We start from the raw sequence: 144179 nt of genomic DNA, 5'->3' as shown, positions 1-144179 counted from the left end.
TCTCTGCTGAGAGACTGGGTGTTGTGTTGTCCTAATCATCATTTCATTCCCATCGAAGCGCAAGTCGCCAAAGAGGCTTCAAATGGAAACACTTGCCCCGGCGAACGGTCTATACGACGGGAGGCTCTAGTCACACGACATTTACATTTATTTTTTATAGGATTTCCTACTATGTGAGGAACACTACGACCCAGTATATTTTCAATAGCAAAGATAAGACTCAATTACTAACCAACAGTGGAGCATACAGATTACTTGTCCTGGTTATGACAAGGTTTATGTTGATAAATCAGGTATAGCATCTGAGCTGGATGAACATGATCGCAGCTGGAAGCTGCAGAATTATGACTCCACATCTTCTGAGTACGTACTGATTGAGGATCACAACTATCGCCCATTGTGCCATGTCTTCCACTTAGCAAACAAGGCCAAGCTTGCTGGAAGCTCAGGATCTGGTCCATACTCCTGATGTAATAGTAAATGACCAAACAGAGCTCAATACTCCCTAATTTCACTTAATCCTCTATTTTCCACCACTTCTCACTGTCTGTTCCTTTCTGTTTCTCCATTTTCCTGCATATATTTATATTTGTTTTATGGTGATTACCTATGTACGCCATATATTCTGTTGTTGCCAAGGTCAGTTCTATCTTCTACTGTGTTTCTGTATCACTTTAGATACGTAACACCTCTTCGAGCTACTCTTTAGTAGTCTACAAAAGTAATAAAACTTATTTTATTGGGATTGTTAATTTAATTTAAATTGACATGCAGACATTGTTTTTCGAGTTTAGTGTTAATGTTTCTCCTTGTTTACTCTCCTTATATTTACTGTTCAGTTCAGCTTTTTACCTTTTAATTGTATTACTGCTGCATTTGCAAAGATGACATTTGCTGTGTTTTCGTGCCTCACTCTAGATGAGTAACATATTTTCCATTGTAGTCTGTAAATGTTGTAGCTTCTCTGACGTTGATAGCTGAAGTCTGATGATGGCGTTGTAAGCAGAAAATCCATTAAGCAAATAAATTAGTGCTGTTGAGCATACAATATTGAGATTTTTATTTATTAGTATACGAATTTCCTGTAGATTGTGCCATCACAAAAAAGACTGATGTTTTTTAGAGCTTTATTTTCGAGTCGTCACTGGATGTTGAACTGTCAAAGTTCAGATAGAAAAAAGTAACACGTTTCACTGTATGTTTTTCAGTAACTTATTGCGTGCTTTCTCTTACTCTGAAAGACATTCTTATCATTGGCAACAGAGTTGCCTGAGCGAGACCTCCCCGCTCGCTCTCTGAACATGCCAGTACCCTCTGTGGGTTTCATCAAGGGCTTCCGTTCCAGTAACGTTGGCAGAATTGGGAAGCCCTGTTATGATTCAAGTTGAATAATCACATCTGAAATTCTTGAGAAGGTTTGGCACGGTGGCGGCTTTTCAGGGGGTGCCACAGTACATAGCATTACCCCAGCGTCAAGATAGCAATTCAGTGGAATGAAGGAAAGTGGGGATTGACTGAAGTGTAAGCAGATCTGCATTTCGCCATATCACGAGCGCGTCATGACTGTTTCTGTCGTCATGGTGTTTTGCATGTATTCAGTACCAGAGTCAACAGTCACACTGCCAAAAGCCGAAAGCCGTGCTTGGCCGCGAGACTACACTTTCGGTGTTCTGTCAGTTAGAGTACATAGACGCTAGTAGCGTCAAATTTAAAGTGGAACGTGGCTACGCCATTGGAAGAGATAACTTGTGCTGTGCTTTGTGTATCCATTATTATGAAAACAGATTTACACTCCTGGAAATGGAAAAAAGAACACGTTGACACCGGTGTGTCAGACCCACCATACTTGCTCCGGACACTGCGAGAGGGCTGTACAAGCAATGATCACACGCACGGCACAGCGGACACACCAGGAACCGCGGTGTTGGCCGTCGAATGGCGCTAGCTGCGCAGCATTTGTGCACCGCCGCCGTCAGTGTCAGCCAGTTTGCCGTGGCATACGGAGCTCCATCGTAGTCTTTAACACTGGTAGCATGCCGCGACAGCGTGGACGTGAACCGTATGTGCAGTTGACGGACTTTGAGCGAGGGCGTATAGTGGGCATGCGGGAGGCCGGGTGGACGTACCGCCGAATTGCTCAACACGTGGGGCGTGAGGTCTCCACAGTACATCGATGTTGTCGCCAGTGGTCGGCGGAAGGCGCACGTGCCCGTCGACCTGGGACCGGACCGCAGCGACGCACGGATGCACGCCAAGACCGTAGGATCCTACGCAGTGCCGTAGGGGACCGCACCGCCACTTCCCAGCAAATTAGGGACACTGTTGCTCCTGGGGTATCGGCGAGGACCATTCGCAACCGTCTCCATGAAGCTGGGCTACGGTCCCGCACACCGTTAGGCCGTCTTCCGCTCACGCCCCAACATCGTGCAGCCCGCCTCCAGTGGTGTCGCGACAGGCGTGAATGGATGGACGAATGGAGACGTGTCGTCTTCAGCGATGAGAGTCGCTTCTGCCTTGGTGCCAATGATGGTCGTATGCGTGTTTGGCGCCGTGCAGGTGAGCGCCACAATCAGGACTGCATACGACCGAGGCACACAGGGCCAACACCCGGCATCATGGTGTGGGGAGCGATCTCCTACACTGGCCGTACACCACTGGTGATCGTCGAGGGGACACTGAATAGTGCACGGTACATCCAAACCGTCACCGAACCCATCGTTCTACCATTCCTAGACCGGCAAGGGAACTTGCTGTTCCAACAGGACAATGCACGTCCGCATGTATGCCGTGCCACCCAACGTGCTCTAGAAGGTGTAAGTCAACTACCCTGGCCAGCAAGATCTCCGGATCTGTCCCCCATTGAGCATGTTTGGGACTGGATGAAGCGTCGTCTCACGCGGTCTGCACGTCCAGCACGAACGCTGGTCCAACTGAGGCGCCAGGTGGAAATGGCATGGCAAGCCGTTACACAGGACTACATCCAGCATCTCTACGATCGTCTCCATGGGAGAATAGCAGCCTGCATTGCTGCGAAAGGTGCATATACACTGTACTAGTGCCGACATTGTGCATGCTCTGTTGCCTGTGTCTATGTGCCTGTGGTTCTGTCAGTGTGATCATGTGATGTATCTGACCCCAGGAATGTGTCAATAAAGTTTCCCCTTCCTGGGACAATGAATTCACGGTGTTCTTATTTCAATTTCCAGGAGTGTATAATCACTTATGTCCAACAAAAGAGCTCATGTTAGTGTACAGCGAATACATTTGCTATGTTTGTAACAAGCGGTAGCTGTATTGTTAATTTATCATTGTATTCTTCCAGAAATTCATTTAAGGTGTACAATACTAATATGATTCTTGCCAGATTAAGAGAGTATGCCCGACCTTGAATCGAAACTGCGAACCTTTCGCGGACATGTTCTCTACCGAATGAGCTGTCCAAGCACTAATTCCGCTCCCCCCCCCCCCCCCCCCCTCCTCTTTCGATCCCACTCCCTCATCTTTCTTTCCGCTAGCTCCTCTCATCACCTTCCAAAACTTCACAGTTCTCCTGCATACTATGTGGGACTAGCAATCCTGGAAGAAAAGGTACTGCGGAAAGCTGTGAGAGCGGCTCAGAAGTCGTACATGGATAGCTCTGTCGGTAGAGTTGTTGTCTGTAAAAGGCAAAAGTTTCCGGTTCGAACATTGGTCAGAATATAGTTTTAATCTGTCAGGAAGTTTCAAATCATCGCGCACTCCACTGCAGAGCGAAATTTCATTCTGGAAATTATTATTGTGTTTGCGTATGTGCTGTTGCAGCGACAGAGGTTTTAAGTTTCTAAAGAACATCTTTTGATTCTGAAGGCGCTGGAAAGATGTGATTTACCACATTGAAAAAGAATGCAATTCATAATCAAATTAACGTTTTGTATGTTTTTAATCTTGAAGCTGTTGCTGTAACTTTCCAGTTATTACTTTAAAAAGAAGAAATTTTCAATGACTCGCTCTGTACACTGTCATGCTTAATAGAAATCCCAAGATCCGTAAAAGTATTGTAACACTTCGTGGTCACATGTACATTCCTGAGCAGTTGATTTTGAGACGTCTAGCTATAAAAGCACAACATACCCTTTTCTCTTTTTGAGGATCGGGTCACGTCGTGTAATTGTGACCTAAACGACACAATTGAAGAGTTGGGGCGCTATGCTGATCCATAATAGCACAGCCGCCTTGGTCAGAACTCGTGAAGATTGATCAGAGCTGGATCCAAGACGTGCAAAAACTCTCTCCCTCTGTGATGTTCTAGAGGCACTGAACTGCTTAGATGATGGCGATTGGAAGCACCTTTGTGTTCGCGCTACATTCCTCGAATCACAGTTTAGAGGCGATGGGGTGGTGCATTGTCTTGATGAAGAAACAGAGCGCTTATAGGAGAACAAACAGATGAACATCATTGTACAAGAGGTTCCAGTGTCGTTCCCCAGTTGAAGCCTATGGTAGACGTATCAGGAGATGTAAACCTCCTCTTCAACTCCGCCCTCCCCCCCCCCCCCCCCCACCCCTCATCTCCAGACATTTCTTTCATCGCCTGTAGGAAAGGTGTCATGTCGGCAAGCAAAAAATGGCTCAAATGGCTCTGAGCACTGTGGGACTTAACTGCTGTGGTCATCAGTCCCCTAGAACTTAGAACTACTTAAACCTAACTAACCTAAGGACATCACACACATCCATGCCCGAGGCAGGATTCGAGCCTGCGACCTTAGCAGCAGTGCGGTTCCAGACTGTAGCGCCTTTAACCGCTCGGCCACTCCGGCCGGCTGTCGGCAAGCCTCGTGGTGTTTTCGTTGTTGGTGTAACTGCACTCTGCAGACAGCAATCGGAGTATACTGCTATATTTCCAGCGTCCAGTAACGCTTTTTCTGCGCTTATGCCGCTTTCTTCACTCTGTCACGTTTGGTGAACGGAGGCACGCCTGCGGGGCAGTAGCTTTGTCCCATGCTGAGGAGCTCGTTTTGGCTGTTCACCGGTTGCTTTCAGCATGAAATCGGTGAACGATGTTTAGTTATGTGTCCGATTTATCAGCTATTACGACACCTGTCATTAAAGCGTTGTTACCCGTGGGATTTCACTCTAGCGATGGCAATTTTGCCGTAACCGAAGATACTTACGGTGGATACACTGATGAGCCGAAACACTACGACCATTGCCCGCAACAAAACTGAATACCGCCTACTGGAGTAGCGGGCAGGTGACGCAGTAAGAAAAATATACAAGCGGAGCAAAGATAAATGAGCAATCATTTTGGTGACGGTAGGCGTAAATGTTGGGAACTCCCCTGACAATAGCGACTTTTGATCATTTGCTACTTTAGATAGCTTATATGGAAAGTGGTTGAAGGATGGATGGTGGAACCACGAGTAAGCGACAAGGTGTTGGTCATCAAAGCCTCGTCAAGGATGAAAACCCGAGGATTGTCCACTCTGTAAAAGATAGGCAGGGATCTGTGGCAGACATGACAACAAGTGCTGTTACATGCACAAGCGTTCCGAAACACAACGTTCAGCTCACAATGCTCACAATGGCTCTCTGTACCAGACGACCCCTACATGTTCCCACCTTGAGCCAACAACATCGCCAATAACGATTGCAGTGGGCACAGGATAATCGAAATTGGGCTAAGGATCAATAGAAATGTGTCATCTGGTAGAATGTATCACGTTACTTGTTACACCAAATCGATCTACATCTACATCTACAGCTACATGGTTACTCTGCAATTGACACTTACGTGCGTGGAAGAAGATTCATCGAACCATTTTCAAACTATTTCTCTACCATTCCACTCTCGAGAGCCGCGTGGAAAAAAGGAACACCTAAATCCTTCCGTTCGAGCACTGATTTCTCTTATTTTGTTATGATGGTCATTTCTCCCTACGTAGGTGCGTGTCAATATAATATTTTCGAATTCTGAAGAGAAATTTCGTAAACAGATCTTGCTGCAAAGAAAACCACCTTTGTTTCAGTGACTGCCATCCCAACTCGCGTATCGCATCAGTGACACTCTCACCCCTATTGCGCGAAAACACGAAACGGGCTGCCCTTCTTTGCACTTTTTCGATGTCCTCCGTCAATCCTACCTGGTAAGGACCCCACACCGCGCAGAAGTATTCCAGCAGAGGACGGACAGATGTACTGTAGGCTGTCTCTTTAGTGGGTTTGTCGCATCTTCAAAGTGTTCTGCCAATAAAGCACGGTCTTTGTTTCGCCTTCCCCACAATATTATCTATGTGGTCTTTCCAATTTAAGTTGCTCGTAATTGTAATTTCTACGCATTTAATCGAATTTACAGCCCTTAGATTTGTGCGATTTCTTTTAGTACCCATGTGGCTGACCTCGCACTTCCCTTTGTTTAATGCCAATTGCCACTTTTCGCACCGAGTGAGGTGGCGCAGTGGTTAGCACACTGGACTCGCATTCGGGAGGACGACGGTTCAATACCGTCTCCGGCCATCCTGATTTAGGTTTTCCGTGATTTCCCTAAATCGTTTCAGGCAAATGCCGGGATGGTTCCTTTGAAAGGGCAGGCCGATTTCCTTGCCAATCCTTCCCTAACCCGAGCTTGCGCTCCGTCTCTAATGACCTCGTTGTCGACGGGACGTTTAACACTAATAACCACCACCAACACTTTTCGCACCATGCAGAAATTCTCTCTACATGGTTTTGTAATTGGAATTGATGGTCTGATTTTACTAGACGGTAAATTACGGCGTCATGTGCAAACAATCTAAGGGGGGGTGCTCAGATTATCACCTAGATCATTTATGTAAACCAGGAGCAGTAGAGGGCCTATGACACTACCTTGCGGAACGCCAGATATCACTTCTGTTCTACTCAATGATTTACCGTCTATCATTACGAACTGTGATCTCTCTGAGAGGAAATCACGAATCCAGTCACACAACTGAGACACTACTCCATATGCACGCAATTTGATAGTCGCTTGTGAGGAACGGTATCAGAAGCCTTCTGGAAATCTAGGAATATGGAATCGATCTGAGATCCCTTGTCGACTGCACTCATTACTTCATGGGAATGAAGAGCTAGCTGTGTTGCACAAGAACAATATTTTCTTAATCAGTGTTGGTTATGTATCAATAAGTCATTTTCTTCAAGGTGATTCATAATGTTCGAGTACAGTATATGCTCCAAAATCCTACTGCAAATGGAGGTCAGTGATATGCGTCTGTAATTCAATGGGTTACTCCTATTTCCTTTCTTGAATATTGGAGTGACCTGTGCTACTTTCCAGTGTTTAGGATCAGACCTTTCGTCAAGTGACCGGTTGTATACGATTGCTAAGAAAGGCGCTATTGTGTCTGCATACTCTGAAAGGAACCTGATTGGTATACCATCTGGACCGGAAGACGTGCCTTTCTTAAGTGATTTGAGTTGTTTTGCAACACCTAAGATACCTCCTTTTATGTCACTCATGTTAACAGCTGTTCTGGTTTAGAATTCTGGAACATTTACCTCCTCTTTTTTCGTGAAGGAATTACAGAAAACTGTATTTAGTAACCCCGCTTTAGTGGCACCATCATCGGTAACATTTCCATCGCTAATGTGCAGTGACGGTATTGACTGTTTTTTTGCCATTGGTGTACTTTACATACGACCAGTATCTCTTTGGGTTTTGTACCATATTTTGAGACAATGTTTGATTGAGGAAAGTATTAAAAGCATCTCGCATTGACGTGCGCACTAAATTTCGAGCTTCCGTGAAACTTAGCCAGTCTTAGGGATTTTGCGTTCTTTTGAATTTGGCATGCTTTTTTCGTTGCTTCTACAACAGTGTTCTGACGTGTTATGTGTACCATGGAGGCTCAGTCCCGTCTCTTATTAACTTACGCGCTATGAATCTATCTATTGCTATCGATACCGTATCTTTGAAGTTGAGCCATATCTGGTCTACACTTACATAATTAGCTTGGAAGGAATGGAGACTCTCTCTTAGGAATGTAGTCGATAGTCATGTCGAGACAAGACGCCATCTAGGCGAACCGTTACCAGAAACACGCACTGCGTCACGGATGCAGGCCATTGGGGGCAGCATGCTATGGATAAGATTCACATGGGCGTCTAGGAATATCTGTGGGAGTAATCTAAGGCACCACGACAGCTGTGGACAACTGTTGAGGACCACCTGCATCCCTTCATGCTTGATGTCTTTCCCAACGGCGATAGCGTCTTCCAGCAGGTTAGGATCGTGGTACAGTGGTTTGAGGAGCATGCCAGTGAGTTATGATCTTGGCTGTCGTGTCAACCGCTCTGAACACAATGATACTGAACTAGGACACTCCTGGGCGCTCACAAACTAATGGCTGCTAATTTATAACTATGTGAACTGCGGGTGAACATCTGGTGCGACATAGCTACGGAAACCTAACGATGACTTGTCGAATCCATGGCACTCATAGTGTCTACTGTCCAGTCCCGTTGACGTGACCACTGCCTATGTTCGATGTGCAATAATGTGCAATAATCACGGACGCATGGCAGGTCGCGGCACTAGCAGTGTATGGTATATTAGGTGTATCAGGGAGACGCGGAAAACAGTGCAGTTGTCGTAATGCAGAAACGGAGCGTTTTATCGAACGTCCAAAAGCACAAGATCGTTGGCCTTAGGGCCATGGGTGGAAGCATTTTTAAAGTAGTTAATCTTTTAAACTATTCTTGTCTCGCCGTGGTTAAAGTATATCGTGCGTGGCAAAATGGTGCTATCCAAAACCAGCACTGAGGCAACTGTGGTGCAGCATGACAACGGTGAATAACGGTTGTGGAGATGTTATGGGCGAATAGACGTGTACATGTTGAGCAGCTGACCACCCACATGAACCAAGAGGCTACCAACAGTGTGTCCTCAACTACCGTTCAGCCAACTTTGCTGCATATGGGCACCCACGGGTGGCACCTGGCGCATGCACCCATGCTTCATTGGTAACGAAGGCTGCAATTTACACGCCAATACCGAAACTGGACGTCCACTGAACGACCACAGGAGGCCTTTTGAGATGAATCACATTTTATGCTCCATCGGGCAGATGGCCATTGGCGCATACAGGCCTGTGAGAATCGTCGGGAGAGCCAGGCTGGAGGATGGAGCCTTGGTGAACATTTCTGTGGCATTCTCTGGGCAATCTCATCATTCAGGAAGGAAAACGAATCAACACAAGTATATTTCTGTATCTGGGGACCCTGTGGATGGTTTTTCCTCGACACGATGACATTTACCAGCAGGACGAAACAACGTTTCTCACAGCTCGTAGTGTACATACATGGTTCGAAAAGCACCAAGATGATAATGTACTGCCCTTGCATCAAACCCCCTGGATTTCAAACCAATCGAGAATCTGTGGGATCACCTCCATGGGCTGTTGGTGCGGTCGATTCTCAGGTTAAACCTCACACAGGAGGCTGCTTCACTGCAATAGGCATGACTCCAATCTCTCTCGGAATCTTCCAGAACCTCATTGACCCACATCCAGCACGTCTGCACTGCGAAAGGTGGTTATTCAAACTTGTGACGAGTGGTTACGTTAATGTGAGTGGACTCCAAAGGTGGACCAACATGCTATTAAGCAGACGGCGATTATGGATTCGCGCATCAGTGTATTTGATATGGGAACTGCTGTAAAACACAGTTGTGCAAGGCCTGGGAACTGGAGCGCGCCATGCAACAGGCACTTCACTACCTCATCACCGCCAGATGCGTCGATAAGAGTGTTTCATCAATCCTGCAGTCACCAGCCACGCCGATTTCCTGAACGACTTCCCAGCAACGCGACTTTTTGAGCTACTCCGTTAGACATTGCGACGAGAGCACTCCCTTCGCAATCCAGCAATCTATCTCTGATTCAGTTGCTCGTGAATGTAGCTGCTGCACCGGTTGCGCCGCCAGCCGGTCTAGCGTGGTGTTTTACGCGGTTTGCGCGGCATCCAGTGAAGGGCCTGCCAGCCTGCGAGCTCGGCCGAGCTGAGGTGAGCCGAGGTCGGCGACCCCGCGTCGCGCCGCGGCGCGGCGGAGCGTCTGTGATCTGCATGGCGCCGCGGCAACCAGACCGCGGCTGCCAGCAGATGCCTCCGTCCCCACAATTCCTGCCATTCTGCATGGCTGGCGTACGCCGGGGGATCGCCAAATTGCTCACCGCGATCACAAAAACAGCATGCGCAAGTGCCGCTACTTCCACTGCAAACTACTCCTGGTAACGACTGACATTGGCCTAGGAGGCCTTACAACTACCGTACAATGTTATTATCTCCTTCATAGAGTCGTTGCTCACGTGTCTGTTGAAAACTCCCACCACCCCAACTTCCTAGGGAAATATCGGGACTGTTATCCAACAATAAGCGATGTTATCTTCCTCATATGCTACCAATTAGTTATTAACAGCCACGGAGTTCACAAGATCCAACGTGAATAAAATAACGTAAAAAAAAGAGACTTTGTCAATCACTACATGTTCATAGTTAGATTTTCTCATCTTACAGGATCCATAAACATTGCATGTAATACGTATGTTTTTGGATAGGGTCCGCCTTTAGCAAAACACAATTTTGTTTTTTAATCCAAACATGTTCCACTGCAGGTGCAGCATCCTCAGTGGGCTTTTATTTTTCATCTGTTAAAGATAGAGGATGTTCATTACTGTTTGTATAGATGTAACTATTAGTTTTTAAATCGTAATTATAGATACTTGAAAAAACACATAAATTATGAATTCATACCTTTTTACCACATTGTGTGGTTTCCTGATGTGTTGTTTCTACAGTGATTGTTTTGTTCCACAGTTTGTCATCTGCAACCACTTACACCTTAAAGTAGATAAATTGCTTAAGCCAAAATTACGATTTGAAAATTATCTCCATGCCTGGTATTCATGAATTCTGTGTGTGTGTGTGTGTGTGTGTGTGTGTGTGTGTGTGTGTGTGTGTGTGTGTGTGTGTGTGTGTCTATTTACACAAAAATAATTTAGACACCTCCGAAAGATTCAGAACAACTCCCAGGAACACCTTCAACCTTCAACTGTTACACTCTCAGCCATCTTGTTTTTAAACTTTTAACTATAAAAATGGCTCTGAGCACTATGGGACTTAACATCTATGGTCATCAGTCCCCTAGAACTTAGAACTACTTAAACCTAACTAACCTAAGGACAGCACACAACACCCAGTCATCACGAGGCAGAGAAAATCCCTGACCCCGCCGGTAATCGAACCCGGGAACCCGGGCGTGGGAAGCGAGAACGCATAGAAATAACAATTTTTAAATCGTAATTTTGGCTTAAACAATTTAACTACTTCATGGTGTAAGTGGTTGCAGAGGTCAAACTGTGGAACAAAAGCGTCACTGTAGAAACACAACACATCAGAAAAACTACACCATGTGGAAAAAAGGTATGAATTCATAATTTTGTGTTTTTTTCAAATATCTGTAATTACGATTTAAAAACTAACAGTTACTTATATACAGACAGTGAAGAACATTCTCTATCTTTAACAGATGAAAAATAAAAGCCCACTGAAGATGCTGCAACTGCAGTGGAACATGTTTGGATTAAAAAACAAAATTGTGTTTTGCTAAAGGCGGACCCTATCAAAAACACGCATTGTTAAAGCAAACACGGAAAACAGAGCTTCAACCCCAAGATGATTATTGCTTGTAATAGTCTCATAAATTTCTCTTTTTAAATTAATACAACAAATTTAGTAAGTAAGTCGAAACTAATTTGTTAACGAACTTCTTCAATGTAGTATTTTTTTATATAAAAAGTAAATCAAAATTTTAGTTTGTTTCAAATATCCAGACCTAGTGGCACAGTTTCCACTTTTTTAAAGGAGCCTAAATTGCGCACCGGATTTTTTAGTATAATGGAATCAAATCACAAGGTAACACAAAGAGGTAATCTACATCTACATCGATACTCTGCAAATCACATTTAAGTGCCTGGCAGAGGGTTCATCGAACCACCTTCACAATTCTCTATTATTCCAATCTCGTATAGCGCGGAGAAAACGAACACCTGTATCTTTCCGTACGAGCTCTGATTTCCCTTATTTTATCGTGGTGATCGTTTCTCACTATGTAGGTCGGTGTCAACAAAATATTTTCGCATTCGGAGGAGAAAGTTGGTGATTGGAATTTCGTAAGAAGATTCCGTCGCAACGAAAAACGCCTTTCTTTTAATGATGTCCAGCCCAAATCCTGTATCATTTCTGTGACACTCTCTCCCATATTTCGCGATAAAACAGAACGTGATGCCCTTCTTTGAACTTTTCCGATGTACTCCTTCAGTCCTATCTGGTAAGGATCCCCCACCCCGCAGCAGCATTGTAAAAGAGGACGAACAAGCGTAGTGTATGCAGTCTCCTTAGTAGATCTGTTACATTTTCTAAGTGTCCTACCAATAAAACGCAGTCTTTGGTTAGCCTCCCCCACAACATTCTCGATGTGTTCCTTCCAATTTAAGTTGAAATTTGAAAAATAAGACGCACCCTGCGTTCCACGTTTGTCCTGCCTCTGTCTTTTAGGTTCTCATTACGATCACTCTTCTTATGCCATGTTACATAGCTGCAAGTGATACACCATTCCTTGGGTACAAACTGAGCAACAGGGCAGCTTTGTTCACGGCGCGGTCATAGGCACGTCGGAACGCAATAGCTCGTTTCCAGCATTCCACTCCAAAGAGACCAGTGAGTTGTTTTAAACAGGTCACTGATATTTTGTCCTGTAGTGCAAAGAAGAGTTAACTCATTTTCAAATTAGCATAAATGTATAAAATGACAGCGTTGCAATGGATTGCTGTAACTATAGTTTTTATTTCAGTAAGAGATTATTCATTCGATTATATTATTTAAAACAGGCATCTGTAATGGATCAACAAGGTTCACACCCGCTCAGGTCAGCTGCACTCATTGATATCTGTACCAGCAATTCAAAGAAGTTTCCGCGCCAGTTTTTGGTAGGATCTGGGATCATATCTCCGACCTCAATTTTTACTTACAATTTCTCCAAATCGTTTGAGGAGGATGCCGTAACGCTTCCCTTCCATGACCAATAGAGTTATTACTTCAGTTGTAATGATCTCGATATCGAAGATACGTCAAAAGGCTTTCCTGTGATGTTGGTTATTTGACACATATCTTAATTTGCTACGAAGATGTATTTCGTCATCATCTGTTAGTGTTACATGACAATTTGTGAATGTGTTTCATACATCCCAAATACGCCCCAAAAGATGTTCAGCAAAGAGGGGAGAAATAAATTTATAGTCTTTTTCATGCAGTTTTTGTCAGTATTTAATATGTTGTACAGGCTCAGCGAGTCGTTAAAGAACCGCATCACAGATGTGCTGTACGCTCTTGTGGTGAGCATATATTCACAGCTAACCGGTCTCGGTCAGGCCACCATCTTCTAGTCTCAGATTAACGCTACGGCAAGTTTAAGCAAGATGGAAACTGTATGGCAGATTAAAACTGTGTGTTGTATCAGGACTCAGGCTCGAAATCTTGCCTTTCGGTGGCAATGCTGTTACCGATTGAGCTATCCCAGCACAACTCTTGTACCAACCTCATAGTTTCACTTCCAAGAAGAAGGTTCCATGACGTCAAAACCACAGTGTCTTTACTTGCAGAGTCTGTCACATAAACGAACGTCTGTATTTATACAGTTTGCACCAATATAATAGACAGCCACTGTACCTAAGAACAATTCTGCATTAAACGCCAAGGAACCTTCCTTAAAGTTAATATAGTGTTAACCTGTGACCTGAAGATGGTCATTTGACAGAAAACAGTTATCTGTAAATAAATTATCGTTGCAATAGCTTTTGGTGGTTCCGTGGTGCCGTTGATTAAGTACTCCGAAACTATGAGACACTGTCTACAGAAAATAGCCTTGAAGTGGAGCAGAGGGTTTGTAAATGTTCAGACAGTTTGAGACTTTTTCGCAAACATTTCTGTCAGTACGAGACTGACTAGAATGTATTGCAAAAGAGTTGCCGATATTCGCACAGCGATGTACTCCTAGGGGCTCAGACATTGAAACAAAAATGAACTAGACGTGGTAAGAAGAAAAGACGGGAGGTGGACGAAGACACTCCTCGAGTGGAGCCCAAGAAGAACCGTCAGCAAGGAAGACATTCAGATCCCTGCCATAAGAACAAAGAGAAGACTCGTTTGGCTTCAGTAAATCGACAGCCGATAATGAATGTCGTGACACTATTGAAAATGGAGCACAGAGTGTCACTCCGGTTGGAGTTCTTATTTGTCGTGACTACAATGAACTCCAGACTATTTTCGGAAGTATTCCTATCGTTCCATAAGGACTATAATAGAGTGTAACGGTTCACCGTAGAGGCGTTCCTGTCAGAGCTGAGAGAATGCATGTTGACGTCATCTTTCAACGTTCTACAAATAACGGAACTCTGCGGCAGGGCGGGAGAGCTCTGTATTGTGTGGAACGTGGCGCAACGCCTCGCACTGGAGCTAATGTAGCGAAATCTGGGGCGTCGTACGAGGCTGGTACAGTCGGAGCGAGGAACGACAAATAGTTTTAACCACTGGGTTAACGGAGATCGGAAGGTTAATATTCTTTATTTCTGTGCCTTTATAGATGCTCTAAGATAAAATGGACAGGTATGAAAAAAGAAACTAGAATAAACTCGTCATACTATATAACTGATCGGGAATCTCAGATATGGGTGATCGGATAGTGATTTAAATCTTTCTCATACTAAACATGGAGTCTTTCTGCTCAGTTACTTGTGTGGCTGGGCTTTTTGATGCAGAAACGATTACCAAGTATGGTAGAGTACTCCATACGAAGTTAACATTTACACCGCGTATGGTTTGATATTATCAGACCTGCTGGCTGCTTAACATACAGTACCGCAGGTAATTATAAAAGGTGCACGAAATATGACCATGAAGTGCGCACGTATTCACTCACCGAACACAGTAGGAGAATCATTCAGTCTGATACTAATTTGAAGAGGTGTCAAAAAATTAAGTTTCGCTCATCGAAATCGTATTTCTGTGTGAAGTGCAAGGCCAAAAGGACTACTTTCGGAGGAAGGGAGAAGTATTTAGTATCGGAGAGGAAAATATCATCACGATATAACGTCCCGGGGATATATGGTCATTACAGAATGGGCAAGAGTGGGAAGGAAAGAAGGAAGGAAATGAGAAATATTAGGGTTTAACGCGCCATCGACGGCCAGGTCATAACAGGTGGAACATAAACTCGTACTGAGAAAGGAAATCGGCCTTCCGTTTCGATGGAACCGTACCGGCATTCGAGTTAAATGAGTTAATGAAAACATGAAAATTCTAAATCTGGATGAGCGCAAAGAGATTTCAACTCGAATTCTCCGAATGGAAATCTAGTCGCTTAACCATTGCTCCACTGCCTTTCGTGCAGTGTGACGGAAGGGAGGAACAGAAGGATTAGTTGAGGAACGTGTCCGTCGTCTTCTACAAATACCACAACATTTTCTGCAGGCACTTATTAGTAATATGCGTAATAATTACACTCTGTATCATGGAAATTGTAAGACAAAATTTATCAATAATCAATAAGAAATATTTTTATCTACGTTTTGTGTAGCTCACCTTTCCCGCTGCTTGCTGAGTCAGTGGAAGAAATGAAAACGAGATAACGACAGAAGTAACAATGCATCTTTCTGGTGGTTGACACCAAGTGAAACTCTTCATTCAAAAGAAATGATCAGAGAAGTTTTTGAGCACACTTCGGTATGGGGTTGTCAGCATGCCAAATGTTAAAACAATTTCGTAAGATGGTCTGATAACTGAATAGTTTTTCACGTGGAACGGAACGGATAAGTAGCACTTACTGTCTTGCAGACTGTGTTTAGACATCCATAAAATGGAAAATTTGATTCATCTACCAAACGAAATAACAAAGATCACTGTATTGTTTTGCATACAGTGACCTGTATGACGCAGCTGAATGAAACATTTCATTTAAGCTTATAAATGCATTGTTAAAGATCTGAAATATGTTCATATTTCAATCCATGAATCTACGTATTTAGAAATCTGTGATTTCCTTTTTCAGCTTATACATCAGTAAAAGTGAATCTGTAAAATATTTAGACTTCATCCGTTCTAATACCAAGTTGGCTGAAGGAAGTTTATGGTCTTGTGGGTGCAATAAGCTATGTTCGTCATTGGAGCGCAACTACAATTTCATCCGGCTTCAGTAGAGTTTGCAATGGGTCCAATGCGTAACCAACCTCCCATTTATGAAGAAAGGTGCAGAATATGATTTGATTTCAGTGCAATGAGAAACGAATTACATACTCCTGGCCAAGTACAAGAAAATGATGATGGCCGCAACAGGTTTAACAACTCAATGCAGGCAACGCGTAATGTGTAGCAAAACTGACGAAAAACAGATCGTAAGGAAGACCATAATGGACGGAACACTTGCCGAACGGATAACCTAAAAACTGGGAGAGTCAACGAACAGCCACGCTTAACGAGGCCTAGTTCGGTTCCTGAGGAACTAAGTGGGAATCGTAACGGGCGCACTAAGCATAAATACAAGAAAAGCTGTAAGATGACTGGCAGCCGACCAAAGCACGCACTAACGTGCCAATCCTCATATAACGACAAAACAACGGCATCTGTATAAAATAGATTGAAGGCTCAGTTTCGCTTGGACGACTTCACTGAATAACAGCCACGGTTTTGTGACATCGAAAGTGACTTGCCCTCTCTCGGGAACATCGACCCTAACGAAGTACAGTCCGTGTGGGAGGGGTGGTTCGTGTACTCAGATGAGACTGAGTGATAAGGCAGCGTCAGCCTCGAGAACGTGCCGTGGCTGCGGCAGACAAGATGTGCCATGCAACTTCCTGTTATCCTCTTTCCTTTCCTTATCCACAAGAACCAATCGCTCAACTGCGTAACTCGGAGTCTCTTGCTATTCTTATTTATTCCTTCGATATCTTATGTACTGTAGGGTAAGAAGAGCTCAGAGCCATGGTGAAGCCAGTTTTCTGGGGGAGGAGAACCCTGATGACAACTGCTTGTCCTCCAGGTTGGTGGGTCTCCGATGGACCATCTCCCATCTCCGCATCGATAGAAAAAGACAGCTAGCTTTCCGGATCGTTTTAATGAAACTCGACAACGGGATCGAATACGGAATCGAAAATAGGCTTCGAATTTTGGTATCTTGTTTGTACAGGACATCCAGAATAAACAACGAGAAGTTTTAATGGACATAATATAGTAGAACATTGGTATAGTTGTGCTTTTCAGAACAATAAAAGAAAGATCTCGGTTGTGAATATCTGCTGGAGTTCACCCATTATTTTAGTGTAGTTAACCAAAGCAGTAGTGCGAGAGCAGGAGTGTCCATCATTCTAAATAAACTGTGGACGCATTACGTTACCTCGTGAGAAGCAGTTGACGAATGGTTGATAAAGCTCCGTCAGCTGGTAGAATGTAAAATTTATGTCCCCTATAGTTTTAGGAGTAGCGGCGAATAGAGGAGTACGAAATGGGCTTATCAGCGTGAGAGCGTAACGTATAACTTGGACAGTCCAAGAGAAGATAGCAGTAAGTACTCATACCAACAGATCACTATATTCAGCAAGATATTTTGTCTGTACTTCGCAGATTACCAGATTGTGCTAACAAAAGATGAAAATGAGCTGAGTTGTATGGTAAGAAAGCTTAAAGAGGAATGCAATAGCTCTGGCCCGGAGATAAACATGAAGAAGACTGGGTACTTGGCAGCTGGAACGGGAAAAGTAATTAATTTGGAGGTTGATGGAGAAGTAACTTTAGGTGTCGAAAAGACAAAATACCTTGGAGATGTAATGAAATCACTAGTAGGATCAATAAAGAACTAGGTGTAACAAGGGAAATGGACTCTGTTCTGTGGAACAAAAAGATAAGAAGGTAATGTATAAGAGTGTAGATAAGAGTGTTGTTTTGTACAGGGCAGAATCCTGGGATGTTAGCTAAAAAAAAGGAGAACTGTTGTACTGTAATTTCTTCCGGATGTTAATGATAATTTTGGTAGCTCTTATGTACACACTACCGCATGTGCAATGGCACGTTCTGATGCCAGCTAAATGTCACAGAATCTTCATAATAAATTCTCCTTATTTGTGGTCTGTTTTAGAGAAGACAATTCATCTTCTAGAAAAAAAATATTATTTCTCAAAAGCCAAAAGCGAGCTGTTGCAAGATTATCTTAGAGATAACTCTACATGTAATAGGCGTTATAACTGCCGTTTTATAATACATACACTAAAAGAACTCCGTCCAAACAAGCCTCTGAAGGCCTAACTGTACCGACCGCACGCCGTGTCATCCTCAGCAGCTAGCCGTCATTGGATGAGGGTATGACGGGACTTGTGGTCAGCAAATCGCTCTCCCGGCAGTTGTCAGCTTTTGTCACTGGAGCCGCTGCCTCTCGATCAAGTATTTCCTCGATTAGCCTCACGAGTGTTGAGTGCACCCCGCTTGTCAACAGCGCTCGACAGACCCGGACTGTTACCTAGCAAGTGTTAGCCGAGCCCGACAACGCTTAACTTTGGTGTTGTGACGGGAACCGGTGTTACTACTGCAGAAAGTTGGATTCCGGAGAAATGTAGAAAAATGGGAATTAATACTGATCCTACAATTTTTCTTACAAGGCAGGTTAAGGAAACCTAAACCTATGTTTATAGCTTTTGTAGATTTGGAGAAAGCTTTTGACACTGTCTGATGCATTACAGGCGTAAAATACAGGCCTCTTAAGATTATTTACAACTTGTACCGAAACCAGACGGCAATTGTAAGAGTCGAGGGGCACGAAAGTGAAATAGTGACTGAGAAGGGAGTGAGACAATATCGTAGCCTATCTCTGATTGATGTTGTTCATGTTGTACACAGGTCAAGCGGTAAAGGAAACTAAAGAAAAATTTTGAGAAGCAATTAAAGTTCAGGAACGAAAAACAATAATTTTGAGGTTTTCCGACGACATTTTAATGCTGTCACAGACAGCAAAGTACTTGGAAGAGCAGTTGAACCGAATGAAAACATAATTGCTGTAAAAACGAAACGTTCTTCCATAAGGTTGCAAAACGCTTTGAAAAGTCTGTGGGAGTAAAGTAGATTTTTATTGTTCGCATCCTTGGTGAAAGACAAAAAATTATTATAGGCAAATATATTTTGTCTACCTAGTTGATGGAAGAACAGTTTTGAGTTACAGACAGCAAAGATGGGGGGGAATAATACTTCTTCCTGAGCACACCTTTGCCGCACGGAACTCAGAGTTATCTACTTACTGTTATTACTGAACTGAATTACTAGAATTTTTTATTATCTTAAGAACAGTAACAAAAAAGCAAACGTGCACCGCAGAGATCTTCGTTGTCGGAGTTCATCTGCACCAGAGGCAAACATAAATCTACAGATCACCAGACATTAAGAAATCATCCCTCGACGTGAATTTGCGTTTGAACACGAGACTGCTTTACTGTGCATTGTCCTATTGGAACTGGTACGCCCTTACTTCCGACGACCTTTGAGTGAACTTCCATAGCCAGTTATAGTGGGACTTACAGTTCAACTTGGACTTCGAAACACTGTGTATCATAGCACTTTAAAGGCTCTGGAGAGGGAGAGAGAGAGAGAGCGCGCTCTCCCTCTCTCTCCCTCTCTCTCTCTCTCTCTCTCTCTCTCTCTCTCTCTCTCTCACACACACACACACACACACACACACACACGCGCACAGAATAGTCAATGCCAGTAGTGAAAGAAGCGATACGTGACAGAAGAATCCTGGGATCTACTTAGGATTGTTTCCTGGACATCTGGATTTAGTGTCTGAGGCTTACCTACTATGCTAACGAGACAAAGCAAAGACATAAACAGCAGCTTACGTTTCCCTGTGATCCCATCGACAACTACGACGTTAGAAACGGAGTACAAGATCGACAAAACAAGTTTGGGGAAAGTCTCATACTATCAAGGGGACCAACCCAGTAATCTCCGTAATCGAGGTTCAGAAAGTACGGAAGACGCCATTATGGCTTACTGGATCAGCATTTGAATCCAATTCAAGCGAGATGTGAGTCCAGTGCTTTAAAAACTGAACTACATCGCTCGGTGATGGATGATTATGTTTGGAAAGAGCTGAAACAAATTTTGGTCTTAATATTCAGGCTAGTTTTTCTAAATTTCCTTAGCTGCTCAGAGTGAGTAGCAGGTTTGTTTCTTCTGTCAGGAGAAAGAGCAATCTAGGCACGGATCCAAGAGAGGGTAATGGGAAGAGAGGGAGAGTCATGGGGGTTACAACGACCGCCCACCCCTAAATTAGCAAAACCGTTTATACTTTTACATATACCAATTTCTAAATCATCTGCTAAAGTAGCAGGAAACCTTTTGTGTTTAGAGTCGACTGTCTTCTGACTCGTTTGATGCGCCCTTCCACGAATTTCTCTTCTGCGCTAACCTCTTCATACCAGAAAAGCGTTTCCACTCTACGGTCACAATTATTTGTTGGATCTATTCAAATCTCGACCTTCCCCTGCACTTCTTACCCCTAAAGTTCCCTCAAGTACAATGAAGGTTATTCCCTGACGCCTTAACGTATGTCCTATCATCCTGTCGCTTCTTCTTGTCAGTGTTCTGCATATGTTCCTCCCTTCACCTACTCTGCGGAGAACATCCTCGTTCCTTATCTTATTAGTCCACCTGATTTTCAACATTCTTCTGTAACTTCTCATTTCAAACGCTTCGATTCTCTTCTGTCCCGATTTTCCAACTCCTCATGATCCACTGCCTTTCAATGCTGTGCTGAACACGTATGTTCTCAGAAGTTTCTTCATCAAATTAAGACCAATGTTTGATACCGATATACTTCTCTTGGCCAGGAATGCTCCCTTTGCGGTAGTCTCTTATTATTTCCTCCTTGTTTCGTCCACCATTGTTAATTTTGCTTCCAAGCGAGCAGAATTCTTTAACTTCGTCTACTCTCTGATTCTGAAGTATCTTGCTGTTCTCGTTTCTGCTACATCTCATTACCTTTGTCTTTTTTCGTTTTATTCTCAATCCATAGTCTGTACTCATTAGACTGTTTCTTCCATCGAACAAATCTTGTAAGGCTTCTTTACTTTCATTGATGATAGCAATGTCATCGTCGAACCTTTCTGATATCCTTTCACCATGAATTTTAATCCCACTCTTGAACTTTTATTTCCATCAGTGCTTCTTCGATGTACAGATTGAACAGTAGGGACGACAACCTGCTTCCCTGTCTTATAGCCTTTTAATCCGAGCAGTTCGTTCTTGGTGTTCCAGTTTTATTCACTCTTGTTTCTTGTACATATTGTGTATTATCCGTCTTTCCCTATAGCTTACTCATAATTTCTCAGAATTTCGAACATCTTGCATCATTTACATTGTCGAACACTTTTTCCGGTTCGACAGATCTTATGAACGTATCTTTTTCCTAAGTCTTGCTTCTATTATCAACTGCAAAGAGAGACTGGGTCTTTTGTGCCTTTAACTTCCCTTAAGCCAAACTGATCTCCATCTAACTGATCGTCAGCTTTATTTTCCATTCTTTTGTATATTATTCTTGCCGGTAACTTGGATGCATGATCTGTTATGCTTATTTTACGATAGTTTTCGCATTTACCCGCCCTTGTTATCTTTGGAACTGAGTGGATGATATTTTTCCGGAAGTGTGATGATAAGCCACCAATTTCATAGATTCTACACACCAACTTGAATAGTCGTTTTGTTGCCACTTCCCACAATTATTTCAGAAATTGTGGTGGAATGTTGTCTATCCTTGCTGCCTTACTTGATTTCAAGTCTTCCAGAGCTCTTTTGTACACTGACTATAGTACTGATCCTCTATGTCAACCTATCGACAGCAATTTCTACTAACACGTCACGAGACAAGTCCTGCCAGTCATGTAGGCCATCTGTCTGCTCTCCCTTCTCCGCTTAACAGTGGAAGTCTCATTCCTTTGTTTTCACGAAAGATTGTTTTGACTTTCCTAAATGCCGAATCAGTCCTACCGGCTATCCTTTCTTTTTCAGTTTCTTCACATCTTTCCTGTAATCATTTCGCCTTGGTTGTTAAACTAATAAAATCTAAAATGGAAAAGAATTCCACAAATTTAAACACTATGGTTAACAAAGGATACTTTTCCGTCTCTTGCTCACTTGCGGAGGAGGTAGGGGGGGGGGGGGAGGGTTGGACACTTGCGTCCTCAGTGTCTATGGGAAACGCTTCAGACAGGTAAAGGCGTGCACACGCAGGCTGACCTTTATCTGCTGCCGACAACAAATCTTATAAGGTTCGAGAGTCCACAGATATTCCACACCCTCCTTTCTTTTTCCACCTAAGAAAAAAGTAAAAGAAGGACTGAATCCACGAACGTAGGTAAAACAACCGAAAAAAAAACAAGATTCCTCACATCTAAGCGCTCGCACAGCCACAATGTGCAGTAGCGTGTTTGCAATGGTAGTGTAATACTGAGAATGTTTGCTGAATGAACAATTTTTATCGAATTAATATTGTTGTGAAAGTTGCACGTGTTTACTGTCACTAATCAACTGCGTAGCACATATATTTCTGAAATTATTGGACGAATAGTTTTCAATTACTGTATTCCTCTGACTTGCAAGATCTTAGAAGTTTTATTAAAAGGATGCACTAACCACTACATCTACATCTACATGACTACTCTGCAATTCACATTTAAGTGCTTGGCAGAGGGTTCATCGAACCACAATCATACTATTTCTCTACCATTCCACTCCCGAACAGCGCGCGGGGAAAACGAACACCTAAACCTTTCTCTCCGAGCTCTGATTTCTCTTATTTTATTTTGATGATCATTCCCACCTGTGTAGGTTGGGCTCAACAAAATATTTTCGCATTCAGAAGAGAAAGTTGGTGACTAAAATTTCGTAAATAGATCTCGCCGCGACGAAAAACGTCTTTGCTTTAATGACTTCCATCCCAACTCGCGTATCATATCTGCCACACTCTCTCCCCTATTACGTGATAATACAAAACGAGCTGCCCTTTTTTGCACCCTTTCGATGTCCTCCGTCAATCCCACCTGGTAAGGATCCCACACCGCGCAGCAATATTCTAACAGAGGACGAACGAGTGTAGTGTAAGCTGTCTCTTTAGTGGACTTGTTGCATCTTCTAAGTGTCCTGCCAATGAAACGCAACCTTTCCCCCCACAATATTATCTATGTGGTCTTTCCAACTGAAGTTGTTCGTAATTTTAACACCCAGGTACTTAGTTGAATTGACAGCCTTGAGAATTGTACTATTTATCGAGTAATCGAATTCCAACGGATTTCTTTTGGAACTCATTTGGATCACCTCACACTTTTCGTTATTTAGCGTCAACTGCCACCTGCCACACAATCAGCAATCTTTTCTAAATCGCTTTGCAACTGATACTGGTCTTAGGATGACCTTACTAGACGGTAAATTACAGCATCATCTGCGAACAATCTAAGAGAACTGCTCAGATTGTCACCCAGGTCATTTATATAGATGAGGAACAGCAGAGGCCCCAGGACGCTTCCCTGGGGAACATCTGATATCACTTCAATTTTACTCGATGATTTGCCGTCTATTACTACGAATGCGACCTTCCTGACAGGAAATCACGAATCCAGTCGCACAACTGAGACGATACCCCATAGGCCCGCAGCTTGATTAGAAACCGCTTGTGAGGAACGGTGTCAAAAGCTTTCCGGAAATCCAGAAATACGGAATCAACTTGAGATCCCCTGTCGATAGCGGCCATTACTTCGTGCGTTGCACAAGAACGATGTTTTCTGAAACCATTCTGATTATGTATCAATAGATCGTTCCCTTCGAGGTGATTCATAATGTTTGAATACAGTATATGCTCCAAAACCCTACTGCAAACCGACGTCAATGATGTAGGTCTGTAGTTCGATTGATTACTCCTACTACCCTTCTTAAACACTGGTACGACCTGCGCAATTTTCCAATCTGTAGGTACAGATCTATCGGTGAGCGAGCGGTTGTAAATGATTAGTAAGTAGGGAGCTATTGTATCAGCGTAATCTGAAAGGAACCTAATCGGTATACAATCTGGACCTGAAGACTTGCCCGTATCAAGCGATTTGAGTTGCTTCGCAACCCCTAAAGTATCTACTTCTAAGAAACTCATGCTAGCAGCTGTTCGTGTTTCAAATTCTGGAATATTCCATTCGTCTTCCCTGGTGAAGGAATTTCGGAAAACTGCGTTCAATAACTCAGCTTTAGCGGCACGGTCTTCGGTAACAGTACCATCGGCACTGCGCAGCGAAGGTATTGACTGCGTCTTGCCGCTTGTGTACTTTACATACGACCAGAATTTCTTCGGATTTTCTACCAAATTTCGAGACAGTGTTTCGTTGTGGAACCTATTAAAGGCATCTCACATTGAAGTCCGTGCCAAATTTCGCGCGTCTGTAAATTTTTTTCCGTTGCCTCTGCAACAGCGTTCGGACCTGTTTTGTGTACCATGGGGGATCAGTTCCATCTCTTACCAATTTATGAGGTATGAATCTCTCAATTGCTGTTGCTACTATATCTTTGAATCTGAGCCACATCTCGTCTACATTTGCATAGTCAGTTCGGAATGAATGGAGATTGTCTCTTAGGAAGGCTTCTAGTGACAGTTTATCCGCTTTTTTTAATAAAATTATTTTGCGTTTGTTTCTGGTGGATTTGGAAGAAACGGTATTGAGTCTAGCTACAACGACCTTGTGATTACTAATCCCTGTATCAGTCATGATGCTCTCTATCAGCTCTGCATTGTTTGGGGCTAAGAGGTCAAATGTGTTTTGCAACCATTTACAATTCGCGTGGGTTCGTGGACTAACTGCTCGAAATAATTTTCGGAGAAAGCATTTAGGACAATCTCTATTGCAGATATATTATTATTATTATATTAAACATTTTGTATCTTTTGTTATAATAATTATTATTATTATTACAAGGTAGCAGATCAAAAGTGCAGATTCGAGAACTTAAATTTAGAGGTATGATGAGGAGAGAGGAAGAGACTGTAACAGACTGTGATTCCCTCGAGAACTGAGTCCTAAATTCGTGCCTGGTCCTGCGCGGATCTCAGTTCCTGAGCTACAACGACACCCACAAGTACAACACTGTACAAAGTTGGTGTGTTTTAAGCGGTAGTACATAATGATCAACCATTTTCCTTACTAAGATCAGCACATTCGCTGGAGCAGGCAGTGAACCTTGCAAAGAAAAGACAGTATAAAATGAGAACTACAGACATGAATCAGGACAGTCGGCCATATTGTGCACCAGTGTTCTTATATTCGCCTTCCTGTCGTGATGAGAGTGTGCGCTGAATTAATGCGAGGCTTCGTTCCAGAGTCACGTTTTACATCAACGAACTCCCCATTAACTCAGTGGCTGCGGAGGAGCTACCTGTTTTCGGCAACAAGTGGCGACTGAAATTATGCTCCGACATAAAAAATCCGACAGGTCAGAGTTGCAAATTTTGGCAACATTAAAAACAAAGTGAAAAGGAAAGACAGGGAAGGCGGATATTCTGAAAAAAAAAACTAAGTCGCACAGTAATTTCGGCTTTGGTTCCAGTTGGCAGATCATCTGCGTCTGTGCTGGGCGCACGCTGTCATTACGCGGGTGATGCCGATGCCTCGTAATTTGCCGTAATGACTGCAGGGATTGTGGAGGGGGAGGGTGGGGGCAGGGCCCGTGGCTAGGGGCGCGTCCGGAGTCATTTACGTTACCCTGGAGTCGGCGTCTGCGGGAGTAATGCATACTGTGAAACATCCCCTTAGAAAAATTAGTGAATTACTGTGCTGATAAACCTCTTACGTTATTTGATTTTCAAACAGCTGAGCAGAACTGAATGTACTCAGACATTTCTCTCTTTACTTATTCTGATCAACACTAAACTGACACACAATATTTTTAGCGAACCCAATCTGACTTTCAATAATCCCTACAAAAGAATGGCCCTGACTAACAATAACCTATACCTTTCATGAATCACTTAGCTCACAAGAAACTTCGTTACTCGAACTACTGCAATACAGCGACTGCCAATACTGCCAGCTAAATAAAAGATTCTAACTACTGAAGGCACTAACTACTGATAGGCATAGTTAGTAAATGAAAGATTTTGATAGAGAACAAACAATGTATTTACCTTAATACTGTTCAAAAGTCATCCTATATATATATCAATTCATGATACACAGTATTACAAATTTACTCTTTCTAATGAACACACGTCCAGGTCATCCGCTCTCAAAATTCTGCCATCTCTCTCCCCACATCCACCAGTGCTGGCTGCTCACTTCCAACTGCGCAACGCTACGCTTTGTTCACATCCAACTGCCCGACACTACAATAGCAACTATTCCAACAATGCATACTAGCCACAGACTGCACACAGCACAGTCAGTGATTTTCATACAGAGCGCTACGTGGCGTTACCAACATAAAAACCTAAACAGCCTACTTACAACCGTCTTAGCGCAAGTCTTTCTACGTTCGCTGATACGGACTATTTCTTTGAATATTTACGTCAAGGTCTCTCTGCTGTAACCACTTTATTTAATTCGGGTTTCAGGCACCTGTAGCCTGACAGATATCACATGTTCTGCAATCTTATCTCATCATCTTTTTCTTTTGTGAGCGGTAGGGGAGGGGGTGACACTATAGCATTCGGACGAGTTACTTCACGTTCTTTTCCAACTCCTTCATCTCAGAGTAGCACTTACCCTCAACGTTCACAATTATTTGTTGGATGTATTCCAATCGCTGTGTTCCTGTGCACTTCACAGCCTTCTAGTACTACGGAAGTTGTTCTCAAACTGCTTCACACATGTTCTACATTTTTGTCCTTTCTTCTTTTCATTTCTTTGTCGGCTCTGGAGGGGAACCTCATTTTTTATCACTCAACTTAATATTCTACCTTTCTATAGCATTCCATCTTCAACGCTTCGATCAATGTTTCTAATATTCTCACAGTCCGTTTTCACTTCCATACAATGCTGTGGTCTAAATATCTATTCTCTGAAATTTATTTCTTATACACTCCTGGAAATTGAAATAAGAACACCGTGAATTCATTGTCCCAGGAAGGGGAAACTTTATTGACACATTCCTGGGGTCAGATACATCACATGATCACACTGACAGAACCACAGGCACATAGACACAGGCAACAGAGCATGCACAATGTCGGCACTAGTACAGTGTATATCCACCTTTCGCAGCAATGCAGGCTGCTATTCTCACATGGAGACGATCGTAGAGATGCTGGATGTAGTCCTGTGGAACGGCTTGCCATGCCATTTCCACCTGGCGCCTCACTTGGACCAGCGTTCGTGCTGGACGTGCAGACCGCGTGAGACGACGCTTCATCCAGTCCCAAACATGCTCAATGGGGGACAGATCCGGAGATCTTGCTGGCCATGGTAGTTGACTTACACCTTCTAGAGCACGTTGGGTGGCACGGGATACATGCGGACGTGCATTGTCCTGTTGGAACAGCAAGTTCCCTTGCCGGTCTAGGAATGGTAGAACGATGGGTTCGATGACGGTTTGGATGTACCGTGCACTATTCAGTGTCCCCTCGACGATCACCAGTGGTGTACAGCCAGTGTAGGAGATCGCTCCCCACACCATGATGCCGGGTGTTGGCCCTTTGTGCCTCGGTCGTATGCAGTCCTGATTGTGGCGCTCACCTGCACGGCGCCAAACACGCATACGACCATCATTGGCACCAAGGCAGAAGCGACTCTCATCGCTGAAGACGACACGTCTCCATTCGTCCCTCCATTCACGCCTGTCGCGACACCACTGGAGGCGGGCTGCACGATGTTGGGGCGTGAGCGGAAGACGGCCTAACGGTGTGCGGGACCGTAGCCCAGCTTCATGGAGACGGTTGCGAATGGTCCTCGCCGATACCCCAGGAGCAACAGTGTCCCTAATTTGCTGGGAAGTGGCGGTGCGGTCCCCTACGGCACTGCGTAGAATCCTACGGTCTTGGCGTGCATCCGCGCGTCGCTGCGGTCCGGTCCCAGGTCGACGGGCACGTGCACCTTCCGCCGACCACTGGCGACAACATCGATGTACTGTGTAGAGATCTCACGCCCCACGTGTTGAGCAATTCGGCGGTACGTCCACCCGGCCTCCCGCATGCCCACTATACGCCCTCGCTCAAAGTCCGTCAACTGCACATACGGTTCACGTCCACGCTTTCGCGGCATGCTACCAGTGTTAAAGACTGCGATGGAGCTCCGTATGCCACGGCAAACTGGCTGACACTGACGGCGGCGGTGCACAAATGCTGCGCAGCTAGCGCCATTCGACGGCCAACACCGCGGTTCCTGGTGTGTCCGCTGTGCCGTGCGTGTGATCATTGCTTGTACAGCCCTCTCGCAGTGTCCGGAGCAAGTATGGTGGGTCTGACACACCGGTGTCAATGTGTTCTTTTTTCCATTTCCAGGAGTGTATTATGACCTATGCTTGATACTAGTAGACTTCTTTCAGTAAGGAATGCCCTCTTTTCTGTGCTAATCTGCTTTTTGTATTTTCCTTGCATAGTCCGACGTACATCCAAGGTAGCAAAATTGCTTCACTTCTTCTACTTTCTGGTTCCAGGTTCTGGTGTTAAACTTATGGCTAATTTCATTTACGCTACTTCTCATTACTTTACTTTATGCTTGATAAAAGTGAGTTACAGAATGCTGCGGATCGTGAAGTTCTACGTTGCGTTGTCACAAAAGTCGACTAGTTCCTCGTCCACTAACGCTTTCCATTACCGTGTGAGAATGACGTAAGGTACCACCGAGATTTGTGCTAAGTTACATCACGGGGGATAAGGGGAGGAACGTGTCAGATTTACATACTTGGTGTCTTTCTTTCCTCTGGTGATTTGCATCCCATTTCACTACCCAACGTTGTTAATTGCTTGCAAATGCAGCATTTAAGAGATGAAGGTACAATCATATGGGCTATAAAAAGAGAAACTGTGGCTGTTTTGAGAATTTATTGGGGGGGAGGACGCAGCAGTTATCTTGAATGTGACATCGACTGATGTGGACATAAATTTGGAAGTACTGCAGGGAAGTATTGCCGTTTGTTAATAACCTGGTACACAACAGTAATACACACATCAAATACAGTTTTGCATCACCACGATTCCCAGAACTGCTGAAAAAATGGAAATGAGCGTTTGGTGTCATTGGCCGGGAGACCCCTTGCGGGGCAGGTAGGGCCGCCGTGGTGCAGGTCTTATTACATTCGACGCCACATTGGGCGACCTGCGCGTCAGGTGGGGATAAAATGATGATGAAGACAACACAATACCCAGGCCCTGAGCGGAGAAAATTCTCCGACCCAGCCGGGAATCGAACCCGGGCCCATAGGATGACAATCCGTCACGCTGACCACTTAGCTGTCGGGGGTGGACAAAACTCCGGAACATAGACGTTGACTGTGGATATTGTATCACAGACACAGTCCCTTTGACTGTCCAGAGATGTCACTAAATCCGCCCAAAGATGTAAACTACCATGCATGAGCAGCGCCTATTTGACGGATGGGGGTCCGACACCCGATCAGTTCGTCATTCCACCAGGGAGGTACACGGCCCGTGTTGTTTGTAGTCGGTCAATACCGCGGTTCAATCGCGTCCGCATTGTTACTTTGTGCCAGGAAGGTCTCTCAACAAGCGAAGTGTCCAGGCGTCTCGGAGTGAAGCAAAGCGATGTTGTTCGGACATGGAGGAGATACAGAGAGACAGGAACTGTCGATGACGTACCCAAGAGCTACTACTGCAGTGGATGACCGCTATCTACGGATTATGGCTCGGAGGAACCCTGACATCAACGCCACCATGTTGAAAAATGCTTTTCGTGCAGCCACAGGACGCTGTGTTAAGACTCAAACTGTGCGCAATAGGATGCATAACGAGCGACTTCACTCCCAATGTCCATACGAGATCCATCTTTGCAACCACGATACCATGCAGCGTGGTACAGATGGGCCCAACAACATGCTGAATGGACCGCTTAGGATTAGCATCACGTTCTCTTCACCGATGTGAGTCGCATTGGCCTTCGATAAGACAGTCGTCGGAGACGTGTCTGGAGGCAACCCGATCAGGCTGAACACCTTAGACACAAAGTCCAGCGAGTGCAGCAAGGTGGAGGTTCATGATGTTTTGTGGTGGCGTTATGTGGGATCGATGTACGCCGCTGGTGGTCATGGAAGGCGCTGTAACGGCTATACGATACGTGAATGCCATCTTCCGACCGATAGTGTAACCATATCGGCAGCATATTGGCGAGGCATTCGTCTTCATGGACGACAATTCGCACCTCCATCGTGCACATCTTGTGAATGACTTCCTTCAGGACAACGACATCGCTCGACTAGAGAAGCCAGCATATTCTCCACACATGAACCCTATCGAACATGCCTGGGATAGATTGAAAAGGACTGTTTATGGACGACGTGACCCACCAACCACTCTAAGGGGTCTACGCCGAATCGCCGTAGAGGAGTGGGACAATCTGGACCATCAGTGCCTTGATAACGAATATCGGCATACATCAGCGCAAGAGGACCTGCTACTGGGTGTTAGAAGTACCGGTGTGTACATCAATCTGGACCACCACCTCTGAAGGTCTCGCTGTATGGTGGTACAACATGCATTGTGTGGTTTTCATGATTAATAAAAAGGTTGGAAATGATGTTTGCTTATCTCTATTCCAGTTTTCTGTACAAGTTCCGAAACTCTCGGAACCGAGGTGGTGCAAAACTTTTTTTGATGTGTATAGTAAGCCTAGACGATGCAGCTATACAGTGTTCAAATGTTCAAATGTGTATGAAATCTTATTGGACTTAACTGCTAAGGTCATCAGTCCGTAAGCTTACACACTACGTAACCTAAATTATCCTAAGGACAAACACACACACCTGTGCCAGAGGAAGGACTCGTACCTCCGCCGGGACCAGCGGCACAGTCCATGACTGCAGCGCCTGAGACCGCTCGGCTAATCCAGCGCGGTCAGCCATACAGTGTGTTAGGTATACAAGTGGAGGTATTTTTAATGGTGACTGAGGACAGCGTACTGAACAATATTACATCAGTATTTACTTCATTTGCAGACCAATAATTAAACCTGTCAGGAGTAGTATGTTTTTAGGTTGGTTAATACCTTCAAGTATAAGAGTATGTGGCAATAGCAAGCCATTAATGCTTTTTTTCTCCTGGGCAGCAGGTCCGACGTTGAAGTTTGGACGTATGGACACAAAACGGTTAGTATATACTGACAGGCGTAGTCCCAATGGTGCAGTTACGACCGTGCAGAAAACAACAGAGAGTAAATTACGTGACATATTTGTGGGAAAACTGTTAAGGTACCAATGGCCACAATGTCTGCACTTCAAACCCCTAACCCTCACAACGATGAACTATCTGAAATAAGTTGTATAAAGATTCACACAGATGTTGTTAGGATTTCAAAGTGTTGAAGGGACTGGCAATTTCCACTAAATGTTTACGTGTTTACAACACGTAAAAAGATGTATTATACTATGGCAACAAAATCAGTTCAAATCGTTCAAATGGCTCTGAGCAATATGGGACTTAACTGCTAAGGTCATCAGTCCTCTAGAACTTAGAACTACATAAACCTAACTAACCTAAGGACATCACACAGATCCATGCCAGAGGCGCCTAGAACCGCGCGGCCACCAGGGCCGGCCAAAATCAGTTGCTCACAACTGAAACTAGTCAACTCTTACAAATACCAGAGTGTAGCACAAGGGTGCTGAAATCGAATGATTACATTGACTCAGACGAAGGTAAGACAGATGGAAGACTTGGTTGATACTGCGAAACCTCTGTCACCCTACAAAGGAAACTGCTTGCAACACACTCACGCGGCACATCCTGCAGTTCTGCTGAACTGTGTCCATACTAAATTCAACAGGGACTAATAGAATTATATAAGGAAGGGCAGCACGAATGATCACAGATTTGTCTGTCAAACGTTATGACTTCACGGAGATACTGAAAAACGTGGGCTGTCGGGCACTTGAAGATAAACGCTAACTATACCGCGAAAGCCTACTTACAATTTTCAAGAGCCGTTATTAAATGAGGTATACAGAAATATACTGCAGCTCACTAGATACGGTTTCGGAGAGTGAAGACAAGGTAAGACTGATTACAAGGAGTGCAGAGACATTAAAGTAATCATTCTTCCCCGCGCCCATACGCAAATAGAGAGAGAAGAAACCTTAATACATGTTACAGTTGAAATTTCCCTCTGCGGTGCACTTCACAGTGGTTTTCGTAGTTGTACGTGAGTTATAAGCCTGCTTTTGCATATTTAGAGAAGGCTTGTGACAATGTTGAGTGGACTGCACTCTTTGAGTCCGCCTGCTCATCCTCGTCACCGGCGCGCAAGTCGCCCAGTGTGACGTCGACTGAAATAAAGCACCCCGTCTTCAGGCCACGAGTGGCTTACCGGGACCACCCGACCGCCGTGTCATCCTCAGTGGAGGATGCGGATAGGAGGGGCGTGGGGCAGCACACCGCTCTCCCGGTCGTTATGATGCTATTTTTTGACCGAAGCCGCTACTATTCGGTCGAGTATCTCCTCAATTGGCATCACGAGGCTGAGTGCACCCCGAAAAATGGCAACAGCGCATGGTGGCCTGGATGGTCGCCCATCCAAGTGCCGACCACGCCCGATAGCGCTAACTTCGGTGATCACAAGGGAAGCGGTGTATCCACTGCCGCAAGGCCGTTGCCCCTCGCCCCTCGACTGAAATAAGAGGCCGAACGTCCCCGGATGAGGCCTCCCGGCCGACGATACCATACGCTCATTTCCATTTTGCACTCTTCGAAATTCTGATGGTAGGAGGGAAAAAACACAGGGAGTGAAAGGTTATCTACAACTTGTAGACTGCATTAATAAGAGTCGAACAACATGAAATGGAAGCAGTAGTTCAGGGAGTGATACAGGGTTTTAGCATACACCCCATGTCATTTAGTCTGTACATTAATAATCAGTAAAAAAGAAAACCAAAAACTTTGAGGTTTGCAGATGACATTGTAATTCTGTCAGCGACAGTGAAGACTAGGAAGAGCAATTGATGGGAATGGGCAGTGTCTTAAATAAGGGCAATGGGATGTAGTTGAACTGGATCAGGCGATGCATAGGAAATCAGATTAGGAAATGAGACACTAAAAGTAGTGGATGCGTTTTGGTATTTGGGCAGTAAAATAAATGATGATGGTCAGAGTAGAGAGGACATAAAATGTAGACTGGCAGTAAAAAAAAGGAACTTTGAAAAAGAGAAATTTATTAATATCTAATATAAATTCAAGGGTCAGAAAGCCTTTTCTAAAGGTATTTATCTGGAATACAGCCTTTTAAGGATGTGGAACATAAATGACTAGTATTTCAGACATGGTGAGAATAGGTTTTGAAATGTGGTGCTACAGAAGAATGCTGAAGATTGTGTGGGTAGATCAAATACTAATGTACAGACACTGAATCGAAATACAGAAAAAAGAGGTTTGTGGTACAAATTGAATAGAAGGCCAGGATTCGAAGTTGTGTCTCCTGCTCAAAAGGCAGATGCGCTAAGCACTGCGCCATCCTGGCACAATGGCTGTACACAACTGCTTGCACCACCCTTGCACGCCTCCGTCCTCAATAGAATTCCCATTCATGCCTCAGCCCACTTGGCTTCCCCCCTAAACTCGAACAGCATTGCAGAGGCTCTTCAGCTGTACTGGAATAGCATCCCAACATCGAACGAAGCGGGAGGATCCTGCCTGAAACCCAGGCATACGTGCTTTAGTTAGGGTAAGTCAGGGTGATATGGTGAATCGAGTGAAATGGTGAATAGCTTTAATTCTTTACTGGTTAAACAGATGTCTCTGTATGTCTGCATGTCAACAGTCTCTGATCATCTGTGCAGTGTGCACGTGTTGAAAACCAGCTCCGATTTAAAAACCGTAAGTACTTTGTACAAAACTGTTTTAGATGCAAAATAATTTTTATGTGCTGCATGCATTTGTAGATGTTACTTCAGGTAGCGTAGTCCGCGGGGTATTTTTTGATATATTCTGCCTTCTTATACTGCTTATGTAGTACATAACATAGAAATCGTTGCGTCTAGTGTTTTGAACTTCTTGCCGTGCTATTTACCGTTCCATCCACAGCAAATGGGAGAAATGGTGAACTCGGGCGGGGGTGATAGGGTGAAGGACTTTTCTTATGTGTAAAGTGTAAAGCTTTTATTTAGGCACATCCCAACCAGGGTTTTTGACAAGTCATGAAATGTTAGCGTTTCCTATCCAATGCGAGAGTTATATTCTGTTTTATCGAACTTCTCAGTACAATCGTTATACATGGGTGAAATGGTGAAACTGATAAAAATAATTATTGTTTTTTTAACTTTTGTAGTGCCTTAAAGAGAATGTGGTACTGTTAATGTATTTTGTGAAAGGAGAGTGTTTCTATTTTGTTCAAATAAACAATTTCTTTGTCTTCTACGAGGCTCAAATTTTTTGTTCACCGTATCACCCTGATTTACCCTAAATGAGGCGTGCTAGGGCAGTCCATGCGGCTGTGCAAAGCCACTGCGCCACGGTGTTCTAGTGGTTGGCGCATCTGCCTAGTTAGTGACAGACCCGGGTCCGAATTCCAGAGACCTTTTCAAGTCTCAAACATCTATTGTGTGCACATGCAGACTGAAGTTACGAACGAACATTTGTACCAAAACCTGGATTCTAATCCGGGCTGGGTTTCAAGTGGGATACTCCGTTTCGTTCGATACGGATGTGCTAGTTGGAGAGCCACTGCAATGCTGTTCGAGTTTAGGGCTAACACGAAATGGGCTGATGTGTGAATGGGAATAGGGACTGAGGAGCGAGGGGCGCTAGGGCAGTTCATGCGGCTGTGCAAAGCCACTGTGCCACGGTGTTCTAGTGGTTAGCGCATCTGCCTAGTCAGGGGAAGACCCGGATCCGAATCCCAGCCTTGGTACAAATTTTCATTCCTCGCTTCATCTGCAGATACAAGTCTGAGACTTGAAAAGGTCTCTGGAACCATTTATTTTCGTTTGAACGGTAGCTTGGTTCCTGCTGTAACAATTAATTGCCTAGTTTTGTCCTATATGTGTGTGTGTGTGTGTAACGGGGACAGGCTGTTGTGGTGGCGGCGGTTGCAGCTCCGAGTCCTGACCTGGCGGAGTGCCCTTGGGTTCAGAGCTGTTGCGACTACCGTGTGCAGACTGCTGAGTGCCCGCGGCCGCTAGGGAACTGAGGCAGCCGGCGTTTATGTGCGGCTGCTGCACGCCACGTGCGCTAATTTACGCCACTGTCAGCGCTGGGTCAAGAGCGAGAGGCTGAACTTGGCGGCGGGCGGGGGCTTGCACAACTCCGCTCACCAGCTCTCTCTCTCTCTCCCTCTCCTACCCCCCCCCCCCCCACATCATTCTCTCTCTCTCTCTTCCCGCCGCTTGCAACACGCTGTGCGGAAAGAGACGGCTGTACTCAGCGGACTGCAGACGAGGGACGACCAATCATCGTGGGTCAAGGTCAGCCTCCTAGTCAACCGGGAATTCCACACATCATTATCTAGTGCCCACAGATGTCTTTCATTGGAAACGAGAGTAATGTTGGGTGTGGCAAGAGGAATCCTTATAGACTGCTGTGATGATTAAAACTGCAACATCAGAAAGGATAGCAATTAAAGAATGTTTATTAATTGTCGTATACAGCATAGTAGGCTGACTACATGATTAAATCCGTAGGTACAGGGTGGCACAAGAATAATTGGCACATTTTAACATTGCATAAACATTGTACCTCTAGTCAAACTTTTGAGATGACAGAAGGAGCGATCTGTTTTACTTGCCAAAAATTTTCTAAGGCCGAAATCGCATACAGATTTCTTTATTTAAAACAACCCGACAGACTTTGCTGTCATCTCGAAGTCTCAAAAATCGTATTGTTATGAAACGTGTTCATTTTGAGTTGGACCTCATTCCAAGTTGTCTCGCGGATGAAAAGGCAGCACATTGTATTACAGTTATGACAAACCTTTTATAATGTGCTGTTTCTTTATCCACATGATAGCTTGGCGTGAGGTTCGGCTTAAAATGAACACGTTTCATAACAAAAAGATTTTTGAGACCAGAAGATGACAGCAAAGCCTGTCGAAACCGGTTGTTTTAAATAAAGAGATCTTGGCCTTAGAAAGTTTTGCCAAGTATCTCTAGTTGTACTTCAATCAAATTTTGCTCCAACGTGTTTTGTTTCATGGAAATGTCAATGGAGGTCGTGTTGCTACAGTATCGCTACCCTTTGTTTCGCATTTAGAGTTTCGCCATGGCCGAGATTGTGCGTTCATGTGTTCAGCAGCGTGTTAAGACAGTTCTTCTTTATGCTGAAATGAAAAGTGTCACAAAAAGGCAGAGGATTTAGGGCAATATTCCACAAGCGTTGGGCTCCATCAAGGGACACAACTCTCCGATTAACGAGAATATTTGAAGTAGAAGGCAGTTGTTGGAAGTGAAACAACCTCGGGCACCGAGACCATGTTCCGTAAAATATCGCTGCGCTACAGGTCGCTATTCAACGAAGTCCATGCGAGTCGACCTAGCGGGTAGCAAGGGTCATGGGGATATCTCGTCGTTCTGCACGAAGAATTTTTTTACAGAGTGATCTTTAGCTCTTCACTTACAAAATGGCTGTGTCACTAATGCTGACGGAGCACTGCAAACAGAGAACATTATAGTATTCATTATGGACTGAAGGAAAAGATCAATTATGTTCAACACGTGGTTCCCAGACGAGATTTATTTCTACCTCAATGGAATAGTAAAAAAACTTTTTTTTTATTTTTGCGCAGAGAAAAACCGCAGAATGTTCAGGTAACTGTATGTCCATTTTCTCAGAGATGGTTGCGGGACACGGGTGTTCGGTACAGGGTGTCAAATCAACCACGTTTCAGCTGTCTAATTTCCAAATTCATTTGCTGCCAATTCCGGCGATTTACTACGTCATCTTCAGGCCCACTGACCGACGTGTAGGAAGATTCCAACCTCGGTTCCGGTCAAAATAAGGGCCAACATTCAAATACTGATGTCTGTAAATATCTGCTTGATACAGCGATCGCTTCATTCATCTGCCGAGAGACCAGTATTTGAATACTGTCCCCTATTCTGACCGGAACGAGGTTGGAATCTTTCTACACGTCTGTCAGGGGGCCAGAAGATGGCGTAGTAAATCGCCGAAACTGGTAGCCAAATAAAATAACTTTGGAAATTAGGCGGCTGAGAGATGTTTGATTTGACATCCTGCATAACGTTAATGTTCATGAAAAAACGACGCATGGGGAAAAAGTGTCAGGATGGGTAGCTCTATCCAGCCATGACCAGCATGTTCAATGAACCTCTCTATGTCGACCGATACAAGACAATGTTGGAAAATGACTTAAGTGCCACATCTTCTTGCCACCACTCTTTCAATGAACCTAGAGTGGTTCATGCAAGATGGCGCAACAGCTCATACGGCTGTACTGGATTTTCTGCAGGAAATATTCGGCAGTCGTGTGATGTTCCATCGTTACCTACAGCTCCATCATGGGGGACTCATTTGGCCTCCTTCAATTCCAGATTTAGCCAATGTGGTTTCTTGTGGGGATATTTTTAAAGAGAAACTTTTCCCTTTGAGTGCACAGAATGTTACTGAAACATGTGCCCATATAGTCAGTTGTGGGCCTAGACAAACGAAGACGTTTGCCGCAAAGTTGTAAGGAATATGTGTGCTCGCCTTCACGAAGTTTTCCGCTGCAGCGGAGCGCATATTGAACACGTGATGAAGTTAAATGCATTTCCATGGCCCAGATTACCTGTTTCTAAAATTTCAAAATTTTCACTTCAGAGAAAAAAGTGTTGTGGTATATTAAATGCGTCAACTATTCGTGCGCTATCCTGTATTGGGTGGTGTACAGTGTAAGTTTAACATACTAAGCAGCCAGCTTTGGCAGCAGCTGAGAATCGATGTCACATAGACATTTCGTTTACCACATCACTTCGCAGTCACTGTTTGGGCGAGACAGAGCGCTACAGGTTTCCAGCTAACTTAGTTGTTCATGAGCGCAATTTGACCTAATTACTGCACATTATTTTACTTCACATTGTTAAGCGTTAACAATGCGAATTTAGTATCGTGCAGGGGTGCGATCAGCCCTTGTGAGGCAAACTGAGGTGCTAGCTGATTGAGAAGTAGCGGTTCCGGTATAGTAAACTGACATATGGCCGGAGGGCAGTGTGCTGACCACACGCCGCTCCACAACTGCATCCAGTGACGTCTGTGGGCTGAGGATGACACGGTGGCCGGTTTACATGACCTGTTGGGCAGAGTTTAGTTTTTATTTGGTATCAGTGTTCAAGTCGAGGAAACAAAGGTGACTTCAACGCAGGGATATAGCAGGTACTCTTAATTAGTTCTGAGCTGCTGTTGGACCGACGGTTACCTATTTGAATGACCTTAATGGAAGTCTTGGGAGTACACTTATCTCTTTTATGACCGTTTCTGCACTTCCACATGTTGTTGTAGAATAAGTGGACAAGGTAACAAGTTTTAGCTAAGACAGTGGAGACTCTGACGGGAAGAAAATTTAATTTTGTTGTTGTTGCTAGACACATGTTTCCTATTGACCTGTTGAAATAGTTCAACTCGCGGCGTGCTAGCTTGCGAGACAAAGAGGTGATCTAGGACCCCAACGAATCCGTAATATGCATAAGAGCTCTCTGCATTGTACATTGGACAGCCTAATTATGGTTTTACGTAGGTTTTCGTGCTCGTTTAGGAAAGCGCTGGTGTGGTCCCCCCCTACCTCCACCCAAGAAAATACGATACACGATGAGTCCAAATATGGTAACACCTAGGGAAAAGTTTATACGGTTGACAGATAGGGGGCACATACGCTTCCCTTCCTTTTGGTTAACTAACGACTGTGGCAAAAGCTTACCACAAATTTAAAATAATAATTAACTAGCCGAGCCATTAAAAGAGAGGACCGCATTCGACAGATTATACGCCAGTAAAGAGAGATAGAGAGAAATTCACAAGTTCACTCTCGCAGATGAGCGCTCACCCTACCCTCCTTCAAGATAGAATTTTTGAACAACAGATGGAATTACTAGACATAGTCTAATTGGAGACTCCACGCCCTTGCATTGCTCCGAACTTTGAACTGACCTACCAATCCGGTTATAGGGTAACTCCAAAACGCGGTACAAGTTGACAGTATTCGTTTAAGCAAATTAGAGGCGAGATACGTGATAAGTGAAGAAAAAATCATAGGACTGTATCACGAACTTTTGGATTTGTGGTTTGACAATTATTCACTTACAGACGAAGCAATGAAATAAAAACTGGCTTTTCTCCTCCGATTGAGAAAACATTCTGTTGGCACCCAGCTAAGTATGGAGAAGAGATCATCACGATAAAATAAGAGAAATCAGGCCTCGCACAGAAAAATTTAAGTGCTAGTTTTTCAGAGCGCAGTTCGAGAGTGGAACGGTAGAGAGACAGTTGAAGGTGGTTCATTGAACCCTCTGCCAGGCACATTATTGTGAATAGCAGAATAGTCACGTAGATGTAGATGTGTTGTCACGTACCGATGCGATTTTTGAGTTAAGCTAATATTTTTCTTTTTTGCATGAACGCACATTCGCTTGCAGTCTCTGTTTGTTAACAAGTTAACATGGATTTGTTATGTAGTTTCGTAATATCGAAGAATGCGGGAACAATGAATTACCTTTTTACTGGTCTTGGTTTGTGATCAAATACTGACCGTGTCTTGTTAGAATGAATAACACGTAACACACTGAAACGGAATCGTTGTTAACTTAACTGTTGCTGCTGCGTGACAGGAATGCCTGAAGCTGCTGTAAGAAATGATAGAGATTTTCTTACTCCTTTGCTATTTATTCGCCTCTTGGTATTTAGCTCGCCATACAGCGATCGTTGTTACTAATCTTTAAATCAGTGCTTCATTAAATCGATATCTGATACGTGATTGCCATTCTTGAAGCCAACAGACAACCGCAGCAGATACAATAACCATCATACCTGATATTAATTATGCACCTCATAACTTGACATATTAAAGTCATGGAAGTTATAAGAGATGCTGGAAGTGATCCCCTTGAACTTGAACACACAGTTGCACACGTTTCTGCACGTTCTCGAAGACTTTGTGCAGAACATCGGAAGTGATGTTCCGAATGTGACGTGTCAGTGCGGCTTGGAGTTCTCGTATGGTGTGCGGATTGCCTTCATAGGCCTTTCTCTTCAACGTACCCCATAGAAGGTAATCCGTGGAGTCAAATCGGGCGAACGCGGAGGCCAGAGTCCTCGAGGGGTGATGCAGTCACCGAAGATATTCTTTAAAAAGTTCATCACCTTGTGGGCGATATGTGCCATCGCCCCATCCTGTTGGAACCAAGCATTCTCAATTTCGTCCTCATTCAGTTCACCTGGGAAGGAGTCTAGAATGCAGATGCAGTACCGTTCTGCATTCATGGTGTACTGAAAGAAGATCGGCCCAATGATGCGTTTACAAGTCACGGCGCACCAAACGCCAACCTTTTGATCATGCAGTGGGGACACCTTAAATTCATGTGGATTCTCCGTGGTCCACACACGACAGTGGTGGCTATTCATGTAGCCAGAGAGGTGAAACCATGCCTCATCCGCGAAAAACGTTGTGTCAAGAATCCCCTCACCATTGCCCTGCAGGAAGGACATAAATCAGTTGCAGAAGTTCACACGCGTCGGGCGATCGGTGTCTCTCAGTTCATGCACGACCGACATTTTGTACGGTCACATGAGCAGTGACGTCCGGGGAATCTTGAGAACGGAACCCACGGACACGTGGGCCTTCTGAGCTAGTCGTCTAACCGATTTCTTTGGCCTTTGCAGCATCATGTCGTGCAACTCCACCAGCTTCTCTTCGGATGTGGATATGGAAGGACTGCCTGATTCTGGAGCATTATGAACGCTTCCGGTCTTTCGAAACTTGGCGATGAGGTTACGTACTCCTGGGAACATTGCTGCATATGCACCTTCTACTATTGAGGTAAATTTGTCTCCATTGCGGAACACATGTTCCACAAGAAACATTCCTTCTTCAATCGTCAGCATGATGATCTGGATCACAACATGTCACACAAGATGTTGGTCTTCAAACAAACCGGACCTACGAACAAATACAAATACCTAGTCAAATAGGGTTCAAATATGTTAATTAATGGAAAATGTTATATTAATAATTGACAATCATATCAGTCATTTCTTAGCATACCACAACATGGCACTTCATACTTTCTGAAAACCCGATTACGTCAGCGACACAGCTGATTAGGAAACATCATGATAGTTGTACCAACCCCTAAGTTGCAGCAGCTATCGACGTTGTGCTTCAGATGCGAAGGAACTGTCGCAAGATCATGCTGGTGTGGATGAAAGACCCTTCTGGGACACCTGGAAATGAAGAAGTAGATGCTCTAGGAGAGTAAGCACCTCTGCATGCTTTGATAGTGATGAAGCGGTGGAAGCAGAGGTGAGGCTGTCGTTCCGTCAATGAAGTCAGACATACTACGGTGACTGTGTCAACAAACTGGTCTCTATTAGGGAGAAATTTGTTCGTTGCCACGGTGAATATGTTTAGAAACAAGTATGTACACATGGAGAATAAAGATGTAAAAACTCAATAAATGGTTCAAATGGCTCTGAGCACTATGGGACTCAACTTCTGAGGTCATTAGTCCCCTAGAAGTTAGAACTAGTTAAACCTAACTAACCTAAGGACACCACACACATCCATGCCCGAGGCAGGATTCGAACCTGCGACCGTAGCGGTCTCGCGGTTCCAGACTGGAGCGCCTAGAACAGCACGGCCACTTCGGCCGGCTAAAATGTCAATACAATTTGTTTTATTTAAAAAACTGTAAGAGTTTTCACACAAAAAAATTGGAGACATTACTTTTCGGCTCGTCCTCGTAGTTATGAAAAGGCTTCCTATAGAGTGACCTCAAGTAAGTTTCCATGGGAAAACGAGGGTATTTGACACATTTAGACATGAGTTGGTATCGTCACTCAGAAATTATAATAAATGCAGCTAAAGAGAAGATAAGACTAATAAATATTAACAAATGAGTGCGAGAAGAGTGTAACCTTCGACCTACTACATTCAATATATACTTTGATGATATTGTTAGACAGTGGAAACTGGAAGTTAAACAGGGCTTGAAATTAGTACTAGACATAGACACAAGCTCTGTGCTCTTCGCCGGTCACCATATAACTATTCAGAAGATAGAAAGTGACCTCCAGTTTGAAATACACTGCCGAAATCGAAATGTAAGTCCTATAAACTAGAAATTTCAGTAAAAAAATTGAAGTAATGGCCTTCAAAAGAAATTTTTGAATAATTCCCGGAGTATTTCTAGTACGTAAGTGTTACATTTCAGCTGTTAGGCTGCGGTGTTATGTATAAATAAGAAACGACATCACTAATAAATTAAATATGTTTCAAATAATATGTGGCCCGATACACGAGGTAACAAGACAAGAAAGAATACGGAGCTGGTATTTTACAAAGTAGCGTCGATTCCAATACGTAGAAGTGAATCCTGTATATTTACTAAGAAACGCAAAAGAAGAATGTAGTCGCCTGAAATACAGTTTTTAAGGAAAGATAAATGGCGTACCCTAGAGATAAAAACAAAAAACAAAAAATTATAAGAGAAAATTTTAATATACACTGTGCAGGCTACATGAAAAAATAGTGCAAAGGCGCATAAAATGGAAACAATATATCAACAGAATGCTGGACGATAGATTAGTTAACAAGTAATCAGTTATCGACAAATGGAAAGAGGAAACGAGGACGGCCGAGGACGAAATAGCTACAGTGAAGGCAGAGTGGGCTGTAAGACGATGATGATTAACGTGACGTTACTGTTGTGAGATGATCCATACTGACGACCTACCCTCGTGATGAGACATCACCATTTTTGTATACTTGCCATATTGCCTCTGTGAAACGCAATACGAACATTGCTACGGAATCCTTAAATATAAGAAATATCTGACGCTCCTATACTATTACCAAATGTGCAACTATCACTTTAGACGTAAGAAGATTTATTCACCATGTTTACTGGAGCGATGGGTCAGAGAGGCGTATATAACTGGAAGCAGCTGCTTTAAGCATAAAGGCTGGGCTTGCCGCTGTCTCCAAAAACACAGTACACGAGCCTCTACCTAAGGAAGGACCTGAATTAAGTTGGAGTGGTGGCCATAATTAAACTTTCGCTACAGTGTGGACCGAAAACTATTTACCATTGGGTACTCAATTTTACAGGAATGACGTTTGTGCCGTGCGGGCACGTTTTGATATCGATAGTTCCCACTCTTATTAGCCTCTCTGGCAGCAATAGATTCTGGAGGCGCTGTCGAAGTGAGGGGTGGTTGAGTTGTGTGTTTGACAGCGGCTGTAGTAAACGCCGTCACGTCGTGAGTGACACTATCCTTGGTCCGCTGCTAAAAGTAGCGTTTTTGGTCACTGCGCGCTGGTGGGATTGTGTGTCGGCTGGTGCCGTGAAGATTACTACTATCTCTGTGTGATGCACAGATCCCGACTTGCTCTCGGCATCTGAATGTGCAAGAAGCCTGTGTCCACTGTGGTGCCGGGTTGGGTTCCTGTCCTGCCAGTTTCAAGAACCGGACGCATGGGCATCTGTTGAATTGCATCAGTTGGTTCCTGATTCCTAGGAAACTCCTACTTGGCCGTAGTCGTACGGTTCTCAAGTTAACGCTTCGATCTGCAAGAAATTATGGTGAGCGTCCGATTACCGTATACATGATTATTTTGTGTCACGCAGTGGCTGTTCCAACTTGCCACCCTGTTTATCCTTCGTGATATGTAAACATCTTCGTTTACAAATACTTTAAATAATCTCACTCAAGTTACGTTTCTGTAAATGTGTGTGACTAAACTAGTGGTGCTCGAGCTGTATTTACAGCGTCTATTTCTGTTTTAAATGCAAACTCTTAATTAATGATTAGTATGTTACAGGATAGCTTGACGCTGCTGTTGTTTATATTGTAGGTCCAGCTAAAGGGGCCTGGGTACTATAAATGTCTTTACTGAGAGTGTCTGTCTCTTTAGTGGCGATCGTCATCCTCACTTAAGTGGAGAAAGAGAAACTGCTTGACTCTGCAGCTCCCACTTGCATCATACTTTGAACTTAATGCTGTCAGGTTATTCCGCTTGTTTGGAACCAGTGGTCTTCCTTCCAATTATCTGCAAACAGTCTCGTGATAGTGGATAGCTGATGTTGATGACCAGTTAGCTCTTTTCAGTATGGTTTTGAAACTTGTAATGTGGAGTATGCAGGTTAATTCTATAGACTGATGATCTGATTAGAGCTCTGTGCTAAGCATCTATTAATTTTTTTAGTTTAATTTTGCTCTCAAAAACATGTTTTTTTTTACTTTCATTCAGTCATTTCTGTAAGTTGTGTAATATCTACCAACTGTTTTCTTGTTGGAAGTTAATTTAATTAATTGCAGAGTTTGCTGTTTCAACTGTCTTGCCTCATTTTTTTGGGTTTTAATAAACTGTTTTGTGTTTTAATAAATATGTTGATAAATTTGTGATCCAGTATACTTCCATTCAACACCATTCTCAACCACACTAGAATGTTCATTCTGTGAACTGCAGAATTTGTTAGCTTTGCTAGTGTCATGACACGCCGTCAATTGCCGGGGGATGAAACACAAGCATCAGTGTACATTACTGTTGCAGACTCTCAATGTGGATCTGGACAAAGTGAGCAGGTCTTTACTTCAAAGCTGTTTTATTAAAGCAGCAGAGACAATGCAGCTGCCTTTGCGAGTATCGACGCATTAAACGAATATGGAGAGGTTCTCTTTCCACACTGGAACCGAAGAACATGATTCGGAAGTTCAAATTAACTGGCCAGTGGGGAATACGGTGCACAGTAGCAAATCTGTTTGCATATGCTGGACACATACTAAACAGTGGGAATCCACTTGAAGAAGTAATTTTTTCCATGGGTGAGACTGCTGGACGCAATGCGCGATCTTCAAGCAGAGCCCGAGCTGTGGTGTCACGACAGCTGAACGTTACGTGGACACCGTTCGAAAATTTCTGCGAACAATTGTGAAATGACATATCTGGTACGGTTCCAAGCTGTCGTGAATTCAAATGGTGATAATATTGAACAACCTTTGTAACCTGGAACGTAAGCAGGGTACGCAATTAACAGATGTTACCCTCTCATGTGGAACTTAAAGTGTGTTTCTTTCAAGGGTTTAATTGTCATTCCTCTTCCGCATGTTCCTGCAAATGTTTCCACAACGTTTCATTGTACGACGATCACTAGTTTTCATGAGAGCCCTTCCAAGCACCGAAAGTTTAACTATAACCACCACATATTTCACGCCGGACGAAGTCTCGAATGGGCAGTACGTGTGAAGCATAATTTCATTGGCTGTACTAAGTTGCACAGTAAAGAAGCCTCATGTCACAAAGAAGCCGGTTGGAGTAATCGCCATACAGCTCGACATTTGAATAGGAGCGATTTCACTATTTTGCCATGTTTGCAGGAATGGGTCAACCATGGCCGAACACAATGTCAAGAAGGAAGTGCAGCAGTGTTGCTTCAGTGATGAGTCCCACTTCGAAATGGGCCCCGATGACCAGCGGACAGGTGACTGGAGACGCCCTGTACGGTAGTGGCATAGCAACCTGAGTGTCGCACCCCATAGGGCCCGACAACCAGGATTGATACTCTGGTTTGCCATTTAATTTCATTGCATGACCAGTTTGGTTGTCATCCGCGTCACCGCAACAGCACAGCGATAGGCCACGATATTCTACGCCCCGTTTTGTTGTCCTTCATGGCAATCCATCCTTAGATTACATTTCAGCAAGTGAATGCCCGTCATAATACGGTGAGAGTTTCTACTGCTTGTCTTCGTGCTGGCTAAACTCATCCTTGGCGAGCAAGGTCGCCGGATCTCTCCCCAAATGAGAACGTTTGGAGCATTATGAGCAGGGCCTCCAACGATCTGGGGATTTTGACGATTTAACGCGTCAACTAGACAGAATTTGGTAAGATGTCCCTCAGGAGGCATCCATCAATTCTTTCAGTCAACGCCAATCGGAATAAGTGCTTTCATAAAGGCCAGAGGTGAGCCAACGCGTTATTGAGATATTCAATCGGTGAAGCTCTTTCTCTTGAATGAATCATGATTTTAATATATATACACACATCAAAAAAAGTTTTGCAGCATCCCTGTTTGCAGAACTCCTGGAGACAGTTGTTGGCTGTGGATATTGCATCACACACACATTCCCTTTGACTGTTCAGAGATGTCACTAAACCCCCCCCCCCCCAAAAGACGTAAACAACCATGCATGAACAGTGCCTATTAGATGGAGGGTGCCCGACAGCCGATCAGTCCCAGTCATTCCACCAGGAAGGGAGTACACGGCTCTTGTTATCTGTAGTTCAACCATGCCTAGACGGTCAATACCGTGGTTCGATCGCGTCCGCATTGTTACTTTGTGCCAGGAACGGCTCTCAACGAGGGAAGTGTCCAGGCGTCTCGGAGTGAACCAAAGCGATGTTGTTCGGACGTGGAGAAGATGCAGAGAGACAGGAACTGTCGATGACATGCCTCGCTCAGGCCGCCCAAGGGTTACTACTGCAATGGATCACCGCTACCAACGGATTATGCCTCGGAGGAACTATTAAAGCAACGCCAACATGTTGAATAATACTTTTCGTGCAGCCAGAGGACATCGTGTTAAGACTCAAACTGTGCGCAATAGGCTGCATGATGTGCAACTTTACTGCCAACGTCCATGGCGAGGTCCATCTTTGCAACCACGACACTATGCAGCGCGGTACAGATGGGCCTAACAACATGCCGAATGGACTGCTCGGGATTGGCCTCACATTCTCTTCACCGATGAGTGTCGCACATGCCTTCAACCATGGTCGGAAAAGTGTTTGGAGGTGTCCAGCGAGTGCAGCAATGTGGAGGTTCCCTGATGTTTTGGGGTGGCATTATGTGGGGCCCTTGTACGCTTTTGGTGGTCATGAAAGGCGCCGTAACGGCTGTACGATACGTGAATGCCATCAGCCGACCCTTAGTGCAACCATATCGGCAGGATATTGGCAGGAATTCGTGTTTATGGATGACAATTCGCGCCCCTATCGTGCACTCCTATGAATAACTTCTTCAGGATAACGACATCGCTCGACTAGAGTGACCAGCATGTTCTCCAGACATGGACGTTACCGAACATGCGTGGGATAGGTTGAAAAGGGCTGTTTATGGACGACGTGACTCTTCAACCACTCTGAGGGATCTCCCACGATTCGCCATTGAGGAGTGGGACAATCTGGACCAACAGTGCCTTCATGAACTTGTGGATAATATGCCACGACGAATACAGGCATGCATGAATACAAGAGGACGTGCTACTGGGTATTAGAGGTACCGGTGTGTGCAGCAATCTGGACCACCATGTCTCAAGGCCTCGCCGTATGGTGGTACAACATACAATGTGTGGTTTTCATGAGCAATAAAAAAAAAGGCGGCAATGATTTTCATGTTGATCTTTATTCCAATTTTCTGAACAGCTTCCGGAACTCTCGGAACCGAGGTGATGCAAAACTGTTTTTGATGTGTGTAGATATATTTTAATTGTAACTATCTGTTTGTACATGTACCTTGCATATACCGATTTCTGTCGCATTCGGATAATTCCTTCTTGGTGCGTCGTGTTTTTGGTCTGATACGTACTGAACTCCCTGCGCCGTGGTGCCGAAGCACGTCGCTAGAGATGTTGAAACAAAACCGTAATAAAGTGGAGTATCGTGTTTGCGAAGGGAACAACCCTGCATCAATCCATGCTGAGTTTGTGGAAGTGTACATTAACTATGTGCTATATGACTCTGTCGTTACGTGCTACAGACACGTATGTGTTAATCGTCTGAATAACGACGAACGAAATGGCAACCGTCCCCCTGTGAAGAACCGTGAATCGCAAGAGACGTGTACACTCTGGTGCTCGATGGCTGGCCTATCACAATCGAGGCGCTAGTGGAAAAAGTGAAAATCAAATGTGTATTAGGTTTCAACGTCTTGCATGACGTTCAAAACATGACGGCAGTTGCCACCCCTTGAATTTCGTGATTGCTGACATCCGTTTAGAGAGCCCGCCTAACCGAGGTGGCAGTGGAAATGTTGCAGCTGCTTCACACGCTCCCCTTAGGCGTCTAATAACCATGTACAAGTGTTGGGTGTGTCATTACAAGCCCAAGAAAAAGGAAGAAGGGAATTCTTGGAAACGTGTAGGTTCACCGCTAATGGAAAAAGGCCAAAATCCAGCTATCATCAGGTGAGGTGCTACTTATTGATCTTCACTATTGTCATAGTGTGGTGATAAATGATTATGCGCGCAGGGGTTAAACCGTCACAGGAACATGCTGCCGAAACCTTTTCAGGCGGTTACCGGAGGCTGAACATAGGGAAAAAAAAGGCAACTGCCCTGCCAAAGACGTGTTCTTGCTTCAAGGCAATGGTCCATCTCACTCTTCACAAGACACACCCACACGTGCTACTTCTTTGGACTATCAAATGTTGCCTCTCTCGTATTCTCCTGACACGGCACACAGCGACCTCTTCCTTCTTTCCCCGGAAGAAGAAACCACTGCGTACGAACCATTTCAGGAATGACAACGAGGTGACTTGCGAGATGGAACATTTTGTGAACGATTAGACTTCGACAACTGAGGTCTCCAGCATGTCAGCCGTCTTTGAGAAAAACTGTGTCGCTTTGAAGAATGAATATTTAGCGAAAGAATCACCAAATTTTACGGCCAAAGCTTCAAGGCCGTGATATTTACGACTTTATGACTTCTCCTTTGAGGTGTTTAACTTATTGATTGGTTTTCACTAGTTACAGTATATTATTCGTCAAGAGATAACGGCGTTGCTAAAATGTGAGCGTGCGTCCGTATTATGATGACTATTTTTCGTTTGTGGGGCGCTCAACGCGCGGTCATCAGCGCCCGTACAAAGTCCCAATTTTTACACAGTCCCATTTTTTTCCACAGTCCAATCTAGACACTGTCACGAATGATGATGATGATGATGATGATGATGATGATGATGATGAAATGATAGGGACAACACACTCAGTCCCCGGGCAGAGTAAATGCCGAACCCGACCGGGAATCGAACCCGGGACCAGAGGCAGCAACTCCAGCCATTAGACCACGAGCTGCGGACGTTTGCGTCCGTATTATTCCTTTGACGCCACTGTAAGTAGGCATGTTTTCCTATTAGCAACGTTATGTAGCGCTCTGTATGAAAATCACTGGTTGTGCTGTGTGCAGTCTGTGGCTAGTTTGCATTGTTATCTGCCATTGTAGTGTTGGGCAGCTGGATGTGAACAGCGCGTAGCGTTGCGCAGTTGGAGGCAGTATTGCCAATTTAGCGACTTTGTCGCTAGAAATGGCGACTTTTGCCTTCGTCTTAGCGACAAAAAAAACTTTTTAGCGACGAAAATTATTTAGCGATTTATCTGGCGACTTTTGAAGTACTGACGACTTTTGAAGTACAAATCAAAACAATTTTGGGCCAGTATTTTCATTAACAAAACTAAGATTTTTAACTACAGAATGGGTACTATACTGACTTTGTTCCAGTTTTACTAAGGTAAATTAAGATCTTAGCAGATCATGTAGCATTGTTTAGCATTTAGTAAACCTGAATGTGGGAATTGCCTACAGAGAAAGAAAACCTTGACTATAGAACAATTCGTTATTCATTACCCACTAGCCTGTTATTGTCGGCAGCGTATCGATCTACAATTCTTCAACTTTTCAACTCGCTTTATTTTTCGAATTGACAAAAAACATACGTAATATTAAGTATAATAAAATACATTCCTGTCCCGCAACCTCAAATTTTTCGAAATGTTAACTCGCAGTCAAATTATTGCCACATGCACAGTGGTAAAGCAACAACAATTCGGTGGGGGTATCTCAGACATTATTAAGTTTTAAGCAATGAACAATAGGACTGATATCGAGTTACCGAATGAGTAGATTGTTTCATGACCTCTAGGTCGCCTGAGTTTTAATGTATTTTCAGTGATTATAAATTGGTGAAACTTATGTTGTGGTGGCTTACATAGTGGATTTACCGCAGAAGAAGAAGCAGTACGCTCAAAAGTATCGGGATGCTTGGGAAGCGGAACCTGAATTCAATGCGTGGCTGAAACCAGTCATTGGAGACTTATCCAAGGCAAGATGTCAAGCATGTGCAACAGAGTTTTATGCTAAATTGTGTGGTATTAGAAAGCATTCGAAAACTATTAAGCATAAACAAAAAATTTATTTTAAAAATCACAAACCACCTCACCTGTGAAAATTGTTCCGAAAACTACAGTTAGAATAGCAAGCAGAGCAGAAGGCGCCCTTTCTGTATTTATTGCTGAACATTGCTCTATTTTAGCTTTAGACCATTTAGGAATACTGTGCAAGAAGGTGTTAATTGTTAAACTGACGATCTTTTGTACAAGATGTATTGAGACGACTCAAATCATCTTTACACGTTTTACCTTAAACATGCTTTAAAAGACGTACAAATAGCAATAGAAGCTTTTGAAGGAGAAGACAATGACCCCACTAAATTACTAGATACGCTTGTATTTCTCATGCAGTCACTCGGACAAAACATGGTTCTTTCAACTGTTGATTTGTTAACAATACCAGTTCCAAGCGAATGTATGTACTCAAATCCGAACCTTGGCTTTATGTTTGAACAGAAATTGTCTGAGTCAAGTTTGTCTGAAGAAAATAAGTTTACTTGAAGAAGAGATGCATGCAGTTTAGTATGAAACTCATAAAAGAAATTCAACAAAGACTGCCAGGTAACGTTACGATCCTGAAAAAAAAGTCAATGCTGAATGTTGTAGAAGTACTAAAAGTGAATAAAAATTATGCTGTAGCGGATGTAGCCAAAGAATTGGGTTTTAGTGGGGATTTCATAGACGGTATGCTGCAAGAATGGCATAATATCAACTTCATTAGGTGGAATAACACTACTAACACTGTTCGATTTTGGAGTGAGGTTTTGCAGTACAAAAATGCCGCAGGGGAGAATCTTTTTCTTTGATTTCACAGCTAGCACTGACTGTTCTCTGCCTACCGCATTCAAATGCAGAAGTGGAAAGAATATTCAGTTCTATGAACATTATAAAAACTAAACAACGTAACAGATTATCGTTAAAGACAATTAATGCTTTGATCATATTGGGAGACCAGCTGAAGAAACAATATAAAGATTGTGCATCTTTTGACATACCGTCAGACGTATTGGAGCTTAATGGAAGGAACAAAAGTTCCTCTCTTGCGACAAAACCAGTCGAACTGGAGCATCATCTTTTGAGTGACGTACAACGCTCTACATCAACTACAGTTCTGTCAGAGCATGAAACAGAAGAGTTATTCGATCTTCTGAGTGACGACGATGAATAGCTCACATACCGGTATGTAGATGTTTTGTAACCTAATTTGAGTTCTTGCTTTCTTTTGTTACAAATATAGTTGTATATTTCTAGTATATTTGACTACTGCGATTGAAACAACAATTTATATGTTGCGTCAATTATGATAACATGTGTAATTAAACGTTAGCGTGTTTTATATGTATGTTGTTGCAAGCGATGCGTCATTTAATGAAGACAATATAGCAATTACGTATCAGACAATTTTTATTAATATTTTATTACCCCCCCCCCTCACTGGCTTATTACACCATACACAGCGCGAAATTTTTAGTACACCCCTAGTAACATCAGTTTTAGCGACTTTCTAGCGACTTTTGATATTGAATCTAGCGACTCAGGTTTTTTAGAGTTGGCAACACTGGTTGGAGGTGAGCCGCCAGCAGTGGTGGATGTGGGGAGAGAGATAGCGGAGTTTTGAAATTTGTAAGACTGGATGTCATGAACTGCTATATATATTATGACTTTTGAACACTATTGAGGTAAATACATCGTTTTTTCTCTATCAAAATCTTTCATTTGCTAACTATGCCTATTAGTAGTTAGTGCCTTCAGTAGTATGAATCTTTTATTTAGCTGGCAGTAGTGGCGCTCGCTGTATTGCAGTAGTTCGAGTAACGATGATTTTTGCTGAGGTAAGTAATTTGTGAAAGGTATAGGTTAATGTTAGTCAGGGCCATTCTTTTGTAGGGATTATTGAAAGTCAGACTGCGTTGCGCTAAAAAAATATTGTGTGTCACTTTAGTGAATGTTTGAGTACGTTCAGTTTTACTCAGCTGTTTGAAAAGCAAATAATGTAAGAGGTTTATCAGCACAGTAATTCAGAAATTTTTCTAAGGGGACGTTTCACCACCTAATACCGTTCTATGGAATTCCTTACTGAAAAAGGTCAACATTTTTCGGAATTTAATGACAAACCGGTAACTACAGTTAATATATCTCTCTTTGATGGGGTTTACGTAGTGATGATGTTTCCCGCCAGATTGAAACTGTTGTCCGAAGCCGGGCTCGAATCTGCTTGTACACTGACAAGCCTGCATGAAGTTTTTAGGCGGTCTGGACAAAAGCTGGGCTGGTCCTCAAATTCTGCTTCGGGGAACACGATAAACAAACGGTTAAAATACGGCAACACACAGAACAAAGTTTACATGATTAAAAGACAGACAGCACACATGACTTTCCTACTGTAGATTACCTTGACAACTGTGGTCTCAGAAGGGGCACTCAGCCGCAAAGTTAAGTAATAACATAAAATTTCCCACATCCTCTATATCTACATCAATACTGCAAAAGCCGCCAGACAGTGGGAGACAGAGGGTACCTGTGATACCACTAACTGATTCCCCCTTCCTTGATCCATTCGTGAACAGCATATTGGCAAGAGGATTGTCAGTAAGCCTCTGTATTACTTCTAATTTCTAGAATTTTCTTGTTGTCAGTTGGTGAGATGTATATGGTAGGAAGTAATACGTTGTGTTATATGACCGTTTTTCTGAAAACAGTCATGTAACAAATTTAAATTTACAATGAAAGACCCATTTGATTGGGGTATTTAATTGACACCGAGGAATATGTTAGGCACCGGCCTTGCCGCAGTGGATACACCGGTTCCCGTGAGATTACCGAAGTTAAGCGCTGTTGGGCGTGGCCGGCACTTCGATGGGTGCGTAAGTGGCCGAGCGGTTCCAGGCGCTACAGTCTGGAACCGCGCTGTCGCTACGGTCGCAGGTTCGAATCCTGCCTCGGGCATGGCTGTGTGTGATGTCCTTAGATTAGTCAGATTTAAATAGTTGTAAGTTCTAGGGGACTGATGACCTCAGCAATTAAGTCCCATACTGCTCAGAGCCATTTTTGAACTTGGATGGGTGACCATCCGGTCGCCATGCGCTGTTGCCATTTTTCGGGGTGCACTCAGTCTCGTGATGCCAATTGAGCTACTCGACCGAATAGTAGCGGCTTCTCTCAAGAATACCATCATTACGACCGGGAGAGCGGTGTGCTGACCCCACGCTCCTCTTATTTGCATCCTCTTCTGAGGATGACACGGCGGTCGGATGGTCCCAGTAGGCCACTCGTGGCCTGCAGACGGAGTGAGGAATATGTTAACCCAGTACTAGTGATTGTCAGCAACTGACTAATGTAACCTTACTCTTCATTTACTTCATTTGGATTTTCATTCCTTATATAAATGAGAATGTTGTAAGCATTCTGGGCAGTGGAGAAGCACACAGGCTTCCAGGGGACCAAAAGCAGGCCACGTCACTCATAGCCATTTCGCAGAAGGGTGCCTCAGGGAGGCGTAGGTCAGTAGTCCAAGAGCAGGACAGCTCTTTGTATTGTCACGCTGGGGTGGCCAAAGCATCATGGATGAACACAGGTAGGTCCTGCCACAAAACATTTTACAGCCCAGAGTATACCAGGAGAGTAGAAAAAGGAGGAATGTTTTTAGCAGAAGACACTACTGTGGACCATAGTAAAGAGATGAGTTTTTCTTTGTATGGTACCACACACACACATAAACATCTTGAAAGTTGAACCGAGACCCAAAATGTTTGGGCCTTTGAAGGCATGGAACATCACTGGATATCTTGACTTCACAAAAACCAAATTTTTATGCAATATAAGAATCAAAGGGATTGGCTAGTGTAAGGAAACAAGAGGTTAGACAGAGAAGTTAGAGTATGCCGATGAGTACCACCTCATTGGTCGAAGATAGAAACAGAGCGTGATGACTTTTTTCGGTGTAAAATGGTAGAACACACCTTAATGATTAACCGAACAGAGGATGCCCCAGGGAAGGTTTGTGGCACGCTGTAGGGAGCAACTTTATTGCTTGGTGCTAGGAAGATCTGAAACCCAGAAAACCTGAATACAGTGAGAGCTATGAAACGCTGCAATGTGAGGTTTCCTTGTAGAAAAATTTGATCAGGAGTCGCTACTTCTTTGGAGACTGCACTGCCGTCTCCATGTCAGACTGATCCACTGTGGTGAGGGCCGTTGGTGTCACCAACGACTGATTCTGCAGCTGCTTCAGCCTCCTCCTAAAACATTGTCGTAACATCGAGTCACAACCTCGACATGATGAGCAGAGAAATTAAAGTCATTTCATAACAGGTTGTTTACGTCAAGCTTTACTTTGGAGCTTTACGTTTTAATTCATGAACAGCCAGGTTTAAACTCCAACCACAGGTGCGACATTTCTTTCTTCAGTGTAATTTGCTTTACTGTTAACGTCACGACAATTACGGGCATTTTGTGACTGCAATTAATTCACTTGCACTATTATTAGCATCTTCTCCCAGCTCCTTTTGTCAAATATGCCAGGGTCTTATTATGATAATATTGTTTTTGTTTGTAAATTTTTTATGCATAAAATTACCAGAATCAACCAAAGCAATTGTAATTTTGTCTCATTTTGGAGTCATAGGATTCCTAGTTCTTCAATTTGGAGGGTAATTAATTAACGTATGTCAGATAAAGGGCCCACTTTCACATTCTTATAAACATTAGAAACCTCCAAGCAGTGTCCACTAGCAGTTGTCCGATTCTTCTCAGAAATTACTCTCTAAATTTCGATAGAACCAGAAGAACGACCTGTCAATTGGCAGTAGAACTTACTGTCCTCGGACTACTACGCAACATAAATGAATAAATAAAAGTAAGGCATGCTGCTTATTCACACTTAAGGTACGCTCTATATAGATGCAATGTTTCCATTTAATAATTTTAATTAATAAAATTACAGCTGTCGGTATTTATTTTCTTCAAGTCGATTTTCCGTACAAAACCTCTTCATCTCCGAATAACTACTGAAACTACATCCATTTCAACTTGTTTACTGTATTCAGCCCTTGGACTCCATCTACAGTTTGTACCCCACCACTACCTCATCTTCTATTTTCCAAATTTCACAGGAATTCTCCTGCCTGCTTTGCAAGTGTAGCACTCCGCAGGCTGTAGAACACTTTCTCCAGAAGAGTCCCGACACAGCACACGGTTTATTCTACCAAGCCAATAAGTTGCAAATAACGCACAATCCACTGCAGCATGAAAATTAATTTTTTATTTGTACTGGGCGGTTATAATTCAGGTGCACCTACTCACGGGTGTGCAGTGTGGGTGTAATTATCGTGGGAGCAAAACTTGTAGATATGCTAAGGGATTAATGCCGAACCGATTTACGCTAGAAAAAATTAGTTGCAGTTTTGGCCACCAGGTGCAAACGTGGCTCTGTACACTGTTTGTATGACGGTATGACAGTCACACTGTCATTTGATTAACCATAAAGTGACTGAACAGTATGGCTATCAAGAAGAGAGACGGTCCGCTGTTAATGAACCTGTTTTATGTGAACGGCAAGAATTACAGAGCTGCGTTGAGCGAGTATCACCAACTGAAAGGACTGAGGAGAGACCCGACGATGTTAAATGTTTTAAAGAAGATGACAATGAAATTCGAAAGCACATGTGAGCTTGGTGTGGTACCTGGGAGAGGAAGGTATCCTACTCTGGTGGAAGTTATTAACAAGGTTGCTATTAGAATGAGATTTTCACTCTGCAGCGGAGTGTGCACTGATATGAAACTTCCTGGCAGATTAAAACTGTGTGCCGGACCGAGACTCGAGCTCGGGATCTTTGCCTTTCGTGGCCAAGTGCTCTACCAACTGAGATACCGAAGCACGAGCTTCTGTTGTTCGGAAGGTAGGAGACGAGGTACTGGCAGAAGTAAAGCTGTGAGGACGTTACGTGAGTCGTGCTTGGGTAGCTCAGTTGGTAGAGCATTTGGCCGCGAAAAGCAAAGGTCCCGAGATCGAGTCTCGGTCCGGCACACAGTTTTAATCTGCCAGGAAGTTTCATATCAGCGCACACTCCACTGCAGAGTGAAAATCTCATTCTGGAAACATCCCCCAGGCTGTGGCCAAGCCATGTCTCCGCCATATCCTTTCTTTCAGGGGTGCTAGTTCTGCAAGGTTCGCAGGAAGGTTTATGTTAAGTTTGGAAGGTAGGAAGCGAGGTACTGGCAGAAGTAAAGCTGTGAGGACGAGGCGTGAGTCGTGCTTGGGTAGCTCAGTTGGTAGAGCATTTGCCCGCGAAAGGCAAAGGTCCCGAGATCGAGTCTTGGTCCGGCACACAGTTTTAATCTGCCAGGAAGTTTCATATCAGCGCACACTCCGCTGCAGAGTGAAAATATCATTCTGGAAACATCCCCCAGGCTGTGGCCAAGCCATGTCTCCGCCATATCCTTTCTTTCAGGGGTGCTAGTTCTGCAAGGTTCGCAGGAAGGTTTATGTTAAGTTTGGAAGGTAGGAAGCGAGGTACTGGCAGAAGTAAAGCTGTGAGGACGAGGCGTGAGTCGTGCTTGGGTAGCTCAGTTGGTAGAGCATTTGCCCGCGAAAGGCAAAGGTCCCGAGATCGAGTCTTGGTCCGGTACACAGTTTTAATCTGCCAGGAAGTTTCATATCAGCGCACACTCCGCTGCAGAGTGAAAATATCATTCTGGAAACATCCCCCAGGCTGTGGCCAAGCCATGTCTCCGCCATATCCTTTCTTTCAGGGGTGCTAGTTCTGCAAGGTTCGCAGGAAGGCTTACGTTAAGTTTGGAAGGTAGGAAGCGAGGTACTGGCAGAAGTAAAGCTGTGAGGACGGGGCGTGAGTCGTGCTTGGGTAGTTAAGTTGCCTGCGAAAGGCAGAGGTCCCGAGTTCGAGTCTCGGTCCGACACACAGTTTTAATTTGCAAGGTTGCTATTGCTGTAACTAACCTGTCTCGGGCAGTGCTTAGCGCTCGTACACTGTCACGAAAATTGCCTATTCCATGGTCAACAGCGCGGAATTGTAGTCTATTTACACTTGTACCCGTGCAAGATCCAGACTGTGCAGCAACTGAAACCTCATGATCCACAGCAACGTCCTGGTTTGCTCTTAGGTTTCTGACACGGATCAGAGTTGAAGACATGTGGCCGGGAAATATTCTGTAGAGTTATGAGGCACATTTTACACTTCAGGATGCAGTGAATACACAGAACTGCGGAGGTTGGGGTGCTGTTATACCGCTTATTGCGCACGAAAAGCCACTGCACTCGCTGTGTGTAACTGTGTGGTGTGGATTCACCAGAACCTTTGTACTCTATCTGTTCCTGCTTTGAACTGACTAGACCCAGGTGTACCGAGACGTCAGCACATTCTCGAGACCTCCTTGTACAGCATGTAATTCCCGCTTTGGAAGAGAACAACTGTGTGGAAACCACTATTTTCGTGCAAGATTGGGCAACACATCGTGTTACTCTTCAAGATAAAGATCTGCTTCACGCAACCTTCTACGAACGTGTCATCTATAGAGGTATTTCCAGACGCATGTCACGCAAGATCACCTGAGATGAATCTACGTGACTTTTGGCTCCCGACATATCTGAAAAAACGTGTTTCCTAGGGACACGTTCGGGCTCTACCTGACGTAAAAGCCAGTATGCAGGAACAAATTGCTCATATACCACAGGAACTTCTGCGAGCAACTGTTGATCGCGTCGTTTTACGGATGCAGCATCTCGTCGATGTCTCCGGTGTTCATATTGAGCAAATTGTGTAAGTGGCGGTTAATAACAGAATCAGAATTATGCCTTTGTCAATTGTTTGACCTGTTCACGTCCCATTCCTAATCCATTACACATGAAAAAATTTCTTTAGGTCTCTCCTGCAGTCACAGTGGCCAAAATTGAAACTAATTTTTTTTTTCAGCGCAAAAAGTTTCCTCATTAACAAATTAGCATATGTACCAAGTTTCATTGCCTTGCTATATTTACAGGCCACACTGCTCCTCAGTGAGTAGCCGCACTTTAATTACGAGGTCACTCCAAAAGAAATGCACACTATTTTTGAAAAAAAAAATTTCTTTTCATTCTGCATGTGTGAAAGTTTTACAGTGTGTAGATACATCCTTCCCACTTGTTTTCAAACTTAGTTCAACCTGTTCCCGTGAGAGGCGCCGTCACAGCATGTCTTCAAGATGGCTGCTATACTTGACGTTCGTCAGAAGCAACGTGCTGTCATAGAATTCCTGTGTTGTGAAAACGAGGCAGTGGGAAACATCCACAAGAGGTTCATTGGTTCAAATGCCTCTGAGCACTATGGGACTTAACGTCTGAGGTCATCAGTCCCCTAGAACTTAGAACTAATTAAACCTAACTAACCTAAGGACATCACACACATCCATGCCCGAGGCAGGATTCGAACCTGCGACCGTAGCGATTGCACGGTTCCAGACTGAAGCGCCTAGAACCGCATGGCCACTGCGGCCGGCCACAAGAGGTTGAAAAAGATATGGAGATGCTGCTGTCGACCGCAGTACAGTTAGTCGGTGGGCAAGCAGGTTACGCGATGAAAGTGGGCACAGCAATATTGAGGATTGTCCTCGCAGCGGCAGGCCTCGTACTGCACACACTCCAATGTGCACAGAGTTAATTGGTGACTGCTGACAGACCCATCACAGTGAACGAATTGTCACGCTACGTTGGGATAGGGGAAGGAAGTGTTTGCAGAATACTGAAAGTGTTGGCGTTAAAAAAAGGTTTGTGCCAGGTGGGTTTCCAGGATGTTGACAGTGGCTTACAAAGAAACAAGACAAACGGTATGCAGCGAACTTTTGTAACAGTATGAGAATGGTGGAGATGAATTTCGTGGAAGAATTATGACAGGTGATGAAACATGGCTCCATCATTTTTCACCAGAGACGAAGAGGCAATCAGTGGAATGGCATCATGCAAATTCACCCAAGAAAAAAAAATTCAAAACCACACCTTCTGCCGGAAAAGTTATGGCTACGGTGTTTTTCGATTCCGAAAGACTCTTGTTTGTGGACATCTTGCCAAGTGGAACCACCATAAATTCTGATGCATATGTGACGACACTGAAGATATTTCAAGCCCGACTGAGTCGTGTTCGACCACATCGGTAAAAGCAGGATGTTTTGCTGTTGCACGACAATGCGCGGCCACATGTCAGTCAAAAAACCGTGGAAGCGATCACAAAACTCGGATGAGCAACACTGAAACACCCGCCTTTCAGTCCTGACCTGGCTCGGTGTGACTATCATCTCTTTGGGAAACTGAAAGACTCTCTTCGTGGAACAAGGTTTGGAGATGATGACTCCCTTGTGCAAGCTGCCAAACAGTGGCTCCAACAGGTTGGTCCAGAATTTTACCGTGCGGGTATACAGGCACTCGAGCAGTCTGAGGCGCTGCAGTCATGGACTGTGCGGGTGATCTCGGCGGAGGTTCGAGTCCTCCCTCGGGCATGGATGTGTGTGTTTGTCCTTAGGATAATTTAGGTTAAGTAGTGTGTAAGCTTAGGGACTGATGACCTTAGCAGTTAAGTCCAATAAAATTTCACACACGCATATACAGGCGCTGGTTCCAAGATGGCGTAAGGCAGTTGAAAGAGATGGAAATTATGTGGAGAAATGAAAATATTGTTCCTAAAGGATGTATCTACACACTGTAAAACTTTCAAACATGTAGAATAAAAGATGGATTTAAAAAAATGGTGTGCGTTTCTTTTGAAGTGACCCTCGTATAAACGCCCGGTACCTGAAGACGTGCAAAGTTGGCTCAGACGGCTGCTGAAGCCAAAGGTCTCGGTTCGAGCCCGGATGCACGACATACTTTCAGTCTGTCAGATACCGTGCCAGTGAGCACCTGCCGGTCCCACGCGCTGGAGCGGAATCCTGCGCGGCAGTGACCCCGTGACGTAAGAGTCCTGTTAGGCAGCGAAGGTCGTCTGGCGTGCGGCGCGTCCTGGTTACGGCGCGCGCGGGTGGCGGCTGCAGCTTGCGGTGTTTATACCGGGCAGGCTGCAGCAGGAAGCGAAAGCGCCGCCGCGCCTGCTAATGGCCCACCGGGCGCCGGCGCCGCATACAAACCACCGCAGGCTCTCAGGGGCCGCCGAGCGTGGCGGCTGCCCCTCACCTCACGCTCCGGCACCATTCACTCCCCCGGACTTTCAAATGAAACCGAAAATGTACGGTCTTGTTCTTTCCATTCGTGCCCAAAGTGGTCAGCAGGCGACGTCGCGGTGAGCAACCAAGTTATAGCCGGCCAGAGTGACCGAGCGGATCTAGCGCTACAGTCTGGAACCGCGCGACCGCTACGGTCGCAGGTTCAAATCCTACCTTGGGCATGGATATGTGTGATGTCCTTAGGTTAGTTAGGTTTAAGTAGTTCTAAGTTCTAGGGGACTGATGACCTCAGCAGTTAAGTCCCATAGTGCTCAGAGCCATTTGAATCAAGTAATATTCGTGGTACAGACAAAGGTACACCAAATGAACGATGTATCTGGTACGAACTCAATCATCCTTGTACACGAAAATCTAAAATTACCAATAAATAGTACCACTAAAAACGCATTTTAATTGTTGTTGTTGCAGTGGTCTTCAGCCCAGAGACTGGTATGATGCAGCTCTCCATGCTACTCGATCCTGTCCAACCCTCTTCATCTCCCAGTACCTACTGTAACCAATACATCCTTCTGAATCTGTTTAGTGTATTCATCTCTTGGTCTCCCTCTACAATTTTTACCCTCCGCGCTGCCCTCCAATTCTAAATTGGAGATCCCTTGATGCCTCAGAATATGCCCTACCAACCGATCCCTTCTTCTAGTCAAGTTGTGCCACAAATTTCTCTTCTCTCCGTTTCTATGCAGTACCTCCTCACTAGTTATGTGATCTACCCAACTAATCTTCAGCATTCTGGTGTAGCACCACATTTCGAAAGCTTCTATTCTCTTCTTATCTAAACTATTTATCGTCCAAGTTTCTCCTCCGTAGATGGCTACACTGCATACAAATACTTTCAGAAACAACTTCCCGAAACTTACATCTATATTCGATGTTAACAAATTTCTCTTCTTCAGAAACGCTTTCCTTGCCATTGCCAGTCTACATTATATATCCTCTCTACTTCGACCATCATCAGTTATTTTGCTCCCCAAATAGCAAAACTCATTTACTACTTTGGGCGTATCATTTCCTAATCTAATTCCCGCAGCATCACCCGATGTAATTCGACTACATTCCATTATCCTCGTTTTTCTTTTGTTGATGTTCATCTTATATCCTCCTTTCAAGACACTATCCATTCCGTTCAGCTGCTCTTCCAGGTGCTTTGCTGTCTCTGACAGAATTACAATGTCATCAGGGAACCTCAATTTTTTTTTTGCTTCTCCATGGATTTTGATTCCTACTCCGAATTATTCTTTTGTTTCCTTTACTGCTTGCTCAATACACAGATTGAATAACATCGGGGATAGGCTACAACCCTGTCTCACTCCCTTCCCAACCACTGCTTCCCTTTCACGTCCCTCGACTCTTATAACTGTCATCTGGTTTCTGTACAAATTGTAAATAGCCTTTCGCTCCCTGTATTTTCCCCCTGCCACCTTTAGAATTTGAAAGAGAGTATTCCAGTCAACATTGTCAAAAGCTTTATCTAAGTCTACAAATGCTAGAAACGTAGGTTTGCCTTTCCTTAATCTATTTTCTAAGATACGTCGTAGGGTCATCAAATATTTGGAGAATTAGCGTTGATACAAATTACTGCGTCATAAACACTGTAAGTAGGCTGTTTAGGTTTTTATGTTGGTAACGCCACGTAGCGCTCTATATGAAAATCACTGACTGTGCTGTGTGAAGTCTGTGGCTGGTTTGCATTGTTGGAATATTTGCTATTGTAGTGTTGGGCAGCTGGATGTGAACAGCGCGTACCGTTGCGCAGTTGGAGGTGAGCCGCCAGCAGTGGTGGATGTGGGAGAGAGATGGCAGAATTTTGAGAGCGGACGATCTGGACGTGTGTTCATTGGAAAAAGTAAATTTGTAATATTGGATATCATGAACATTATTAAGGTAAATACATTGTTTGTTCTTTATCAAAATCTTTGATTTGCTAACTATGCCTATCAGTAGTTAGTGCCCTCAGTAGTTAGAATCTTTTATTCAGCTGGCAGTATTGGTGCATGCTGTATTGCAGTAGTTTGAGTAACGAAGATTTTTGTGAGGTAAGTGATTCATGAAAGGTATAGGTTATTGTTAGTCAGGGCCATTCTTTTGTAGGGATTATTGAAAGTCAGATTGCGTTGCGCTAAAAAAATATTGTGTGTCAGTTTAGTGATGATTAGAATAAGTAAAGAGAGAATTGTCTGAGTACGTTCAGTTTTGCTCAGCTGTTTGAAAATCAAATAACGTAAGAGCTTTATCAGCACAGTAATTCATTAATTTTTCAAAGGGGATGTTTCAACACACTACTAGCAGAGTGATGGAACCTTCGTGTTCGGAAAACTTGAATGGCGTTCCTGACCCAGTAAGGACAATTGTGCTCCAAGAAGAAGCATTGGTTCACGTTTGAAACATCGTCTTTAACTGCCCCGAGAGTAGCTGCTCACCACATAACGATTCCACACTGACGCCCACTGACGTCACAACGGTCGGTAACGCGATTTTCCTGAGGAAGATTGTGAAGTTCACTTAATTCAGTATACTCTGTAACAACTCTACAGACGGTGCTCCTTGATATCACCATGTAATATTAACACAGTATAACGTTTTTCGCGATATGAAACTCTGTTGCGTTGGTCGTCATGGCATAACACCGCTAGATTCAATATCTCTCATTTGTGGCTTAGGGGTCAGTTGAAAGTAATTCTGTCACATCAGATCAACTATGAAACAGCTGTTGCGTTTATCACATAAAGGAAATCGTAAATTTCTAAAAATGTTATTTCATTTTAACAAAATCAATTTTTGTACGTCAGAATGAAGTCGGCTTAGAATAATTTAACTTGCAAATCAATTGATTGTTTCAATGCTCGATGTGTCTCTTTCAGTTGTGTAAATATATCTGATAACCACGCCGTCTTTGGAGAGCTGATGTATCTTCTACATTTTACACATCTATAGATAGACTGAGGCGGCTATAACGCTTAGTTCTGCCGCTAAAAGTGACATTTTGTAATTTAAAGCAAATGAACGATGTATCTGATAAGAAATGAGGTATTCTTGTATAAAAACGTCTAAAATTACCGGTGTATAGTTCCATTACAGACGTATCTTCCAACTATATCGTCAAATGTTTGGAGCATTAGGTAGCAACGAATAACTGTGTCATTTACACACTACAAAGAGTGATGGCAAACTTGAATATCGAAGTAAAATTCTGAATGAGATAAGGTCTCTGATTCAAGTCACTTAGAATAGAAAAATTCATGTCGAAAAACTCGTTTGAACGTTACGAGTTTTTACTGCATCAACTGTCTATAATATCAGTTCCTTAGAGCTCTACTTTTTTCAGAGCTCTTTGCTCTACACCTAGGTTTGACAGTTATTTAAGATGGACTTATCTCGAGTAGCGACATAAACAATTTTCTATCCTTTTAATAATAGCCGTCTACCGAGATTGAAAAATTTTGTTATTTTCATACTTAAACTCATTTCGGCTGTTCATAACATCTTGAGCTAATTTCAGTTAACTAACAGCTGGCTTCTTCAGTGGAGTATCCTAAGGAAAGTGACAATTCCATAAATATTATAGCTACTCCATGGACTAGTGAAACTGTTTCAAATTCCGAGCGATAAACACATAGCAATAATGCCATTTTGTTGACAGCTAAGGATAGATAATAATTGTCTTTGGAACAGAAATTTATTTTTACTGAAACATGAACCACCTAGTTATTTTATGCATCTCTTAGTGTTCTAAAGACGAAATTATTATAATTATAATTATTTCTTTGCCCAGCAACATGCTTAAAGAAAATAAATAGCAATATTGCCAATTACTGTTCAATGAAAGCTTTTGCTAATGGAAATCTGAGTCCAGGAAGTACTCATAGTGGATTTATACAGAAATAAATGTCAACATTCATCCTTTTCTTATAATGTCAATTTTAAGTTAACATGAAAATAGTGATATGAAAGACTACATAACTAAATAGAAACATTTCGAAAGAAATTATTTACAGTTAAGCAAGTAATAATTATAATAATCATTTTCTTTTTGTGCCAGTAATTTTAGTTAATAGGAGTAAGTGAAATTATTTGGCTCAAAATAAAAATAAAGTTCATTTACAATATACTAATAATAGTGACTCCTTCTCTTCAAGTGGGTGTAAAAGTAGACTGCCTCCAAGTGGTACATCCCGGGCAATGCCGAAAGGTAGCTAAAAGTCTACTACTACTATGAGTATGAACTCATCTCGCGGCTTAAAAGTGCAAATGGAAGCAAACAATAAAGTGAATGTGTCTTCTCAAAACCCAATGACAAGAGACCTCGGCCCATCAGTCTGAGTACTGCAAATTAACATAGAAGGTATAAGTAAGACTGAATGTGATATCCTCTCAAGACTAGCACGGGATAACAATATACATGTCATACCGGTCCAAGAAACACATGTAAACCACGAAGCAGATCTCATGAAAAGAGGTTTCATAAGTGGATACACCGTTGCTGGAGCTATTCACCATGAAAACTATGGATCTGCTACATACGTGCGTAGTGACATTGATAACTGGGCTCCAATAAAGATAAGTTCTTCGGATAACATATTTTTAATAGAAACACTAGTAAGTAACCTCACAATAGTCAATGTATATAAGCCTCCTAACATCCAATGGCCAAAAGAAGCACTCCCTGAAACAAAATACCCTACCCTCTTAATGGGCGATTTCAATAGTCACCACAGTTTATGGGGCTATAGTGAAAACGATGATAATGGTCAAGCCCTACCTGAGTGGGCGGATATTGAAGACCTGCAACTAATATATGATGCTAAAGAGAGACACACCTTCTGGTCAGCTAGATGGCAACACGGTTTCAACCCAGATCTGTGCTTTGTTAGTAGAGACCACAAGGGTAAAGGTTACCCATCAAGCAGGAAAGTATTAATTAACTTCCCACACAGCCAGCATAGACCTGTCATTGTCCACATTGGTATACAAGTCTCTCTTATAAAATCAGCTCCAAAACCAAGAAGGAATTTTGAAAAGGCTGATTGGGAGTCATATGCAAAACGTGCCGATGCCACTGTGCGGTGAATAAAGCCAATCATTAACAACTACGAACGATTTAGTAAAGCTCTTATTGCATCAGCTAAGAAAATTGTACCACGCGGTTTCAGGAAAGAATATACACCTGCCTGGTATGAAACAACTGAACGCCTCTATAACGAGTTCAAAGAATCGGGAGACAGGGAAATTGCAGAGGAACTTACCGAGTCACTTGACAGCGCCAAATAGAAAAGTGGAAGAAAAAACCGTGGAAGGTATAGACTTTAGAAAGTCCAGTCGAAAAGCGTGGGCCCTAATCAGGAAACTAGGATCTGGTGCATACAATCCCTGTGAAAGAGCAAAAACCACTCCAAATGCAATTGCAGGCCGTATAGCCAATACGTCCAGGGCACCTCTTGACAAAGAAACCGCCAGAAACATTAAGAAACTAATTAAAACACGGTGGAGACAAGCTACTGAAAGATCACATCCTGCAGCACCTTTCACAGTGGAAGAACTGAAAACGGATATCTTGAACATCAAAACTAGGAAGGCAGCTGGGCCAGATGAGTAATACCCAGAATTAATTAAGTATAGTGGGAAAAATGTTATCAGCTGGCTCGTGAACTTCTATAATAACATCCTTGAAGAAGGCCGAGTGCCTAAGATATTCAAAAGATCTAAAGCATTGCCAATATTAAAACCTGGGAAAACACCAGACAAGCCTGAACATTTTAGACCAATCTCTCTCCTGAGCACCTGCTTCAAACTCTTGGAGAGGCTCTTGTATAATCGTATTGGGACGACTTTGAATGATAGAATCCCCATCGAGCAGGCTGGTTTTCGACCACAACGTAACTGTTGCGACCAAGTACTGGCTTTAACAACACATATCGAGAACTGTTATGAACAGAAACTTAAAACAGCTGTTGCATTTGTAGATTTAACCGCTGCATATGATACTGTGTGGAGGCATGGTCTTCTTAGTAAGATACTTGAGATTATCCCTTGCCAGACCTTGTACAAATTACTAAGTGATATGCTAAGCAATACGAGGTGCATTCAAGTTCTAAGGCCTCCGATTTTTTTTCTCCGGACTGAAAAGAGATAGAAACATGCGCATTGTTTTAAAATGAGGCCGCGTTCATTGTCAATACGTCCCAGAGATGGCAGCACTGTACGGCAGATGGAATTTTACCGCCAGTGGCGCGAATGAGAACTGTTTTAAATACTTAAAATGGCGACGTTTTCCTTACTTGAACAGCGTGCAATCATTCGTTTTCTGAATTTGCGTGGTGTGAAACCAATTGAATTCATCGACAGTTGAAGGAGACATGTGGTGATGGAGTTATGGATGTGTCGAAAGTGCGTTCGTGGGTGCGGCAGTTTAATGAAGGCAGAACATCACGTGACAACAAACCGAAACAACCTCGGGCTCACACAAGCCGGTCTGACGACATGATCGAGAAAGTGGAGAGAATTGTTTTGGGGAATCGCCGAATGACTGTTGAACAGATTGCCTCCAGAGTTGGCATTTCTGTGGGTTCTATGCACACAATCCTGCATGACGACCTGAAAATGCGAAAAGTGTCATCCAGGTGGGTGCCACGAATGCTGACAGACGATCACATGGCTGCCCGTGTGGCATGTTGCCAAGCAATGTTGACGCGCAACGACAGCATGAATGGGATTTTCTTTTCGCCGGTTGTGACAATGGATGAGACGTGGATGCTATTTTTCAATCACAGAAACAAAGCGCCGGTCAGCTCAATGGAAGCACACAGATTCACCACCACCAAAAAAATTTCGGGTAACCGCCAGTGCTGAAAAAACGATGGTGTCCATGTTCTGGGACAGCGATGGCGTAATCCTTACCCATTGCATTCCAAAGGGCACTACGGTAACAGGTGCATCCTACGAAAATGTTTTGAAGAACAAATTCCTTCCTGCACTGTAACAAAAACGTCCGGAAAGGGCTGCGCGTGTGCTGTTTCACCAAGACAACGCACCCATACATCGAGCTAACGTTACGCAACAATTTCTTCGTGATAACAACTTTGAAGTGATTCCTCATGCTCCCTACTCACCTGACCTGGCTCCTAGTGACTTTTGGCTTTTTCCAACACTGAAAGACACTCTCTGTGGCCGCACATTCACCAGCCGTGCTGCTATTGCCTCAGCGATTTTCCAGTGGTCAAAACAGACTCCTAAAGAAGCCTTCGCCGCTGCCATGGAATCATGGCGTCAGCGTTGTGAAAAATGTGTACGTCTGCAGGGCGATTACGTCGAGAAGTAATGCCAGTTTCATCGATTTCGGGTGAGTAGTTAATTAGAAAAAAAATCGGTGGCCTTAGAACTTGAATGCACCTCGTAGAACCCTTGAAGTTCATCTAGAAGGAAAGAAGAGTCGAACCATTGTTTCAAACAACGGCTTACCACAAGGTTCTGTATTGGCACCATTACTTTTCAATGTGTACATAAGCGGCATACCAACAACAAATGCACGGAAGTTCTGTTATGCAGATGACATGGCCCTGGCTGTGCAACATGAAAGGTTTGAACATAACCAAGACCTCGGAGTAATGGGTAAATATTTCAGATCTTGGAGATTAATTCCTAACCCAATAAAGTCAGAAGTTACTGTGTTTCATTTAAACAACCAACAGGCAACCCGATCCCTGGACGTTACCTTTGCTGGTAGAAAGTTAAAGCATAACCCAAACCCAAAATATCTTGGTATTAAATTGGATAGATCGCTTACATTCAAACCACACTGTTGCTAAGATACGTACAAGAAATAATATTATTCAAAAGCTCGCCAATACTAGGTGGGGAGCTGATGTACATACTCTGAAGATTTCTTCTGTAGCGCTGGTATACTCTGTTGCGGAATATTGCAGCCCTGTTTGGCTTAACAGCAGCCACACGTCTAAAGTTGATACTCAACTAAACAATACCATGAGAACCATAACTGGGACCATTAAATCCACCCCACTACCTTGGCTTCCTGTTCTCTGCAGTATAGCCCCACCACATCTTAGGCGGCAAACCGCCTTAGTTAATGAATGGCGTAAAATCTCCTCCAATACCAACCTTCCAGTCCATCAGGACATTGCCCCAAATCTTTACCGACTAAGATCTAGAAGACCACCACGGAGAACAGCTCAAAACCTTATAACTACGTCTTACGATGCTATGGATTCATGGAAAAATGAATGGTCTCAGACCGGACTATCCAAGAACTGCAATGAAATAGCACCTGGTGGAAACCTACCTGGTACAGACCTACCAAGAAGAACTTGGGTTATACTCAATAGACTCAGAACTGGTCATGGGAGAAGTGGCGAGATGCTCTGTAGATGGGGCATACGAGATTCACCACAGTGCGATTGTGGACATCCAGAGCAAACGATCCAGCACATCATTCAGGAATGCCCTAAACGTGCGTTTAAAGCATGCATTGGAGAACTTTATGCAGCCTCTCCTGCAGCCGTCGAGTGGATGGAAAACCTAGACATAGAACTTTAAAGAGACTCTATAGATTCCATATATGTGGTTGCTGAATGACCTTATAGCAACAATTTCTATATGATAATTTTATATTATCTATGACAAGATACCTTATTGTAACAACCTGTGTATGCCTACTTTATCCTTAATTGAATGTCCATAAGACGAGACATTATTTATGTGTTATAATGTATGTTGATTTTATCTTTATCTGTCTGTATGTATTTAAACATGAAACCATTTGTACTTGAAAACCACATACGCTAACTAAATAATAAATAAATCTTCAAGATTAACCGCATCAAGCTAACAATTGAGGAAGAAAAGCAGCGAATATTAACAATACAAAAAGAGAATGACTACACAGGCAACTGAAACTGCTGAGCCTTGTATGACACCGAAATTCTTTATTTAGATTCCTTATTAACAGACACAACATAATAAACAAGTGAACGAAAACATTGGACCCCAAAGTTGTATACTTCCAAGGATTTTCATGTAATGGGAGCTACTATAGCCATAGCGTAGCGTCGTAATTGCGCTACATTTAGCGACTTCACTATGAAACAATTGAGTTTGCAGACGGTTCTGTACACAGACATAAAATGAGGCACAACTATTCACTGCAGAATGAAGACGATACATGCAGTTGCAGTTCAGTATGTTGGGGTTTCAGAGACAGGGTGGAATATCAAATAGTTAAATTCTCTGATTAACGCTGTAGAATTACGTTTGCTATATCTCCTACAAGAACAGTGTCATTATTCTCCATCAAGCTCAGCAGAAAAACACACGAGGCCTTGACGGTTTCAGTAAACTGCAAGTTTGTGACGTGCATTGCGCTGTCGCCGACTGTCCATAGTGATAGTTGCTAACAACAGTGTAACAAAACAAATGCATAATTTGTTATTTTAAAATCACTGGAAGAGGCCCCATGTTTCCAATTAATGCAATGTTCAATCAATTTCCCTCCTACACTATTGTATACTAAAAAGTAATGCCTCAGAATCTTTTATGTGAAAACTCTTAGACGAGGGTTGGAACTTCAATATTGGCAACTATTTATTTACAGCTCGTACAAAATAGTGTTTCAAAGTTTCACTGACCTTCAAAGTAGTCACCAGCATTGTGTATAACCCGTTGTCAGCTTTGTGGAAGTCTTAGGATATTCTTAGTAGTGCCAGTTGTGTTGACAGTTCGAGCAGCGCGGTCTATTTCCCGACGAATTTGCAGCAGTTCTGAAGCGAATGCCGTCAAGTGTTTGCTTCAGTTTAGAAATCGAGTTGAACTCACGAGGGCTTAAGTCAGAGAAGTGCAATAGGTAGTATAGCACTTGGCAGCCCCATCAGCCAAACAAATCAGTAACAGCTTGCACCGTACGTGCTTGAGCTTGTCCTGCAAAATGATGGTCAGGTTCCGCAGAAAGTGTCATCACTTCTGTCTCTAAGCTGGTCGTAGGTTGCGTTCCAAAAATTAAAATTCCAACCCTCGTAGCTTTTTAAATAGAACAAATGTTTCACTACTGGCCATTAAAATTGCTATACCACGAAGGATGACGTGCTACAGACGCGAAATTTAACCGACAGGAAGAAGATGCTGTGATATGCAAATGATTAGCTTTTCAGAGCATTCACACAAGGTTGGCGCCGGTAGCGAACCTACAACGTGCTGACATGAGGAAAGTTTCCAACCGATTTCTCATACACAAACAACAGTTGACCGGCGTTGCCTGGTAAAACGTTGTTGTGATGCCTCGTGTAAGGAGGAAAAATGCGTACCATCACGATTCCGACTTTGCTAAAGGTCGGATTGTAGCCTATCGCAATTTCGGTTTATCGTATCACGGCATTGCTGCTCGCGTTGGTCGAGATCCAATGACTGTTAGCAGAATATGAAATCGATGGGTTCAGGAGGGTAATACGGGACCCCGTGCTGGATCCCAACTGCCACGTATCACTAGCAGTCGAGATGACAGGCAACTTATCCGCATGGCTGTAACGGAACGTGCAGCCCCGTCTCGATCCCTGAATCAACAGATGGGGACGTTTGCAAGACAACAACCATCTGCACGAACAGTTCGACGACGATTGCAGCAGCATGGAGACCGTGACTGCGGTTACCCTTGACGCTGCATCACAGACAGGAGCGCCTGCGATGGTGCACTCAACGACGAACCTGGGTGCACGAATGGCAAAACGTCATTTTTTCGGACGAATCCAGGTTCTGTTTACAGCATCTCAATGGTCGCATCCGTGTTTGGCGACATCGCGGTGAACGCACATTGGAAGCGTGTATTCGTCATTGCCGTACTGGCGTATCACCCGGCGTGATGGTATGGGGTGCCACTGGTTACGCGTCTCGGTCACCTCTTGTTCGCATTGACGGCACTTTGAATAGTGGACGTTATATTTCAGATGTGTTACGACCCGTGGCTCTACCCTTCATTCGATCCCTGCGAAACCCTACATTTCAGCAGGATAATGCACGACCGCATGTTGCAAGTCCTGTACGGGCCTATCTGGATACAGAAAATGTTCGACTGCTGCCCTGGCCAGCACATTTTCCAGATCTCTCACCAACTGAAAACGTCTGCTCAATGGTGGCCGAGCAAGTGGCTCGTCACAATACGCCAGTCACTACTCTTGATGAAATGTGGTATCGTGTTGAAGCTGCATGGGCAGCTGTACCTGTACACGCCATCCAAGCTCTGTTTGACTCAATGCCCAGGCGTATCAAGGCCGTTATTACGTCCGGAGGTGGTTGTTCTGGGTACTGATTTCTCAGGATCTATACACCCAAATTGCGTGAAAATGTCATCATATGTAAGTTCTCGTATAATATATTTGTCCAATGAATACCCGTTTATCGTCTGCATTTCTTTTTGGTGTAGCAATTTTAATGCCCAGTAGTGTACATTGTACTGCACAAGCCTCCTAATGATGTGTTGTAGAGGGTCCGTCTGGTACGAGTAACTGATCCTCCCTACTCTCTTCCACAAGCTAATGGCGTGTCGTTAAGCCTCTATATTGGCTCTAATCCCTCGAATTTTCTCACCATGGTCATTACTCGAGAAGTATGTGGGAGGAAGTAATATGCTGCGCGACTCTTTCCAGAAAGTACTCTCTCGAAATCTGAATGGTAAACCTCTCCTGTGTTGCACAACGAAACTCTTGTAACCTATACGAATGGAATTTGTTCAGCATCTCGGTAATGCTTTCGAAGCCACTGAAACATCCTGTGACGAAAAGCACCGCTCTTCGTTGGATATTTTGTATTTTTTTTTGTCAGTGAGTCAGAGAAATGGTATTAGGATGAGCAGGAAACGGCCCATGAATTTTGCTTCTACAGGTATATGAGAGGATTTGTTAGCCCTGTGGGGTGCACGCAATTTTTCTTTTTTAAAGAGCGCTGTGTCATGTTGGCAGCAAACGATCGTAAGTAATCGAGTAAGTTGTTCTATCGGTACGGAAAGCTTTGAAAAGAATTGGTAGAGGATTCTCATGTGTGGCGTGGATTTTGCGTAATCTGTCGGCTTTCTAGGAGAGTGGCTGTTTGGTGGAAATGCACGTGCTCGGTTCATGGAACCATTATGTAGCTTGATGTGGTGTTTAATGAACGAGATGACTAGGTGACATTTAACTGATGGAAATAAGTTCTACTTGTTCCCGTCTAAGCTATGAGTGTGGTATTTCTGTGTGTGTGTGTGTGTTTTTTTTTTTTTTTTTTTTTTGTCCTTCTAATCTGAACTTGGACGACATTATTTGCTATAGTTGCTAGAAATCGACTGGAGACGCTATACTGGCTGTCTGTGGTCTACGTTTTGCAATAAAGTGGTCTGATTTGTGTTGCAGATAGTAGCTAGAAGACATTCATTAGAGGTTGGTGGTGTGTGTGTGTGGGGGGGGGGGGGGGGGGGAGGTGAGGTCGGGGGCTTATATGACGCCACGGAAGGAGCTCCAGAGACGAATGGAAGCCATGGTGGACATGCCTCCACTTCACCTTTGGGTTAAGATGGAGGCAGCAGCTGGGGCATACAGACTTAAAACTGGCCAAAACTGGGTGTCATTTGGATATCCAGAATCACACACTAACATAGTGAGTGAGGTAAATATAGGTATGGCTGGGGAAATGCCCGCTGACTATATAACAACTCCTAACTGCTTCGACAAACCTTACAACATAATAATTGGAAGTAGGGAGCAGTGGGAGAAAACAGTTCGACACCGTACGGGGGACATCGTTTGGTTCACCGATGGGTCGAAAACAGAACAAGGCGTTGGGGCAGGGTTGTACGGGGTTCAGCCAAGACTGGAGAGCAGCATCTCTCTAGGGAAACTGGCCTCTGTATTCCAAGCCGAAATTACTGCAATCAGGGCATATGTGGAGGAGAATATGAGTAGGTGCTACAATGATCGTAGCATCTACATCTGTTCAGACAGCCAGGCAGCCCTGAAATTGGCAGCTCCTGCAACAAGATCTAAGATTGTTGCAGATTGCCACAAGGCTCTGGTGGAGCTAGGGGGAAGCGATAGGGTGTACCTAGTGTGGGTCCCTGGCCACTCAGGGATCTGTGGCAATGAACAATCCGATAGATTGGCTAGGATGGGGGCAACAACTCCATTTATTGGCCCGGAACCTGTCTTGGCAATCAACAAGGCTATGATCAAATTAGAACTACGGAACTGGCTTAGGAAACAGCACGTAGGATATTGGACCAAGGTCCATAAACAAAAACATGGTAAGGCTATGATGCCTAAGCCATGTTTTAAAAGAAGCTCTGTAATCCTGGGATTGAACAGGAAAGAGATCAAACTGATGACCGGCCATGGGAACGTCAAAAAACACCTACAAACAAAGAGTATAATGGAAGAGCACCTTAAACGTAGGTTCTGTGATGAGGGTCAAGAAACTGCATCACACCTAATCTTTGAATGCATGGCATTGGAGAGTAAAAGATACAGGATCTTCGAGACAACTAGACCTGAAGAAATTGTGTCTAACAAAAAACTGGTAGAGGGACTCCTTGCACTATTCAAGAGCACTGGTTGGCTTTACTAGATATACAGGAAGCGACACCGCACAATAAACCTTTTTTCAGTGCGGGCAGTGGCGGGTTAGACCTAAGCTGTTTTAGCTCTCCTGTTAAAATCAAATAAAATCAAATCAAGTGGTCGTATTTGTGTTTCAGAAAGTAGCTAGAAGACATTCATTAGAGGTTGGTGGTGTTGGGTGGGGGGGGGGGGGGTGAGGTCGGGGGCTTATATGACGCCACGGAAGAAGCTTCAGAGACGAGAAGTAAGGAACGTGCAAGGCATCCTAGTTAACACGGTCTTCATATTCCGGTTACTGTCTCACTCTACCTGTTAACTCTTCCTTCTGTTCATTTGTTAACTTCTTCAGTTGTACATTTGAAACGTTTGCAGTTAATGAAAGTCCTATCTCCCACGGTCCATACTAGTTTGCCACAGAATTCTGTGCTAAAGAAATACACTTTTTGGATTTTGTTCCTCAATGCAGTACCAATATTTAGCATCGGTCGCACAATGGACGGACAATCCCAGTGTGCGGTCCGAGCATTGTAGAGGTGTAGAGGCGAGCCTTTGTGAGGCAGAGAGTGCAAGGGAGCGGTGGTCGGTGCGTGCCTGCCGCTGCCCGCCGGCGCTTTGTGCCTGAGAGCGGAGCGAGGACAAAGGACTGCCCGCCCCTCTGCCAAGGTCGTCGCAGCCTCCCACGGCAGCCGCAGAGTAGAGGCGCAGGGGTGCGTGCTCCACTCTGCGAAACGGGCAGCGCCCACACAGACCTTCTTCCGCCTCACTCCAAGCAGTGGGCCGCTTGCCTGTTCCGATCCGACAATGAACCCCTCGAGTGCGAGGTCGAAAGTTCAATCTTTAGTAAGGCTCATTCGAAAGTGATGTGTTAGCAATTATGACAGGAAAGATATTAGCTGCACGTGCGTCAGGAGAGCGACAGAAAATGAGTGTCCGGGATATGCAGAGATCAACCTACTATGGTATCTATGTATTATACTTGTAGGCGCTTCAGTCTGGAACAACGCGACCGCTACAGTCGCCGTTTCGAATCCTGCCTCGGGCATGGATATGTGTGATGTCCTTAGGTTAGTTAGGTTTAAGTAGTTCTAAGTTCTAGGGGACTGATGACCTCAGATGTTAAGTCCCAAAGAGCTCAGAGCCATTTGAACCATTTTTATTATACTTCGCAAAATGGACATAGCCAAAACTCAAGAAATCTTCAAAACAAACCATCAACTTACACCACGAACACTGAATGAAAATCCACAGTGATCACAGATGTCCGTGTCATCAAGATCAAAGGCGAACTCTTTGGGGATTACAAAGCGTGCAGGACGATCAGCTAGGTATCACTACAAAGGGCTGCATATGAAGTCATATTGGTGTAAAGCGGTGATGAGAACTGATGGAATGTAATGGCATGCAACCGAATGCGAAACAGTTTGTCGTAGACCTTATATTGAAACTGGTTGTTCTTTAAGATGTAGCTGCAGACAGTGTGGTAATATGTTTTATAGGTACGGAAAAAAACAAACATCCAGAGACTCTGCTTGTCCAGTGGTTCAAATGGCTCTGAGCACTATGGGACTCAACTGCTGAGGTCATTAGTCCCCTAGAACTTAGAACTAGTTAAACCTAACTAACCTAAGGACAGCACAAACATCCATGCCCGAGGCAGGATTCGAACCTGCGACCGTAGCGGTCTTGCGGTTCCAGACTGCAGCGCCTTTAACCGCACGGCCACTTCGGCCGGCTGTCCAGTGGTTCCAGATGGTATGAATTGAAATCTCACACACTTTTCGTCAGGGAACGGTTGGCTCTAAAGGGGTATGATTTTTATAAGGTGACCAGTCTACCAATACCACCACTTGCAAAGTAGGTTAGAAATCAGATTAATAATGATGCTCACGCAGCATGTGTTCGCTTTATCGGGCAACAATAAAGTTATTGACTGTGGATGGTATTGTCAGAATGGAAATAATGAAACCACTGTAAAAAAGTCATTTATTTTGGCACTTATCTTGAATGGATTCCTACATAGATTTCGTCGAAGTTGTTATGGCTCATCTTATTGATTCTAGGGTGATTCCACTTTGACTGCTAGAAGGTCCAAATCTCTATTTTATCAATATTTGAAGACCTAACAAATGCGTTTTTCAGGAAATTCTTAATGATCAAACAATTCCAGATCAGAACAATGGTATGGTGGAAATAATTTTTGACTTGGTGTTCACGATCCACATTTTTATTAAACTTCTTGTGAATTCACATATACTTCTTCTTAACTGTCACATCATCAAGAAAACAGTTTTATATTAATCTTCATATATTTAATTTCCACTTTAACCAAACACAAAGCGAAATAACAACTTAACTTCTGCAAAGTGAAACACAGAGTGCTCTGTGCGCATTAGCGCCAAAACGGTTACAAGTAAGTCAAAGATTATGACAGTCTCACAGAAATGAATACACACAAGAAACATATCACTATAATATACCGACACATCGGAGTGCCTATACATTAATAAAACCAAATGTGAATATTGTCACAAAAATATGTCTGTTACTTCGCAGAAAAGTAGTACGATATTACTGGTATCGAGAACTGGGTTCGGAGTGCCGTAATGATCACGTAAATAAAGAACCATTACACCAGGAATCAAGCAGAAGCAAGTTAGTTTCACCAGCTATTGGCCAAAATCAGTATTCATACTGCAATAGTACTCCTGCTCCCTGTGACGTAAGGATTCCCTCTGCCTTTGCGAGACCACGCACACGAAAAAGAATCGTAGGGACAGAGCACCTCCAACTTTTCGCAGCACAATAAATAACTTTTTAGTCATTTTACCATCCAGATTAACAGTCAGCATATTTGTATACGAATGCGTTAAGGCGTTGATGATGGTTGGTCTTGATACATTTGGGACATTTAATTTCCAGGGTTCTTTTCAGGTGCATTTTCTCTTCAAATCCCGACTGCGATTGAAACCAAATTCCTTACTGAAAGATGTGATAAGTTTCTGTATCTCATTCACGAATTTTTGGGCCGATTCCGCAATTTGCTGTGCATCGTCAAGTTGACGTTCTGTTTGAAATTTCGTTATCTTACATCTTCCAATACTGTTGCACTCTTTGTAGTTATGCAACCATCCACTGCTTCCTGAAAAACCACTGTAAGCTGTGTCGTGGCCAATGGGTGTGCATTACGTAGTACGTAATTTGATGCACATCCTGTAAATTGTATCGAGCATCCTTGAAACGCGCAAAGCACCAGTTTTTGTTACAAGTGTGCGTCGTCCTCCGTTGAACATCCGTACTTTCTCTAATGCACTACACGATCATATTGCTGCAGACTTATTCGAAATCTGTATATAATTTTTTTGCTATGCTGCGCTTAATCTTCGATGTTCATAATTACGTTTAGTACCCACTTCTTGGACAACGATTGTTCTTTGGTATGTTTCACTGGAGACGGGATTTGTGGCTTCCTGTCCGACAAGGAAGTTGAACTATACCTGTTTCAATATCACGTTCACTCGCTAAGTACGTATAATAATCTTTATAGTCCTCACGTATATTGTCCGCACAGTCGAGTATATACAACACCACATATTCTACTGACTCATCTTGCAAAAACGCTAATATTTCAACTACCACTTCTCGCTTACTTTAAGAAATTCCTTGGTTTCCTTTCTGACGAAATGTCAACTCCGGCAATTGTTGCTGTAGATATAACGCAATTCTTGCTTTGTTTGTCGCTGCCATTGCTCTCCTTCGTATCAACACTACCAGCAATGTAGCACTGTTGTGTTACTTGTCGACTGATCAGTCCAACTACGTTCCGTAACCTCATGCTGTGTGTTCACCAATTGATACCTCCAGGTCCGCCCCTTATCGCCGTTATCAGTGAATATTATGGTTACGTGGTAGACAATATGGGGAGTCCCGAATGTCTTAAACATCACTGATCTTTTGAAACTTAAGAATCAAGGAGTTCCTCGTGCGTCTGGTCATTTCTTCCGTAGTCTACCAAGATGAATGCATGAAAATTGCTCCCAGTGAAATTTGCTCCCAACCAGAAATCTGTGAGATCTGCGCCCGGTACCTGGACCCTTTGTGTCACGGCTTACCTGCACTCCGACCGTCGTAATCACTCTAAACTACCTGCTCCCCAGACACGACCGAACTGCGCCCCAATAGACCTCCTCTGCCACAGTAGCTGACTGTCTACACAAACAGCCTTAGTACCGCTCTAGATGTCGCAGAGATGATATCGTGCAACTTGCGTATTTCTGTCAAAGGTATGGAAGTTTCAACAACCATTTGCGGTAAGCGCTGTGAAAGTGATTCTTACACAGTGAACGAAAGAAGACGGGTCTATGACGTGGCGCCGTTCAAGACAAAAAGCAAATCACAGCCGAGGAATGGTTAAAGCAAGAATTCGACGGTGCTTTTTTCACTCGAGCATCAATGTGGACCTCCGAATGACGCTCGGTTGGAAGTAAAGAATATTCTGAACACGGCAAATTAAAGGGCACGACAAAAAGAGACTTCTATTTCTAAAATATCTTTAGAGGATCAGGGTTGCCTGTACAATCGAGGGTATGATTTTGTCACTAAAATGCAAGCAACGAAGACAACTTTATACTAACAGCGGGAAAAACCACACGGAAATGAGAGACTAAACTGACCTCAAAGCAGAGTTACTAGCAATGAACGATGGCAGCAGTTTTCTGTTAAGTGACAACAATTTAGGAGAAAGGATAATACTTTTTTAACGGAAGAGGAGGGCAAGAAGTTCTAAGAAGAAAACAAAACTTTTTTATGGATAGTAACCTCAAGTGCTGTAGCAAACTGTTTTCACAAATATACACCATTCACGCCGTCTTTGGGAGCATTATAGAGACATCTATCCAGTTGCCTTTGCATTATTTCTAAACAAAAGAAAAGAGACACACATTCGTCTCTTCCGAAATTTGCTGGAAAATATTCCAGAATGGAAATCTGCAAGCGTGACAGTAGATTTCGAATCAGCAGTGATTTCTGCGATGAAAGTTGTACTACCGACAACGAAAAAAAATAGTCTACATGAAACGAGTGAAAAGCTGCAAAAAAGTAGTAAAAAAAAGTACGAAGAAGGTGGTGAAATCAAGTCTTGCTTGAAAACTATCTCCTACCTACAATAATTTGACAAAATTTATCAGAAGCTGTATACAGATGGAAAATGTACAAAATGTAAATAACAACTTACAAATAAAAAAATTGAAAAGAGGTTCACTGAATATGCTTATAAGCTGATTTTAAACACGCTTAAATGACAGTAGTCCGCAGCTCGTGGTTCTGCGGTAGCGTTCTCGCTTCTCGCGCACGGGATCTCGGGTTCGATTCTCTGCGGGGTCAGGGATTGTCCCTGCCTCGTCTTCATCATCATCATTCATCCCCATTACGGTCGGAGGAAGGCAATGGCAAACCACCTCCGCTAGGACCTTGCCTAGTCGGCGGTGCGGGTCTCCCGCATCGTCCCCTACGCTCCTCGGAGTATGGGACTTCATCATCTCAAATGATAGTAATTTACTTTTGCCATTTAGTCTGTCTAAAACGTGGATAAAGTGTGTCTGTCTAAAACGTGGATAAAGTCTGATGGAAATCTGGTTATTTTTAAAAACCTGGGCTCAATTCTGTGGCCGGCCAGACCAAATTTAGTTTTCCATGGTTCCTCAGATCATTCCACGCAAATGCTTGCTTCCTCCCCCTTCAATAAACACTAATCCGAGCGAAAGCTAAATCTCTAACAATAATAACAGTCGACGCGATGCTAGATTGTTATGACGACGAATGAAGATATTCTCAACCAAAATTAAACATATCCGTGGAATGCAAACTTTATTTCTGTGAGTGAACTTGTCATTCACTTTATAAACTTTACCTTAATGATGTAGAGACGAGACTCATGAGCTATTTAAATGTTATCCAAATCCTGGCGATATTTGCTGTGAACAATTTTGAACTTCTACAGAACTGTAAAGAGAATTCTCTACTTGATTACCTACACATCCAATAGTTTACATTCATTCTGACTAACGCAGTGGCGTGGCTAGGTAGTTTGATATCCGGTGCTGACTTTTAATTTGTCAGTCCCCCCTCCCCCAAATTGACAACCTCACAAAAGCATAAAATATAACATCTGTGTATAAGAGTTCTTTCATATACGTGAATAAGAAATCAGATGCGTGATTAAGTAATCAAAGTATGATATTAGCTACTTCACAAACAGTTTTCATGGATTAAATCGAATAAGTAAAACGCGTTTTTTTTAAAAAAAAAACACCTTTTAACTGAATATGAAGAAAGCAAAAGAAGTGACCAAAGATCTCCTTAGTGACAGGTGACTACCACGTAGCTTAGAATTTCTTTCTTATTTTTCAGCTGCAAATATTGAAATTGCCTCATCAATATCGATATCTTTAGCTAGCGCATTTTTATTGACTAATAGCTAAATTAGACAGTCGTGCCTGACTCATTGAACCCAAGATAGTTCTTAATTAATTTGACCTTTTTTAAAAAAAGAATTCTCTTATATAATGCTATCGCAACATGCAAAGTTAAGAAAAATCTTATCGCCAAAATAAAGTTCGGAACAGTCTCGGAAAAAATCATCTTAGTGGCGAAATTTGTGCAAGGATTCCATATTCAGAAATCTCATGATAATTTCCAAATGATTTTTGTATAATCGTGGGAAGTTTCGTTTCTGACGCTTTAATCAAATGACTAGGATCTAAAACAGAATGGTTTTGAATGTTTATCGATTTCTCGTAGAAAGCTGTCGATGCAGTTCGCGGAGTTGTGCATTGTACGGCTTGAAAATGCGAGCTGGGAAACCTCTAGGTAGCGTCCCTCAGGTTTTCTACCTGCAGCACAAGTGGATTAGTGGACCCTTCCTCGACCCTTTCTGGGTGAAAATTTCAGGGGGCGCAAATTTCAGTGAAGGTAGTTTTCAGTAAACCTTCCAAGATCTTGTTTTCCTTGCGTTTTTGTTATCAATTATTAGTTTTGTTAGTCTTTCTTCTGGCACCCTATAGGCACGCTCTAGCCATTTTACTTTCTGTTGTTTTCTTGATTTGGGAACCGAATAAATTCCCAACTCAATTTATTTTTATTCCTTATCTGATCACACAGACCGCAACCTTTCGTGCATCTCGCATCTGTCGTTTCAGTAACCTACACACACGTTTCGTGTTCCTTTCGTATTGTCCACGACTCAGAGCCGTAAGTCGAAAATAATTTTATAAAATTTTGTTTTTGTACCTTTCCACCCTTAGTTGCCTAGTGTTCTGTGTATTGTACTACACGTAACCTGATATTTATTTAATTTATTCTGTATGTCACTCTTAGCTTACGTCGCAATCAAAGAAGTTAAAATGGAAAACTTGTTCTAAAACGTGAGCATATACTTCTATTTCCTAACGTAATGGGAATTTCCTTTAAAAATCGTAATAGCTACACCCCGAGCACACTAACTGATTTGTACATCTCCCTAAACCGTGCAACAAGCGCCGCTCATGAACGCACACTTGTAAGCAACTTCTGCAGTGGACGAACCAAAAGGCCGGCGGAATAAAGAGCTAACGCAAAACCGTATCTTGACTTATTACTTGCTATACGTTTCGCTAAATTCAAAGTCAAGAGCATAAACGGAATTAGATAATCTATACGGTAGACAGCAGGGAAGTACCTGTTAACAGCATATGCGGAATTTGAAAACACAAAAGCTGGCGTCATCAGACCAGTTTTTACTGTACTGAAACTTAACACTGTTTCCCTATACACCTGATGCAGACACTTGTTACACTTTTTTGAAGCGGCGGGAAGGGCTGAATGGAGGCAGTGAAGAACGGCTCCTCAACCTATTATGCGTCAGTCCCTTAATCGATGAGCAGCACTAACATACAGCGTTCTCATTACTTAATCGGAGTGCAGAGACTGGACGCTACTGTTACCTTTCATCCGCATTAGCGAATTAGGTGTGGTTCAAAGACAAATAGGTTTTCGACAATTTGTAGGCCAGTCTGTACAGTCCTATATTTCAGATTAATGAAGTTTTAAGTGAGCAATCACAATTATGTACAAACACTCGTGTGTTTGGCTCAAAATAAAAAATAAAAACTAACTAAAAGACAACACAATATTTTACAGGAATAAAATGAGATTCATTGACGATGGCACACAGATATCGAAATATGTCTCTGTAAAGAACGTAGAAATATGGCCAAGTGCTAGCAGAATTCGCGCACTGAGGGTTCTGAACAACCTTAATTATGTACGAGGGTTATTCCAAAAGTAAGGTCCGGTTACAAAAAAAAAAAAAAAAAAATCAAAACTAAAATGTTTTTTCAAAACAATTGTTTTATTTACATTCCTTACATCTTTATCTATTTTTCTACATAACTTCCATACTTATTTAAACATTTGTCACATCGTTCAACAAGCTTTTGAATGCCCATGTTATAGAAATCGGCCGCCTGTGACGATAACCAGTCCTTAACTGCTTCTTTCACTTCATCATCTGTGTCGAAGCGCTTGCCGCCGAGAAACTCCTTTAAGTAACGGAACAGGTGGAAATCACTTGGCGCCAGGTCCGGACTGTAAGGAGGATGGTCCATCTGTTCCCATCCAAATTTCTTGATCAGAGCTTGCGTTTCATTTGCAGTGTGGGGTCTGGCATTGTCATGCAACAACAAGATTCCAGACGACAAAAGACCACGTCGCTTATTCTGGATTGCACGTCGAAGTTTAGTCAGGGTAGCGCAGTAGGCGGCTTTATTAGTCGTTGTTCCTCTCTCCATAAAGTCGACTAACAATACTCCACGTCTATCCCAGAACACAGTCGCCATAACCTTGCGTGTTGAGATTGTCTGCTTTGCCTTGACCTTGACTGGCGATGACGTGTGACGCCATTGCATTGACTGACGTTTAGACTCTGGAGTGATGTGAGAAACCCATGTCTCATCCCCTGTGACAACATTGTCTAAAAGACTGTCACCTTCCTTATGATATCGCTCCAAAAAATCAAGAGCAAAAGCCATTCTTTTCATTCGTTGGGGCTCAGTAAGCAGCCTGGGAACCCAACGGGCACACAATTTGTGAAACTTCAAATGTTCAGACACAATTCTGTACAAAGTTGTTCTACTCACATTCGGAAAATGCATGTCTACGTCTGTAATAGTGAATCGGCGATCTTCACGAATTTTTTTGTCAACCGCATTGACCAAATCGTCTGAAATCACTGATGGTCGGCCACACCGTGGTTCATCGTGCACATTATCCCGTCCTTCATTAAAAGCTCGCACCCACTTGCGCACTTTACTGTCGCTCATTATGTTAGGACCGTACACTTCAGTAATCTGCCGATGGATTTCCGCCGCTGAATTGTTTCTTGCAGACAAAAACCGTATCACTGCCCTTACTTCACAATCGGCGGGCTGATCAATTGTCTTAAACATTGTAAAGTGACACTGTGAACTACACTCAGCAACAGTAACAAAGCGAATGGCGGCGTTTGACGCGCAAGGCTTGCCGGGAGTCGGCGCGCATGCGTGTTTTGTCATTGGCGCCAAATTTCAATAGTTACGGCGAATCGGACCTTACTTTTGGAATAACCCTCGTATATGGAGAGTTCATCCATTCCGGACATTGAGAATGTTGACGGCTTCTGTCTGCTGTCGATATCGATGCTGGCAGGATATCGATCCCGGAAATTCCAAGTCCATATCAAAATCTCTACAATACTTCCCAAGACTAGCCCGAACATACGAGAAGAAGCGAGCGGGGGACTTCAGTGCAGAGAAAGAAGATTTAATAAAACACTTTTATTTACTTGCTAAAACATGACTACGATTTAAATTTTGTGTTTCTATGCAGGAATATTTTTCAATTGCGTTTTTGATGGACGTGTAAACTGCAATGACAAAATTTATTTATGTGATATAATTACAAATCAATAATTTTTGGGTAATTTTCCTTTACTTGTACCGTGAAACCTTGCTTCTTGTCAAAATACATAACTAGTTCAATGGGAAATACCCTACGGTTTTGATGAGGGGGGCCTGCGAGTATCAAAATATGTGACATCAATGGCCGTATCCTTTGATTTTGTACACCGCCAAGCGACCGTAGACCTTAATAAATGACATAAATTTCAACTTGATACGACCAAAAATTCCTGAGGAAAAGGGGTTTTCAAAGTCGGACAGACAGACAGACAGACGGACGAACGAACAACAGAACGATGCTATAAGCGTTTCGTTCTTTACCGATTGAGGTACGGAAATCTAAAAAGGAAAACATTATTTCTTGCCGAAGATGGAGCTATAGAAATCAAACTTCTCTATAATTTATTGTGTGTCTAGCATTCTCTGTGTTCCCATACAACTTTTGTCCTGTATGGTCTTTCTAGTAGCATGCTGACGTGATACACACAACATATCGCCCTGTCCGGTGTTCTACTTAGTATTACTCACATAATCCGTTCCTTGCCTATTCTGCGAGGAACCCAATCATTTATTATCAGCGCACTTAGTTTTCAGCATCCATCTGGAACTCCACATCTCAAACGCTTCGATTCTCTTGTTTCCCATTTTCTCACAGTCGACGATTCACTTTCGTACAATGCTATGCTCCAGACATACATTCTCAGACTGTTCTCATTCGGGTAATCTTCTTTTGGAGAGGAATTCTCTTTTTGTATGCACCAGTCTCCTTATTATGTCCGTCACGCTTCCAGGGTAGCAGCATTCAGTCGCTTTGTTACAGAGTTCCCAATTTTGATGGTAACTTTGTTACTAATATCGTTACTGCTACTCGGCTTTATTTTCGTCTTCCTTTGGTTTACTTTACATCCATTCCCTATCCCAATAGAATGTTCATTGCATTCAACAGATCCGTAATATTCCCTCTTTTTAACAGAGAATAGCAAAGTGGTTACCGAATCATGTATTTCTAATATATCTCATTGCAAGGTTTTGTCTATTGCTGAGATAGCTTCTGTTGCTATGCTTTATCACACAAAATTTAATAACAATTTCAAAATAATTTAGGCAATAGACATACGACAACTTATATTTATGTGGTTTAGAGCAGTGACAAGTACAAGCATGAGTCTCAGTTTGTGCCTTCTCCACAAGAATGCGATAGAACAAGAGAGGTTAACCATATTCATTTTTTTCTTCCTTTGTCGGCAGCAAGTGAATATGTTTCGGCAGCAGAGGTGTATTTGGCTCAGGAGAACGCCTAATCGACTACAGAAGTTACGAAACTGAAATATAAATCCTGTATAGCGCAATGTAAAACCATGAAAGTAAGCAGATTCTACTACGGGACAACTGGGAGACGTGTGTCATATCATTTGACTCTCAATTTTAGTCCCATGAAGACGCATTCGTTGACACAAAAAAGTCAAAAGACTTTTATGCATTTTGTATATGTGCACCCTACTTTCGTACAGTTTATATCAGCAGGAACAAAATACGATACTCCATTTTCTAACTTAAGCCACATTAATTTGGAGCTGTCTTGTCAATATATGGATTACTTACTAGCGATATAATCAGGGGACAGAGAGAGTGATCTAAATACTTTAAAAAAATCTTTTAACAATCGAGGTCGCAAATAAAAACACATTAAATGATGACTAATTTACACCTTACTCCCCGACTCTCATAACAGCATAAATAATTTTCATCTTAATAGACAACTTACGAGTGGTTAATAAGATGAAGAATTAGAGGAAGAAAGCAGACACGTGCCAGTTTTAGGCTGCAGAGTATGCAGAACGTGAGTTTGTTGAAAGTACCAAGTAAAATCTGCTTCAGCAAAAATAAACTGTAAATACTTACTGTAACAACAGTAATTTTTTATTCTAACAATAGTAATTTCATCTACGTAAGAGCAGAACAGCAGTAAACTGCCACAGTATGCCATGCATCTTTAGTAAACCAAAAGGATTTGATTGCTCTCGCAAAGTTTGGTCAACTCTTAATCGCATCAGAACCAACTGTGGGAGATGCGCCGACTCCTTACACAGATGGGGTAAACTTCCTTCGGCCGCTTGCGACTGTGGCGCTGAGAGACAGACGGTCAAACACATCGTGCAGGAATGCCCACTAATGGCATATGAGGGTGACCAACAGGATTTCCTAACGGCGACCCAAGAGGCCTTCGACTATATTTTATCTAAGCTGGACGTTTGCTTGTGATTGCTCTTCTGTGAGTGTAAATTTACAATTGGTGGTGTCCTTATATACAAACCTTTTTTTTATTGTTCTGTTTATACACATGTGATTTTTTTAAAATCGTGTTGTTTCTGTAATTTTTACTGTGATGTTATGAGCCATACGCTAAATAAATAAATAAATAATCTACGTACATAATGACGAGCACATTTACCTGGTGCTATAAACGAATTCTACATTTATTTATAACCAAAGTCACTTAATATTTTCCATTTTAGAATGCCTTACCATGCTTTGTACTACCCAGCGCGCCTGTAATTCGTGCTCAAATACAAGAACATTGTGCTTCATGGAACTTATAGCACAAGGACTGAAAAGTAATACTTCTGAATCTTATATGTGAGCTTTGTAAATAAAGCAAACGTTATTGATATTCTAGATCTTTATTCTTCACGTCTGTATATTTATTTCTCAACAGTCACCATGACGGCGAACACATTTCTTCCAGGGATATAGCAGTTTGTTGATACTATCACTACAGAACGTTTGACTTTCTTGACGGAGCCATAACATCACCTCTACATGCGCCACTTCTGCACTATCAAAGTGAAGTCCTCAAAGGCCTTCTTTAAGTTTTGCTACAGGTGTCTCAGCGCTCGTATATGATCTGGCATTTTCATGGTGAAGGAGAGGGTGTTCGCTGTGTGAACGAACTCTTAGAATCCGTAACTTGATTACAGCATGCTTTCTCTCAAGCACCGACATAGTTATGTTACACACCACCATATTAAACGCTAAAATTCGGAGCTCTCTAGCGCCAGATGGCTGCAAATATGTACAGATGCAGAATAAAGATGTAGAATGTTAATAACGTCTATTTTATTTAATAAGTATGATGAGTTTTCAGATTAAAGGTCCGCAGGTATTAGTTTTCAGCATGTCCTCGTACTTGATATGCTTACGTACGCTTCCGCGGGCAGAGTCAGTTAACATGAAAGTGGGTATGGTACCGCGCCGTATTGCGACAAACTATTACTGGTGAGACCATCCTTCCGTACACGGGTCTACATCAAGAAGAAGCAGCTGTGGCCGATAAGCTATTTTCTAATTAGTGATAGTTATTTACCATATACGCTTATATGACGATGACCAGAAAACTTCCATGTCAAGTAGTACATTTTATTATACTCAAAACAAATTTCTGAGCAATACATTTGCTATGTCAGCTCCCATGATGGATAAACACCAAAAACCGAGCGAGGTGGCGCAGTGGTTAGCGCACTGGGATCGTGTTCAGGAGCACGACGTTTCACTTAGGTTCCTTCGAAAGAGTACGGCCGTTTTCATACTGTATCCTTATAACATGTCGTAGCTCGATGTCGACGAGACGTTAAACTCTAACGTCTCTTTCTTTCACACATGAAGGTGGCAACTCATTCCAATTATCCAATGACACTGGGTAAATTTTGTGAAGTCTAAACTAAGTACTATAATGTCGAATTGTGAAACAAATCTGCTGACGGTAGTTGAAGATTACAGAAACCTGTTTGAGTGCATTTTTCGTTTTAAATACCCCTCCTTTTTTTCTCGAAACATACGAAACATTTTACGTTAGGCCTAACTGCGACTTTACTAGTATCAATCGAAACACACAGTAACGTTTACTTACATTTCCATCACATATTTCGTAGGTCATCAAGATGAAGCAGCAAATGATTTTCTGGTATTGAGAATGTACCAACAACCATGTTGTGTGCCATATAAATATATCTTTGGTGGTAGCAATATCTGTGTTTACGCAGTGTCTGTATCTTCACAATACATGCCTGTATGTCTGAAGGAACAGACATTATCACTGACTATTGCAGCTGTGGTTAACATTACGGAACAAATTCGTATTTTGCGACTAAGTGTTGGCGTCAGCTGTTTGCAACACACGAAACTTTGTGTCGGACCGTGACTCCAGCCCGATTTCTCAATTCCTCGCGATAAGAGGGAAATATCGGGTAGAGGCCCAATCCAGTACAAATATTCATGTGTCACAAACAGGTGACTCAATGAATAGTCGCAGGATGCGGAACTATTTCGTAATCCACACGATCACGTGTGCGCCATATGTGGCCGCTTCTGCTTCGGACAGCCCTGCAGGAACTCTGCTCAAGAGGGTGGCGGAGGCGGTCAGCTCCCAGACCACCCACACCACACCACAGCACAGCTAGACTGGACCGGGCGGGAGTGTATATTGTCATCCCTCCAACCGCCGGCATGACACATACCGGGAACCGGTACTCTTGTCACAACACACGGAGATCCCAGCTGGTGAAAGCAAATATATGTATTTCGTCTGGGGCCAAACAGACACAGTTTGTATTTGTTACACCACGATACGTTTCGACAGATGAAGAACTCATCTTCAGCCGTGTTAATTGAATATACAAGTAAATGCGAGTCGATAAATCATCATACCATATGTCGTACTTATGATCCATCTCGACTTGACGCCTAATTCATTTTCAGACATCTTGAACAAGTGAGTAGAAAGCTCCCGGGAAAATACTTTTCAGATTCATTTATCATTTGTAAAATTAGAAAAAAAACTGTAACATGCCTAAGGACTGTAACATATTTCTGTTGAATTCTTCTCTCTCTTTCTTCGTTCTAATACCGGTTTGAAACGATACATCAAATGATTCGTAAAACTGCATATATTTTCAATTATATATGCTGGTAGGAATGTGTAATTGAGTAACCTTTTATACGCATAGCCAGAGAAGGCAAACTTCATATATCAACAAAATGTTCTCTGGTTGATTGTAAATTGTTCATTGTTCATCACTTATTTTTACACACTCTGTTCTTTCTTTCTCTTCAGACTGGAAATGGCAAGGAAAGTTTTTCTAAAGAAGAGAAGTTTGTTAACATCGAGTATAGATATGTGTCAGGAAGTCGTTTCTGAAAGTTTTTGTATTAAGTGTAGTCATGTATGAAAGCGAAACATAGACTATAAATATTTTAGACAAGAAGATAATAGAAGCTTTCGAAATGTGGTGCTACAGAAGGATGCTCAAGATAGATGGGTAGATCACATAACTAATGAGGAGGTATTGAATAGAATTGGGGAGAAGGGAAATTTGTGGCACAACTTGACTACAAGAAGGGATCGGTTGGTAGGACATGTTCTGAGGCATCAAGGGATCACCAATTTAGTGTTGGAGGGCAGCGTGGACGGTAGAAACCGTAGGAAGAGACCAAGAGATGAATACAATAAGCAGATTCAGAAAGCTGCAGTAGGTACTTGGAGATGAAGAAGCTAGCACAGGATAGAGCAGCATGGAGAGGTGCATCAAACCAGTCTCTGCACTGAAGACCACAACAAACAAATAACAGCTCTCTCCTACCTTGGCCATTGCTTACGTAAGCATTTGTAATTCTTGGTTAATAGTAATTGCATTAATTTTGAATGGTGTACATATGTTTATTTTAAGACTGATAATCAGCATTTACACAGCTGACGAACCAGAAGTTCCCATTTTCTGTAAATACTTGTAGAGTTTTCTGGAACACGAGCCTTTTCCTACATGTCATGCAGATCACTACTAAATGTAGCAAATTCTTTCAGAGTCTGCAGCTGTTATTTGACTTCGAAGAGTGAATAAAACTGGAGCACCATTAATAATTAATATTTGCATGATCATGAATTAGACATTGTGAGCCTGATATCCTGGCAGCGGAGTATCGGTCTACGTACCTTTATTCTCAAATAATTTCCTTCACGAATGTAACTCTTCTTCTCGGTCGGAGAGGGAGAGTTCCAAGTTCCAAGCTCACGATCTACATTCATCAATCACCTCGGACAGTATGCTTTCTGTTCATCATGAACTACACTTCTGGGTGGTAAAATTTGGTTTGTGCCGTAATATTGCAGTCACTTTTGACTGCAACATAAAACTGTTTTAAATTACCTGTCTCTTTTCATATAAAACTTGTTACTCGTATTTGTTGTTACTTTATCTTCTCTTATTCACAATGACGTACAAGGATTTAGTTTGGATCATCTTGAGCTAAGAAGCTGATTCTGGGTCAGGTTTTGTGGGGGATTACTTCCGCGAAATAGTCCTACAAAGTGTGATAAGACAGCACCTATTTGTAAGTTTCTTTAAAATGCTTTCTGAAGCACTTGAAATCAAAATGTCTCAGTACAGCTAACCGAAAAGACAAAGTTTTGACTAATGGTTCAAATGGCTCTGAACACTATGGGACTTAACTGCTGAGGTCATCAGTCCCCTAGAACTTAGAACTACTTAAACCTAACTAACCTAAGGACATCACACACATCTATGACCAAGGCAGTATTCGAACCTGCGATCGTAGCGGTCGCGCTGTTCCAGACTGTAGCGCCTAGAATCGTTCGGCCACTCCGGCCGGTTTTTGACTAATATTGATTGATAAATTCATTTATGAATCTGCATCAATAACTTTGACATATTCTGCATTGGCAAAATCCTATTCCAGACTTGTATTCCACTAATCAAAAGGAACCTTTTGATATATAGCCTACATATATTGACAATATTTCTTTTGGTTTTTATTTTGGAATTTTTGTAGTGATTTTCGTTTGTAAATGTTATTAGTCCTTATGTCCCCATGTAATCTCGGTTCAGTCAATATATTACAAACACGCTTTGCATACAGACTGAATCACCAGTCTGTGAGGGCCCTGAATTCCATTTTGATCGACTGAATCATGCTGAAAATTGGCCTCAGTCTCTTTTGAAACAGTGCAAACGATAATTTAAGAGAAAGGGGTCACAAGGCACAACAATAATAGTAGCTGGCATAGCTGGAAGTTGGACAGTTTGTCAGTGAGTTCTGGAGTTGCCAGGACTCTGTGGGGAGCGAGAGGTAGTGGTTTGATTGACAGGTTACAGACACTTCGCTCTGTGGAAGAGGGGTCAAAATTAGCGAACGCATGTCTCGGCTTATCCGTAGACAGTCGACTGTTTCTGAAAAAATGACCGTCTAAGTTTCGAAGTATTTTTCAGATGCTTTATGTGCCTCTTAGAGCACGATATCGAGAGATGAAATGGTGGCTAAGTGGTCTATTGTACCGGCTTCTTTATTTTGCGGCATGTGTTCAAAACCCGTTTATTACTTTTATTTTTGTTTTTCATTTACATACTCATGTCTGCAGAATATTACTACACGAATGTTTTCCAGTGTATATTGATAAAACGTCGTCTTTATTCTTCTACTAATTTTATGCCAAATGAATGAATTAATTTAAAAAATGAGAAAACTGTTTGAAATTCTTTTCGTTGAAATTTATGTAGTAATCAACTGCAAGAGATAGTTGTCGGAAAAGCGATCCGTTATGCATGGTTTGCCGCGAAATTATTGCCACCGCGGGAAATATTCGGAAATGTTAATGACATGTCTTTCTCGAGTCAGATTAGTATGAAATAACATCACTGTCGCAAATCTGCCTTCGCGAGATGATGATGTTTGGTCTGTGGGGCTCCCAACCTTTGTTCAGACCAATCTCGCCACTTTGATGATGAAATGATGAGGACAACACAAACACCCAGTCATCTCGAGGCAGTTGAAAATCTCTGAACCAGCCGGGAATCGAACCCGGGACCCCGTGCTCGGGAAGCGAGAACACGACCGCGAGACCACGAGCGTGATGCTCGTGGTGTTTGGAATATCTCTGTTTCGAATGTTACTACGATCGGTATCCTCGAAGGAAATGTACCACATCTTCCTGAAAAATAAGTGTATGAAAGAAATTATAAGAACTTATATAAGTAAGAATGAATATGAGAATGAACATATGTTATATGAAAAATATGACTCTTATTGTAGAATCTAGTTGTAATGTTACAAGTAATGTAACGCCCTAGTATCCACTAACTTGATAAGAAACAAATGTGTAGTAACCTATTACGGACAGGGTAGACAAAAGAAAACAATAAAAATGAAAAAATATGAAATATATAAACACAATAATCGGCTTTCGAACACGGAGCGCGACGCTAACCACTGAGCCAACATATTACCTGCACATATCGCGCAGCAAAATGCACATGCAGTTCCTTGAAAATGCCTCTGAAACTATGACCGTCGTTTTTTCAGAAACGGTCGAGCATCTACGGCTAAGCCAAGACATCTATCCGCTTGTTTTGATCTCTCGTCCACTGAGCGAAGTTCTTGGGAAGTCTGGTTATGGCATTAGCCGCGTGCCCCTTGTATGAGACTACAAAAGTATAACTGCAGTGGGGTCTCGAGTTACATTCCAAAAACTAGACACTGGTAGATCTCAAGATGAGATTAAACGAATCATCATAAACAACAAACAAATATATCACCGTCTCTAGAATTTCATTTGCATTTTAGTTATAGACGCTCAATGACTTACAAAATTTAAACCGTAAAAGTTCCTTTCTTTTATCCTGTTTTCTCTTTTTAAGTAATTCATATTTATTCCTATTATTATCTGCTAGTGTAGCTCACCACATAAGGAATACGCATGCGAGACAGCCCCAACTCCTACACGCGGTTCAAATTTAAGATAACTGGAAAGTATTGAGTTTTTAGGTGGCTTGGGTATCAATTTTGGCCAACACTGAATTGGCTACCAATTTTCTGAGTAGTTACACAACACATAAACACCTTAAACATAAACATACATTCTACAAAGTTTACACTAGTTTTAAAAGTAGATAATGTACTCTTCTATAGCCCTTTAGATTAAAGTGGCGTGACGTTTGGAAGATGAGCTGACAAGAAAATTAGTGAGCGATTTCAACAAACATTCATCATTTCCGAAGCCTCTGGTGAGGGTGTGCCTGTCTCTCATCTGGATTACTTAGTGCGTCGTTAAATCATAGGCATAATGTATTATTCTATACACAAACATTTTTGCTTGCTCTTAAGTTTACACTGAAGCAAGACAGCAAGTATCGCCACACCCATGCGATACATGACACCAGTAACCGTGTTCTTAAGCATCCGCGCCCGAGTACGTGGACTGGACTGCGCGAAATAAGGCTGCAGTAAAACGTCATAGGTTGCCGCTTCTAAATTGTTTTTGACCAATGGGTTCACCGACAGTTTTAATCTATAATTCAAATTACATTCTTCGTTTCTATGGCTGCTGTACAATTTTCACTTCATGATGCAAGTAGAAAGCAGAAGTGAAGCACTTGAACAGGGATCGTTCTGTTAGGGGTGGCATAGCTCGATTGATCGCATGATTTCAGTGTTGGCACTGCGATACGACTGAAATCAACCACCCATTTAGAGCATTCTGCGAATTCAGAAGTTTGGAATTGCTGTATTACGCCGCTCTGCAGCCTACAGATAAAGTTAAAATCATACTCAGGAGATACAAGATACAAACAGGTGATAAAACGGTGCCTGCTTAAAACGAACATGGTGAAAAGTTGCGAAGAAAATATAAAAAAACAAAGGGTGGGCGATGCTGATTAAAACATATAGTAATTAGGCAGGCACAACTAAATAGCACGGTGACAGTCTGGTTTCTGTTCGCAACACTTAAAAATGGGGATGCACAACACTGATCACTCACGGAAAACACTGCACTATAGAGTACAAATGCATATGGGGGGGGGGGGGGGGGAGTGAAGGACGCAGACAGATGAGGGGGAAAAAGGGGGGAGGAGATGAAAAGCAAAAAAGGGGAGAGCCGATGGAAGGAGAGGACACAGAAAAAAAGGGGGGGCTGGTCGGACGTGAGAAGGAGTAGCGAGGCAGTGGAGAGGAAAAGAAAAGAACTCGGGGGAGGAAAAGGAGTCAAGGAGAGGGTAGATGGCAAAAAGAAAACATGATGGAATGGGAGGGAGGGAGAGAGAGCCCGGGAAAAGGGACAGAGGGAGGGGGGAGGAGGTGAGGATCAGAGGTGATAGGAGGGATAAATGGAGGGAGAGAGGGCATTATCCTGGAAGGGTAGTTGACGGAAACCACCTCCGGAAAGGAGATGAAGGGTGTAGTGGTGGACAGTAGGGGGGACGCAACGGTGAAGGCGCGGCAGTGGGCGGGGGTTGGAGAGGAGAGGAGCAACCAGGGGATGGAGGGGATCAAGTCGGCAGGAGGGGTAGAGGATGCAGATATGTTCGAGGAAAAGGAGCAATGAGTGAAAGGAATCAGGTCATAGAGGAGCCGTGTGGGGGATGGAAGGCGTATCCGTAAGGCTGATGGAAGACTGCCTCTAAAGACATATCTAACTTAAAGCCATCGTATTAATATGACAGTAAATGTGCAGAAAACCGTTAATTCAACCTTTATCATTTTCTTCATTTCCATTAAAAAATATAACTAATAGCTATAGAAGTAAAGATCACAGAATTATGAAGTATAGGTGAATCTCAGCTATTTACTCAACTGTACCTTCCTTGTTGTCATGAGCGTGGAGTGAGAGAAATGAGGGAACGTGTAAAAGCATATCAGTTGTAATTTCTTTCCCAATTAGGGGATGCGTGCTGTTCAGAGGGATCAGTAACCTTTCCTGATTAATAATACTTTATTTGCTATCATAGTAACAAGTTAGTTATTAAATAGCCAATCATTTTAGATCTGTAGTCATCACTTCCAGATTGGTTAAGGCAGTCCTACATCTGCAGTCATCAGTGATTGGTCAAGGTAGTCCCGTTTCCCCAGACCACTTTGTGGCGATCACTTATGTAAAAATGCCTTATAAACTTAATATAGGTTATCAACAATCTCCGCCATATACTGTACTGCTGCTTGCAGAATATACGGAATGAACATGAGAAAAGTCTTCATGTGGATATTCCTGAGGCGAATTGAGCAGTTTATGTTCTATCTCCACAAAATGGAAGTACGCAGAGAATCAGGAATTTAACCTAAATTGTTTTTTCTACAGTGACGGAAAAAGATGTTTAACAGTACAACCTGTTTATTTCTTAAGTGGAACAGCGTAACTTTTGACAACGAGTCAGATAGCAGAAGCGATGTGAAGCACAGTGGATTTTCTAAGGGACTTGACGGCAAATATCTCACGAGATATCATCATTATACGAGTACTACATGATCATAAAATTACCACTGTCATGGCACCTGTGTGAACCACAGCCACGCACGTTATTTCTGTGTGCTGCGGAACACATACGACATTTATTGACATTTGAAGGGGTGAAGTAGATGCTCCACACGTACACTTATAAAATTTCTGGGGTTATTTTCCCAATTTAGCTAGGCACCTATGTGATAGTTCACATGTAGACTTGGTTTATATTTTCTGCAGACGCAATGGATGGTGACACATGGATTCTGGACAAACTTGGTAACTTGGTGAATCCCTGGGGAATCTTGGAGTACTTAATGTATACTCAAAGTTCCCGTCAAAAGAGACTAAAAGCTACTCTTAGACATACGGCCAGCGTTTGATATAGGGTGGGACCTCACACTGCGTAACACACCGGATAAAGTCAAACTGTAAGACCATCAGTAGAGATGGAGCCAGCACGTCGTAATTTCTGTCAAAGAAGAAAATACTTAGTTTGGACATGCAGTCGAGTATTCCTTTTAAGACAGTTAATAACTGGGTATTTCTCATTTGTAGAGAAGGCGTTCCAGATATGAAAACGTATGACACGGGGTCACAGCTACAAATACCCGCTAGCTATGAGCTGCCACTATGGTGCGTGTTCTGACCTCCACTGTTCGTGCATAACTGGGTAGTGTACCTCGTTCTACACCAGTAAAAATTCAGAAAACTGCTCCACACAAACTATAGTACAATTGCCGGCCGGAGTGGGCGAGCGGTTCTAGGCGCTACAGTCTGGAACCGCGCGACCACTACGGTCGCAGGTTCCAATCGTGCCTCGGGCATGGATGTGTGTGATGTCCTTAGGTTAGTTAGGTTTAAGTAGTTCTAAGTTCTAGGGGACTGATGACCTCAGAAGTTAAGTCCCATAGTGCTCAGAGCCATTTGAACCATTTTTATAGTACAATTACGTGTGCACAAGCACAACTGAACTCTTTCTTATCTTACCACTGTAAATGCCACTCTGGTAATGGTCTTGATGTAGCACAGTTTAGCACAGGAAAGTTTGAATGGAAAGTTGTAAGGATTTGCCAGATGTTATCATTAAAGATTCATATTTTCGATTTTAATTCACTGAGACGTGTGCTTCTTGCTCGAAAAGAAGTTAACTTTCATGATTTTTTTATGAACAATAATCAGCTAGTATTATATCATCATCCTTTACCATAGGATTTCATTCTCATTTGCTTTCCTTAAAAATATGACGCAGCTAGCTGAAATAACTGCTTTCCATGATTATATTTGTTAAAAATGATAGTCATTAGCACACTTCCACTAATATGCTGGAGAAAGTATGTACTACATAGTATTTGATATTAAATTATCGTACAGGCTTTGTAAGCAGGTGTGATTAGTTCATCTTTAAACAGCCGATTTTACATTTTACAACACAATGGAATCTGAAAGTGTGATGATTCTGTATCCCAATCCAGAACTACTATAATATTTATTCAAGACGATCTATTGAATGTGTTGCTCTGTGAGCTAGACAGACTGCAACAGAGAAAATCCTCTAATGCTTAAGAATATCAATCTCTTTGTTGGCATGAAGTGAGGCCTATGTAAAAAACTGTGCTGTGGGTTGTTTACAGAATTTTACTGCATGGACACTGCCGTTACACCTCGCGAAGCTGGAGGGGGACGTCACCAATAGGCTCAAGTACCATGTTAGCGTTATTTACAGCGAGACGGATAACTACGACATCTGACATGTTGCAGGGAACTGGAACTCTGGAAGATACTCCACTGTAAGTCAAAAAGCTGTGATCTGTATGGAAAACAGTTATGTAAGAGAAAAAATCTGTTTTTAATCTTATAGTTGGTTTGTATTCCACAATGGAGAGGTGTATAACACTTTTGACTTTAATGATGAAAGTAATGGTAACGAAAGAATATAGTCCCGATGTAACAGAATACAGGACCAGCTCTAGAAACTCAGCCGTCGTCGGCGAGTTATGTACTTGACACCTCCATCTCGAACCCTTTGTCAGATGCTCAATTTCCGCCCCTCCCCCCCGCTCCCCCGCCCCCCTCCCATCCAGGTGAAATAATATTATATTGTTCAGTGGACAATACAACAGTTATAATGCTTAGAATTTGTTTAGCAACAATTAACGTAATGTAATCATAAAAAAGGGCAACAGCATAACAATTGTCAATAAACAGTCACAGTTATTTAAAGTTAAGGAAAAATAACAAAAAGCAGCAGTCTCATTCTCGGCAATTTGATTTCTACTTCTAAGATCATACATTTTAGTAACAGTACTGACGCGAAATCCTAGAATTAAAATCTGCAGGGAGTACAATGAACGTTTTTAACATTGTTTTAGCGGGCGTGCGTACGATAGATTTTGAAGGAATTCTGTAGTAAATCACCTGTTTCACGTAGTTAAATGGACTACGCGCTAAGCTGTTAACGTTCTTGGGCCGTTAGACAGCAATATTAATCATCGTATAATTACTAATGAAGCAGCCTCTCCAGACGAGTTTACAAATGCATTGTCAAACCACATTAATTTGACCGCATGTCGGAAACTTGAATAACCACCTTTGCTGTGCGGACCGCTGCGAGACGTGCAAGAAGAGGGTCAATAATATTCTGGAAGATACCTATAGGGATTTGGAGTCACGACGACTCCAGTACGGTGGCCAGCTGCGCCAGGTTTCTCGATTGAGGATCCATGGCGTGAAAAGCCCGTCCAAGGTATTCCCGGAGATTCTCGGCTGGGTTTAAATAAAGCGATTATGGTGGTCAAGGTTTAACACTACCGCCTGCTACTGTTATACCATAACCTCAAAGCTGGAGGTAGTTCGTATAAATGAAATCATTTTTATTAAAACATTTGCAGTATAAAGAAGCAGAGCAGTGTTACCCTCTGAGAGGAATTTAGTTGTGTTGACCGTGATATACCTAACGGAGGTGGCTTATCGGAAGTGAAAGTCGAAATTACGTAAATTTTTAAAAAGTAACAAACAATGTTTCACCATCTACCCTGACCAAAGAATAAAGAAAACGGTCGCCAGCCTAATTAGGCAAGAGAATGAGTAACATTCTTATTCAACAAACTAACTTCAATCGGCAAACACAGCCTATACTTTTGTCACTCGAGAGTACAGTGAACTCTAACACCCGCATATGTCTACGATAAAGTTGGATCTGACAGAGCAGAACAAACTATTTGCATAAATATAACAGATAACCATACACACTATTACTTTCAGGGCTTATTCAAACTGAATGGTCTTTATAACATTACTATTAATATTCACTGTAGAATGATAAATTGGACATATGTTCAGTATTACTTTTCAAACATTTTCCTACCTGACAAAAAATTGTAAATGCAGTTCACTGCAGGATTATGAACTGGTCATAGGTTAACTCTTTCAGCTTAATACTTTTCTATGTAGACTGAAAGTTAAATGTATTTCACTAACAAACAATTTCTCACTGAATTTTGAATAAAAAAATTACTATTTTCATAGATAGTGGTCTTTCTATTAATTGTTATTTATCATGAGCAAGAAGGATAAACTGTGAATCTTATTACACTATTAATACGCACTTTCAATACACAAGAGGAACCCAATATTGTACAGAATTTGACTTGAACAACAAGAGTAATTGAAACTTTCTATAATCAAGTAACTTTGTGCATTTGAACTACTTTCAATGGAGGGGGGGGGGGGCCTTAATCTTGACCACTGTAGCGGACCAACCTAAACACACTTTCGGTACACTAGAGAAACAAGTACTTAGGAAGCATGAACATATAACTCGCAAAAGTTGCAGTTCTGAACTTTTACTGCAGTGAAACACAAATTTGAGATATTTGTTAAGATCCTTTCAACAAACAAAGTTAGTTTCAGCACACTCTAATGGCATATTAATTTTAATATGCCTTCAATAAAGGACACTCGGTAAACACTTTAGCGTGGGAGGGACTAAGTGGATATGTGACTGAGGATAAATCACGGTAGGTACAAGAGTTCAGTCAAATTTTACCTTTTATTTGGGTACACTATAACATCCTATGAGCTGATCCTTCACTGTACATTACTACAGTGTTCCATTACATTGATTGCGCAATATGGTGGCGATTGCATGTTGGTAGGTGGATTTGCAGGTAGAATTGCTGGACTCTGTAATTTCTTGGTGGCGATGATAAATACCAATTCCAGAATAGTTCCAGCTCTTTATCCATCCATCCGAGGCATTGGAAAGCGTCAGGAACCAGCACAATACACCACTTTTACATGAGCAGTTGACAGTTTGGTAGCTCGTCCCCGACTGACTCTTTGTTCCACATTTCTATCCATGCCAGCCACATTTTGCGCGCGCTACTAAGTTCCGTTGCCGAGGGGAACCACACCATCTCTTACATACAAAATAACTAAGAGCCCTAAGTGAAGATCAGCAGTTACATAACAACAGCCAAACATATTAATTAAAACAGCACATTAGCACATATTGGTATTTCTACAAAACATTATTTAAACAAAATTATTTAATTTTTAAGATAACCAAAGTGATTATATGACAAAGACAAAACATATCATTTGCTCATATTGTGTATATTACAGAGATTACACTTCATTACATTATTGAATTAATCATACACTGATTACAGAAGGTCAACGATGGGATGTTGAACAAAACAGAAAGCTAAATGAATCAACAAAAGGTATTTAGTGTCTAAGCTATGGTGTTACAAAGGGAGTAGGTAAGTTCATTCTGGTGCTCTCGGAAACACACACGTACACTGCGGGCTGTTTGCCACTGTGTCGTCCTGGTGATAGGTGCCTAGGAAAAACAAACTGCATGCAGGGGTGGACACGGTTCCCAAGGATAGGTGCGTACTTGTGTTGATCCATTGTGCCTTCCAGGATGACGAGATCATCCAAGGTATACCACGATAACATTCCCCAGACCACAACGCTTCCTCCTAGTTGCACGAAGTTTGCTTTCAAACGTTTTACGCCGTACACCCCAACGGCCATCAGTTGTATGGAGCATAAAACATGATTAATCTAGAAAGACCACTTAGTGGACATCCAGTTACGGTATTGACGTGCAAATTACAATCTTTATCGCCGATGAACACCAGTCAGCATGGGTGCATGAAACAGACTCCTGCTGAGGAGGCCCGTACGCATCAACATTCGCTGAACGGTCGCTGTGAGGACACTGTTGGTAGCCCCTTGGTTCGTCTGGGCGGGCAGTCGCTCAACAGTGGCACGTCTATCGCCGTACAGATCTCCGCAGCCGTCGTTCACACCTGTCGTGAATGCCCCTTACTGCACCGCAGTTTCTGTGGCGCCAGTTTTGGATAGCGCCACTTTGCCGTGCACGGTATACTTTAATGATGGCAGGGCGCGAACAGTTTGCAGACTTACCCGATTCGGAAATGCTTCCACCTTCGGACCGAAAGTCAGTGGCCGTGCCCCTTTGGACATCAGATAAACTGCTCCAGTTCTGAATTACAACAACGACTGCACTGGAATGAGATTTTCACTCTGCAGCGGAGTGTGCGCTGATATGAAACTTCCTGGCAGATTAAAACTGTGTGCCGGACCGAGACTCGAACTCGGGACCTTTACCTTTCACGGGCAAGTGCTCTACCAACTGAGCTACCCAAGCACGACTCACGCCCCGTCCTCACAGCTTTACTTCCGCCAGATGCGTCTTACGTTGATCCATCGTGCCTTCCAGGATGACGAGATCACCCAAGGTATGCGACGATAACATTCCCCAGGCCACAACGCTTCCTCCTAGTTTGCAAAGGTCCCGAGTTCGAGTCTCGGTCCGGCACACAGTTTTAATTCAACGACTGCACTGTTTTCCGCATCCTCCCAACGCGATTTATGTACCTTTCACCGCTGGTGTTGCCACCTGCCCTCTACGAGCGGGTATTTCATGTTGACTTCGACACAGGTGGTGGCCACATTAATGGGACTGGGCGGTGTAGGGACCTACTTGTATGTTTGTGTGTTACATTCTTTTGGTATGATGTGCAACGAAGTTTATTAAATGTCATACGGCTAGCTCGAGTGAAAGTGTGCACGTTGCGGTCGCGTTTGACCTCACATGGTCTATTGAACTTACCGATGCTGGGAGTCAGTTTCACAAGTGACACGATGTGATGTGGAGTGTGATATCATACGTAAGCACAAAGAGATGCTAGTGAAGCATGACATTGTGAGGAAGGAGACGGCGGTCTTAATGTGATTTATTAAATAATTTTTTGAATAAAAATATTTAATTCCTAGAATGTAATTTTCCTAATACAATTAAAGTACGATAACTAGTTTCCATTGTTATCTACAACCATCTTCATATCGTTGAAAATGTAAAAAAGCGGTGGATATGCATCAGAACGCCACATTAGCTGTAATCATGAATGAAAGGCATTCGTACATACTAAGACAATGACAGTACATAACTCAGAAACATTACTGTGAGCAAACCAAGTTGTAGACCATAATCTTGCAGATGACAGTAATAAAAGAAAATGGCCAGTTACACGGGTAGAAACGGCATGACAAGTTTATTATCTGCATTAGTATAACAGGTATTATACAGGGTCAATCACCTAAAACTTGCAGCACAAATATTACGCAATAGAAAGTGCTCCTGATGTGCAGTTTTCACACAATGAATTCGTAGTCAATGGTTCGTTTCGTTAGCCAGTCAACAGATAGTAGGCTAATAATACTTAGAAAGTGTATTTTTAGTTCAAACATACATTTCTTAAAAAGACCAATGTCTGTTGACGCTAACAAACTAAAAGTAGAGTAATCAGAATGTCAGTGGTGTTTGTTGCAGGATTCTAGTGCGAGTCGTTTGCGAGATATCGTATTTTCAAAAGTTCCCACACTGACACTTGTATAACATCTGCGCTAGCACACACTACATAACAAGGGCATACACTAGTTATGTGGATTATGACCAGTAACGAGACAACTGACCATCACAAAAATGGGTCTGAGGACTATGGGACTTAACTTTTGAGGTCATCAATCCCCTAGAACTTTGAACAACTTAAATCTAACTAAGCTAAGGACATCACACACATCCATGCCCACACAGAATTCGAACCTGCAACCGTAGCGGTCGCGCGGTTCCAGACTGAAGCGCCTAGAACCGTCGGCCACACCGGCCGGCTGATCATCACAGGTTGTGTTCAAAATGACCACTGGCAGCAGCAATACACGTATCCAGTCTAGTATGGAAGGACTTCTGCACATGTGCAAGCATTTCAGAAGGTATGTCCGAGTAGGCTGTCGTAAAATGTCATTGCGTATCACCGTATGTAGCTGGTATGTCCTTGCAGACAGCGTCTTTCAGCTTTCCCCACAAAAAAAAGTGTGCAGGTATCGAATATGGGAAATAGGCTGGCGAAAGCACAGGACCTCTGCATCCAATCTAAAGATATGAAAGCAGTTCGTGAAGACATGCTGTAGTATTTCGTGAACTAAGGGCTGAACAGCCCATCATATTGGTAACAGAGGGTCCTCATGGTCTGCAGAAGAACGGCTTCTAGGATTTATGGAAGATGGTCTGTTTGGAAGCTGCGATACTTAAACGCGTTCAGTGTTCTGTCTATGGGAAACGGGCCTCTGAACTGATGGTTCATTATCCCACACCACACGTTTACACTCCATGAACGCTGACATTCAACCTGACGAAGCCAACGGTGATTGTCATCAGACCAGTAATGCATGTTTCGGCAGTTTACCCAGCCACGATTGGTGAATGTGGCTTCATTACTAAACAAGATACGTGATACATCTAGAGTGCCCTGTCTTAATACCCATGTACAGAAGAACTCAATTCTTAACGCAATTCTAATAGCAGTTTCCATGCAGCTCTTGGTGGAGAGGAATGTGATAGGGGTGGAAGCTATTTTGATGGAGAATGTGTAAGACACTTGCCTGACTCATGCCATTCCTTGTACGATTGTACTGGAGCTAACGCTTGGATAAGATGCTACGGCAGCAAGAATATTAATTTCCCCCTCTTCTGTTGTCACTTGTTTCCCCCTGTGACGTTTTCTAGGTGTTACACTGCCACTTTCATGTAACTGGTTGTAGAGGTTGATAATTTACTGGCGTCATGGTTTACGTCTGTTGCGCTATCATGCCGAATACACTGTACAACTACGAGCTACATTCTTCCTACATTCTCCATACACCATGAGAATGTCGGCTTTTTCTGCCCTGTTAAAGCACTATGCCCACTCACAACTGTCACGCACTGGTTGACTAGCAAGTCGCAATGCACTCAAGGAACCCACAAGCACTCTGTAAGCAAACATCACCACATCGTACCTAGGAACTACGCAGGTTGAGTAGCACAAACAAGTGTCGGAATGGAAACTTCTCAAAATACGATGCCCCTTAAATGAGTCTCACTAGCATCCTGCAACAGAAGCCACAGACACTCTATTTAACCCATTTTTAGTATGGTAATGTCAATAGGCAATGTTCCATTTAAAAAAGAGTATGTTTATCCAAAAAGTACGCTTTCTAAGTACTATTACAATATATTTATTTCCCAACAATCGGAGCCCCTGACTACCGATCCACGCGTGAAAGCGGCACATCAGCAGCACGTTCCATTTCCGCAATATGTGTGGTATAATTTTTGGATGATTCGCACTGTAAATACTTCTAAAAAAAGTCATTTAATAAGAAAGAGGTGCTGCAATGGCAGCTTTTATTTCTAAATATTTTTTCTTTTTTTGGAATTTCACTCGACAGGACATATTCCGAGGAATCAAGAAATCTTCACTTTAGTAATGGAAGGAAACGTTGAGCGAAAAAATTGTAGAGGAAGTCAAGGCTTAACTACATTTAGCAGGTTCAAAAGTATGCAGGTAGCAGCAGCTATGCAGATATGGAGATGCTTGCACAGAACAGACTAGCGTCGAGAACAACATAATATGGTCTTCAGATTGATGATCACAAGAACGACAACTACAGTATTATTTTTTTAACTGAAGTTTTTGATGTCAGACTGCTGTTTAACTTAGCCGAATGTCTAGAGTAGGTCCAACGGCGACAGTTCAGTTGTGAATTAGCGAAGCTACCAATTGAGATGTCATGAAGATAATAATAATTATTGTGGTGACGCCTGCTAAATCCATACTGGATTTTTCTGAATGGTTTTCGTCGGTCATTTCGATGGCCCAAAGTACACAGCCGCTATAGATGTGTTCAATGTTTATTAATGCGCATGGCTGGTGAATTTGTGGCGTCAAAGCTAATCCAGCAAGGGAGGAAATGCATGCTTGCATACTGGGTCAGGGATGGGGCGCTTAGCGGCGGGAAAGCAGGATGTGAAAAGGGGAAGTAAACAGGTGCCGCTGGAGAGGGTGGAGGAGAGCTTGGGTGCGGCACGCGCTCTTGCTTTCGTGGCCCGGCGCACTTTCGTCGGCACTTTCTTTCCGCGAGGCGTACCGTTGTGGCAGAGCCCGCGTCTGCTGCTGCTGCTGCTGCAGCGGCTGGCGGGGTGACCTTGACCTCGCGCCACAACGGTACGGCCCCTGCCACCCCCTGCCCCTCCCCGAGCGCCACACACCCCGCTAGCCGCATCCGTAAGCAGCTGCGTGCCACTTGTGACGTCACCACAAGCGCGTTGGGTCAATTATTAGCCCAACCTACTTCTGGAAAAGACTTTTCGTTTCTTTCCCTTTAACGTCGTGCAATGTAGTTCTCCCTCGTCGAGTTTGTAGCGTTAGTTCATCATAAGACTCGTGGTTACAGACGTGTCCATTTCTTCTTCTAGATTGTTTCTTAACGTCTGGGATAGAGCAAAGTGTCGCAGTGGATAAAAGTTTTTGTATGCACATCCTTGTAATTGATGGTTTGTGGGACTTCAGTGCTTCACTTACTTAATTAAATTACAAACCTGCAGCAGCAGATTTTGATGTTGTATCATAATGCAACCAGTTTCGGTCACTCACTTGACCATTTTCAGGCCTTAACTGACGCTGAGGGGGTGAACTCTAATCGTGTACACGGTCCCATCAGTGACCAACATCTATGAACCGGCGTCCCTAGAATACTGTAGAAGCGATGTCGTGTCTGCAACCATCAACTACCAACTCAATTGGTCCCGTAGATACACATCATGCGTCTGTAATAAAGTGGCTTCCGTTGTCTTCTGCATCTTCACGCTGTTGATCATTACTGATTCTTCCGCCTTTAGTGACACTTTCCCACCCCAAGGACAAGAGAGTACCTTGAACCTCTGTCCACTAATCTACCCTCTTTGACAAGACCGTTGGCCAAATGATGGTGACTTCTTATGCTGGAAGTTCCCGGTCTCCACTGCTGATGATTTTTATTCAAAATTTAAATGGTGGCGGGATTTGATCTGGTGCTATTGCGTTTTGATTAGTAATTAAAGACCTTTCCTCGAGTCCTCTCAATTATGCCCCACAAATGTTCGATGGGATTCCTGTCGGGCGTTCTGGGAGGCCAAATCATTCGCTCGAATTGTCCGGAACGTTCCTAAGCCAAATCGCAGCCGCACGGGCCAGCCGTGTGGTCAGAGGCGCCCGGTCACGGTTCGCCCGTCTTAGGTTCGAGTCCTCCCTCGGGTATGGGTGTGTGTGTTGTCCTTAGCGTAAATTAGTTTAAGTTAGATTAAGTAATGCGTAAGCCTAGGCAGCAGTTTGGTCCTATAGTCCTTACCACAAATTTCCAAATTTGTTTCCCAGTCTCAAAAAATTGTGGCCCGGAGCCGTGACGCATTGTCCACCTTAAAAATTCCATCATTGTTGGCTGCAAGTGGTCTCCGAGTAGTCTAACAAGACAATTTCCAGTCAATGATCGGTGTCGCATTTACGGAAATTACAATTCTATGGTGTAAATGGAACAGCATATGAGTGGTTAAAGTCATATCTACAGAACAGGAAGTAAAAAGTTTCTTTATGTTGTTTAAATGATTTAAGGAAGTTGGCTACTTCATCTAACTGGGATGAAATTGCATTAAGTGTGCCACAGGGTTTGATAATGGGCCCCTTCTGTTCATAATATATGACTTTCCTTCTTATCTGAAACAAGAAACTCAACTGACGTCGTTTGCTGATGATACAAGCATCATTATTAATCCAGTAAAAGAAACTCCAATGGAAAATGATACAAATAATGTCTTTGTTATTAATCGGTTTTCTGCAAATGGGTTTGCTCTGAACTTTGGAAAAACATAGTACATCCTATTTTCTGCTGCGAGGAGTACAGTTCCTTCAATAAATATAACACATCAACAGAAGTCAGTAGCCAGAGTACAGCATACTAAGTTTTTGGGTGTAGATATTTATGGGAATCTTAATTGGTAAATTCATATGTTGGATCCCCTAAAGCGACTAGGTTCAACAACTTTTGCAAACAGAATAATTGCCAATTTTGAAGATATAGAAGTTGTTGTTGTTGTGGTCTTCAGTCCTGAGACTGGTTTGATGCAGCTCTCCATGCTACTCTATCCTGTGCAAGCTTTTTCATCTCCCAGTACCTACTGCAACCTACATCCTTCTGAATCTGCTTAGTGTATTCATCTCTTGGTCTCCCTCTACGATTTTTACCCTCCACGCTGCCCTCCAATACTAAATTGGTGATCCCTTGATGCCTCAGAACATGTCCTACCAACCGATCCCTTCTTCTGGTCAAGTTGTGCCACAAACTTCTCTTCTCCCCAATCCTATTCAATACTTCCTCATTAGTTACGTGATCTACCCATCTAATCTTCAGCATTCTTCTGTAGCACCACATTTCGAAAGCTTCTATTCTCTTCTTGTCCAAACTATTTATCGTCCATGTTTCACTTCCATACATGGCTACACTCCATACGAATACTTTCAGAAATGACGTCCTGACACTTAAATCAATACTGGATGATAACAAATTTCTCTTCTTCAGAAACGCTTTCCTTGCCATTGCCAGCCTACATTTTATATCCTCTCTACTTCGACCATCATCAGTTATTTTGCTCCCCAAATAGCAAAACTCCTTTACTACTTTAAGTGCCTCATTTCCTAATCTAATTCCCTCAGCATCACCCGACTTAATTAGACTACATTCTATTATCCTTGTTTTGCTTTTGTTGATGTTCATCTTATATCCTCCTTTCAAGACACTGTCCATTCCATTCAACTGCTCTTCCAAGTCCTTTGCTGTCTCTGACAGAATTACAATGTCATCGGCGAACCTCAAGGTTTTTATTTCTTCTCCATGAATTTTAATACCTACTCCGAATTTTTCTTTCGTTTCCTTTACTGCTTGCTCAATATACAGATTGAACAACATCGGAGAGAGGCTACAACTCTGTCTTACTCCCTTCCCAACCACTGCTTCCCTTTCATGTCCCTCGACTCTTATAACTGCCATCTGGTTTCTGTACAAATTGTAAATAGCCTTTCGCTCCCTGTATTTTACCCCTGCCACCTTCAGAATTTGAAAGAGAGTATTCCAGTCAACATTGTCAAAAGCTTTCTGTAAGTCTACAAATGCTAGAAACGTAGGTTTGCCTTTCCTTAGTCTTTCTTCTAAGATAAGTCGTAAGGTCAGTATTGCCTCACGTGTTCCAGTGTTTCTACGGAATCCAAACTGATCTTCCCCGAGGTTGGCTTCTACTAGTTTTTCCATTCGTCTGTAAAGAATTCGTGTTAGTATTTTGCAGCTGTGACTTATTAAGCTGATAGTTCGGTAATTTTCACATCTGTCAACACCTGCTTTCTTTGGGATTGGAATTATTATATTCTTCTTGAAGTCTGAGGGTATTTCGCCTGTTTCATACATCTTGCTCACCAGATGGTAGAGTTTTGTCAGGACTGGCTCTCCCATGGCCGTCAGTAGTTCCAATGGAATATTGTCTACTCCGGGGGCCTTGTTTCGACTCAGGTCTTTCAGTGCTCTGTCAAACTCTTCACGCAGTATCATATCTCCCATTTCATCTTCATCTACATCCTCTTCCATTTCCATAATATTGTCCTCAAGTACATCGCCCTTGTATAGACCCTCTATATACTCCTTCCACCTTTCTGCTTTCCCTTCTTTGCTCAGAACTGGGTTTCCATCTGAGCTCTTGATATTCATACAAGTCGTTCTCTTATCTCCAAAGGTCTCTTTAATTTTCCTGTAGGCAGTATCTATCTTACCCCTAGTGAGATAGGCCTCTACATCCTTACATTTGTCCTCTAGCCATCCCTGCTTAGCCATTTTGCACTTCCTGTCGATCTCATTTTTGAGACGTTTGTATTCCTTTTTGCCTGTTTCACTTACTGCATTTTTATATTTTCGCCTTTCATCAATTAAATTCAATATTTCTTCTGTTACCCAAGGATTTCTGCTAGCCCTCGTCTTTTTACCTACTTGATCCTCTGCTGCCTTCACTACTTCACCCCTCAAAGCTACCCATTCTTCTTCTACTGTATTTATTTCCCCCATTCCTGTCAATTGCTCCCTTATGCTCTCCCTGAATCTCTGTACAACCTCTGGTTCTTTTAGTTTATCCAGGTCCCATCTCCTTAAATTCCCACCTTTTTGCAGTTTCTTCAGTTTTAATCTACAGGTCATAACCAATAGATTGTGGTCAGAGTCCACATCTGCCCCTGGAAATGTCTTACAATTTAAAACCTGGTTCCTAAATCTCTGTCTTACCATTATATAATCTATCTGATACCTTTTAGTATCTCCAGGGTTCTTCCATGTATACAACCTTCTTTCATGATTCTTAAACCAAGTGTTTATATAGAAGTTAGTGAGCTAAAATACTTACATACTTTCACTCTCTGATGTCATATGGATTAATATGTTGGGGTAGCTCAACATTTAGGCAAGAAGTATTCACTGCTCAAAAGATAGTGGTTGGAATAATGTGTGGGGCTCATAGTCACAAATCTCGTGGGAATCTGTTTAAAAGGTAAGGAATTCTTACAAAAGCCTCACAGTACATTTACTTAGTAACGAAATTTGTTCTCAACAACATGGACCAGTTTAAAGTGGCATTCATGATTGTAATGTCAGAAGAAAGAAGGCCTTACACCATCCTTCACTTAACCTATCTTTGGCACATAAAGGGGTAAAACATGCTGTTGCAAAAACTATTCGATAAATTACCAGATGAAATAAAATGTCTGACAGATAGCAATAATAGCTTCAAAAATAAATTGAACCCATATCTCTTTGACAACGTCTTCAATACCATAGATGAATTCTTGAATAAGAACAAATAAATCTGTAGGTATAATATATGCATTTTGTTCCATTGAAGGGAAAAGGGTAGGTAATAAAAATTTTAAGCAAAGAAGACTTTGATCCATGTGGGCATTTCTTATGCACTTTACACAATCCACGTCATAATGGTTACTGCGAGATTGATCAATGGAACATGTAACAAACTAGCTAACTAAATAACTAATGGTACTTTTGTTTCATCGTTACAACTACAGTAAAATGAGTGTTTTTCTCGCCAGATGGGTTTTGCTTAATTGAATTCAAGCACTATCAGTGGTCTGTAATTAAAGATATTTACCATTTGATTAGTTTCCTAGATTGAAAAGTAATCGTTAACAAACTTCTACTTAAGGTAATTTCTGCTTGGCCTTTGGCCTGCATCAGTAAATGTCGTATATTTGAATGTTTTTGGTTCCTTTCCTCATTAGGCACTGATAATTCTCGTCCAACTTACACTTCCGTCGTTTAGCACAGAAAAATGTACACCGCTGTTCACTTTTTATTGGTATACTTCTAAGTGTGTTTGGGTTTTGTAGTGTATGCTAACATTACGACTAGTTTTTCTTTGATTTTTCCCTTCCATGTAGTTCATTATATGTGTTTTATTCTGGTGAATTATGTTACTGTCTTTTTATGTACTGTGTAAGAAAAGTGAAGAAGTAGTGACGAAGATTAAATTGTGTGTGATGGGTAAGGCGGAGAAGCAGATATGAGTGGATGCTAAACGGATAGTAGTGTGACTTAGCCTGAGCTGAGGAACAAAAAGTGAAATCAAATTCTGGGAGAGGAGGGATGTTGAGTTAGAGTGCTGAAAGATGGAAAACGCCCTTTTCTTAATACGATTTCTTCAATTATTTTATGTTGTGTCTAGTTTCCAATATTTATTTGATCACTGAGCAACTGTTTATTTCGTGTTAATGCTCTTTGTATATGAAAGTGTTCTTGGAAAAGGAGGAGGTTTCTGTCTTTACTGATTCGTATGATATTCATATCTTTTTTCCATAGTGCTTGGCCTCTGGTATTACCATTTTAGATGGTGTGCAAATTCTGAAGGGTTTCTATCATATTTCAATATTCTAATGTGTCCTTTATAGCTTGTGTCAAATGCTCTGCCAGTCATCCCAGTGTTCATGTTTCCACAGTCTCTGCAAGTGGACTGAAAGACTCAGATTGTTTTGGGATGTATTTTTCCATTGAGTTGTTTGTTTTGTAAACAATGTTCATGCCTTATCTTTTGAATATGTTACCTATTTTATATGTGATTTTGTTATAGTAGGTTACTGTATGCCATTTATTTGTAGCTGTGTAGGTTGTATGTGTTGATGTTGTTTGGTTAGTTTTTTCATTCTTTATGTCTATTATTCGGTTTAGTTTGTCTACCAGTGTTTCTTGGTGTCCATTTTTAATGCTATTTATCTTATAATGGAGAGCTGTTTTTGGTAATCAGAAGTGTTTGAGAGGATGCTGTTGAGCCTGTTTAACATGTATTTGAATCGGGCGTGTTTCTGACTGTACTTTTGGTTTGAGGTTGCATTTAAAATAGTGTCACTTGTTGTGGGTTTTCTGTACATCTCAAATATGTGTTTGTGATTGATATTTCTTATGGTTATGTCTAGAAGGTTGAGTGTGTTTTCTTGTTCTTCTTGTTCCTCAGCTCACATTCAGTCACACTACTATGCATTTACTGTCCACTCATCTTTGCTTCGCCACCTTATCTGCTTACGATACACCATTTAATTTTTGTCTTTAGTTCTTCATTTCTCTTAAACAGTATATAAATAGACAGTAACATAACTCAACAGAATAACACAAATATAATGAACGACAGAGAGAGGAAAAAATCGAAGAAAAACTAGTCTAGTTGTAATGTTAGCAACACTACACTTAGAAGTATACCAATAAACAGTGAACAGCGGTGTAAACAATTTTTATGTTTTAAACGAGAGAAATGAAGAGGTCTGCAAAGGAGCGTAAAGTTAGAACAGAATTACCCGTGCCTAAGGAAGAAAGGAACACGGCATTTCCTGATTCAAGCGAAAACCCAAGCAGAAGTTACCCCACGTAAATACCAGCAGCTTGTTAACGAACCATTTTTCGATCTAAAAAGACAAATGAAATTGTAAATATCTTTTATTACAGCCCACTGATGGTGATTTACTTCAACAAACCGAAACGCTTCTGGTGTTATAAACACTCATTTTCTTTTCATTGTAACGACGGAACAAAAACACCTTCAGAAACTGTAAAGCAACTACGGACAATAAGGCCACACATATGAAGAATTTAGTCTACTGCAACCTCAAATAGATCTACAAGTAAATAGATCTTATAGCTTATATTTTAATGGAAGCTGCGATTCATCTTGTCAGAAGACGAAGTATCACCAATACTTCTGTTGTAAAACAACTATTTAGCAGTTATTGGTTTAGTCTCATGCACTGCCAATAAAATGCTCTGTCTTCAAATGAATAACTCAGCTATGAAAGTCGCTTTTGCGATATACGCGTAGTTTCTGCCGGAAAACGCGATATACATATGGGATTGGAGTGGGAGTCAATTACTAACCAATTCAAAGGTGAGTTCAAGAAGTTAGGATTAATTCTATTGAAGTCATAGATTCTTAGAAATTTACATCCATGTGCCTGATGACTGAAAACAAGACACTGATTGGTCGTCGAAATTTATTTGCAAAGTTTCTGAAGGCGTTTATCAGTTAGGAGTCGAGGAACATCCTGAGAATCGCTGCATCAGCTTCATTAGGATCGTGAAAATAAATGTAGACGGAATGCCGATTCCACAGAGTAAATGATCAGTAACTTTCTTATGCGTCACGTACGCATAAAGAAAGATGTATTTGAGAATGATCTCTGACATGCTCATAGTGAGTCGCACTTTGAACGTGAAAGCAACTGTTGTCCACTTGCAAAGTGACATTAGCACTGGTGCACAATGCTGAGGGTCGGACACGTATTCTTCTTGTTGGTTGCATCAGCGTCAACGTCGAGATATGTGCGAGAACCGTTTCGCAATCGCAGCGACAGTGACGAACTTTGTAAACGTGCGAGGAAGTACAAGTACAGGCGGATTCCTGATCGAAATACGCGATAGGTGGCAGTGAGGAATGCGTGGAATGCGCGGTCAGACAGCGGTAGTCTGTGTCTAAGCCATTTGCAGACCAAAGAAACCACTAATGTGTGCTTAACTGTTTAGGAATGAGAGAAATTGGCTTTGGTGGGGGGAATGGTGGAAAGAGAAATGTGCACGCTACTAAATGTACATGATATTTGTGGGGTCCTGAAAGCTGCGTGAATGGTACAATACAACCGAATCATTCAGCATTAAAATGTGTCAGTGCTTCATATTCAAAATGAAACTAGTTTGAATTGTAATTCTTCATCTTCAAAATGAAAACTGCTTCGTTATAAGTTTGTTCAAAGATATGATTTGCTATAAATTCAATACAGTACTGACGATGAAGAGTCTTTCTTCTGACACGTAACACATGCCCCCAAAAATAATGTAACAAATTATATTCAGCTCTGTTTACACTAAGAATATTTGAAGTCACACTTTTTCTTCGATGAAACGTCACATTTGATTGGTCCTTTACTTAAATATTAATTAGTCGTTGAACCTTTAAAGGACTGCTCCTTAAATTTGTCGGTGCATTAAAAATACATAATTCACTGGCTAGCAGCATAAAGAAGGCCTTTTTCAAAGATCTCCCTTAAATGGAAAGCAATGAGAATTCAACATCCGGCAGGTGTAAAGCACGGTCTCCAGTCCATTGTAGAGAAATCTGCTAACTGTAGATATAAGCATGGGAATTTAGATCTCTTCTTAGTCGGCTTTTTATAACTACTTTCCTTGAACTATTCTAATGAAGTAAGCTGTATTTGTAGAAATTCTTGATGACTGGGAACTTTTTAAATCTAAAATTCTGTTGTACATTTTTCTAGAGGCTTTTCTTTAACTCATGAACCGTATACAGTAGTTTTCTCAATTTTACGTGAAAGTTCTCCTCTTGCTAGTGTACAAATCGCCTGTTGCTTTTACTACGTTTTGAAAAGCATTCATCCGTGGATGAGAAGGCAAACTAAACTGGTCGGTTAACATGGGCTGCCACTAGTATTAATGCTGTGGTGATTCAAACCATAGGTTTTCCAGTTTTGGATTAACTTACTGAAAATAAAGCTCACATACGAAAGACAGTCTGGTAATACTCGATCAGCATGTTCATGGTGTAACACATTACATTCCCGTTAGCGTGCTTAGGTAAGTATTGAACGATAAGAAGTGAACCATACTCGTAAATGAAGGCGTTCACTGAACTTCGTCTACATCTGACAATCTGACAACCATCTACAATTGCTTTTCAGTGCATAAAGAACTGCAGAGAAGTTCACAACCTAACTCGTGTCTCGGGAGTGAAATCAAGCCATCACAAATGGAAGAATATTGGCCGCCACCATGCTGTAGCATATTAAACCGCAATCACTGAGGTAGCTGCAGAATTTCAGTCGCTCTATTTAATGCCATATGGAAGAAGTATTCACAGAGTGAGAAGAATATAATTAAACTGAGATGACGTAAAGGACAGACTTTAAAGAACTCGAGAAAAGCGATAAGGAATAAGAACTGAAAGGTAAATACATACGTATTATAAAAATTTGTTCATGTGTGTGTGTATATGTTCCTCATCTCCTCCTAAATCATGGACCAATTTCAACCACATTTTGAACATATGTCCCTTACTGTCAGGCAACAATCGCTGTGGGGATGAGAACAGCCTACCTATCATAATTTAGAAGATATGACGTCATAAACAATGACATTCGTGAAAAATTTCCGCATCATGCATGAAGTTTATATTTACTGCTTCTTTGCTAGTAATTCCATTAGCAACATATTTCGCAGGCTGTATCCACATACACTGCTGAATGTACCTGCACAAATATATCATTGTATGATATGACACACAGTTCGAGAGATTTGGCATCATAGACACTGAGATACGCGAAAAAATGCCGCGTCGTCCATGAAGTTTTACGTTAATTCCTTAGTACGAAGACACTTCTACAGTCCAGTCAACTTAAGGAAATTACTGATATTTGACAGGGCTTTTGACAGGTTTCTACTGCGAAGCCAAAAGCCTGTAGGCGAAAACTATAGCCGTCTATAGGGCTATGAAGAGGCGTTGGCACAGAGACGTTTACAAAATCACGTTGCAGACATAATATTTCTTAATTTGGATATTGTTCTTATACATTTGTACAGTATGTATATTTCTTTGTTAGAAGCTAGAGAAATGAAATGTTTCGATACTGCACTACAAATACAGTTCATTATTTCTCTTCGTATCTAACAGAAAATTGGCAAAATGAATTCCCGAACAATGCCGAGATTACAGCTAGTAAGAAATAATAACCGAACGGGAACGACAGTGAACCGTATACGGAACTTCCTGGCAGATTAAAACTGTCTGCCCGAGCGAGACTCGAACTCGGGACCCTTGCCTTTCACGGGCAAGTGCTCTACCATTTATTTTTTTTTTTGTTGATCTTATTTTGTTCTGTATTGTTCGTTGCATTTGTTCAAGGCGGACGTCCGATGACGCCCGTTCAGGGTTTTCGTCGATCTGTTCACTCAGTTTTTTTATTACAGAGGGTAGCTAACCCTCTGACAGAACACGCTGAGCTACCGTGCCGGCTACCATCTGAGCTACCGAAGCACGACTCACGACCGGTCCTCACAGCTTTACTTCTGCCAGTATCTCGTCTCCTACCTTCCAAACTTTACAGAAGCTCTCCAGCGAACCTTTCAGAACTAGCACTCCTGAAAGAAAGGATACTGCGGAGACATGGCTTAGCCACAGCCTGGGGGATGTTTCCAGAATGAGATTTTCACTCTGCAGCGAAGTGTGCGCTGATATGAAACTTCCTGGCAGATTAAAACTGTGTGCCGACTACCATGGTAGAGCACTTGCCCGCAAAAGGCAAAGGTCCCGAGTTCGAGTCTCGGTCCGGCACACAGCTTTAATCTGCCAGGAAGTTTCATATCAGCGCACACCTCGCTGCAGAGTGAAAATCTCATTCTGGAACCGTGTACGGATCGTCACGGAGCTATCTCTGGCACCAGAAGCTGGCCACGCCCAGCGCAGAGCACGACCCAGTAGGATAGGATAGGATGGCGCGACCTCGCTCACGGGGCTGCCATACTAAGGAAGGACGGCCGGCAGTCTGCACCGCGTCTCAAGGTCTCCAGCGAAGAGGCGCACACTTAGCCGTAGTGTTGCACCCTCATATACTCGCTTATACGATTCCAGTTTTTTCTCTGAGAGGTCACGTAAAATAGCACAGTTTGCAGCGGCGCGGTTCTTTTCGTCCCTTTACGACGGACCTGCACCTACCTGTGAACATTGTCTCAGCAGATCATCAGTAGGGAAGGCGAGTAAAACCTACTGTACTTCGACGTGAACCAGGCTGCAATTAAAGTCACTAATCTACGTTTCGGGAGGAAGTTTTCATATGAAATGAAAGGTTGGAAATTTTGTCCTCAATTAATATATTCTGAAACTTAGGTGAACAAGCCCGTGCTAGTCTTAACACAGTCACTCACAATCCCTTTCACTCACGTTAGCAAGTTTATGGTGTTGTATTTCCCGAAAACGTAATAGCTACGCCGGCCGGTGTGGCCGTGCGGTTCTAAGCGCTTCAGTTTGGAACCGCGTGACCGCTACGGTCGCAGGTTCGAATCCTGCCTCGGGCATGGATGTGTGTGATGTCCTTAGGTTAGTTAAGTTTAAGTAGTTCTAAGTTCTAGGGGACTGATGACCTCATTAGTTAAGTCCCATAGTGCTCAGAGCCATTTGAACCATTTTTCGTAATAGCTACAAAAATACTGATTGTTTTAGATCGATAATGCTCGCCAGATATTAACTCTGTCGGTACCAAATGAAGTCACAGTTTTTAGCCACCGACTTGCTCAATACGCCACGCGGATTACATGTCTTATCTCGTCACAAAATTCACTTAAAAATTCCGAAATTTCTACACACACATCGGAATAATTATGCCGTCACTTTATAACACTTTTGATGTATGAAATACTGCTAAATCCGGCAACTTATCATTTCCATCGGAACTACTACTGCACACGTCCGATCTCTTTCATTGCTAGGCTTCGACTCCTCTCTAAAATTAAGTCTTCTCTACGAGCAGAGAAAGGCGCGCGAAGAATATTGCTTTACCATTGGTCAGTTTACTTAACAGCCAATAGCAAAACAACATTTTCCCGCGTCAGTCCGCGCTTTTCCTCCATAACCAATCGCAAAATAGTAAACCTCAGGACTGCACTTTTTACCGACGTAATTATCTAATATACTGAAGTTTTGTTTATGCATAAAGTTATTTACTATTGTTATTTATACCCGAATTAACTTTCCCTTTACCATAAACTTACTTTACAAAACTATTCTACAAAAATCCCCTTTGTCCATATCCATACTTCTTCGAAATCTTCCCACACTAAATCCTACTACATAACTCGTTAAACAATTATCTTCATATTAACCTTAAACCACACTCACGCATCATTCATACTGCTAAAACACATTAAAACATTTTATATACACAAAAAGAAATAATGACACTTTATGAAAAACTAGAACAGTTTATGAAAAACATTCTATTACTTTAGTGCACTCTAGTGGGCACAATCGAAACTAAAATCACAGTCCCCCTATCCAATATTGTCCTCAATCGGCTGATACATAAACTACGTGCGCGTCCAGTCTCGCATCACCATCTGTCACTATCCAGCTCTGAGACACGTCTCCCACTTAACTGCCTCCAAGGCAGGATCGTTATACGGCGCTACGCCTCAAATTGAGGGACTGAGAGTCCAAAAGGCACAAGTACTTACTGAAGCAAACTGAGAACATGACGGTCAAAGTTAAATGACTCTCTAAAATTATGTCAGCTATTATTGAAACATCAGATATTTTTCTTAATTTCTGAATGGTGAGTCAGTCTGTGTGCAGTTGTAGCTACGGTTAGATATTGTAGTATGATCGCACTTTACATCAGAGTGGAACTACGTACGTAGTCAGTTGAAGTTTCATGTGAATTTTCGACGTAACTGTGCATCGATCGAGATGATACTCGCATAAATGTGTCGACAAAAACAGTGAACACAGATACAAATCAAAACAGCTGATTCTGCAGCCAAGTTCTTCGCCTTTGCTGATTTACAAAGCGCATCATCAGCGTACAAATCTGGGTTAAAACTGAACAACAATGTTTTGCACCGAAACGGATATACAAATACATTTTTTTTGTTGCAGACTGTAGCCTGGCAAGCGCGGGGTTGCGAAGTTCTGTGCGTGGGTTGTTGGACTAGGTGCTGCGCCTCGCATGTTTCTGCGTACAACCAGACAATTTGTTGTGGCCGCTGTAACACAATGGACTCAGTCAGATGCTAGAGTCTGGAAACAAACACATGAAATCTAGGCAGCGCGAAAGGAGTGCCAGAAAACTGTCTCTGGGTGTAATATTAATAATATTAACTGGTATCAGCTAAGAGAGAGCGGTCATCAAAGAAGTAGGTGGTAAATGTTTGATTTTCATTGTGGCGGTATTTCGTCCGTTGAGGGAGGGGGCGGGGGGGGGGGGGGAGGGGAGGGTGCGACTTTCATCACTCCAGAATACGGAACACTCGACAGTAAATGGAGCTTAATGAGACTAAGTTGATGCAGTCTTTATTACTGTGGGTAACCAGTAACACTGTGCAACGACTCTGACCCAAACCTTTCCAAGCACTTACTATCCCACTGGCGGATACTTCCGAAACGCCTGCTATCTCATCATGTCCTACACGCGATTTTATGAGCTTGGGTGTTCTGAGTGTTACCTCGCTGTTGTACAAACTAAAGTTCTTTTGGCCAATGTGCAGCCTAGTTTTCGGGCCGCCGTTCAAATTTCGATAACAGTGGACGGTGACTTGCACGGAATTCACGTATTTGGATCGTTGCAGTGCAGAGAAGGACAGGGGTGCCCTGACGCGGGTACGTACCCTGTCTGCCTCGGCGGTGCACGCAAAGGCTTGCTTTCGGGACCAAAGCCTGTAACGTTTGAAAACTTTGTACTTTTCCTGCAGCACAATCAATGAATGCTTTGGACACTAGAAACGATTTTGGCTCTAGTAGACCGCTGGCACATTTACTGACTTAACCCTGCCACACCACCTGCCACATTTGCTCCCTTCACACTTTAGTTGAGGGGCTGAGAATACAACTGACTAGTGACATTTCACAAGCAAATGGTATAAATGCACGTCTGGGAAACTTAAAGTGTCGATCCCTTCAGAGTAAAAGAAGTACAAGCGATTTACTACACTGTGCCGCACTAGGTGATGATAAAGTTTAAGCTCCATGTCAATTTCTTGATTGCATTTAGAATACTGTTAGCATAAGAGGAATGACCGACAGAATGAGGCAAAATCAGCATATTGACACAATAGATCATAAGGTGCTTGAACCTAGCCGTAGATATCTGGAATGTCATAAAGATTTTCAGACCTCTGAAAAAGGCAAAGATGCGTTTAAACATGCATTTGTTCCTCAAGACATTTTGGACGTACTGAAGTAGATCAGCAGAATGCTTTCAGTTGTGGAAATGAAGACAAAAAGCCTTCTTTCAGTCAGAGCTGTGACAGCCATAGCAAAGCAAGTAGTTGCTAAAGACACTAAAGATACTCATACAATGGAGGAATACCAGGTGGATCTGAACCAGCAGAGAAATTCCTCTAATGATGCACTTCACATATTCACTAAAACGTGATCTTCAGTTCACAGAAGCTAGAAATAAAATTTGAAAAAACAAACGGATCTTCAGGAGATGAAGAACTACGTCACTCTGCTTTCGATAGCAGCGTTACCTGGCAAGGAATGACTGCTAATCAGACACCAAACGATACGTGTAGTATCAGTGAGCTTGCTGACAGCATGTAGAATGGGGAAGGCGTGCGATTTATCTGAATTAGATCGAGTGCACACTGAGATGGTCCAGAGGCTCGCCACGAACATTTCGGAAACTGCACGACTTGTAGGGCGTTCGAGAAGTGCTGTGGTGAGTGTCTTCAACACATGGCGAAACCATCCAGACGTCGTGGGGTTGGCCGCTTACCCCTCAATCCGTCGTCTCCCAAGGCAACAGCTCCTTGATACCTCTACTGCGGGATGGAGGTAAGCTGGAGGCGGCTCCATTATGCTCTGAAGAACATTCATGTGAGCATTCACGGGTCCAGTGGATTGGAGCTCGTCCAAGACACCATGACATCAAAGGAATATGGTACACTGGAGGCAGACTGCGCACACCCTTTCATGACGATCATGTTTCTCTACGGGAGAGGCATTTTTCAATAAGATAATGCGCCATCTCACAAGGATTGGAGTGTGATGGAGTTATTCGAGGGCAGTGGCGAGCTCCGATTGATGTGCTGTGCCCCCCACTCGCCAGGTCTCATTCCAATCGAATACATCTTGGATGCGATTGGCTTCAGGGCTGATCACCCCCCTCGACGTAACTTACGGGAATTAGATGACCTGTGTGTGCAGATGTAGTGCCAGCTCCCTTCAGCGATGACCTACCAAGGCCTGATTGCTTCCGTGCCTCAACGTGTCACCGCTGTTATCCGTACCAAAGATGGATATACCGGCTATTATGTAGGTGGTCATGGTGTTCTGGCTGATCAGTGTACATCCCATTCCCAAAAAGCAATTACCGTGGGTGTAAGGGGAGGAAGTAGACACAGAAGATGATGTGGTCAAAGAAGGTGATGAGAAAGAGGGAAAAATGCACAACACAATGCTACAGCGTCACGAGTGTTGCCTAGGAATGACACTCTTCAAGAGATAACACAGAAGGAAATGGTTACTAGACTATGAACACTGACTTTGGGGGCAACAGAAAGTGTCTATGAATAATCTCTCGTATGTGTTGGAACCACACCGATATATTTTCATTTTGGTATTTTCATTTTATTTGCTCTTTACCTATTGTTTTTCATCTTGTCTTATTAATTCCCCTTTAATTAAAGAGATATCCTTCTTTTGTTCAAAACGGTTCAAATGGCTCTGAGCACTATGGGACTTAACATCTATGGTCATCAGTCCCCTAGAACTTAGAACTACTTAAACCTAACTAACCTAAGGACAGCACACAACACCCAGCCATCACGAGGCAGAGAAAATCCCTGACCCCGCCGGGAATCGAACCCGGGTACCCGGGTGTGGGAAGCGAGAACGCTACCGCACGACCACGAGATGCGGACCCTTCTTTTGTAATGAACATGTATTGTACTAAGTATATATATCATGTGAGCTGTAACAAAAACACTTCTAAATATAGCACAGGTATTAAAATGTTTTGCACTTGTATCTATTTAACTCTAAAAAGTTTTCAAACGCATTTCCATTACAGCACTCGTGGCTGACGCATCGCGGTCGCGAAGTGGGGCCGAGGCTGTTTCAAATAAGTTTTTACAGTCTGACGATAGTTTATGGATTTGCAGTTTTAGCTTGACGAGGTCCACTATGGACAAACGGTAGTTACTGTTATTCTGAAGAAGGTTGAGTTATCCCGACTGAAACCGAGGTATATTCTAGGTAAACGGTGCAACTGAGGCTGTTGATTATTAAAATTAAAATTTTCACCAAAGGAACTATAACACTTCCCTGAGGAACGCCAAATATCACATCTGTTTTACTCGATGATTCTCCGTCAATTAGCATGAACTGTGGTCTTTCTGAGAGAAATCACGAATGCAGCTGCAGAAGTGAGACTATACTCCATAGACATGCAATTACATCAAAAATCGCTTTTGAAGAACGGTATCGATAGCCTTCAGGAAATGTAGAAATGTGGAAGCAATTTGCGATCTTCTGTCGATAGTACTCTTTACTTCATGAGAATAAAGAGCTAGATGCGTTTCGCAAGAACGATTATACTGAATCCGTGCTGACTATGCATCAATGGAACGTAAATTCATAATATTCGAACACAGTATAATTATGCTCCAGAACCCTACTGCAAATCGACGTCCGTGGCATGGATCTATAATTCAGCGGATTAGTCCTATTTTCTTTCTTGAGTACTGGTGCGGCCTGTGAATCTTTCCCTTTTTTTGGTATGGATTTTTATCGAGTGAGCGGCTGCATATCATCGCTAAATACGGAGCTAATACATCAGCATACTCTGAAAGGAACCTAATTCGTGCACAATATGGACCGGAAGACTTGCCTTTATTAAGTGATTTGAGTTGTTTCGCTTCGCCGAAGATATCTACTTCCAAGTCATCCATGTTAGCAGCAGTTCTTAATTCGAATTCTGGAATATTTACTTCGTATTCTGTGGTGAAGGAATTTCGGAAGACCAGATTTAGTAAATCTGCTTTAGTGGCAGTGCCATCGGTACCATTAGCAAGCATACGCTGCCCTAATAAGAAAAATCGTTACGCTTTGTCATCTTAGAATATTTTTGTTCTTTTGTTACGTAAGTGACGGTGTTACGTAAGTTGTGATGAATATTCTGTTCTTTTAATATATCTTACTTACCATACAAGTTTTCATGGCCATGTATCTGCCACTTAGGAGTATTACTGCTACATAATTCTCGCAGCACTGCAAAGAGAAGTGATACAGATATTAGTGTCAGAGATGTTGAGAAACAGCTGAAACTGCTAAACCTTAACAAAGCTTCAGCACCCGATGGAATCTCTATTCGATTCTGTACCAGATTTCCACCTGAGTTAGCCACATTTTAACCATAACTTGTTATAAATGCTTGTTGTAGAATCTTAGAACATATTCTGAGCTCAAACGTAATGGTGTATCTCCGCCATGTCGAACAAGATGGATTCCGAAAACATCTACCACGTGAAATCCAGCTCACAGTTTTTTACATGACATCTTCAAAGCCATGGATCATGGCATTCAGATAGATGCAGTACTTCTCCATTTCCGAAAAGCATTTGACTCCGTACCACATCTGCTCTTACTGTCAGGCGTACGATCGTATGGGGTGTCAGTCAAAAACTGTTGCTGGATTGAAGGTTTTTTGCCAGGGAGAAAGCAGCAACTTAACTTGGATGGAGCGTCGTCGACAGATATAGAAGTAACTCCGGGTGCGCCTCTCTTAACAGTGTTGGAACCTGTGTTGTTAATGTCGTACAGTAATGACTTTGTAGACAATATTTTAGTAAACTAAGACTTCTCATCGACGATGTAGTTGTCTATAATGAGGCACTATCTGAAAAAAAACTGCATAAATACACTACTGGCCATTAAAATTGCTACACAACGAAGATGACGTGCAACAGAAGCGAAATTTACCGACATGAAGAAGATACTGTGATATGCAAATGATTTGCTTTTCAGAGGATTCACACAAGGTTGGTGCCGGTGGCGACACCTACAACGCGCTCACATGAAGAAAGTTTGCAACCATTTCTCATACACAAACAGCAGTTGACCGGCGTTGCCTGCTGAAACGTTGTTGGGATGCCTCGTGTAAGGAGGAGAAATGCTTACCATCACGTTTCCGACTTTGAGAAAGGTCGGATTGCAGCCTATCGCGATTGCGGTTTATCGCATCGCTACATTGTGTCTCGCGTTGGTTGAGATCCAATATCTATTAGCAGAATATGGAATCGGTGGGTTCAGGAGGGTAATAGGGAACGCCGTGTTGGATCCCAACGGCCTCGTATCACTAGCAGTCGAGATGACAGGCATCTTAACCGCATGGCTGTAACGGATCGTACAGCCACGTCTCGATCCCTAAGTCAACAGATGGGGACGTTTGCAAGACAACAACCATCTGCACCAACAGTTCGACGACGTTTGCAGCAGCACGGACTATCAGCTCGGAGATCTTAGCTGCGGTTACCCTTGACGCCGCATCACAGACAGGAGCGCCTGTGATGGTTGTTCTCAACGACGAACCTGGGTGCACGAATGGCTAAACGTCATTTTTTCGGATGAATCCAGGTTCTGTTTACAGCATCATGATGGTCGCATCCGTGTTTGGCGACATCGCGGTGAACGTACATTGGAAGCGTGTATTCGTCATCGCCATACTGGCGTATCACCCGGCGTGATGGTATGGGGTGCCATTGGCTTCACGTCTCGGTCATCTCTTGTTCGCACTGACGACACTTTGAACAGTGGACGTTACATTTCAAATGTGTTACGAACCGTGGCTCTACCCTTCATTCGATCCCTGCGAAATCCTACATTTCAGCAGCATAATGCACGACCGCATGTTACAGGTCCTGCACGGGCCTTTGTGGATACAGTAAATGTTCAACTGCTGCCCTGGCCAGCACATTCTCCAGATCTCTCATAAATTGAAAACGTCTGGTCAATGGCGGCCGAGTAACTGGCTCGTCACAATACGCCAGTCACTACTCTTGATGAACTGTGGTATCGTGTTGAAGCTGCATGGACAGCTGTACCTGTACACACCATCCAAGCTCTGTTTGACTCAAGCCCAGGCGTATTAAGTCCGTTATTACGGGTACTGATTTCTCAGGATCGATGCACCCAAATTGCGTGAAAATGTAATCACATGTCAGTTCTTGTATAATATATTTGTCCAATGAATACCCGTTTATCATCTGCATTTCTTCTTGGTGTAACAATTTTAATGGCCAGTAGTGTATTCAGTCAGACCTTGATGAGATTTCAAAGGGGTGAAAATATTGACGACTTGCTTTAAATGTTGAGCAATGGAAAATAGTACAAAAACGTGTTCTCCTCTGACTACAATATCAACGAGTCTCAACTGGAATTGGTAAAATCATACGAATACCTGTGTGCAACATTTTGCAGGGATATGAACTGCAACGATGACACAAGCCCAGCTACAGGTATTGCAGGGTAAGACTTCGGTTCATTGGTAGGAAACTAGGGAAATGCAATCAGTAGACAAAGGAGACTGAGTACTAAACGCTCATTCGACCCATCCTAGAATATTGCTCGAGTGTGTGGAACTGTGCCAGATAGGACTAACAGGGGTATTTGACGAAAAAGGGAAAGGCAGCACTGACGGTGACAGGTTTGTTGTATCAGTGGGAAAGTGTCACGGAGATGCTGATGAAACTGTACTTGCATACTATGCCGGGAAAGTCTAGTTAGTAAGTTTCAATAAGCTGCTTTAAATAATAAATCTAAGAATGTACTACAACTCCTTATGTATAGGTGCTGTAGGAATCGAGAGCATTGTTTAGACTGATTACAGCGTCCACCGAGGCATTTAAGGAATCATTCTTCCCGCGCTCCATACGTGAATGGAAAGATAAGAAACCTTAGTCACTGGTAAAGTGGGAAATACCCTCTGCCACACACTTTACAGTGATTTGCACGCTATGGATGTGGATGTAGAATTATTATTATAAAAAAATTTTCTTGTTCTACGTCACATAAGAGGACGCTCACGCGTAGACGTAAATATGGGAGAAGGTGCTACGTACAACTCATTTCACATATACGGGATGAACCAGAACACCAGCGACAAAATTTGAGAGTTTGTTCAGGGATATTGTCTAAGTACTTTGGTATAAGGACCCGTGTTGTGAGATGGCTCGTTACATAGTGATAATGTAATCATGAGTTGATAGGCTTTGTCACGAGAACTGTCTTTGTTTCTGTGATAATTTCGCAAAGCCGGCCGGGGTGGCCGAGCGGTTCTACGCGCTACAGTCTGGAACCGCGCGACCGCTATGGTCGGAGGTTCGAATCTCGTCTCGTTCATGGATGTGTGTGATGTCCTTAGGTTAGTTAGGTTTAAGTAGTTCTAAGTTCTCGGAAGTTAAGTCCCATAGTGCTCAGAGTCATTTGATTTTTTTAAATTTCGCAATAGTGAAAATGGCTGTAACATAAACATAATAACCCGAAAGGATGAAGTTATCCGTGGGTACCTATGTACAGAAGCAAAATGAGGTTGATGTCACTGGGGGTGCAGCTGAACATTTATTATCGTCGTTCCGTTTTTCCGTTGCATTCAGTGACCCCGTAGACGAGATGCATATCGGCCGATTCCTTATCAGTAAACATGTGACTTCTGTTGTGTATCAAAGTTAATGGAGAACTAACACGGCTGGAAAATCCAACCCGAGACTGGACCGAGTAGCAGTAAATGCAAGTTTGAGGACCAAGAGTGAAGTAGGCCTTATGGTTGTCGACAGTATGTACCGTGAGTGAATGGAACGAGTTTGTTTCCAGGCTTATCGTCGGCATTGTCACCGCAGTGCAGTTATTTTCAATGCAATATTCCTACAAGAGGTAAGAAATCAAACGAAATGTAATTACTCCGTATTGAACCACTGGAGACCACGGTTCCTTATAATAAAATACTTGGAAAATATCCCTGAACAACCTCTGAAATTTTGTACGTGAAGTTCTGGTTCACCCTGTGTACTTGCAAAATTGTCTTTTCGTTAGAATGTCAAAGCATTTTATGCTTATTACAAGACCATATGCTGGTCTGCAGGTAGAGATCATATTTTATTTTAAAGTATGCTTTATCGAGTAGAAGAGATACGATTCTTAAAATCTGTGTTTGTAATTCGGTTTTAACGTTTTCCATTGTAGTTTCTAAAGATCTAGTCATAAGTAAGAATAATTATTACTGGGTCCGATAGAAAATTTTAAAAAATTATTTAATCACTTCCGATTGTAAGAATGTAGGCGTTACATTTTATGTTCGAGCTTCTCCAATCCCCACCTCACCACGTAAGGGCGGGACGGATCGGCTCCTTGGTCCTTCTAGTGCCGAGCAAGTCGCGGATTGGGGGCGAGGGATTAGTGGACCCTTCCTCAACCTTTAACGGCTACAGATTTCTCTGGGTGCAAATTGAAGAGGGTGCAACATACAAGAAACCTTGAACACCTCAAGCTCTATCAAACTTAGTCTTGTTAAAAAAAAATAACAAGCTACTTTGTTCAACTGTAAAGTTTGGAAGGTAGGAGACGAGGTACTGGTAGAAGTAGAGCTGTGAGTACCGGGGGTGAGTCGTGCTTCGGTAGCTCAGATGGTAGAGCACTTCCCCGCGAAAGGCAAAGGTCCCGAGTTCGAGTCTCGGTCGGGCACACAGTTTTAATTTGCCAGGAAGTTTCATACTTTGTTCAACATTCGGCACAGTAGGTCTACACAGAGGCTTAAGTCAAAATCGTGCATTTTACGGGTAGCACCGTCACATTTTACGGATAGCACTGTCCCAAACTTTCGCTCGGTTTCTATTGTTCGAATAATATTAGACTTTTTACAGTTTTGGTAGGTATGCTAAACATGCAAATCTCAAAATCTTAAACATGGCTGCGAGGTTGAAAAAAATCAGTCAACCAGTTGCAAATCTTTGTTTTGCAACTGGTTAGCTGATTTTTTTCAACCTCTTCACATGCAGATACAGTATTTTTGAGATTTTGGGCTACCCCCTGTTAACAAACTTCTGGTTTTCCTGTGAATAATACCGTTTATTTTGGTTCATAATTGCAATATTTCGACTGTGGAACAGTGTACAATGCACTCTCGGTAACTTGTCGTCGCTACAGTCAAGCAACAGTGTGTTTGCCAAAGCACTGAAGATTATTCCGTAGAGAAGAGTGATGAAACTGAACGGGATATGTTAATATTCTTGCGCTAGAAACCCGTTTCCCACAAGAAATATCAGTAGTATGATCAGGCGGTAGGTACGCATCCGCACGGTGTACACGACAACGTATCTAATAAAACTAGCTTTATTAAAATACGAAGATTCCATCCAGTGTATTAGAAAGCACACGCTAGAAGACTACTTATGTAAATGCTCTCTCTGACATCGAAGGACTCGAGAATGAGATCTTACTCACAGTTTCAGATAACCGCTACCTTACTGCAGTGTGTCTGCCATCCTTCATAGCTAGTACCTGCTGACCTAATAACCGGTAACTACAGTGCATACGCAACTTACGGCGTGCGCAATATTAGTGAACTGCGCACTACAGGTTTCCAGAGGTTGTTCAGGTGTTTCGTCTCAATCTTTGAAACGAGAAACCAGCGATCACGGGTACATTACAGTAGAATACTTAACTGTGAAACCACTTTTAGATGGGAAACTTCTTGACAGGCTGCAACAGACCGGGACTCCAGCTCGCATATTGGTGTTCCACGCGCAAGATCGCACTAACGATCGCCGCCGGGTACGCCGCTCAGGCGAGCTATTTTCAAGTATCTCTCTCGACGGACGTCGATTTCAGTCCTATAAAGTTCGGTATCCATACGGTAAATGTCTTTTCGTCTACAAGAGCTCAAGTAGCGAAAGTCGAATTATAACCGGCCTACACTGTAAGTGTGTACATCAACACTATTTGATCAAAAGTATCCGGACACCTTGCTGAAAATGACTTTGTTGGGGAATGGCAGTCCACAGTCCATTCTTCACGGGGTGCTACTCTGAGGAGAGGTATCGATGTCGGTCGGTGAGGCCTGGCATGGAGTCGGCGTTCCAAATATCCCAAAGGTGTTCTATAGGATTCAGGTCAGGACTCTGTGCAGGCCAGTTCATTACAGGAATGTTATTGTCGAGTAAACACTCCGCCACAGGCCGTGCATTATGAGCAGGTGCTCGATCGTGTTGAAAGATGCAGTCGCCATCACCGAATTGCTCTTCAACAGTGGGAAACAAGAAGGTGCTTAAAACATCTATGTAGGTCTGTGCTGTGGTAGACCAGGCAAAACAAAGGGTGCAAGGCCCCTCCATGAAAAACACGACCACACCATAGTACCACCGCCGACGTTCACCGGGCATTATCCATACCCACACCTTGCCATCGGATCGCCACATTGTGTACCGTGATTCATCAACCACACAACGTTTTTCCACTGTTCAACCGTCCAATGTTTACGCTCCTTACACCAAGCGATGCATCGTTCGGCATTTACCGGCAAGATGTGTGGCTTATGAGCAGCTGCTTGACCATGAAATCCAAGTTTTCTCACCTCCCGTCTAACTGACGTAGTACTTTCAGAGGATCCTGATGCAGTTTGGAAGTCCTTTGTGATGGTTTGGATAGATGTCTGCCTACTACACATTACGACCCTCTTCAACTGTCGGCGGTTTCTGTCAGTCAACAGGCGAGGTCGGCCTGTACGCTTTTGTGCTACACGTGTCCCCTCACGTTTCCACTTCACTATCACATCGGAAACAGTAGACCTAAATATGTTTAAGAGTGTGGAAATCTCGCGTACAGACGTATGACACAAGTGACACCCAATCACCTGATCACGTTCGAAGTCCGTGAGTTCCGCGGAGCGCCCCATTCTGCTTTCTCACGATGTCTAATGACTAATGGGGTCGCTGATATGGAGTACTTGGCAGTAGGTGGCAGCACAATGCACTAATATAAAAAATGTATGTTTTGAGGGTGTCCGTATACTTTTGATCACATAGTGTATATTTCATCCATGGATCCAAATGCAACAGTAGAGAAGAGAGGAAAAAAAGAGTGACATTTAAGATTGAAAAGAGGTCCTCTCCAGGAAAAGGGCCCTTCTTGACCTCTATGGGGCGTAACAAACCGTGACATGCAATCATAGAGTTATGAATCCTATATCCATCTGTCATGACTGCACAAGTGGCAAAACTGCAAAGTCGAAGACACCTTCATCACGTACCAGGCTGTTAATTCTGCCGATTAATCTCCGTATAACTCCTCTTGCAACCGCCACGGTAGTGACAGAAGTGGCCACGTTATATTAAGAGAGAAAAAAGGAGATACATTGCGTAGTAAGTAACGATGAAATAAGATCAGATAATTGTTAGCAATGACATCCAGAAAACAAATTATCGCTGTTTATAACGAGAGATACGTAATATACTTCACCTCTTGGGACTTTATAGAATTCATATATAAGTACTGTAATCGCAGAGGATCTTTCGGAAGACATACTCAAGGAAAAGTTAGGGTCTAGAAAATTCATTCTTTTTTTGTCATTCGTTTATTTTATTTCGAAGCCAAGTACAGAATTCAGGAATGTGAGACAAAATTAATTTGAAGTTATTTTACGTACAGGATGTGAAGATACCTAAATTTTTAGAATTAATATTTGTACACTTTTTTATCATGCATATAAAGACATTAAACATCCAGTCATTCAAAGTTATGCATTTCATAAACTAATGAAATTACAGAACAAATACCCATTCCGAAACATGAAATGTACCGAATTCTTTGGGCTATAACAGTACACCAAATGTTCGAAAAAGAAAACAGAGTTCAGTGGTTAATATTTTATAAACATAACGTTTATTTAAAACGGAAGTATCATTTGAATTTGAAAGAAATGAAAATAAGAAACTCCTTGGTGAAAGATCAAAACAGGAAATAATAATTGACTGATTAGGAATATTAGGACCTGAACCACCAGACCAGTCGCATATGCAGCGATGGTTTTGCTTTATAATACCTATGGAATTCTGCTACCTGGAAAGAAAGTTACTCATGAAAAATGAAGCAAGGAGGAGAAAAAATTAGACTAGCACAGGCAAAGAGGCAAGCCTACTGGTATCATACATAGGCCTTAATTTGAGGAAGAAATTTCTGCGAATATATATTTAGAGCACAGCACTGTATGGAAGTGAAACATGGACTGTGAGAAAACCAGAAAAGAAGAGAATCGAAGCATTTGAGATATAGTGTTACAGAAGAATGTTGATAATTTGGTGGACTGATAAAGTAAGGAATGATGAGATTCTTCGCAGAATCGGCGAGAGGTTGGCACAGGGGAGGAATTCGGGAAGGACGCATCAAACCAGACAGATGATTGATGGAAAAAAGCAGAAACAGAAAGAAAAACTGAACTTTAAAAATGTTTATTCAATTTTGATGCCAACTGCAGCACATTTTATTACTTACACAAATTCACATCTTGCCAGATAACTGATTTATTTCGTTACTTTCATTCCTTCTGTTGTTTATTATTGACTGACGTAATAAAAGTCTAACAAAATGTATTTTGCAAAGTATACTTTTTTTCATTGTTTGGGTGAAGTGTAGCCCAGCGCCATCATTCGTGTCGATCTGTGTGAGGAAACATCCCAAACCAGCCTTCAGATTAATCGGCAGAATTAACAGCCTGGTACGTGACGAAGGTGTCTTCGACTTTGCAGTTTTGACACTTGTGCAGTCACGATAGATGGATATAGGATTCATAACTCTATGATTGCATGTCACGGTTTGTTACGCCCCATAGAGGTCAAGAAGGGCCCTTTTCCTGGAGAGGACCTCTTTTCAATCTTAAATGTCACTCTTTTTTTCCTCTCTTCTCTACTGTTGCATTTGGATCCATGGATGAAATATACACTATGTGATCAAAAGTATACGGACACCCTCAAAACATACATTTTTTATATTAGTGCATTGTGCTGCCACCTACTGCCAAGTACTCCATATCAGCGACCCCATTAGTCATTAGACATCGTGACAGAGCAGAATGGGGCGCTCCGCGGAACTCACGGACTTCGAACGTGATCAGGTGATTGGGTGTCACTTGTGTCATACGTCTGTACGCGAGATTTCCACACTCTTAAACATGTTTAGGTCTACTGTTTCCGATGTGATAGTGAAGTGGAAACGTGAGGGGACACGTGTAGCACAAAAGCGTACAGGCCGACCGTGTCTGTTGACTGACAGAAACCGCCGACAGTTGAAGAGGGTCGTAATGTGTAGTAGGCAGACATCTATCCAAACCATCACAAAGGACTTCCAAACTGCATCAGGATCCTCTGAAAGTACTACGTCAGTTAGACGGGAGGTGAGAAAACTTGGATTTCATGGTCAAGCAGCTGCTCATAAGCCACACATCTTGCCGGTAAATGCCGAACGATGCATCGCTTGGTGTAAGGAGCGTAAACATTGGACGGTTGAACAGTGGAAAAACGTTGTGTGGTTGATGAATCACGGTACACAATGTGGCGATCCGATGGCAAGGTGTGGGTATGGATAATGCCCGGTGAACGTCGGCGGTGGTACTATGGTGTGGTCGTGTTTTTCATGGAGGGGCCTTGCACCCTTTGTTTTGCCTGGTCTACCACAGCACAGACCTACATAGATGTTTTAAGCACCTTCTTGTTTCCCACTGTTGAAGAGCAATTCGGTGATGGCGACTGCATCTTTCAACACGATCGAGCACCTGCTCATAATTCACGGCCTGTGGCGGAGTGTTTACTCGACATTAACATTCCTGTAATGGACTGGCCTGCACAGAGTCCTGACCTGAATCCTATAGAACACCTTTGGGATATTTGGAACGCCGACTCCATGCCAGGCCTCACCGACCGACATCGATACCTCTCCTCAGAGTAGCACCCCGTGAAGAATGGACTGTGGACTGCCATTCCCCAACAAAGTCATTTTCAGCAAGGTGTCCGGATACTTTTGATCAAATAGTGTTGATGTACACACTTACAGTGTAGGCCGGTTATAATTCGACTTTCGCTACTTGAGCTCGTGTAGACGGAAAGACATTTACCATATGGATACCGTACTTTATAGGACTGATTTTCAGACTTTGAGCTGCAGGATTGGCGTTCTTAGTAATGTTAGTATCATGACCAGCCGCTAGGCGCCGGTACTGGTACGACAGTATAGGACTAAAACACAAGCATCGGCGTGCATTAAAACTGGAGACAGTCATCATGGTTCAAGAGAGGGTGAGCAGGGCTTTATTCTTAAAGCTGTTTTATCAAAGCAGCACCCAGAGTGCTACTGCACTTAGCAATTATGGAGAGGTCCTCTTACCGCACTGGCGATGAAGAACATGATTCGGAAGTTCGAATTAACTGGCGATTTGGGAATTGCCTTTGGGAGAGGCTGAGGGCCTGTTCCACCACAAACTGTTGAAGAGGTTACTGTTGCCGTGTTTGAGAGTGCTGGATGCAATGTGCAATCTTCAATCAGTGCATGAACTGTTACTCTACAGTTGAACATTCCATAGTCCACAGATCGAAGAGTGATGTTTCGGGCAGCAGTAGACCAGTCTCTAGTGCTGTTCCAACCTGTCGTGGATGCGACGTTTGTAATATAGAATGTAAATATGGTAGGCAATTAAAAAAAAGTTTCCCTCTCATGTGAAAATTAAAATATGTTTCTTCCAGTGGTTTATTCGTTACTTCTCTTTCCTGTATTCTCAAAAACGTTTACACATAGTTTCATTGTCCTACTATCACCATTTTTCATGGGGGTCCTTTCAAGTACAGGATGTTTAATTATAACTACCGTGTATACAGTATTATGACTGTGTTCTTCGTAGTCCACTGTAGCACCTCTGCCGTGTAAAACTGAATGTAGAATCAGGGAACCATTACAGGTCTTCTTTGTCTACATATAAATTTTAAGATAGAGTTGTGGTCAAGTCGTGCAGTGGGTGGAGGGAGGGGCGATTAGTTGGATGGTGCAGCCATGCTTATGTAGTGCAGCGAATTGTCGCTGGGATCCTAGCGTTGGAAAGGTCCTAATTTGCTGCACGACGAGAGTTTTATAAGGAAGACAGAAAGAGAGAGAGAGAGAGAGAGAGAGAGAGAGAGAGAGAGAGGAAGAGAGAGAGATAGAGAGAACTAGGGAATCTATTTCATCTGTGTTCTGAGAAACTTATACAGCATAATAATTGTTATAGGTTCAGAGTTTCCCATCACGCTTAGCAATGTTAAACTCCGGTTTAGTAGTATCACAGACAATACTTTCTGGAAACAAGCGAGTGCTTTGTAGTGAGTAAAGAATCTGTGATTCAAAATTCCAGGAGGGGGAAACCGCCTCCTCATTTCTCTTCCCCTCCCCATTTGATCACAACTCCCCAACTTCCTACAAGTTGACGTTTTATGCGTTTATCCTGTTCGTAAAGAAAGAAAATTATGGTTTAACGCCCCACCAACCATGAGGTCATTTCAGTCCACAGCTCGAACAGGATAAAGATGGAGGAAGATATTTCAACCGCATGCTTTTCACAGGAATCATTCCAACATTCGTCTCAGTCGATTCAGAGAAACCTCAGAAAAACGTAAATGCGAATGGCTGAAAGAAGATTGTTTAGTTGGCAAACTATCGCTAAAAAGGAGCCAGAAAAGGTCATACAGGCACTACTCTAAAGGCAGCACACAACTGGTATAGAAGAAATCTCTTCAGATATACTGTAACTTCTAGCCGAGGAACGCACAACGGCCCTACGCAAACTATTTAAAATCCCTTACGAAACAGGTCGCTTCCCCAAATAATGATTATACTTCACTTTTTTCTCCTCCCAAATAAATGTAGAAAATGTAAACATCACATGCGAATTAATTTGATGAGTCAAGCAAGTAAGAAGTTCAAAAAACTATACACAAAAAAATTGCATCACGCCGGTTCCCAGAACTCCTGAAGAGAGACATTGACTGTGGATATTGTATCACAGACACAGTCCCTTTCATTGTTCAGAGATGTCACTAAACCCGCCAAGTCCGCAGCCCGTGGTCGTGCGGTAGCGTTCTCGCTTCCCACGCCCGGGTTCCCGGGTTCGATTCCCGGCGGGGTCAGGGATTTTCTCTGCCTCGTGATGACTGGGTGTTCTGTGGTGTCCTTAGGTTAGTTAGGTTTAAGTAGTTCTAAGTTCTAGGGGACTGATGACCAAAGATGTTAAGTCCCATAGTGCTCAGAGCCATTGGAACCATTTGAAACCCGCCAAAAGATGTAAACAACCATGCATAAGCAGCATCTATTAGACAGAGGGGGTTCGACAGCCGATCAGTTCCACCATGAAGGAGTACACGGATCATGTTGTCTGTAGTTCAACTATGCGTAGGCGGTCAATACCGTGATTCGATAGCGTCCGCTTTGTTACTTCGTACCAGGAAGGGCTCTCAACAAGGGAATTGACCAGGCGTCTCGGAGTGAACCAAAGCGATGTTGTTCGGACATGGAGGAGATACAGAGAGACAGCAACTGTCCATGACATGCCCAAGAGCTACTACTGCAGTGGATGACCGCTACCTACGGATTATGGCTCGAAGGAATCCTGACAGCAACGCCACCATGTTGAATAATGCTTTTCGTGCAGCCACAGGAGGTCGTGTTACGACTCTAACTGTGCGCAATGGGACGCATAATGCGCAACTTCTAACGTCCATGGCGAGGTCCATCTTTGCAACCACGATACCATGCACCGCGGTACAGATGGGCCCAACAACATGCCGAATGGACCGCTCAGGATTAGCATCACGCTCTCTTCACCAATGAGTGTCGCATATGCCTTCAGCCAGACAATCGTCGGAGACGTGTTTGGAGGCAACACAGTCTGGCTGAACGCCTTAGACACACTGTCCAGAGAGTGGGGCAAGGTGGATGTTCCCTGCAGTTTTGGGGTGGCATTATGTAGGGTCGACGTACGCTGCTGGTGGTCATGGAGGGCGCCGTAACAGCTGTACGACACGTGAATGCCATCCTCCGACCGATAGTACAACCATATCGACAGCATATTGGCGAGGCATTCGTCTTCATGTACGACAATTCGCGTCCCCCTCGTGCACATCTTGTGAATCTTGTGAACGACTTCTTTCAGGATAACGACATCGCATGACTAGAGTGGCGAGCATGTTCTCCAGACATGAACCCTGTCGATCATTTCTGGGATAGATTGAAAAGGGCTGTTTATGGATGACGTGCCCACCAACCACTCTGAGGGACCTACGTCGAATCGCCGTTGAGGAGTGGGACAATCTGGACCAACAGGCCTTGATGAACTTGTGGATAATATGTCACGACGAATACAGGCATGCACCAATGCAAGAGGATGTGCTGCTGGGTAAAAGAGGTACCGGTGTGTACAGCTATCTGGACCACCACCTCTGAAGGTCTCGCTGTGTGGTGGTATAACATGTAATGTGTGGTTTTCATGAGCAATAAAAAGGGTGGAAATGGTGTTTATATTGATATCTATTCCAATTTTCTGTACAGGTTCCGGAACTCTCGGAACCCAGGTGATGGGAAACTTTTTTTGATGAGCGTAGTTGGGTGCAAGAGAAACAATAGTGGCAAGCCTAGTGTCTGACCAGTATTGTTGAGATCATAGATAACATTTGTATCTATGTTTTAAAGATTCAGACAAAGCTTTTAAAGGGTTGCAACATTATAACCTAATACAGCTTTTTAAAGGAACTCATGTGGATGAAAAGGACGTCCGACGTATCAAAAAATCATGTAGGAATCAGGCTGTGCAGGTGAAGTGAGATCATATGCCCAGTGCCATAAAAATTATGAAAAGAGTAAGAGAGGAATGAGCACATCCTCCACTTTTAGTCATCTTCTATTGGGATGCGATTTTTTTTTTATGAACCTTCGAAGGTGTGGAAATGTAAATGCAAGTAAACGTAAAGTGAATCAACATTATCTGCTATGCTGACGATGCTGTCCTAATCTCTGGTAATGTACATGTCCTACAACAACTGATCAACGTAGTAGAGGAAATTGAATAGATGGGCTAAAATATCACCACTAAAAAGATAAAATACATTATCATATCAAGGAACTTGAATTTATTTCAAAACTGTAACATACTTTAAAGCACTGTTAGTAGAAAAAGACAGCAAGTTAAAAGATCTGGTGTATACTAACTTTCGGACATCTGACAAGGAAGTAAAATGCGCACTGAACGAGCTCGACAGGTGCTGTTAACATTTAAAAATTGTTCATATGTTCCAGTTTCGAAATGGACTTAAGATTATTGTTCATAAAATTTTGCATATGGTTCACATTTTTTTTTTTTTTTTTTTACGGTGTAGAACATTAGGTGTTAAGAGCAAATGTCATCAACAAAATAAAAGCTTTCGAGGTGTATGTATGCTACACAGTACTTTAGAAACCTTGCACAGTGAGAATGACAACTGAGTACGTCTATGAGCTTGTCAGCAGAGACCAAGAATTATCCACTATAGTTAAGAAGAGAGAGACTCTGTGTTTAGAACGGAATATTGCGAAACGAAGAGTACCTATTCTCATAGATGATAACTGAAGGCAGAACAGGCATTCAAGAGGAAGTCTTGTCTATTAAACGACAGGCTATTCCCGGGACTACAGAATAATGAGTTACGGAGACACGCCGCAGTAAACCGAAATGCAATGGAAAATGTCGCCGGAAACTTGTAGTGCTGAAGGTGCCATAGAAAAAGAAGGTACTCTCCACGCTGCCTTATCTGTGAGAACTGAGCACTCCAAATCTGTATCTAATTAAGCAACCTGGAATGAGATACAGACACGAATTGCTCTCCATCGGCCATCCAAAAGGCCTCTTGCACACCTTTGCACTGGTGTTTGTTAGGAAAGGGATCGAGGTCCAATGCAGCTCTTGAACTATCTCCAGGACACTATATCACGTTGCTACCAAGTATATACAAATGTCACTAACGACTGTGATTTACTGACGTTCTTTAATTTAACATTCTGGATACCGAATCTCTCATAAAAAATCACTGCCGAAGCGTATAAGGCAGAGGACGACGAATATTTAACCTCTGGACACCAATAAGTTTGAGTTGTATCACACCTGCCTAAAGATTTTTAACGGTGTACAACCAGCAAATGATGTCAAGACGCAGTTCAATTTAGCTGTCTGTGCCAGCTTCTCTTTACTTACGCTCAATGCAAAAATTGTGCAGATAACGCAAACGACTCGAATAGTTCTTAGTTTACACGTATAGCTCAGTACAGAACTTCTGTTGCAGTAGGTATACCCATCTATGCGCCGAGTTTAGCAGAGTGGTTATAGTTTCTGTGATTTTTCAGCTACGACTTGAACGAAAGGTGAAACCGTCTTAATCTCATATTTCAGCAAAGTAAGTGCTATAGAAAGGGTAATCATATTTCACAGTTTCTTTTACGATAGGCGGAACAACAAAGAACCAACCATTTGTAATTACATTGCCGTTCGCTTTTCAAGTACACTGACCTACCCAACAATAGAGTCTGCTCGTCAGCCCTACACGCTTTGGCATGGCGAGGACCACTTGGAACCTGTACGTTAGCGTGCTTACTCATGGAGCAAGTCCGCTGGAGGAGTGCACACAAAGGCCATCGTGATGCGGCAGATTGCGAAATCTTGAAGTTGGCCCAGATACTGCACGCAGTTGTAACGGGAATCGCAGCACATTCAGGCTCCCCTACCTGTGCCGAGTGCTGCCGTGACTCATGGTGAAACCACACATGCAACAACATACTTCTGTATGTGTTGTCCATTGGCCGTGAACTTTGCTATAAATCTATAAAATCAGTAACATTTAGCAAGTTACGTATGTATGTGGACAGCCACTACAATTGTTTATGTGGGCCTATAACCAGACAGATCAACCCTGAACAATATAAATACAACACATTCCGTCTACTATGGAAGTCAGTAATAAATCCTTGAACTACCAGAGCCTCAGCACTGACACCCCTCCCACCCCCACCCCCATCCACACACACATGCAAATAAACACACAAAGATATGTTCGGAAAAAAACTAAAACAACAATCAAAGTCAAAGGATTTACGGCCGGTTCATAGTGTATGAATCAGCAGTACATTCGCGAACTGTTCGATCAAATGAAAAACGGAGAAAATGAAGAGTCGCCACAGACAAAGTAATACCTTTTAACTCTCTGTACCAAATAACTCAATATCTTTGAGCTTTTCATACTTAACATACTTCCTAGTCGTCTGACTCCTATAAAAATTTCCTCTTTCTTCTCTGTTGTATGAAACCTCCCATGTCATTTCAATTATACCTCAGCCAGCCGCTGTGGCCGAGCGGTTCTAGGCGCTTCAGTCCGGAACCGTGCTGCTGCTACGGTCGCAGGTTCGAATCCTGCCGCGGACATGGATGTGTGTGATGTCCGTAGGTTAGTTAAGTTTCAGTAGTTCTAAGTCAAGGGGACTGATGACCACAGATGTTAAGTCCTATAGTGCTTAGAGCCATTTGAACCAATTATACCTCACATCTACCGCATAATCAAATAAGACCATGACAAGCGCAGAGCATCTTCAAGCAGCTACCTAGTTTGTAGGATCCTATTTTCGTTAGTTTGCGGCCACGCGCTGCAATGACCGGTACTAGTGTAAGATAATATTTTGCTTCACTGTTCCTCTTACAATTACATCATGTCCTTTTCCTTACTTCTTTTTTCCGGTAGCAAAGGCTACATGTTTGTCCCACAAATCGACGGTAGTAGCTAAGCTATAGCTTTATTAATTTATAATGGTTCTAACAATAGCACTACTTAGTTTGTGAAGTGACCTGAGATTCGTGTAGCAATTCCACCAGTAACCATACTTGTCAAATTACGCAGGCGCACATTAGTGTCGTTAATGAAACAAATTTGGAAGAAGAAGTTATTGAATTCCACAAGCGTGGTGAGTCGGAGAACGACGAATCAACAGAAATACGCAAACTTTCATTGTTGTTGTTGTGGTCTTCAGTCCTGCGACTGGTTTGATGCAGCTCTCCATGCTACTCTATCCTGTGCAAGCTTCTTCATCTCCCAGTACCTACTGCAACCTACATCCTTCTCAATCTGCTTAGTGTATTCATCTCTTGGTCTCCCTCTACGATTTTTACCCTCCACGCTGCCCTCCAATACTAAATTGGTGATCCCTTGATGCCTCAGAACATGTCCTACCAACCGATCCCTTCTTCTGGGCGAGTTGTGCCACAAACTTCTCTTCTTCCCAATCCTATTCAATACCTCCTCATTAGTTATGTGATCTACCCATCTAATCTTCAGCATTCTTCTGTAGCACCACATTTCGAAAGCTTCTATTCTCTTCTTGTCCAAACTATTTATCGTCCATGTTTCACTTCCATACATGGCTACACTCCATACAAATACTTTCAGAAATGACTTCCTGACACTTAAATCTATACTCGATGTTAACAAATTTCTCTTCTTCAGAAACGATTTCCTTGCCATTGCCAGTCTACATTTTATATCCTCTCTACTTCGACCATCATCAGTTATTTTGCTCCCCAAATAGCAAAACTCCTTTACTACTTTAAGTGTCTCATTTCCTAATCTAATTCCCTCAGCATCACCCGACTTAATTCGACTACATTCCATTATCCTCGTTTTGCTTTTGCTGATGTTCATCTTATATCCTCCTTTCAAGACACTGTCCATTCCATTCAACTGCTCATCGAAGTCCTTTGCTGTCTCTGACAGAATTACAATGTCGACGGCAAATCTCAAAGTTTTTATTTCTTCTCCATGGGTTTTAATACCTACTCCGAATTTTTCTTTTGTTTCCTTTACTGCTTGCTCAATATACAGATTGAACAACATCGGGGAGAGGCTACAATCCTGTCTTACTCCCTTCCCAACCACTGCTTCCCTTTCATGTCCCTCGACTCTTATAACTGCCATCTGGTTTCTGTACAAATTGTAAATAGCCTTTCGCTCCCTGTATTTTACCCCTGCCACCTTTAGAATTTGAAAGAGAGTATTCCAGTCAACATTGTCAAAAGCTTTGTCTAAGTCTACAAATGCTAGAAACGTAGGTTTGCCTTTCCTTAATCTTTCTTCTAAGATAAGTCGTAAGGTCAGTATTGCCTCACGTGTTCCAGTGTTTCTACGGAATCCAAATTGATCTTCCCCGAGGTTGGCTTCTACTAGTTTTTCCATTCGTCTGTAAAGAATTTTTGTTAGCATTTTGCAGCTGTGACTTATTAAAATGATAGTTTGGTAATTTTCCCATCTGTCAACACCTGCTTTCTTTGGGATTGGAATTATTATATTCTTCTTGAAGTCTGAGGGTATTTCGCCTGTTTCATACATCTTGCTCACCAGATGGTAGAGATTTGTCAGGACTGGCTCTCCCAGGGCCGTCAGTAGTTCCAATGGAATGTTGTCTACTCCGGGGGCCTTGTTTCGACTCAAGCCTTTCAGTGCTGTGTCAAACTCTTCACGCAGTATCGTATCTCCCATTTCATCTTCATCTACATCCTCTTCCATTTCCATAATATTGTCCTCAAGTACATCGCCCTTGTATAGACCCTCTATATACTCCTTCCACCTTTCTGCTTTCCCTTCTTTGCTTAGAACTGGGTTTCCATCTGAGCTCTTGATATTCATACAAGTCGTTCTCTTATCTCCAAAGGTCTCTTTAATTTTCCTGTAGGCAGTATCTATCTTACCCCTAGTGAGATAGGCCTCTACATCCTTACATTTGTCCTCTAGCCATCCCTGCTTAGCCATTTTGCACTTCCTGTCGATCTCATTTTTGAGACGTTTGTATTCCTTTTTGCCCGCTTCATTTTCTGCATTTTTATATTTTCTCCTTTCATCAATTAAATTCAATATTTCTTCTGTTACCCAAGGATTTCTACTAGCCCTCGTCTTTTTACCTACTTGATCCTCTGCTGCCTTCACTACTTCATCCCTCAAAGCTACCCATTCTTCTTCTACTGTATTTCTTTCCCCCATTCCTGTCAATTGTTCCCTTATGCTCTCCCTGAAACTGTGTACAATCTCTGGTTCTTTCAGTTTATCCAGGTCCCATCTTCTTAAATTCCCACCTTTTTGCAGTTTCTTCAGTTTTAATCTACAGGTCATAACCAATAGATTGTGGTCAGAGTCCACATCTGCCCCTGGAAATGTCTTACAATTTAAAATCTGGTTCCTAAATCTCTGTCTTACCATCATATAATCTATCTGATACCTTTTAGTATCTCCAGGGTTCTTCCATGTATACAACCTTCTTTCATGATTCTTAAACCAAGTGTTAGCTATGATTATGTTGTGCTCTGTGCAAAATTCTACCAGGGGGCTTCCTCTTTCATTTCTTTGCCCCAATCCATATTCACCTACTACGTTTCCTTCTCTCCCTTTTCCTACACTCGAATTCCAGTCACCCATGACTATTAAATTTTCGTCTCCCTTCACAATCTGAATAATTTCTTTTATTTCATCATACATTTCTTCAATTTCTTCGTCATCTGCAGAGCTAGTTGGCATATAAATTTTTACTACTGTAGTAGGTGTGGGCTTCGTATCTATCTTGGCCACAATAATGCGTTCTGTATGCTGTTTGTAGTAGCTTACCCGCATACCTATTTTGCTATTCATTATTAAACCTACTCCTGCTTTACCCCTATTTGATTTTGTGTTTATAGCCCTGTAGTCACCTGACCAGAAGTCTTGTTCCTCCTGCTACCGAACTTCACTAATTCCCACTATATATAACTTTAATCTATCCATTTCCCTTTTTAAATTTTCTAACCTACCTGCCCGATTAAGGGATCTGATATTCCACGCTCCGATCCGTAGAACGTCAGTTTTCTTTCTCCGGATAACGACATCCTCTTGAGTAGTCCCCGCCCGGAGATCCGAATGGGGGACTATTTTACCTCCGGAATATTTTACCCAAGAGGACGCCATCATCATTTAATCATACAGTAAAGCTGCATGCCTTCGGGAAAAATTACGGCTGTAGTTTGCCCTTGCTTTCAGCCGTTCGCAGTACCAGCACAGCAAGGCCGTTTTGGTTATTGTTACAAGGCCAGATCAGTCAATCATCCAGACTGTTGCCCTTGCAACTACTGAAAAGGCTGCTGTCCCTCTTCAGGAACCACACGTTTGTCTGGCCTCTCAACAGATACCCCTCCGTTGTGGTTGCACCTACGGTACGGCTATCTGTATCGCTGAGGCACGCAAGCCTCCCCACCAACGGCAAGGTCCATGGTTCATGGGGGGGGGGAATTACATTACATTAATACTTGTTCCATAGATCATGACTACGACATTTAGTAATGATGTAGAAGTGTCAATTTAACGTGAGGTTTCTTTACAGGATCTACTTCAGTTTTTTTTCAATTACTTCATTAATTCATGGTAGGTAAATAGAAACACATATTGACAATAGTTTAATGCCCGCTAACCTGTTTCAGTGGCTGATATTGTTCACTAAAATAGAATACTTATATTCAATATTGTGCAACTGTTGTCGAAATTACTGAACTACAAAGGAAGCTTGCAAAATGATATTCTGAGCTCCACAGATAGTATGGCTATAAGCGGGATTGACAAAATCCTGTGAGTGGAGGCATAGGGGTAGAATGAAGAGCTGTGGATGAATCATTGAATATTATAGATCACTGCTTGCCACTTGTAAATGTCACGTAAAATATCGACATGCCCCGTCAAGGCCAAAGGAAGCCATTTCACAAATTGTTAAACTTACAAGAGAGCTGTCCTATCCGACTTCGGAATCTAGCCTGAAATTTTTCTCTCAAAAGGAATACCGAAAGAAATGCTCTGCCAGAGTTTTAGCTTCTAATGCACAGTGCAAGTTTTCTTTTTTTCTTTTTTTTTGTAATGTTGAAGAAAATGCAGCACATACGAAAAATGTCTCAAATCCTAAATGCTTTGAGCAACTTGCAATTCACATCGACAGATAAGCTGTTGCAGATGCGATTTTCACACAAGTGACTAGAAAATCAAAGCAGTATGACGTTACATTACATTGGGACTTTCATTTGATAAAATGAAATATTTTATATAAGTTCCTGTAGCACAGTTCTTATGGTAAGTTTTGAATAATGTATATTTTACTAACAATGAAACAGCTCCTTTCTTGTTTCCTGCAGTTGTCACAAAACTGCGAAACGTCTATTGGATGACATAAACATTTTCTTCACATCAGTCACATTTCATAAAAGAAAAATTAATGCATTCAGGCACTTTACTGTAAGTATTGGTTTTATTTAGACGCAATTGGGATGGACTAGAAATTGGTTGTGATAGTTCTGCATATAGTGCTGCGTACCAGGCATACTCGGTCAACTTCGTGAAACGTGGTGATGCAAACTGACAGTGGCTGACGTTTAACAATACTACCAGCAGTTATATTTGTCTAACAGTTTTCTAAAAACTACTTTTCACTGTGGAAACATTTCTGTATTAAGAGGCTGGATCACATTATTAGGTCTGAGAGGAATCATTTCGTGGTTCTCCTAAGGACAGAGGTGTCGTTACGTCCAGGACAAGAGTCCAACAAAAGCAATGAATTAATTCTGCAACCAGTAAGATATTTCAGCTGTAATATTGAAAATTATTCTCTCCTATTTTTCCAGATTGTGCTAAGTCGATTACTAGAGTTTTGCAACTTATCAGTCCTTTTTTTTTTACTGTTGGTTTTAATTTGCCTTGAGGTTCCTGAAGACAGATGTAAAGCTGC

Source organism: Schistocerca serialis, chromosome 4 (assembly GCF_023864345.2).
Source record: "Schistocerca serialis cubense isolate TAMUIC-IGC-003099 chromosome 4, iqSchSeri2.2, whole genome shotgun sequence".
In the NCBI taxonomy this organism is placed as follows: Eukaryota; Metazoa; Arthropoda; class Insecta; order Orthoptera; family Acrididae; genus Schistocerca; species Schistocerca serialis.
This window is presented reverse-complemented; position numbering follows the sequence as displayed.